The sequence below is a fragment of the Phoenix dactylifera genome, chromosome 11, assembly GCF_009389715.1.
Source record: "Phoenix dactylifera cultivar Barhee BC4 chromosome 11, palm_55x_up_171113_PBpolish2nd_filt_p, whole genome shotgun sequence".
Taxonomy (NCBI): domain Eukaryota; kingdom Viridiplantae; phylum Streptophyta; class Magnoliopsida; order Arecales; family Arecaceae; genus Phoenix; species Phoenix dactylifera.
Genome location: NC_052402.1, coordinates 9,267,157 through 9,387,990, shown reverse-complemented (window position 1 = coordinate 9,387,990; position 120,834 = coordinate 9,267,157). Strand labels below are relative to the sequence as shown.

At 41.5% G+C, this 120,834-nt stretch overlaps 10 protein-coding genes and 2 pseudogenes across 10 annotated transcripts; 4 read left to right on the top strand and 8 right to left on the bottom strand.

Moving 5' to 3' along the window:
• Positions 1 to 10,454: 10,454 nt before the first annotated feature.
• LOC120112519 lies at positions 10,455 to 11,569 on the bottom strand (annotated as a pseudogene).
• A 14,329-nt stretch (positions 11,570 to 25,898) lies between these two features.
• LOC120112518 lies at positions 25,899 to 27,263 on the bottom strand. Its single transcript, XM_039132077.1, has one exon. The coding sequence runs from the start codon at positions 27,261 to 27,263 to the stop codon at positions 25,899 to 25,901; it is 1,365 nt and encodes a 454-aa protein (XP_038988005.1).
• Positions 27,264 to 38,145: 10,882 nt separating this feature from the next.
• On the bottom strand, positions 38,146 to 41,329 carry LOC113462065 (serine/threonine-protein kinase RIPK-like). Its single transcript, XM_039131514.1, has 5 exons — positions 40,788 to 41,329; positions 40,527 to 40,662; positions 39,907 to 40,043; positions 38,945 to 39,068; positions 38,146 to 38,832 (listed from the first exon to the last, which is right to left on the bottom strand). Exons 1-5 carry the CDS (start codon positions 41,121 to 41,123, stop codon positions 38,297 to 38,299), a joined length of 1,269 nt encoding a protein of 422 aa, XP_038987442.1. The 5' UTR covers positions 41,124 to 41,329; the 3' UTR covers positions 38,146 to 38,296.
• Positions 41,330 to 43,641: 2,312 nt separating this feature from the next.
• On the top strand, positions 43,642 to 44,445 carry LOC103703288 (60S ribosomal protein L27a-3-like). The gene has a single exon (XM_008786089.4). The coding sequence runs from the start codon at positions 43,757 to 43,759 to the stop codon at positions 44,204 to 44,206; it is 450 nt and encodes a 149-aa protein (XP_008784311.1). The 5' UTR covers positions 43,642 to 43,756; the 3' UTR covers positions 44,207 to 44,445.
• Positions 44,446 to 49,493: 5,048 nt separating this feature from the next.
• On the top strand, positions 49,494 to 53,608 carry LOC103703287 (probable GTP diphosphokinase RSH2, chloroplastic). The gene is made up of 6 exons (XM_008786088.4): positions 49,494 to 50,526; positions 50,729 to 50,914; positions 51,901 to 52,361; positions 52,499 to 52,657; positions 52,729 to 53,083; positions 53,183 to 53,608. Exons 1-6 carry the CDS (start codon positions 49,804 to 49,806, stop codon positions 53,456 to 53,458), a joined length of 2,160 nt encoding a protein of 719 aa, XP_008784310.2. The 5' UTR covers positions 49,494 to 49,803; the 3' UTR covers positions 53,459 to 53,608.
• A 1,711-nt stretch (positions 53,609 to 55,319) lies between these two features.
• LOC103703403 lies at positions 55,320 to 60,841 on the top strand (annotated as a pseudogene).
• Positions 60,842 to 63,187: 2,346 nt separating this feature from the next.
• Positions 63,188 to 74,932, top strand: LOC103703286 (ribosomal RNA-processing protein 8). Its single transcript, XM_008786087.4, has 9 exons — positions 63,188 to 63,478; positions 64,624 to 64,685; positions 66,756 to 66,807; positions 71,756 to 71,870; positions 72,078 to 72,172; positions 73,992 to 74,098; positions 74,181 to 74,295; positions 74,459 to 74,503; positions 74,643 to 74,932. Exons 1-9 carry the CDS (start codon positions 63,284 to 63,286, stop codon positions 74,709 to 74,711), a joined length of 855 nt encoding a protein of 284 aa, XP_008784309.2. The 5' UTR covers positions 63,188 to 63,283; the 3' UTR covers positions 74,712 to 74,932.
• A 6,551-nt stretch (positions 74,933 to 81,483) lies between these two features.
• Positions 81,484 to 82,242, bottom strand: LOC120112517 (the record flags this gene model as incomplete). Its single annotated transcript, XM_039132076.1, has 1 exon — positions 81,484 to 82,242. A coding segment is annotated over exon 1 (654 nt), but the record flags the coding sequence as incomplete, so codon positions are not given.
• A 3,589-nt stretch (positions 82,243 to 85,831) lies between these two features.
• LOC103703285 (germin-like protein 8-14) lies at positions 85,832 to 86,772 on the bottom strand. The gene has a single exon (XM_008786086.3). It carries the CDS (start codon positions 86,711 to 86,713, stop codon positions 86,078 to 86,080), a length of 636 nt encoding a protein of 211 aa, XP_008784308.2. The 5' UTR covers positions 86,714 to 86,772; the 3' UTR covers positions 85,832 to 86,077.
• Positions 86,773 to 88,894: 2,122 nt separating this feature from the next.
• LOC103703402 (germin-like protein 8-14) lies at positions 88,895 to 89,879 on the bottom strand. Its single transcript, XM_039131513.1, has one exon. It carries the CDS (start codon positions 89,816 to 89,818, stop codon positions 89,189 to 89,191), a length of 630 nt encoding a protein of 209 aa, XP_038987441.1. The 5' UTR covers positions 89,819 to 89,879; the 3' UTR covers positions 88,895 to 89,188.
• A 7,319-nt stretch (positions 89,880 to 97,198) lies between these two features.
• LOC103703284 (probable signal peptidase complex subunit 2) lies at positions 97,199 to 102,951 on the bottom strand. The gene is made up of 5 exons (XM_008786085.3): positions 102,781 to 102,951; positions 102,519 to 102,670; positions 102,319 to 102,400; positions 98,496 to 98,638; positions 97,199 to 97,745 (listed from the first exon to the last, which is right to left on the bottom strand). The coding sequence occupies exons 1-5, from the start codon at positions 102,871 to 102,873 to the stop codon at positions 97,652 to 97,654; spliced, it is 564 nt and encodes a 187-aa protein (XP_008784307.2). The 5' UTR covers positions 102,874 to 102,951; the 3' UTR covers positions 97,199 to 97,651.
• A 2,980-nt stretch (positions 102,952 to 105,931) lies between these two features.
• LOC103703283 (12-oxophytodienoate reductase 7) lies at positions 105,932 to 110,556 on the bottom strand. Its single transcript, XM_039131512.1, is given in 9 exon segments — positions 105,932 to 106,600; positions 106,602 to 106,718; positions 106,720 to 106,749; positions 106,751 to 106,805; positions 107,443 to 107,534; positions 107,536 to 107,633; positions 108,098 to 108,228; positions 109,829 to 109,969; positions 110,363 to 110,556. Coding segments are annotated over 9 exon segments (1,173 nt in total). The 5' UTR covers positions 110,437 to 110,556; the 3' UTR covers positions 105,932 to 106,165.
• Positions 110,557 to 120,834: the final 10,278 nt, after the last annotated feature.

Below are 120,834 nucleotides of genomic sequence, written 5' to 3'. Positions count from 1 at the left end.
TGTCAGAATTGTTATTTTAGGTATAAGCAAGTTTGTTGGAATTAACTACTCTTCCTCATCTTGGTAACTGAGTCATGCTTGGGTGGGCCTTCGTGCATTGCGTAACGGCCCATTATCTAATGGGCCTTATGGCATGCTCAGGGTCGTGCAACTGGGGATTGCCGCATGACACGTGAATGGCTGTGATTGCGGGAATCCTATCCAGTTTAAGCACCAAGAAAATTGAAAGTTAATTTTGAAATAATTAACTTTTAATAGTCTATAATTTAGATGACACGTGTCACTTATCATATCTATCTTCCTTTAAAATAAGCATAAAAAATGATGGCAGCATCATTATACTTATGATGTTGCTACTTTTGAGAACCATTGCTCATTTATACTAGAATTTTCTATTCCTAGTTTTATTCTATTTTGTTGTCTCATTTAGAATAAATATTCTTTATTCTACTTAGTTATTGTTTTTAGAACAGTTAGTGTGGTGTTGGGTTTTGATTGAATTTAGGTAGGAATGAAACATTCCATGCATTTGATACTCTATTTAAAAGGATTTTTGACATCTCCTTTAATATGGCATAAGAAAAAAAAAAGAAACAGAGCGTGAGGTGTCCTCTTTGGTCAAGCGTGAGAGAGTCTTTTTGTGTGGTATTTGTTTTTAATAAAATATTTTTTCTTTCCTAATTTTTTCTTGCAATGCCTCTTTTTTGTTGTTTTTTTTTTTTTTTTATGTTTGCTCTGAATCTTGGACCACCGGCCGTAGTCAATTTACTTCCAGTAGCGTGCTGCTCTACAGCTACATGGGCATTATTTAAGTCTTAGCCATGCATTTTGTATGCCATGGAGAAGACTAAAAAGAAAGACATCGAAAGGGCCCATTTTTCATTACATTTTCAAAGATTAGGTTTTTTGCATATGTATATATATATAATAAGAGCAGCCTTGGTATAGCCTTGGTCGCACACCTTGAGGCTTGAGGACACGGCTTATCCTGACCATATGTAGTCGATATATTTGCCAAGTATGTGGTTAAATGTACCAAACTAATAAAATGAGCGAGCCATAATTAAGGAGGTCATCTTAATTTCTATGGTGGTCATGAAGTCTTTTGCTAAGTAGTATATATGTGGTTTGTCGAGCAAGTCAAGAAGGAAACAATGTTGCAACTGGAGAAGTACATCAGGCAGTTATATGGAAATAATCCACTATATATATATATAGGTATGTATGTATGTATATATTTGAATATAGATGTCCTATATTCTTTTCTCCAAAAGAGAGAGAGAGAGAAAACAAAGGGAAGTTGCATTCTCATTCCTGAAAAAATTAGATAGAAAGTCCAATTATTTACACATCACCATATGTGCAAATGACCTCATCATAGCACTAGCCGGTGATGAATATGGCCGGCTATATACAGCAAGAGGTTCCACTCATCTGTTTCACATCATGCGTCCTTAATTGGTGGCCCTATATGTATGCAAAATGATAGATCAACGATTAGACTCTTCTTGAAGTTTTTGTTTTGTTTTGTTTTTAATGAGAAGGGAGGCTGCAAAGCCACCCAGAATTTTTTTTTTATAGCAAAAAAAGGAATGTACGCTACATGCAGAAACAGAGTGCTGAGAGTTCAGCTGATTACGGTGAATCGAAATAAGAAGAAAAAGACAGAGAGCAAGGCAAGTATGCAAAGAGTAGGATCACCGATGAGCCAGAAGAGTAAGTTTAGGCGTCGACCGATTCATCAAGCGACCTTCTGATTCTTGCCCAAATCCTTGTGAAGCCTGGAAGATCTTTTGGGGAGCATATGAGAGACCAATCTATGAGAAGATGAAGACACTTCAAAGAGATTGCGGCTAGTGAAGATCTCATGTTAAAGGAAGATTCCAGCATTTCTTTCTCACCAACAAACCCAAGCGAATGCAGAAATAAGCAACAGTATGGGAGGATGCATGTCCATTTTGAAGAAGCCAGTCATTCAAGAAGAGAATAACTGGGAGGGGAATTTGAGGGACTCCAAGCCTAGAGCACAATTCCAGACCAGATAAGTCTATGAGAAGGAGCAGGTAGCCAGCAAGCGATCCATGGATTCAAGCGGAGTTTGCACATGAAGGCGAACCAAGGAAGCATTAGACTTTGCTATATATATAGGCACCTCCGTCTTCCGCAATGATGATGCAAAAGGCCATCTGATTCCTCTTGAAATTAGGAAGCGATGGATAGATGCGGTGGAGAGGCGAAGTGTGCGAAACTGGAAGTTTCCAAGAAGAGGATTTGGAGTCGAAATAGGAAGCCACAGAACTTGCTTCGTTCCTGCAACAACGATAGAGGTTGAGAAAAATGGGCTCTTACGTACATAAGGGGTCTCGCCAAGCCATTTGTCCGCCCAAAAGAAGAGCTTTTAAACCATCCCCAATCCTGTGTCGAATATTTGTTCCATAAGGAGGGGGGAGAGAGAGAGGAGATGATGTCCCACCAAAGGCAAGAGCACCCTCTTGATGGTTTCCATCATATTAGGTCCCAGGAAGTTATGAGTTTGATGATCTTTCACATCCAAGACACCTTCCTCCTCCTCCATGCAGCCTCATCGTAAATTTTACGAGACACGCTTGTAGTTTGAGGATCTTTCACAGTACTGACATGATGCAAGACAAATGGCATGTCTGATAGTTAGGAAACAGCTGGATCCACCGTATCATGACCAAGGTTTTGTCGATTCTTTTCTAAATGTTTGCATATCATTTGGCCACTTGTATAATGTTATAAATGTTATTGAATTCAACGAGGAAACGGTGGATATTTCGATAGCGTCGAAGAAGGCATTTCATGGGAGCATGCGCAGATTTTGTTTTTGCTACCTGGCGCGGGGCGCTGCGGTACATTGTTCCGCCGGTGGGAGGTCCGTCGGGTTCTATCCATACCGTGGGCCTCCAGCTGGTCCCAATCCTGGTGGATGTCTACGTGGCGAGAAGGGTGAGTCGGATTTTGATGCCATGGCACAATGAATTTGTGTAATGCCTAGCTTACGTCCAAGTACATAAAGTGTAAACCTGAGATTTATATGACTCTTTTTATATATTTTTTAATTTTTGTTAGCCTCTTTTTAAAACTTTTATTGTTTATCTATTATCATTAGAAATTAATTATTAATTTTTTTTTGAATATAAATCATAGTATCTATCTGAGTGCAAAATGCTCAGGCTTGCTTAGTCATTACACAATATTTTGACTATTCCTACGTGCTACAGCTGCTTTCTTAAATCTTCTTCCTATTATATGAGTAGAGACGTAGTTAGGATGCGAGGATGATGCATTCAACGTCAATGGGGATAAATATCTCATGCAGGCACGCAGTCGCTTTGTGCACCAAACGGTCGGCCCGCATCAAGCAGTTCGCTTTGTCTCGATACGGTAGATTGGCTGTTTATGTGCATCGGAAAGCGAAGAAAGCCACAGAATGGATCGTCTTTTTGCCGTGCATCTTTCCGAAGATTTTTTGGACATGTTATTTAGTTACGCAAAAGCAGCTTGAGCAAACCCTCTGGATTTCGCGCGAGGCAATAAGATACCATCGCCACTGTTTCCATCCTTCCGGGCCTTCCTCTTTTTTATGACAGCCTCGCCTTCCTTTTTTATAAATGCCTGTGGAGACCATACCCTCTGCTCTAACTTCCATTCTCCTTTGAAGCGTGCTCTCTCCGAGTGCCCCATATCCATGGCTCCAAGCTTATTCGAAGAATCTCTCCTTGCCGCGCCTCAGACCGCCAGGACAAGGGGCACCAAGCCAAACCAGGTCGCTAAGTTCGCCCTCTTCGTCGCCGCCGGTGGCCTGCTGCTGAGGTCCGATCGTCGCCGCCGCCTCCACCACCACCTGGACTTGGCCTTCAAGGTAAACCTCTTCGCAAATCTCATCACCCTCGCTCTGGGGCTCTTGCTGATGTACGTTTCAATGGTGGCACCTCCGGATTCTACCACCACCGGCAACGGCAAGCTCATGATGTGGGTGACTCTCTTCATGTCCATCGTCGCCCTCGTCCTAAGCTCTTACCTCCTGATCTTCGCAGACTGGTTTGTAGCGCTGGACTAGGCCAGAATCGGGCGTCATGGACCAAGTCGACTTGCACCACCCATTGGATCCACGATGGCTCCCCTTTCCTCTAGTTTTGCTCATACATATATAGATGATTGGTGTTGTTTTGCCTGTCCTCTGTTCTGTGTTTGTGAACTAGTACGTATTATCGTGTGCTTTTTCATTTCTCTTGTGAGCTGTGCTGTTATGGTGAGTGTGAAAGGGAAATGGCTGTGTGTTTCTACGTGTAAGGGTGAGGTAATCTATTTAATAAGTGGTGGTGTGCTTTCAAAAGCTTCTCTGTTTCAGCATCTTTTTACTCTATCTTGGATATTTGCTAGATTGAGAATAGAGTTTTGGGCTTCTTTGTCTTCCAAGAAGGAAAAAAAATGATTGGTCATAGGGGGACCCCGCGGGCCCTACAGCAGAACCGGTGGGAGAGTTCACCGGGTCAGCTCCATCTCTTCCTCTCCCTCTCCCTCTCGTCACTGTCTCCTCTTTCGGGAACACCTGTGGTTTTTGGCAGCTCCATTTTGTTCCTTTTATAACCTTGGGTATTTTTAACTTGGTTCCTTTTCTGATTAATCTTTGATGAAAAGTCCAAACCTTCTCCCTTCTGTTGATCTTGTGGCTACCATGTAGAATTTGTTTAAATTACGATCAAGGAGTTATTAATATTCTCAGATAGCTTTGTTTATCCAATAGAAAAAGTCTAGGATTTGATTTTCTCAGCAAAGTTTTGCCCTCCTTTTCTCCTTGCATCCATATTTTTTAGGTGGGCTTATAATTTTTCCTCTTCCTACTTATTCGTAGATTTTTCTTGATATGGTTTGTTATGCATGCATGCGTTGAGCATGTTTCTTGGGGGATTTTTTTTTTTTACTAAAACGGGCATATTCAGATACACCCATTAAAATCAGAAAATAACGAAATGCCGTAGGTAACTCCCTCTTTCCAACTCATAGGACGCCTCCAGAGAGGCATGCCACATAAGAAGTCATCCAGTCCGCGGTCCTATTGGTCTCTCTGAATACATGTTTAGTCTGAAATGTCATTCTATCTCTCACCATTGCCCAAATATTTCGAAGTAAGGGGCGTCTCTCTCCACCACCGCACGCCCCCTAGATCTAGCTGATGTGGGAGGAATTTCTCTTTTTCTTTTTCACTTCTTCACCTTTGACCTTTTGGCCCCTCTTTTTATTTTTCTCTTGATGCGAACATTTGGCCACGCTTCCACAACGCCTAATGATGCAGGTATACGCTGCCTGATGGAAATAAACAAAATAAGTGATACGACATGGCTAGATTGGGTAAATAGTTAGAGTTTTGAGCGGAAACGAGTCCAGGCTAATTAAGAGTTTTTACTCGGATACATGTCCAGATTCGATTCACATATCTAGACAGTGTCATGCAAAACTTTTCTGATTTAATAATTAAAGCAATCATTTAAAATTGTAAAACACCCCAAGAACAGTTGGTTAATGTTGCAGCAATTAATATTTTGAGATATTTCTTATTGGCTTTGCTTCCTTAAAAATTTTGAAGATACGAAGAAACCTCCATAGATCATCTAAGCAATGCGTATCTCCTTGTGACCTTCGTTTACCGTGTGATGCCGCTCGGATCACTCTGTTAATAAAATGAAGTAACCTTAATCAAGCTCATTTATTTTTGAAAAACACGTTGCAACAGTGAAAAGGTTTAGGGTGATTGGGTCCTCCTATCCCCAACCACATTTAACATTGAAGAATTCCCCAACTACACGAGTTAGCATATTCGAAAAGAGGGCATCCCAATGCTTTCTAGTGCCCGCCTGATCCATTATTATGGGAAATTCGTTTTTCTTAGCATCTCCAGTATTGAATCCTTTGTCTACACTATCATAAGCCATACTAATATCCATCTTAAGATAGAAACTTGCACTACCTTAATACTTCTTCTTCTCTTGATCTTCCAGATCATCTAGTAGATGAGAAAGACATTAGCATTTCTATTCCTTCATGTTGGAGGAAAAATGGATTGCTCACAGCACGTGGATATATCGCTGGCATTTGATGGCGAGCGCGACGACGGCAACCCTCAAAGCGTTCGACCTCAAGGCGTCCGACCTCAGCGTGTCCGGCCCTAGAGCTTGCAGCCTTAATCTCGGCTAAGTTGAGCCCAAAGAAGACCCAGTTAAACGAAAAAGTAGACCCCTCCACTCCATCGAAAATCAAGTCCCCCTCCTCCTCATCCGGGGTCAAATCCCGCGATCTCCGTCTCAACAACTGCCAATGATTAAATGCGCACGATCTCAATGGATCGCCAGCCAGCCCAAAATCTCGGACCGTCTATGGTAACCCATTAATTCACACGATCACGTCCACTCTTTTTATAAAAAGAGGGATTTCTTCCTTCGGGGGGATCTTTATCTTTACGTAATCTCACTACTTGCTCCACAAAAAAAAAATCCCCTCTAACTTAAGCATCGGATGGCAGGTGCCGGAACCCCCGACCACTGGCTTCGTGCAGGTCCTCTAGAGAAAACCGTCCGCCGCCGCATTCCCTACTGGAGCTCCTCCTCCTTGGTCCACGGTCACCTCCAGGTCGAATTTCCAGCAACACTTCCACTATGAAAGAATCACTATTCTTCATATGTGCAAATGACCTCATCATAGCACTAGCCGGTGATGAATATGGCTTGCTATATACAGCAAGAGGTTCCAGTTATCTGTTCCACATCGTGCGTCCTTAATTGGTGGCCCTATACGTATGCAAAATGATAGATCAATGATTAGACTCTTCTTGAAGTTTTTGTTTTGTTTTGTGTTTTTAATGAGAAGGGAGGCTGGAAAGCCGCCCGGAATTTTATTGCAATGAAGGAATGTATGCTACATGCAGAAGCAGAGTGCTGAAAGTTCAGCTGATTACAGTGAATAGAAATAAGAAGAAAAAGACACAGAGCAAGGCAAGTATGCAAAGAGTAGTATTACCGATCAACCAGAGGAGTAAGTTTAGGCGTCAACCGAGTCATCAAGCAACCTTCTGATTCTTGCCCAAATCCTTGTGAAGCCTGGAAGGTGTCTTGGGGAACATATGAGAGACCAATCTTTGAGGAGAAGAAGAGAATTCAAAGTGATTGCGGCTAGTGAAGATCCCATGTTAAGAAAGATTCCAGCATTTCTTTCTCACCAACAAACCCAAGCAAATGCACAAATAAGCAACAGAATGGTTTTCCAAATGTTTGCATATCATTTGGCCACTTGTATAATGTTATAAATGTTATTGAATTCAACGAGGAAACGGTGGATATTTCGATAGTGTCGAAGAAGGCGTTTCATGGGAGCATTCGCAAGATTTTGTCTTTTTTTTTTTTGAGATTTTGTTTTTGTTGGTCGGCGCGGGGCGCCGTAGCGGGTTGGCTGCGGTGCAGTGTTCCGCCGGTGAGAGGTGCGAGGGCCTCTTTCCATACCGTGGGCCTCCAGCTGGCCCTTCTGTAACCCGTCACCTGCGATGACTGGCGTACATGTACATCAAGGGGGCGGGTCCCAATCCTGGTGGATGTCCACATGGCAAGAAGGGTGAGTCGAATTTGATGCCATGGCACAATGAATTATTAAAGACCCACATAAAATTTTCTGGACGCCTAACCTAATTAACGATCCATATCAAATCTTGAAACCACCTTTACGTGCAAATACATAGCTTACGTCCAAGTACATAAAGTCTAAACCTGAGATTTATATGACTCTTTTTATATATTTTTAATTTTTCATTATTAACCTCTTTTTAAAACTTTTATTATTTATCTATTATCATTAAAAGTTAATTATTGATTTTTTTTTTGAATATAAATCATAGTATCTATCTGAGTGCATAATGCTCAGGCTTGCTTAGGCAGTACACAATATTTTGACTAACCCTACGTGCTACAACTTCTTTCTTAAATCTTCTTCCAATTATATGAGAAGAGACATAGTTAGGAAACGCGGATGATGCAATCAACGTCAATGGAGATAAATATCTCATGTAGGTACGCAGAGAACTTTTTATGCGGAAGAGGTCTCACCATCCGCGTTGCTCCAAAATGGCAGGGCTTGATGCCGCATGGAAACTTTCGTGCCTTCATTCTTTCATATCCGTGGAATTTGGCTGCCGTTGGATCCGGGTTGCCTCGATTCTCTCAACATGTCATATAATGTAGCTACCCCTCTATTTTTATGCCATTTTCTCCCTCGACATGCTCCTCTCCACTTTTATGCCATCTTCCCTGTCGATATGTTGTGCAGCTACGTCTTCACTTTTTTGCCATCTTTTCTCTTGACTCTGTTGGCTGTATTTGCGTGGGTCGACGTGAGTTAAAAAAACTGAACTTTCCCATGAGGCCGTATTGGCTGTATTCGGGGCTAGAGCCGACGTGAGAAAAAAAAAAAAACAGGAAATTACTTTTCCATCCCTCTAAAGATCCCACTGTAACTGGAGATCCAAAAAAATAAAATCTCCGAGCTCACCCTTTCGTCAACGTGCACAAATTTCAAAGCAACGTTTGTGCGATCCATTGGTCGATTTGCGCGAAAGATACAACCACCCCTATCGGGCCGAATATTTTGACTGATTCTATCCTTCCGGACCTTCCTTTTTTTTATAAAAGGCCGATGGAGACCAAACCCTCTGCTCCAACTTCCATTCTCCTTTGAAGCGGGCTCTCTCCGAGTGACCGAGTGCCCCATATCCATGGCTCCAAGCTTATTCGAAGAATCTCTCCTTGCCGCGCCTCAGACCGCCAGGACCAGGGGCCCCAAGCCAAACCAGGTCGCTAAGTTCGCCCTCTTCGTCGCCGCCGGTGGCCTGCTGCTGTGGTCCGATCATCGCCGCCGCCTCCACCACCACCTGGACTTGGCCTTCCAGGTAAACCTCTTCGCAAATCTCATCACCCTCGCTCTGGGGTTTTTGCAGATGAATGTTTCAATTGTGGCACCTCCGGATTCTACCACCACCTGCAAAGGCAAGCTCATGATGTGGGCGACTCTCTTCATGTCCATCGTCGCCCTCGTCATAAGCTCTTACCTCCTGATCTTCGCAGATTGATATGTAGCGCTGGACTAGGCCAGAATCGGGCGTCATGGATCGGGTCGACTTGCACCACCCATTTGATCCATGATGGTTTCCTTTTCCTCTAGTCTTGCTCATACATAGATGCTTGGTGTTGTTTGCCCGTCCTCTGTTCTGTGAGTGTGAACTGGTACGTATTGTCATGCGCTTTTTCATTTCTCAGTGTTCGCGGTTGTGTGAGCTTTGCTGTTATGGTGAGTGTGAAAGGGAAATGGTTGTGTTTCTCTACGTGTAAGGGTGAGGTAATCTATGTAATAAGTGGTGGTGTACTTTCAAAAGCTTCTGTGTTTCAGCATCTTTTTACTCTCTCTTAGATATTTGCTAGATTGGGAATAGAATTTTGGGCTTCTTTGTCTTCCAAGAAGGAAAGAAAATGATTGGTCCATAAGTGTGACCACAGATCGAGGGGACCCAAGGGGCCCTACAGCAGAACCGGGAGGAGTGTCTCACCGGGTCAGCTCTCTTCCTCTCCCTCTCGTCACTGTCTCCTCTTTCGGGAACACCTGTGGTTTTTTGTTTTTTTTTTTTGCTAGAGAACACCTGTGGTTTTCTGCAACTCCATTTTGTTCCTTATTAATCTTTGATGAAGAGTCCAAACCTTCTACCTTCGGTTGATCTTGTGGCTACCATGTGGAATTTGTTTAAATGACGATCAAGGAGTTCTTAATATTCTCAGATAGCTCTGCTTATCCAATAGAAAGTCCAGGATTTTTTTTTCTTGGCAAGTTTTGCCCTCCTCCTTTTCTCCTTGCCCATATTTTTTAGGTAGGCCTATAATTTTTCCTCTTTCTACTTATTTGTAGATTTTTCTTGATATGGATTGTTCTGCATGCATACGTTCAGCACGTTTCTCGAGGGATTTCTCTTTTTCTTTTTTACTTCTTCATCTTTGACCTTTTGGCCTCTCTTTTTATTTTTCTTTTGATGCGAACATGCGGCCACACTTCCACAACGCCTAATGATGCAGGTATATGCTGCCTCATGGAAATTAATAAACAAAATAAGTGATACCATATGGCTAGATTGGAGAACAACTATAGTTAAGATCTATTGTTGCTCCTAGATCTCTTTTTTTCTGAGTGCAGGATGATCAAATTTGTGCCTCCTGACTTTTTTCACTATAAAAATGCCAGCTGCTATTTGCATGGTAAGGACTAGCTCAGATATCATTCAGACAATTCTTTTTCGATTCCATATATTGACAGTCCTCGATTAAGAGCATATGTCAAAGATTAATGAGCTCTTGTGCCTCCACTAAGTTCCCCCAACCTTCGCTCTGTTCCATGCAAATCTTTGTACCATATTCCTTACCCTTCATATCCAAGTTTTTAATTTCGTCCATGGATGGTAAGCCGGAATGGACGAATGAGCCTGTTATGTTTTGTAGGTTGAAATGGTCTATATTGAGACTATCTTTTAAAATTCAGATTATGTGAAGGAATGATAAGGTGGTAGTATGAACTGACGCTCAGCAATTCTAGTATCTGTGTGTACAATGGAGTAATTCATTTCTCAGTAGACTGTGCCGCTCATCCTTGGTGGTGCCTCGGGGAGTTCCTATACAAATTTCTCCCCTCCCTATGAAGCGTAGTTTCAGAGTGGATCGCAGAATTTGGAAACTTTAGTTTGTGTCTGCGATCATGGTTGCGGTGATCTTGCTTCACCTTCGCACCGACCTTCATTTCCATCTTCCCTTCATCTTCTTCCTTTCTTTTCTCCACCATCACCGTGTAGATTAAGGGACCAATGGGTATGTCATTCAAGTTCAGAAGTGGCTCCAAGGTTTCAACAAGGTCTCTCATATGAGGCCTTGATTTCGGACCCCGGCTTAAGCACTGGTAAGCCACTGCTGCTGCTTTTTGAGCACCTTTGGGGGAGTATTGGCCTTCAAGATTGGGGTCCATGATGCGGCCTAGCTTTTCGGCGTTTTTCAAATAAGGCCAAGACCATTCGACAAGGTTCCGTTCTCTGCTCGGTCTGGTTTTGTCTATGGACTATCTCCCTGTCAATAGCTCCAATAGCACGACTCCGAAACTATAGACATCACTCTTTGTTGTGAGATGGCCTGGATAGAATGATCATTTGTTTGTTAATCAGATATTCATCATGGTAAGCTTCATCTGAACCAATACTTAAAGATGAACTAAATTAAGTGTGAATCATCCTTTGATTCTTACCGGTCATGATGTACTCCGGTGCGGCATAGCCTCGTGTGCCCATGACACGCGTTGTGACACGAGTATCTTCTCCTTCGGGACCATCTTTTGCTAGCCCAAAATCTGAAAGCTTTGCCCTGTAATCCTGAGATGTGAAGTAGAGACTATCAGACTCATATAAATTGAAGTCATTGAGAAAGTGAAACTCTGTAGATTTGGTATTCAATGTGAATTCTAGCATGTGGAATGCAGTCATTGCGTGTGAGAAGAGTAGAGTTAAAAAAAATGAAAAAAGACGGAATGGAAGGAATGATAGATTGTAGTGTTGACAGCTCAGAGTGGAATGCAGAATGAGACAGTAAGCATGGCTTTAAACAGGTTTGACAGCATAATTTAGATCGAAACCCGTCTACTATTCTGATAATGTCCATGCCCCGCCGACCACGACGTGCCCACTCTGCTCCTCGCTGCTGGTTTTGGTGCTGTCTTGGCCTCTGCTACGGCTATTTTAGAGCCCTTCCACTCAATTGGCGAGCCCCTCTCCATGTGCCTCCATCCGAGATCCGTACCACTGCCGACTTCCTCCGTTCTTAGAGAAAAGAGGAGGGGAAAAAAACAAGAGAGATAAAAGAGAGGGTAGCTTTAAACGAATATTTTGACCGATTCTACCACCACCTGCAAAGGCAAGGTCATGATGTGGGCGACTCTCTGCATGTCCATCGTCGCCCTCGTCCTAAGCTCTTACCTCCTGATCTTCGCAGGCTTATTTGTAGCGCTGGACTAGGCCAGAATCGGGCGTCATGGATCAGGTCGACTTGCACCACCCATTTGATCCATGATGGTTTCCTTTTCCTCTAGTCTTGCTCATACATCGATGCTTGGTGTTGTTTGCCTGTCCTCTGTTCTGTGAGTGGGAACTGGCACGTATTGTCATGCGCTTTTTCATTTCTCAATGTTCGCGGTCGTGTGAGCTTTGCTGCTATGGTGAGTGTGAAAGGGAAATGGCTGTGTTTCTCTACGTCTAAGGGCGAGGTAATCTATGTAATATGCGGTGGTGTACTTTCAAAGGCTGCTGTGTTTCAGCATCTTTTTACTCTCTCCTAGGTATTTGCTAGATTGAGAACAGAATTTTGTGCTTCTTTGTCTTCCAAGAGGGAAAGAAAATGATTGGTCCATAAGTGGGACCACAGATCGAGGGGACCCCAGGGGCCCTACAGCAGAACCGGTAGCCCTCTCGTCAGAGTCTCCTCTTTCGCGAACACCTGTGGTTTTCGGCAAAGGATAGAATGATCATTTGTTTATTAATTAGATATTCATCACGGAAAGCTTCATCCGAACCAATACCTAAAAATGGATTAAATTAAGTACGAATCATCCTTTGTTTCTTACCACTCATGATGTATCCCGGTGCCGCATAGCCTTGTGTGCCCGTGACACGCGTCGTGACATGAGTATCTTCTCCTTCAGGACCATCTTTTGCTGGTCCAAAATCCGAAAGCTTGGCCGTGTAATCATGACATGTGAAGTAGTGCTGGAAAAAAAAAAGTAATTAATAGGCAAAATAACCAAACAATTCAGTAACAAGATACCACAATTTTAACGTAAAAAATTCTCCTACGTAAAAAAAAAAAAAAAAACTATATAACCTTATCTAGCCAAAAACTTTTACTATTTAGAATAATTAGATTATAATAGATTCTCTCTAATTCAACTAGAGGCTGCACAAACATTAACAAAATTTAATCTTGGCTTCCAGAATAAAAAATATTCATCACCAATAAGACAGATTTCAACAATAAACAACAAATAAAGAATAAATCTCACCAAATGTTAATGCTTGAAATGATCAATAGAGAGTAAAACCGGCCGGGGTGCCCCACACACGGTCATTTCTGCCTGCATCAAACATTCTCCTGGTGGGGTGGGGGCCAGTGGGGGCTGCTACGAAAGGGTGGGCTTGTCCCTTCCTCCCCCTTTCCCTTTTTTTAGCAAAAAAAAAAAAAAAAAAATAGAGAAGGCTTTTCAAAGATCCCACCGTTCAATGTGTAGCTCTTAGTGTTGGAAACAACATATTGAAATTTCAGCCAAATCTGGATACAATCAACCATCCAATCATCCGACAAAGTAAAACATTTTCTTTCTCTTCTTCTTCTCTGTTTTTTCTCTCTCTTCCCTTTCTGTAGAGCCAAATTTTCTGTATTCTTTTTTCATGTGCCTTGGCTTGCCACAATAAAAACATTTGATCTCTTTTTTAAATTTAGACCTTCCCCGAGACTTATCATGATTGTTATAATTTTGCAAGATTCTAGTTTTACTCATCTCCCACCTTTTTCTAATCAATGCCTCTCAACGTGTAGTCACACCATGTTCTCTTTTTCTAGTCTCCTCAATATGTATACTATCTTTTATCATTCCCAATGTTACCACACCATTAGGAGCTGAATTACTAAGCGATACAACTAAAGTTTTCCAACTATCAGGCAAGAAGCTGAGCAACAATAATGTTTGAAACTCATTATTTAACATCATTTTTATAGTATTTAGCTGATCTACCACATCCTGAAATCTATTCAAATGCTCGGCCACTGAACTTCCCTCTTTATACGTCATATTCACAGGTTTTCTAATCATGAATGCCTTGTTTTGTGTAGTCTTGCACTCAGAGAGACTCTATAATTTTCTCCATAAACTATGAGCATCAGTCTCCATAGCAGCATGATGAAAAGCACTATCATATATCCACTGTCTGATTAAACGAACTGTCTTCCTATTCATTTTCTCCCACCCTTGCTCAGTTTTGTCACTTGGTTTGGCGCTATATCCTTCAATAGGACTATATAAATTTTTACAAAATAGTAAATCTTCTATTCGAAGCTTCCGCATTGAATATTTCGAAGATATGAGTTTAACTATACTGCCACCTGAATGCTCTTCTATTTAATCAACACAAGAAAAATTCAGCCACTAGCAACTTGCTCTAATACTATTTTGTTGAGAAAAATGCAATCAAGAAATAATGATGCCGCAAATTTCTTTTCCCTTTTTGTATAATTAAATATGATATCACTCACCAAGTAACAATCATACATGCAATCTACTCAGACAATTAATAGGCAAAATAATCAAGCAATCTAGAAACAAAAGACCACACAATTTTTAATGTGGAAAACTTTTCTATATAAAGAAAAAAACTACGAGACTTAGTGGTGGGGACACAGACCACTGTTTCCAGCATATATATAGGCGTCGCCGGCGTGCATAGCACTTTGGCCACCCTAGTTTTATTTTCTTGTGTATTTTCATTTATTTATTATGTATTTTCGTCTTTTATTAGTTGCTGGCTTGTATGACTGTATTTAGCTAGTGTAGTGACCCATGATGTTGTTGGATCATGGGTAGTTACATGATCATTTGTGGGGATCATGGGTAGTTGCATAGGGGGCTATATATGGCACCCCCATATCTCCTGTTTTAGTTAGAGTATTTTAATGAAAAAAGACTTGTCTTTGGCATCTGGTGGACTCCAAAACTCCCCTCTCCTCCTTTTCCTTCTTATTTTCTTCCTTAAATTATCTGTACCGCATCAGTTTGGTATCAGAGCCAGGTTGGGCTTTGCCTCTGTGCCAACGCCCTGATTCTGTCCGTCTATTTCCCTCCCCGTCCCTTTCTCTGCCATTTTTTGGGCTGCAGTGGAACAGACTACAAAAAAAAAAAAAATCCTTTTGCTGTCTCTTTGTTCCCGAAAACTCCTACAGAAGTTTCACCCTGTGTATGGCAGAGAAGCGCCGGATTCCAGGACTCAGGTGGGCGCACGAGATCTATGCTGTTCCCCGACCACCACGGACGCCGGAGCGTGTTGAAAGACCACGCCCAACTCGTGTGACCAAAAAAGGAAGGAGCCTAGCCTCCCTTTTTTCGTCTATGTTTCTCAGTCCCGCCGTAGCAGCTGCAGATCCCAATCACAGGGAAGAGATCCGGGGAGAGAAACATTGCTCGGAGCGGGTGGCCGGCCGCCTTCCACCACTGCAGGCCATGGGATCTGCTCTGCAGCAGTAGCCACAGAGTCCGGAACCACCTCCCGAAACCGTCGGGAGGTTGAAGGAGCACTGGTTAACGGGTAAGTCCCTCACCCGTTACCCAACTTATTAGCCCGGATGCACTCCCGAAAAAAAAAAGAAAAAAAAAGAGCACGTGAGTTGCACGTGCCCCAACCCGCATGAGGCACACGTGCTTCATCGCACGTGAGTCGCACAAGTTAGTCAAAAAAAAGTGTACCTTTCTTCCCCGAGAACTCCATCGCAGAGCCGCCGCCGGCAGGCCGTAGCGCCGCCTCCTTGCCGACGAACAACGCCGCCGAGCTCCTCTGCACGCTGCGCCGCTTCAATCCTCGCCGCACCGCAGCTTCACACCACTCCGCATCCTCTTCCTTACCGCCGCCTCGGTCACACCACCACCTTCCCCTTCATCTTCCCCGCTGCTTCCACCTTCCACCAACCTTCGAATCCACTTTGTTCGTCTCCCTCCCGGCTCACTGAGACCTTCTCCCTCCCATACCTCATCCCTAAAACCCTAATCCCCTTTCTTCTTCTCCCTCTCATCTCACCGAGATCCCTTCTTTACTTGTGCCGCCACCTCCGATTTCCGTCGTTGACTCCATCCTCTACCTTCGCCGACTCCATCGCTCCCCAAAACGAAGGATCCCGCCCTCCGACATCGCTCTTCTTTCCCCCTCCCCCCGGTGTCTCCCTCAGCTCCTCTCCCGATCACACAGAGGGATCCGAAGCCATCCAGAAGCTTCGGGTCCCATCCAGTCCTTTTGACTTCGGGCGAGCGGGCCGACCCCAGTATTCGGCCCATTGTCACGCGAGCTCCATTGGCCCGTTGTCACGTGGGCCCGGTCTTCAGGTTCCTACACTTGGATCCAGTCCCTGCAGCGTATTGGGCTTCCACTACGATACCCGCAGCCGGCCGTCTTCCAGCAGCATCTTCTACCAATCGTCGGGCTCCAGTTCTACATCCTGCACTCTGACATCCAAACTTTTCCACTGACTTAGATCTGTAAGAAAAGGTCGTATCTTTTCTTTAAATATTTTTTCAGCCTTTTCCCTATAAACTAGTTTATCATTAGATTGTTATTGCTTTAACTTCATGTTGTCGGTTTGAGATAGGACCTTAATTTTATAAGAGCCTGTGCCCCTTGAAAACACATATTGAGCCTTACAAATTATTTTCAAATCCTCAAAAGGCAACTAGGAAATTTTACTTGAATCTGGTGAAGCCCTAATCAATTTGAAGGATCCACTTCCATTAGATTAACCTGCAAAGATTTTGCATGATCCATACTAAGGTTAGCAGTACCTAAGGTCCTGATATTTTGTTATCACTTGTGATAATTTGAAAGTAACCGAGGCTATGTCAAAAGTCGTCTTTTATTCAAGATTGTTGATTTTAATCTGAATGTTAATTATATATCTAGGATTTTTGTATTCTAGAGTATGACAACTCGCAGCGGTACATCTTACTCACATGAGATGTCTACCAACCCAAACCAACATGTATTAGATGCCATAGCAGCATTAGAAACCAGATTAGGGGCAAGAATCACTGACCTTGAAACTAGGTTGAACACTCGCTTGACTATGGCTGAAAATTCAATCACCAACCTCCAAGTTACTCACAACGATGGAGAGTCTGAACTTGGTGAGTTTGAACCATCCCGCCCCAGAGGCCTTGAGCCACAACACCAAAGGGACTATCTAAGAGCGCGTGAGACACCAGATGAGCATGTAATGCGCAGTATTAAGATTGATGCACCAAGTTATGACGGTCGTCTCGACCCAAAAGTCTTCATTGACTGGCTCGCTGATATGGACCATTACTTTGAATGGTATAATCTGTCTGAAGATCGCAGAGTTCGTTTTGCAAAAATGAAGCTCACTGGTCCCGCAAAGTTGCATTAGAACACAATAGAAAATATGCTTGCTAGAGCTAGGCAACCCCCTGTGGTACAATGGGATGAAATGAAGGAGAAATTAAAAGAAAAATATCTCCCAACATCCTATAAGAGTCGCCTGTTAGATCAGTGGCAACGACTGATTCAAGGAAACAAACCCGTGTCTGAATACATCGCTCGTTTTGATGAGTTCTTTATGCGATGCGATGCACGCGAGAGTGTGGAATTGACCCTTTCTAGGTTTAGGTCCGGATTGCGAGATGATTTACAAAAAGAGCTTATTCTACGCGAGGTTAATTCATTAGAACATGCCTATCAACTTGTCCAAGACATTGAGCGTTATACTAATAAGACAACCTTTAGGCGATTTGATCTTAAGGAGGCCAATCATAAGTTTACCCACGGTAGTCAAACTAACACTTGGGGTAAGCCTAATATTAATAATCAAGCGACAGAGTCCCCAAAAATCAATGATCAAAAGAACAAGGAAATTTTAAGTGAACCACCCAAAATTTCTCGAGATCAGTGTTACAGATGTTTTGGTTTTGGGCATAGAGCTAGTCAATGTCCTACTAAGAAAACACTGGTCATCGAAGAAGATAGAAATGATGAAGAGGATGAGTTGGTCTATGAACCAGAGATAGACCCTGAAGAGTCAGATGAAGGTGAGGAACCCGGCTCACTTGAGGGTTCCACTCCTTTAGGAGTAGTTAGGTGTGTCCTTACACAACGTAAGCAAGAAGATGATGACTGAAGGCGTCGATCCATATTTCACACCTATATCAAATGTGGGGAACATAGCTGTAAGGTTATTATCGACAGTGGGAGTAGTGTCAATGTTGTATCCGCGAGAACTGTCAAGAAGCTACGGTTAAAAACAGTGCCTCGCCCTAACCCTTATAATGTGTCTTGGGTGGATAAAACCGCTATACCAGTCACTGAGCGTTGTCTAGTCCAAATCAACTTTTTTGAATATAATGATAAGATCTGGTGTGTTGTTATTCCCATGGACGTTGGACACATCATCTTTGGTAGACCGTGGCTTTATGATTTGGATGTGACCATTTATGGCAAATCCAATTCCTGCTCTTTTGTTCACCAAGGAAAGAAAATTCGACTAAACCCTTTGCCTCCTAGACCTTCTATTGCTGGAAAGAAGGATGTGAAGGGTGAAAAGCACCTTCAAATCATTAGTCCTAAGGAATTTGAGAAAGCAGCAGCCCAAGAATCCATAGTCATTGTGTTAGTGTCCAAAGAAGTTAACCCTGATGTTCAAATAAATTTTCCGAAGGAAGTTCATCATGTTCTGGAAGAATTTAAGGATCTCTTCCTGAGGACCTTCCTGATGAGCTTCCCCCTATGCGTGACATTCAGCACGCCATAGATTTGGTTCCAGGGGCGACTCTCCCGAACTTACCTCATTATAGACTCAATCCGATTGAACACGCTGAATTAAAACGACAAGTTGATGAACTACTCCAAAAAGGGTTCATCCGAGAGAGTCTTAGCCCGTGTGCGGTGCCTGCGCTTCTAACGTCCAAAAAAGACGGCACTTGGAGAATGTGTATGGATAGCAGGGCAATTAATAAAATAGCGGTTAAATATCGGTTTCCAATACCACGATTGGATGACATGCTTGATATAATGGCAGGTGCCACTATCTTCTCCAAAATTGACCTTAAGAGTGGTTACCACCAAATCCGTCTCCGCCCAGGTGATGAATGGAAAACAGCTTTCAAAACCAAGGATGGGTTATACGAGTGGCTAGTCATGCCCTTTGGGTTAACAAATGTACCAGTATATTTATGCGAATTATGACCCAAGTGCTAAGACCTTTCATGGGTAAATTCCTTGTAATCTACTTTGACGATATCTTAATTTATAGCAAAAACAAGGAACAACACCTTGAGCACCTACGTTTGGTTTGCAATTCACTAAGAAAAGAAAGCCTATATGCGAATCTTAAGAAGTGTTCATTTATGACTGATCGTGTAATCTTCTTAGGATTCGTTGTTTCTTCTGAGGGTGTTTCAGCAGACCCACAGAAGGTCCAAGCTATTCTTGAATGGCTCGAACCCACTACATTATTTGAGGTGCGAAGCTTCCACGGCCTAGCCACCTTTTATAGGAGGTTCATCAAGAATTTTAGTACGATCACTGCACCGATTACAGATTGTATCCGGAAAGGTGAATTTCATTGGACCGTTATGGCCTCAAGGGCATTTCAAGAGATCAAGACTAGAATGACTGAAGCCCCGGTAATGCGCCTCTCAGATTTTACTAAAGTTTTTGAAGTCTCTTGTGATGCATCTGGTATAGGTATAGGTGGTGTCTTAAGCCAAGAAAAACATCCTATCGCATACTTCAGTGAGAAGCTGAATGATGCCAAACGAAAATATTCCACCTATGACAAATAATTTTATGCAGTTGTATAAGCGCTGCGTCACTGGCGTCACTATTTGCTACCTCAGGAGTTCGTATTATATTCCGACCATGAAGCTTTGAGGTACTTAAATTCCGAAAAAAGATTGAGTTCACGACACGGAAAGTGGGCTGAATTTCTTCAAGAATATACCTTCGTGTTGTGTCACAAAGCAGGTATTGACAACAAAGCAGCTGATGCCTTAAGCCGACGTGTAGCATTACTTTTTTCAGTAAGCATAAATGTTACTGGAATTGAACGTATGATTGACGATTATGCAACTTGTCCAGACTTCGCTGAGATCTATGCGAGCGTGTTTGAAGGTTGCACTAGGGACAATAGTGATTACCTTGTGGTTGATGCCTTCCTGTTCCGAGGAAACAAGCTGTGTATCCCTCAAACATCCCTTAGAGATTTTCTTGTTTGGGAACTTCATGCGGGAGGAATAGCTGGTCATTTTGGTAGAAATAAGACCATTGATATGGTCGAACAAAGATTTTATTGGTCTAGTTTAAAATGGGATGTTGCAAAAATTGTTAGCCAGTGTCGAACTTGTCATCTATCCAAACAGCGCAAACAAAAACTGGTTTATATACCCCCTTCCTGTCCTAGATCGTCCTTGGCAGGACATTAGTATGGATTTTGTGCTAGGATTGCCAAAAACTAGAAGTAAGCATGATTCCATTCTCGTGGTAGTAGATCGGTTCTCTAAGATGGCACATTTTCTACCCACTTCCAAGACTTCTGATGCCTCCAAAGTTGCGAGGATCATCTTTGATGAGGTCGTTAGGCTCCACGGGCTTCCAAAATCGATAGTGACTGATCGAGATGTCAAATTTGTTAGTTATTTTTGGAAGACCCTCAGGAACTTTATGGGTACTAAGCTTAAATATTTCACAGCCTATCATCCTCAGACAGACGGGCAACCTGAAGTGGTCAACCGTAGCCTAGGAAACCTTCTACGATGTTTAGTGGGTGACCACCCAGGAAATTGGGATCTTCTCCTATCCACAGTTGAATTCGCCTACAATAGCTCTGTGAACAGGACCTCTGGCTTGAGCACTTTTGAAATTGTCGTAGGCTATGTACCACGAAAATCTGTTGATCTTATCCCAGTAGCACCTAACAATAGAATCTCTGAGACCGTTGAATCCTTTGCGCAACACATGCAAAATTTACATAAAGAGATTAAGAAGAAAATTGAAATCAATAATGCGAGATATAAAATGGCCGTTGACTTACGTCGACGTTATCAAGAATTTTGAGTGGGTAATGATGTAATGATCAGGATCAGACCTGAACGGTTTCCACCAGGAGCCGTTAGGAAATTGCACGCCCGAAGTATGGGTCCATACAAAATTCTGAAACGGGTTGGATCTAATGCATATGTGGTGGATATTCCAAGTGATTTTGGGATTAATCCAGTTTTTAATGTAGAAGACTTAGTTGCCTACCGAGGTCCGACAACTATTCGTGCAGACCCACTCAATGAGCCTGACACTGACTTCACATCCAATTTTGAGAACATATCTCCTGCTCCTGCCTTGCCTCATGTACCGTTTCCTCCGCAGATCACAGACACAGTGGAACAGATTTTGGACGATCAGATTGTTAGTACGCAGAACGGTGGTTATCAGCGATACCTGGTCAGATGGCATGGTCGACCTCCGTCAGATGATACCTGGATTAGCAGAGATGAGCTTCAGCGACTTGCTTCAGACCTGTTGGAGCATTACCAGACATCCGTTTCGCCAGAGGCGAACTCTTCTCCGCTGAGGGGAGTTGGTGGGGACACAGACCACCGTTTCCAGCATGTATATAGGCGTCGCCACCCTAGTTTTATTTTCTTGTGTATTTTTATTTATTTATTATGTATTTTCGTCTTTTATTAGTTGCTGGCTTGTATGACTGTATTTAGCTAGTGTAGTGACCCATGATGTTGTTGGATCATGGGTAGTTACATGATCATTTGTGGGGATCATGGGTAGTTGCATGGGAGGCTATATATGGCACCCCCATATCTCCTGTTTTAGTTAGAGTATTTTAATGAAAAAAGACTTGTCTTTGGCATCTGGTGGACTCCAGAACTCCCCTCTCCTCCTTTTCCTTCTTATTTTCTTCCTTAAATTATCTGTACCGCATCACTTAGTCCAGGCAAAAACTTCTACTATTTAGAATAATGGGATTACAATAAATCCTCTCTAGTTCAACTAGAGGCTGCACAAATATCAACAAGATTTAATCTTGCCTTCTACAATAAGAACATTCATCGTAAATAAGACGGATTTCAACAATAAACAGTAAATAAAAAGTAAATTTTACCAAGTATTATTGCTTGAAATAATTAATAGAAAAGACTTTTCAAAAATTTCAATCGTTTAATTTATAGTTCTCAATGTCGGAAATAATATACTAAAATTTTAGTTAAATTTAGATACAATATCCGATCATCCGGTAAAGTAGTACCTTTTTGTCTTTATCGTTTTTTTTTTTCTCTCTCTTCCGTTTCCGCAGAGCGGCAGGACTCTTTTTCCCTTGCAATTGCGATAACCTCACCGCAGCCGCGGTTTTGTTCTTATCCTTTTCTAATTTTAAATTCAAATAGGGTGGGTCCCATATGAGGAGGGACCACACCAACAACATTGGTTAGATTATTTTTTAATTAGCTTCACCAAGGTTAAACAACTCTTCTTGTCAAGCAACTTGAGTAAAATAGGGACTCCAAAATAGTGTCCTATCCCAAGTAAGAATCTCAAGTTCTTCGCCTATTATGTTTCTAGTATATCCTAAAAACCAATTATGATTCAGCATCTATTTCCAAATAAGAATCTCAAGTTCTTTACCTATTCTGTTACTAGTATACCCTAAAAACCAATTATGATTCAGCATCTATTTACTAAGTCTCAGCTTACTGCTTCAACTAAGCATCTAAAATTTCCTCCAAGCTATTCAAGGTTTCGCTGTCACCTTACACAAATATAAAGACATCACAAGTGAATATCAGAATACAAATTGCATAGCTATTCTGATGTTTCAGCACCATGAAGTATCCTTAATCAAGCTCATCTATTTTTGAAAAACACATGGCAACAGTGAAAAGGTTTAGGGTGATTGGGTCCTCCTATCCCCAACCACATTTAACATTGAAGAATTCCCCAACTACAAGAGTTAGCATATTCGAAAAGAGGGGCATCCCAATGCTTTCTAGTGCCCGCATGATCCATTATTATGGGAAATTCGTTTTTCTTAGCATCTCCGGTATTGAATCCTTTGTCTACACTATCATAAGCCATACTAATCCTTTGTCTCACCATGCCATTTGTCCGCCCAAAAGAAGAGCTTTTAAACCATTCCCAATCCTGTGTCGAATATTTGTTCCATAAGGAGGGGGGAGAGAGAGAGAGAGAGAGAGAGAGGAGATGATGTCCCACCAAAGGCAAGAGCCCCCACTTGATAGTTTCCATTATATTAGGTCCCAGGAAAGTTTGAGTTCTCCGGACCCTAAAATTGTTATTTAAGAGCCGCCATATGCACTTTGCAAGCAAAGCAAGGTTAAAGTTTGTGAATCTTTCGCATCCAAGAAAATTTTATTTATTTATTTTTACAACGAATGGCTCATATACGTATAGGGCTCGTTTGGTTCGCAGGAAAAGGAGGGAAAAAAAAGTGGTCAACAGAAAAGTAATGAGATGCCTCTTGTTTGGTTGGAGTTTTCAAAAAAGAGAGACGGAAAAGTTGTATTCCTATGGGAATATGATTCCCACATTTTATGGAAAAGTCTTTCCAATGAGAAATATGAAAAAATTACTTTTCCATGAGACGGAAATCACTCCATTTTTATTTTTTCCCAAAAAAGATCCTTTAGTATTAAAGAAGCATTAACAAGACATTAAAGACCTAATTTTTATTAAGGGCATAATAGGAATTATATATAACTTTCCCAGAAAAGTGGATGGCCAACCAAACATAACCATTGAAAATTTGTCACTTTTCCATGGTCAACCAAACATGTCAAAAGTACTTTCCTAACTATTCTCTTTTTAGAAATTTATTTTTTAGAAATCATATTTATAAAAGAAAAAATGTTTTCGGCAAACCAAATAAGCCCATAGAAGGGAGAGCTTCTCCAAAATGGATCAACTACTTAGGGAGCCATTCAATCCGTGACCCTATTAATCTTCCGGTAAGCGTGTCAGGCTCGAAACGCAACATGATCTCTTACCATGGCCCAAATATTTGAGAGCGGAGGTAGCTTTTTTTTTTTTTTTTTTTTTTTTTTCTCCGTGCAGCCTTGCAGTTAATTTTACAAGACGGACTTTGAAGCTCAATCACTGCCACCTACGTCATCAGTACCTACCAAGATTGGAACGTAGAACGTCAAGATTGGACAAAAATCTGACATAATGCCGGAAAATGATAGTTAGGAAATAGCTGGATCCCATGTCATGATCAAGGTTTTGTCGGTCCTCCTCAGAGATTGCGCACCTAATATATAGATATATTAAATCAGGGGTTCCGCGCTCTCTGTTCGCCAAATGTTTACGTATTATTGTGCCACCGGTAAAGTTATACATATTATTTAGATTTTTTTGCATGAATATCCTTTTAAATATCAGATTTTGCGTGAATACCCTTCCAAAATTGATATTTGCATGTATACCCTCGTAAAATACTTGTTTTACTATGTTATCCTTTTTTATTCTTATTTTTGCATATGTACCCATGCCATCTAACACCGTTAAAAAATTAACGGTTTCTAATTAAAATGACTAAAATACCCTTAATGGGTAGGCGTGCAAATAAAAAAATTTATAAGGGTATACAAGCAAATAGTAACTTTATAAAGATATTCATACAATTTCCTATATTTAGAAGGGTATATACGCAAAAAAAAAGCCTAGTAGATGGAAAGAATTTAGATACATTAATTAATGTGATAGCCTTTATAATTCTGTATTTATTAGGAAATGCACCCGGTCCTAGTAGATGGAAAGAATTTAGATACGTTAATATGGTTGTCATCATTTGAGGAACAACAAAACAATCTCCACATACACACACACGTGTCTTTGTATGTATTTGCTAAAGGTATGCCTGATATCTACGAATTCGGGTAACAAATGGAGGTAGATATCCCAAGATGTTCAAAGTAAACGAATTTGGTGTATATAGTATTATAGTTGAAGAGTACATCCCACAGTCCCCCATCCAAGGACCAAGAATGATAAGAATGCTCAAAATAAGTAATTAATGGAATACTGGGAAACATATGTACTCTAGTTTTGCCGGGCTATATATTTTATTTAAAAACAATATATGATAACTTCTCTTCTTTTACCTAATCCCATCTTATCAGATTAAAATTCATTCCGACATGCTATGGCTTTAGAATCTCTGAAAAAACGAAAAAAAAAAAACACACACACACACACACACACACACACACACACACACACACATATATATATATATATATATATATTTCCCCTCTGCGATCACCTCCTCAATCATTCAGCTTCTCATACGTAATCTATGAGCAGTAATTTGGAAATATGCAGAAGAAAACCACCTTATCCTATAGTTATACATCAACCAAAAGCACCAATAGTTCTTCAAATTTAAAAAAAAAAAACAAAACAAAACAGTCACCATGTTTGTAGTAAAGAAGAGATATTCTTGTACCAAGATTTGCATTAAACACCAACCAAGATGAATAGGTAGGAGTAGAAATAATAGCATTAATTCTACCAACCTACTTGTACTAGAGAAAAAAAAACAAATCTATATCCAACATAATCTTCACTGCTCCAGCAAAACATGCGATCAAATCTGCAATTAGCAAAAAAATGAAAAAGAATAAGTATGAGAATTAACTCTATATCAACAAATAAATTATATTTAGTAATAATGCTAAAAGTGATCCAAATAACTTGAAAGCAAATAAGGTGCAAACGTTAGGATAGGTATATCCAACATGTACCAATCAAGATTGTGGGTAGGCATTATCTTCTCTAACTAAAGTTTCCATTCTCTTAGTTTGCTTGCGGGGTCGTCCTTTATTTTTTTTTCCTCTTGGTGCTACGAACACTGCATGTGTGCCTCCTGAACATGACACTCTTCCTCTTGAACCATTTCCCTTAGGCCTGCAATATTTTAATGATAACCAAGTGATAAAACACAAACATCATTAAGTTAGAGTAGTGCTATATGTTACCTCCCAAGCTTCTTCGGTGCAGAAGAAGAGGACATTGAAGCTTGAGATTCCTCCACTACTGAATTTTTGCAAGTTTTTGCATGATGCCCAAGATCACCGCAACGCTTACATTTGTGCATCTTCTTCGATGTATTCTCATCTGTACCCCTAATTCTCTTCTTTTTAGGCCTTCCTGGAGGTCTTAGACTGAGCTTAGGAGGCAATACCTTATATCCAATATCAACTTTTATCCATTGGACCTTGTCAGGTAATGGTCCAATTTCTAATGCATAGGCAGTCTTATACTTGGCAACAGTGAAGTACTCCGAGACATAATTTTCCAAATTTGCACCTCTCATACTACAAATAAAAGCTGCAGCATGCACACAAGGAATGCCCGACACCTCCCACAGACGACAAGAGCACCTTTGTTCATTTAGAATTACTTCATGTCTTCCATTAGTCTCAATTACTTCTGCTCTATAATCACTGGTTCTATAAACATTATAATCACCTAGCTTAAGGCTAATGTCTCTTACATACTTCATTACCACAGGAACTAAATTTCCTTTCCAACGGGCAGCCATTCTCCTTCTTGCTTCCATTTTCACCATAATTTTTTGTCTTACGACATCTAATAAATCAAGAACTGGCCTATGTCTAGCCTCAGAAATCCAAGTATTGAATGACTCCGAAAGGTTGTTTGTTATATAGGAGCACTTAGCTGTGATGCCAAACTGAGATCTACTCCATAAGCCAATATTTTCAGCATTAAGATACTTGAATGCCTCCAAGCTAGCCTCCTTAATTTGATTGATGATATCGTCATGTTGGACTTTTGTATATGCCCTTGCAGCTCCCCATACCTTAATTTTAAGCCAGTCTCCTGGAAAATTTGTTTGAAAGTTTTTATACAAGTGTCTCATGCATTTTCTATGCTCTGCTTGAGGGTATATATGTTGCACTGCTTCTTCGAGTCCCTTTTGTCGATCTGATACAAGTACTAGACCTTTTGGAGTTTGAATTGATTCTTTAAGTGCCTCCAAAAACCAAGTCCAGCTATCACTATTTTCAGATTCTGCAATACCAAAAGCAACTGGAAACAAACCATTATTTCCATCAAGTGATGTAGCAGCCATCATCACACCCCTGAACTTTCCCTTTAAGTGGCAACCATCTAGGCCTATGAAAGGCCTACAACCAGCTAAAAAGCCCGTACTGCAAGCTTGCAGACAAATAAAGAAGCGGTGGAAGTAATGCTTGTCATCAACCACATCTAACTTTAGCTTTACTACACTACCTAGGTTTCTTCTCAAAAGCTCCTCCTTGAAATCCTCCATTCTCTCAAAAGAATCTGCCCAATTACCATGAATCATAGACATGGCAAGCTCCTTTCCTCTCCAAACTCTGTGGTATGGAAGCTCAAGATGATAGAATTGCAACAATCTCCTTTTTAACTCAATAGGCGACAGGTCACCCTCTTTTCATTCTACCAGGCTCACTTTTGAGAACTCTTACGGCAAATTCATTCAATATAGCATACTGACTCAGTGCCACCTTGAACTGTTCTCGACTTGTATATTTTGTCCCTACGGCCATGTTAGGATCCACAATGTCCATCTCATATGTCTCTCCCTCATACTCTATGATATTTTCATCATCATCATCAGAATCGCTATTATAAATACTGTGATAGCTACTCTCAGAACCATAAATTTCAGTATCTGTTTCCTGCTCCTCTTGAGATAAAGTTTCATCATTTACCCCAACAAAGTCATTATTTTCAATAGCAGTAGCTAAAGTATCAATGCCTATTGTAGCTAGATGCTCATTTTCATTGTACCTTTGGTTTTCTCTTACTTCATCCTCTCGAATCTCTTCTATTGCAGTTGCAGTGCTTCTACATGTTTCAATTTGATCTTGGCTGCCTAGTGTTGATTGAGAAAGTTGTATAATATTGGTCTCTTTTGTGACAAATATGAAGCACTCTTTTAAATCCTTATACTCCTCAAACAAACTCATTAATTTTTGATCTGTGTCTAATATCATGTAAGACTTAGGCATTAAATGTCTAATCACAGACCAAATCTTTATAGTCTCTTCAAGCTTCAAATTGAAGGTATGCACTATATCATCATATAGGTCCTTATAGCAATAACAGTCAACATCAACTAACCAGCTCTTTTGTCTTCCAAAGTAGTACTTAAGTCTTGTAGAATTCTTAACCTTCTTAAAATATCCTCCAAATTTTACCTTCAATTTGAATAGTTGTTGCTCCATTTAAGAACCTGTACATTGAATAAATAAATATGCACGATATAAATTGTAAGAGAGTGTTTATCAACCAAATGTATTCTAACAAAATAAAAGAAAAAAAGAATAATATACAACCATATTATATTTCAACAATCAATCAAAAATGGGTTCGTCTTTCTTACCCCCAAATAAAGTATATGGTATACAGTTAGAAACCAAAAAATAGAGTTTCAATATAGGTTCACAGCGAAAAATAGGAATGAAATAAAATCAGCTACAACAATCATTATTGTTGTTCCAACACTTGTAATGATTATTTTTTTTGGTTCAAATTAATAGAAGAAAAATAGTATAAATCAACGAAAGAGAAGAGAGGAAAAGATGATATTGAAATACCTTTGTTTATGATCAACTTTGTTTATGATCAACAGATGGCAGAGTTTTTGAAGGTTTGAAAGATCGATTGCGTCTTTGGAGAGGAAAGATTTACAACCCAGAAATTTTTTTTCTTTATTCTTTGTTGGGTTCCAGAACAGGGAGGAAGGGGGTCGGAGATCCCGAGCGAGCGCCTCGTGATCTCGGGCAGCTCTCGCTCGCCATGTGCCGCGGGATCGCGATCTCGCCATCGCGAACGCCCGCGGGCGAACCAGCCAAGATCTCACGATCGCGTCTCCCGCGGGCGAACACCAGCGATAGCGTCGCGATCTCGCGAACGCCCGCGATAACGTCGCGATCTCGCGGACGCCCGCGATCGGGATCCCGATTCGTGGGGGGCGGGCGGGCGCCGGGGGGTCGGGGCGGGGGTTGGGGAAGCCGGCCGCCGGGAGGGAAGCCCGCGGGGGGTGGGGAAGCCGCCGGGAGGGGGGGAAGCCCGTGGGGGGTGGGGAAGCTGTTGTCGGCGCCCCGCACCGGAACCCACTCACACCAGCGCTGCCACCGACGTTGGACAAGCAAGAGAGATACAAACGGATAAGCACTCTCTCGCTCCCTCGACTCCGGACTCAAGGATCACCTCTTCGCTCCGCCTACGAAGGGCAAAAGATTACCCCGTGGTATCAGTAGGATAAAACACTTGAGCACCGCAACGGATTATCAAAGATCAAAGGAAGAAGAAGGAAGAAAATAGCAAAGCAAACACAAAAATGTAACGAGGTTCGGCTACAAATAGCCTACGTCCTCCACCGCTCCAAATCTCAATAAGGATGAACTGATTACAGAGATAGCACACACCCGAACGATCATAAGCGATCGATCTACAAGAGATTCACACAGAATTTCCTTTGCACAAGAAGTAGGATCCCAATCCTCTTCTTCTCTAGAACCCTAGCCTCACAAACAAGAGTCTCTCTCAAATATACGGCCAATAACCTTACCCTAGGGCTCTCATGAGTCCTATATATAGTCTCAAGACCTTCAGATGATCATAGCCGTCGAAACGCCACCAAAAACACCAAAAGAAAATCGTCCGTACGATTTTTCGCGAGCCCGAGTCGACTCGGCTGAAGTTCGAGTCGACTCTGGCACGTCTGAACAACTTCCAGTTTAACTGGCACGATCTCGAGTCGACTCCACTGTATCTCGAGTCGACTCGACGATGCTCCGAGTCGACTCGACTGTAGTTCGAGTCGACTCTGACAGTCTAGACAGAAACATGGTTTTTGCGGCTTTCTCCTCTCGGGTCGACTCGACAGACCTCGAGTCGACTCGACTGTTCCCGAGTCGACTCGACTGAAGCTCGAGTCAACTCCGACAGTCCGCCAGACAGAAAACTATGCAGAATTGATTTTCCTTCAATTCTCTTCATCACCAAAGGTCTCCACATACCCCAACAATCTCCCACTTGGAGACCTTGGGTATATCCTCTTGTTACTTGGCTCTCCTCTGTGCTCCCACTGAAACTAAATCATCCTAGTGAAATAGGTACGATGCCTCCTCAACGTCTTCAAGCATGAAGACCAGCAGAAGCTGAACAACTCCTCAGCTTCTCCACCGTGACGACCTTCGTCAACATATCTGCAGGATTCTGACTTGTATGAATCTTCTCCAACTTGACGAGTCCCTGCTCGAGCAATGACCTCACGAAGTGGTACCGTATGTCAATATGCTTCGTCCTTGAATGGAAAGCTGAATTCTTTGCCAGATGAATTGCACTTTGACTATCTGAATATAACATGCAATCCTTCTGTTCCTTCCCAAGCTCCTTCATCAAGACTTGAAGCCATATTAGTTCCTTGCACGCCTCTGTGGCTGCCACATACTCCGCCTCCGTAGTCGACAATGCAACAACTGGTTGCAACCTGGAAATCCAACTGACGGCTCCACTGCCCAAGGTGAACAAGTACCCTGTCGTGCTTCTCCTGCCGTCCAAGTCCCCTGCCATGTCTGAGTCCACATAGCCCTGTAACCGGATCTCAGAACCTCCATAGCACAATGACATGTGCTCAGTGCCTTTCAGATACCTCAGTATCCATTTGACTGCGCGCCAATGCTCCAAGCCTGGGCAGCTCATGAAGCGACTCACAACTCCCACTGCTTGAGCAATGTCTGGTCTCGTACACACCATAGCGTACATCAAGCTCCCCACTGCCGATGCAAACGGGATTTTTGACATATTGAGCTCCTCCACCCGCGTCTTCGGACTTTGCCCTTTTGAGAGCTTAAAATGGGCACCCAGCGGTGTGCCAACAGGTTTGGCACCCTCCATGCAGAATCTCCTGAGTACTCGGCTGATGTACTCCGCCTGAGATAGTCTGAGGATATGTTTAGACCTATCTCTACTGATCCGCATCCCAAGGATCTGTTTTGCTGCTCCTAGATCCTTCATTGCAAATTTTCTTGACAGCTTCAGCTTCAATTTTGCAATCTCATGCATGCTAGCTCCTGCAACTAACATGTCATCAACATACAATAGCAAGATAATGTAAGATGTACCGAAGTTCCGGAAGTAGCAACAGTGATCCTCCTGACATCTCCTGTATCCTATCTCAAGCATGTAACTATCGAACTTGAGATACCATTGTCTGGGTGCCTGTTTCAAACCATAGAGGCTTTTCTTTAGTTTGCAGACTAAGTCACCCGTGCCAGCTGCAATGTATCCCTCCGGCTGCTGCATATATATCTCCTCATCGAGATCTCCGTGGAGAAAGGCCGTCTTCACATCAAGCTGTTCTAAGTGAAGATCCTCTACTGCCACCATGCTCAGCACCGCTCGAATAGTACTCATCTTGACCACAGGAGAAAAGATCTCTGTGAAGTCGATACCTGCTCTCTGCTGAAATCCTTTTACAACCAGCCTGGCCTTGTATCGCTTCTTCCCGCCTTGCTCTTCCTTCAGCCTGTAAACCCATTTGTTTGACAGTGCTTTCTTCCCCTTGGGCAGATCCACCAAATCCCACGTTTGATTCTGCTCCAATGACTTCATCTCATCATCCATGGCCAACTCCCACTCCTTCCTGGTATCAACCTCCAATGCCTCCGTGAAGCATTCAGGTTCGCCATTATCTGTGAGCAGCAAATAACTAAGAGTCCCATCATACCTTTGAGGAGGCTTCCCATGAGTACTACGAGTGGACCTTCTTAGTTGTGGAGGGGGTGCCAATGCTTCAGGTTCTTGCTCTGACTGAGTCTTCTGACCAGAATTTGTAGACTCCTCTTCAGGATCCACAAAACACGGCTCAACAGGTTTTGTTTCTGATTCAGTGCTCTGCTGCATTTTCTCATTGAATACCACATCATTACTACGAATGATCTTCTTGTGTTCGGGATCCCAAAGCCGGTACCCAAACTGTTGACCTCCGTATCCAACGAAAATACACTTCTTTGATTTGGCGTCTAGTTTGCTTCTTTGACTGGAATCAACATGGACATAACTGGTACAACCGAATACTCGTAAGTGCGCCAAATCAATCTTCTTCGCTGTCCATGCTTCCTCAGGAATCCCAAATTCAAGTTTCTTTGATGGCCCTCTGTTGATCAAGTAGGCAGCAGTGTTAACTGCTTCCGCCCAAAACTGCTGTGGCAATCCAGCATGTATCCTCATACTCCTGGCACGCTCATTAATTGTTCTGTTCATCCTTTCAGCAACTCCATTTTGTTGTGGTGTTCCTGGAACTGTCCTTTGCCTGACGATCCCAGCATCTGCACAGTAGTCCTCAAACTCCCTGCTACAATACTCACCACCGTTGTCCGATCTCAGGCATTTCAACCTCTTTCCTATCTCGAGTTCTACCATCACCTGCCATCTCCTGAAGACCCCAAATACCTCTGACTTGTGCTTCAAGAAGAACACCCAAAGCTTCCTGGTAGCATCATCAATAAAAGTAACATAGTACTGAGATCCACCAATGGAAGAAACTGGTGCAGGCCCCCACACGTCCGTGTGCACGAGATCTAGCTTTTCTTGCTTCCGAGGTTTACCTTCTTTGTTGAATGAAACACGCTTCTGCTTTCCGAGAACACAATCCTCACAGAAGTCCATCTCAACACTCCTGAGACCCTGCAGCTTTCCCAACTGGTGCATCACCTCCAGTCCCTGATAACTCATGTGCCCAAGTCTACAATGCCATAACTTGGTGTCCACATCTGCTGCAACAACTCCAATAGAGTTCTCCGTGCCGTTGGTGACATAAAGTGTCCCAACCTTCTTGCCACTAGCCACCGTCAACGAACCTCTGGATATCTTCCACTGATCAGCTGTGAAAATAGCCTTGTACCCCTGGCTCGCCAACTGTCCAACAGAAATCAGATTTCTCTGCAGTTGAGGTACGTGCCGTACGTCCTCAAGCTCAAGTGAAGATCCAGAAACTAACTTCACTTCCGCGCTTCCCCTTCCTTGTATGGTGCAAGGCTCTCCATCCCCTAGGTAGACTTTGCCAAAGTCTCCCTTCTCATATCCTTCAAGAAGCTTCCGTTGGGATGTAGCATGGAAAGACGCGCCCGAGTCTATCACCCAAGACTCGTCACAGGTAGACAAAGATAGAACGAGGGCATCCATATCACCGTCTTCAGCAAAATTTGCCAGATCCTTGCTGACTCCTTCGGTGTGGTCGCCTTGCTTCCCTTTAGGAGATTTGCAATCCCTCCTAAAGTGCCCCGTCTTCCCGCAGTTCCAGCACTTCGCTCCCTTGTTCTGAGGTGCTCGAGACCTGCTGGATCTCGACTTCGAGTCGCTTCGAAATCGACCGTCCTTCTTTTGTCTTCCCCGGTCAGAGGTGTTTAGTGCACTTCCAGACGACTCCATAGCTCCAGAAGATTTCCTTCTTGCTTCTTCACTCAGAAGCACTCCCACAACGTCATCAAAAATCAACTTCCCCGTTGCCGAAGAGTTGCTCACCGCCATCACCAGGCCCTCCCAGCTATCAGGCAATCCGGAGAGGATTAGCAATGCCCGAATCTCATCGTCAAAACTAATCTCCACTGACTCCAACTGGGCCGTGAGTCCATTGAACTCGTTGAGGTATTCTGCTATGCTGCCGCCATTTTTCATACGAAGATTAAACAACCTCTTCATGAGAAATACCTTGTTTGATGCTGAGGGTTTCTCGTACATCCGCGACAATGTTGCCATCAACTCCATCGTCGTCTTCTCGTTTTTGATGTTGAATGCCACTTGGGATGCAAGTGACAATCTGATGGTGCCGAGCGTCTTCCGATCGAGGACCTCCCAGTCTTCATCGGACATCTTCTCTGGTTTCTTTGCTCTACCTCCAAGAGGTAAATAGAGATCCTTCTGGTAAAGGTAATCTTCTATTTGCATCTTCCAAAACCCGAAGTTCGTGCCATTGAACTTCTCAATTCGCAACTTCCCTTCATCCGCCATTACAGAATAACCAATAGCTCTGATACCAATTGTTGTCGGCGCCCCGCACCGGAACCCACTCACACCAGCGCCGCCACCGACGTCGGACAAGCAAGAGAGATACAAACGGATAAGCACTCTCTCGCTCCCTCGACTCCGGACTCAAGGATCACCTCTTCGCTCCGCCTACGAAGGGCAAAAGATTACCCCGTGGTATCAGTAGGATAAAACACTTGAGCACCGCAACGGATTATCAAAGATCAAAGGAAGAAGAAGGAAGAAAATAGCAAAGCAAACACAAAAATGTAACGAGGTTCGGCTACAAATAGCCTACGTCCTCCACCGCTCCAAATCTCAATAAGGATGAACTGATTACAGAGATAACACACACCCGAACGATCACAAGCGATCGATCTACAAGAGATTCACACAGAATTCCCTTTGCACAAGAAGTAGGATCCCAATCCTCTTCTTCTCTAGAACCCTAGCCTCACAAACAAGAGTCTCTCTCAAATATACGGCCAATAATCTTACCCTAGGGCTCTCATGAGTCCTATATATAGTCTCAAGACCTTCAGATGATCATAGCCGTCGAAACGCCACCAAAAACACCAAAAGAAAATCGTCCGTACGATTTTTCACGAGCCCGAGTCGACTCGGCTGAAGTCCGAGTCGACTCTGGCACGTTTGAACAACTTCCAGTTTAACTGGCACGATCTCGAGTCGACTCCACTGTATCTCGAGTCGACTCGACGATGCTCCGAGTCGACTCGACTGTAGTTCGAGTCGACTCTGACAGTCCAGACAGAAACATGGTTTTTGCGGCTTTCTCCTCTCGGGTCGACTCGACAGACCTCGAGTCGACTCGACTGAAGCTCGAGTCGACTCCGACAGTCCGCCAGACAGAAAACTATGCAGAATTGATTTTTCTTCAATTCTCTTCATCACCAAAGGTCTCCACATACCCCAACAGAAGCCGCCGGGGGGGGGGGGAAGCCGCCGGGAGGGGGGGCGCCGGGGGGGAAGCCTGCGGGGGGTGGGGAAGCCGCCGGGGGGGGGGGGGCGCCGGTGGTGGGTAAGCCGGGCGCCGGGGGGGTGGTGAAGCCGGGCCAGGGGGGGTGGCGCGGGGAACCCAGGCGCGGGGGTGTGGAGGTGGAAGAGTTAAGGGTAATAATGTCATTTCGAATTTTATTTTTATTTTTATTTAATATAAATACAATTTTTTTAAACACCGTTAGAACAACCGTTACATTAGGATATTTGTACAATAACAGAGTTTTACGAGGGTATACATGCAAATATCAATTTTGGAAGGGTATTCACACAAAATCTAACATTTAGAAGGGTATCTATGAAAAAAACCCTATTATTTAATACGGCATCAACGGTATTGAATTCAACGAGAAAACGGTTGATATTTCGACGGTGTCGAAGACAGCGTCTGGGGGCCACCAATGAATTAGGATTTAGGAGGCACGCGGGCCCTGTGGTGGCTTGGCTGCGGTACAGTGTTCCGCCGGTGAGAGGTGCGTGGGGCTATATCGATGACTGGCGTACATGTACATCGTACACCAAGCGGGTGGGTCCCAATCCTGGTGAAAGTCTACGTGGCGAGAAGGGTGAGGCGAATTTGATGCCAAAGCACAATGAATTATTAAAGACCCACATAAAATTTTCTGGACGCGTAACCTAATTAACGATCCATATCAAATCTTGAAACCACCTTTACGTGCAAATACATAGCTTATGTTCAAGTACATAAAGTCTAAACCTGAGATTTATATGACCTTTTTTTTATATATTTTTAAATTTCATTAATTTCTTTTTAAAACTGTTATTATTTATCTATTATCATTAGAAATTAATTATTATTTTTTTGAATATAAATCATAGTATCTATCTGAGTGCATAATGCTCAGGCTTGCTTAGGCATTACACAATATTTTTCTTTCTTAAACAAAAATCTCTCGAAGTTCTATGGGAAGTTTCTAAGTTCGTACAGATCTCTCGAAGCACGGAAAACTCTGGACCAAAAATTGGAAAGAAAGAAAAATAGCACTTAAGCCATTGGGTACTCCACAAGTCCAGACAAAGAAAGCCGCCGATAAGGTCAAGATAGAGACACAACTTGCGGCGTCTCTGCGAACAAAACCATAGTCTGCGTTGCCTCATTTTTCTTAATTTACGTTGTCTAAAGTCCGAAATTCCATTCTACGACAAGCACAATTTCAAAGCAACGTTTGCGCGATCCATCGGTCGATTTGCGCGAAAGATACAGCCTCCAGGCCACCCACCATCCGACGTGAGGCCGAATATTTTGACTGATTCCATTCTACCGGGCCTTCCTCTTTAATATGAAGGCCTCGCCTTCCTCTTTTTCATGAAGGAGACCAAACCCTCTCTGCTCCAACTTCCATTCTCCCTGGAAGCGTGCTCTTTCCGAGTGCCCCATCTCCATGGCTCCAAGCTTATTCGAAGAATCTCTCCTTGCCGCGCCACAGACCGCCAGGACCAGGGGCACCAAGCCAAACCAGGTCGCTAAGTTCGCCCTCTTCGTCGCCGCCGGTGGCCTGCTGCTGTGGTCCGATCGTCGCCGCCGCCGCCACCACCACCTGGAATTGGCCTTCGAGGTAAGCCTCTCCGCAAATCTCATCACCCTCGCTCTGGGGCTCTTGCTGATGTACGTTTCAATGGTGGCACCTCCGGATTCTACCACCACCGGCAACGGCAAGCTCATGATGTGGGCGACCCTCTTCATGTCCATCGTCGCCCTCGTCCTAAGCTCTTACCTCCTGATCTTCGCAGACTGATATGTAGCGCTGGACTAGGCCAGAATCGGGCGTCATGGATCGGGTCGACTTGCACCACCCATTTGATCCATGATGGTTTCCTTTTCCTCTAGTCTTGCTCATACATAGATAATTGGTGTTGTTTGCCGGTCCTCTGTTCTGTGAGTGTGAACTGGTACGTATTGTCATGCGCTTTTTCATTTCTCAGTGTTCGCGGTTGTGTGAGCTTTGCTGTTATGGTGAGTGTGAAAGGGAAATGGCTGTGTTTCTCTACGTGTAAGGGTGAGGTAATCTATGTAATAAGTGGTGGTGTACTTTCAAAAGCTTCTGTGTTTCAGCATCTTTTTACTCTCTCTTAGATATTTGCTAGATTGGGAATAGAATTTTGGGCTTCTTTGTCTTCCAAGAAGGAAAGAAAATGATTGGTCCATAAGTGTGACCACAGATCGAGGGGACCCAAGGGGCCCTACAGCAGAACCGGTAGGAGTGTCTCACCGGGTCAGCTCTCTTCCTCTCCCTCTCGTCACTGTCTCCTCTTTCGGGAACACCTGTGGTTTTTTGTTTTTTTTGTTTTTGCTAGAGAACACCTGTGGTTTTCTGCAACTCCATTTTGTTCCTTATTAATCTTTGATGAAGAGTCCAAACCTTCTACCTTCGGTTGATCTTGTGGCTACCATGTGGAATTTGTTTAAATGACGATCAAGGAGTTCTTAATATTCTCAGATAGCTCTGCTTATCCAATAGAAAGTCCAGGATTTTTTTTTCTTGGCAAGTTTTGCCCTCCTCCTTTTCTCCTTGCCCATATTTTTTAGGTGGTCCTATAATTTTTCCTCTTTCTACTTATTTGTAGATTTTTCTTGATAGGGATTGTTCTGCATGCATACGTTCAGCACGTTTCTTAAGGGATTTCTCTTTTTCTTTTTTTCTTCATCTTTGACCTTTTGGCCCCTCTTTTTATTTTTCTCTTGATGTGAACATGTGGCCACACTTCCACAACGCCTAATGATGCTGGTATATGCTGCCTCATGGAAATTAATAAACAAAATAAGTGATACCATATGGCTAGATTGGAGAACAACTATAGTTAAGATCTATTGTTGCTCCTAGATCTCTTTTTTTCTGAGTACAGGATGATCAAATTTGTGCCTCCTGAGCTTTTTCACTATAAAAATGCGAGCTGCTATTTGCATGGTAAGGACTTGCTCAGATATCATTTAGACAATTCTTTTTTGATATCATATATTGACAATCCTCGATTAAGAGCATATGTCAAAGACTAATGAGCTCTTGTGCCTCCACTAAGTTCCCCCAACCTTCGCTCTGTTCCATGCAACTCTTTGTACCATATTTCTTACCCTTCATATCCAATTTTTTAATTCGATCCACGGATGGTAAGCCAGAATGGACGAATGACCCTGTTATGTTTTGTAGGTTGAAATGGTCTATATTGAGACTATCTTTTAAAATTCAGATTATGTGAAGGAATGATAAGGTGGTAGTATGAACTGACGCTCAGCAATTCTAGTATGTGTGTGTACAATGGAGTAATTCATTTCTCAGTAGACTGAGCCCCTCAACCTTGGTGGTGCCTCGGGGAGTTCCTATACAAATTTCTCCCCTCCCTATGAAGCGTAGTTTCAGAGTGGATCGCAGAATTTGGAAACTTTAGTTTGTGTCTGCGATCATGGTTGCGGTGATCATGCTTCACCTTCGCACCGACCTTCATTTCCATCTTCCCTTCATCTTCTTCCCTTCTTTTCTCCACCGTCACTGTGTAGACCAAGGGACCAATGGGTATGTCATTTAAGTTCAGAAGTGGCTCCAAGGTTTCAACAATGTCTCTCATATGAGGCCTTGATTTGGGACTCCGGCTTAAGCACTGGTAAGCCACTGCTGCTGCTTTTTGGGCACCTTCGGGGGAGTATTGGCCTTCGAGATTGGGGTCCATGATGCGGCCTAGCTTATCGGCATTTTTCAAATAAGGCCAAGACCATTCGACAAGGTTCCGTTCTCTAGTCGGTCTGGTTTTGTCTATGGACTGTCTCCCTGTCAATAGCTCCAATAGCACGACTCCGAAACTATAGACATCACTCTTTGTTGTGAGATGGCCTGGATAGAATGATCATTTGTTTGTTAATCAGATATTCATCATGGTAAGCTTCATCTGAACCAATACTTAAAAATGAACTAAATTAAGCGTGAATCATCCCTTGATTTTTACCAGTCATGATGTACTCCGGTGCGGCATAGCCATGTGTGCCCATGACACGCGTTGTGACATGAGTATCTTCTCCTTCAGGACCATCTTTTGCTAGCCCAAAATCCGAAAGCTTTGCCCTGTAATCCTGAGATGTGAAGTAGACACTATCAGACTCATATAAACTGAAGTCATTGAGAAGGGGAAACTCTGTAGATTTGGTATTCAATGTGAATTCTAGCATGTGGAATGCAGTCATTGCGTGTGAGAAGAGTAGGGTAAAAGAAATTTTTAAAAAAAACAGAGGGAATTGAAGGAATGAGAGATTGTAGTGTTGACAGCTCAAAGTGGAATGCAGAATGAGAGAGTAAGCATGGCTTTAAACAGGTTTGACAGCATAATTTAGATGAAACCCTTCTGCTATTCTGATAATGTCCATGCCTCCATTTTTTTGATTGAAAGGGTCCATGCCTGCATAAAATTTTTATATTTATGCCATCTTAATATTAATGGTGAGTTGTGGGGGAGGGGGTGAACTTATGCAACCGTGAAGGGATCCAAAGTTGTTAGATAAAACAAATGGTTAATTAGCATTGCTAATTAATGCTCGGTGATCAATTCGGCATCCATTACTCTTATTGGTCTAAATTTTTTCTGAAAATCTTTGTAAAATTGCTTGGTACTTTCAGGCAATGAATGCTCCTGCTTGTTGATCTGGATAAGGTTCTTTCTTCCACTGCTTCTTCTTACGAGCATCAAAAAAAACTCTTATTGGTCTAAAGAGACTTTCCAAAGAACCTTCCAATAAAAAGTCACAAGGCTAATAAGATCAAGCCAATGTCAATGAGTCCATGCCATACTTGTGATGGAGGGCAGCATTCGGGTATTTTTACACCAAGAATTCCCATAAGTTAACTCAGAATTAATTGGTTACTTTTCTGAAATGTTTGATAGAGGAGAAAGAGAGAAGGTGGAGAGAGACTTACCAAGTCCATTAATATATTTGAAGCTTTGAAGTCACGATAGATCACCGGCTTCTCAGCTCCATGAAGCATTGCAAGGCCCTTGGCAGCCCCTGTGGCAATCTTAAGTCTCATCGACCATGGCAAAGAAGTGAGAAGCTCTGCAGCCATGGGGGAAATCAAGTTTAATCCACATTTGTATTAACCACAACGTATCTACACACGCTAAATTTAAATGAATTAGCTATAAGATAATTATAAAGTTTACGGTTATCATAGTTGATAATGTTGAGAAACTAATCCAATGCCCTAACAAATTAGCAACCTTTGCTTCTAAGATTTGCCACTCTATCCCCTATATGCCTTACTGTAACATAAATAAAACCTCAACTGCCTGAAATTTTTTTCCTGCTCCCTGATAAGGCGTGAGACACCTTAGTTTATAAATAGTGGGTGCTGAACAATTCCATTTGGTACGAGAACAAACCATCAAAAGCTTATCCACGGCCAAACCATCTCACTAAATGTATACGGTTCATCTCTCACAGTTAGTTGTCTTCTTCTGAGTCGATATAGCTTCAAAAAGATCTCTCAAGAATCTAACTCCATGCTGAAAGATCCCAAGAAGATCAAAATAAACTTACTCTTGAAGAGATGGTTCTCCAAGCTCCCTCTTTCCATATATTCATAGACAAGAAGTCTGCGCTCATCTTCGCAGCAATAACCGATCAACCTCACAAGGTGAGGATGCCGCAATTGCCCAAGAAAGATAACCTCAGCCTGCGAATAAATCACATGAAACAAGTATTTAGTCTAGAGAAACATACTACAAGTGATTAAATTCTTAATTACCAGTAGAAGAACTTAATGTGCTAAGAAGCCAAAGGCACTGTAAAAGTCCTCACCAGCCATTCCCGGTGGCCTTGCAACCCTTCCAAGTCCAGGGATTTCACTGCTACCGTTTGAGCCTTCAGCCCCGGCATCAAAATGTCATCAATGAATCCCTTGTAGACAGGCCCAAACCCGCCTGATCCAATGAAATTGCTCATTGAGAAGTTCCTTGTCACAGCTCTCAGCTCCAAGAAAGTGAACACATGGAGATCTGATCCTACGAGGGTAGATGATAGATCTTCCGGCGACAGCGGTGAAGCGGAGTTGGCCTTCTCAGGCTGTTGGTGTGGCCTTTCATCATTCTTTCCATAGCAACCCATTAGAAAGGATTTCCATGAAAACTTAGCCATCTTCGAGAACTGGTGGAGCTATTGATCAATGAAGCCTAGCTTCTTTATCAACAATCCATGCAGATAGAATTACAACTGCAGTGAAGACCTTTGGTCATTCTTGGGGGGGGGAGATAGAGGTGGTTGTGGAGATGCCATGAGGAGGTGATGGAAGACTTTGAAGAGGGAACAGGAGGCCAGTTCACAGCTCAACAACTGATCCCCGATACCTCATGTAAGGCTTAGTTTTGTCATCTGTTTAATAGAAAATACCTATTAAAGTAAAAAAAAGTAAAAAAAAGAAGAAGATGGAAACGTTGGCCTATGCGTTTTGTAATACCAAAGCACATGGTTTTGTAGTACTCATCGTCGTTATCAAGGTAACATCTCACCTTTGTTAAGAAACTTCCTCCTAGGTAGTGTTGATTTGGTGCAACAAATGGCTGGCCATCATGATTTTCTATGTAGCTTTCGTAAGGTGGCTTGTCCCTCCCCAAGCCTATCATTTGGGTTGACATATGGCACATTCAAAGTATGGCTCTTGGAAACGTTGCAAGATAATGATAATTCCAATTATATATATATATATATATATATATATATATATAAATTTAGAATTTAGAAGAGGGTGATTGTGATGATGTTGATCTTTTGAATTTAGAAAGATGTTTATCAATTGATTTAGTTCTCTTGTTATGTATTAGGAGTTATTATATATTATGATTAGATATGAGACCATCATAGTGGCCTTGGGAATAGATACCCCAAGCCAGTGGAGCCTCCACTCCATTTTGTATTCACATTGGGTGGCTAATGACATCCAAGTGAAGGTGGGGAAAAAGGAACAATATTGTCGTATGGTGCATAGAAAATATGTGAGGCGCTCTTTCTTAATTAGGATGGGGCAGGATTAGCTTGCCATGTGAGACTTGTTTGGTTTGCAGGAACAAAAAAAATATAGTCAACAGTAAAATAAAAAAAAATTATTTTTTATTTAGTTGGAGTTCTGAAAAAAGAGAGATGGAAAAGTAGCATTCCCATGGAAGTCAGTTTCTTAAGAGAAAAATTCATGGAGAACATGAAAAAGCTACTTTACCACCGGTTGAAAATTGGAGACCTTTTTTTTCAAAAATATCCTTAAGCTATCAAAACTCATGAAAAAGGTTTTTCATTTTATTAAGGGTATAATAGGCATTTCATACAATTTTCTTAGAAAAGTAGATACTCAATCAAACATAAGCCACTATGAAATATGCTACTTTTTCATGGTCAACCAAACATGCCATGTGATTTATAGAAAGACAAATAAGGTTGCAAATTATATTGCGATATATGTAGCTAATTATACTGGATCTGCTCTATGGAAGACTTTGTTAGATATTTTTATTAAAATTTTTATTTTTTTTTTGCTAATTTATATGGATGTATTCGTTCTAAATTGGTTTAATAAATTTGATTTACCAAAAAAAGATAATTGTGGCAAATATGTACAGTCATTGTCATGTCTTAAGAAAGGCAGCCCATAGTATTTATGGCCCAGCCCAACTATCTGGGCTTTTAAAATGGCTCGGAGCTCCGATGAGAGTCGATCCAGCAACTACAATCTCAATCAGACGGTCCATAACCCATCACCCCCTCACGAAGCACCCCACATGGGTAGTTCTATATACACCCCCCCTATTGCTCAGGACACCCCCCAAAAACCAAAAGAAAATACCCAAACTAACCTTTAGTGTAATTACCATATTGCCCTTGAAATTTTCTCATACCCCCCCCCCCCTTCCTCCTCCTCCGTTTCGTTTTGAAAAGAAAAAAAAAAACACCCCTCAAACCCCCCTTAAACCCCTCCTCCCCCGTTCCCCCTTCTCCCTCTCGTCGCCGGCATTCTCCCGATCTCCGACCACCTCGCCGGCTTCTCCCGGAACCACCTCGCCGGCTTCTCCCGAAATTTTTTTTTTTCACGGTTCGTGCTCCGTTCGGCACTGGATCGCCGAACAAAAGGCTTCTGTTCGGCTGAATAGTGCCGAACAGAAGCCTTCTGTTCGGCAACCGTCAACCGAACAGATCTGTTCGGCTGCACAGTGCCGAACAGAAGGCTTCTGTCCGGCACTGTTCAGCCGAACAGAAGCCTTTTGTTCGGCGATCCAGTGCCGAACGGAGCACGAACCGTGAAAAAAAAAATTTCGGGAGAAGCCGGCGAGGTGGTTCCGGGAGAAGCCGGCGAGGTGGTCGGAGATCGGGAGCATGCCGGCGACGAGAGGGAGAAGGGGGAACGGGGGGGTTTTGGGCGTTGGCGAGGTGTTTTGGAGGGGAAGAGCGGGGTGGGGGGGGGTTTGGGGGGTGTAGAGAGCAATTTAGGTGAGGGGGTGGGGAGGGTGGGGGGTAATTTAGGAATTTTTAATTTTTTAGGGGTGTCCTTAGCAAATGGGGGGGGTGTAGAGAGTATTTAATTTTTTTTTAATTTTTGGGGGGTGTCCTGAGCAATAGGGGGGGTGTATATAGAACCACCCACCCCACATCCATCCCTTCAATAGTCCCTCGGGCTAGGATTTGGAAGGCTCTCGGCGTCATTCCGGCCCCCTTCCAAAACCCTAACCCTAGGAGAGAGAAGGGGAGAGAGGGGGAGAGAAGCGGCGGCGGCGGCGGCGGCGGAGATGACGACCCGCTTCAAGAAGAACCGGAAGAAGCGCGGCCACGTGAGCGCCGGGCACGGACGCATCGGCAAGCACCGGAAGCACCCCGGAGGCCGCGGTAACGCCGGTGGCATGCACCACCACCGCATCCTCTTCGACAAGTACCACCCAGGGTACTTCGGCAAGGTCGGCATGCGCTACTTTCACCGCCTCCGCAACAAGTTCTACTGCCCCACCGTCAACGTCGAGCGCCTCTGGTCCCTCATCCCCGACGATGTCAAGGAGTCAGCCGCCGCCGGCGGCGGTAGCTCTGCCCCCCTCATTGACGTCACCCAGTTCGGCTACTTCAAGGTCCTCGGCAAGGGCATGCTGCCCCCTTCCCTCCCGGTCGTCGTCAAGGCCAAGCTCGTCTCCAAGATCGCTGAAAAGAAGATCAAGGCTGCTGGCGGCGCTGTCCTTCTCACAGCCTGATCCGATCCTATCTACTGTTGTCTGGAGATCTAGGGTTCTTTCGCTTAATCCTTTGGTTAGTTTGCGATTTAAAGTTCAGATTTTGAGATTCTGTTTCATTTGGATATGTGCTGGAGACTTGGTTCAGATTTCTTATTCTGGATCGCTGATGTATGTTTAAGTGATGTGATGAGTTTATTAAAACTAGATTTTGAAAAAGTTCAGACGGTTTTATGGTGCAAAATCTTCTCCTTTTTTGGGAAAATAGTTGATTATATTATGATTAATCCCATCATATTGTTGTTTATTCCTTTAACCTGAAATAATGTGGTTGCTATGGTAATACAGTATTATATGTTTTTAGATGGTGCAGCTCGACTACTTGCAACCAATTGCTTTGGATATGAATGGTAGTATCATTTAATTTTGTTATAGGAGAAGTTGTGAGTCATGGTTGCTTAGGGTTGCTTTAGATTTAGGGTCCAAGTGGAAGGATGTCTAGTTATTTTTCCTGAAAATAACAAGCTAATTCTCCTGTTTGCTAACTTGAATTTTGGTTTTTAGGTTGCAAATTGTTATATCAAAATGTGAATGTATCTTATACTCAGAGAGTTTTAATTGTCTTCATGGAATTCACTTAAAAAATTGTCTTTGTGGAATAAATTGATGCACAATTGATGCATCTATATATCTTTTTTTTTAAGAAAAAAAGGTTTTTGAATTTTTCTTGGCTATGCATGGTTGTTTTGCCGACAATTGATTTTGACTGCCTTCTGAATCATACATGTTTTTATAATTATACACCTATATACTTCTTTGGAGCCTTCGGTCCATTTCAATATCTGTTTTCACTCAAATGCAAATGATTTATATTGATTATGTTAAAAAGGTGATTGCAAAGCAAACGCGATGACATTTAATCCTCATAGACACAAGAGAAAGGACATGGTGACTGAAGCTAGCTTGAAGCTTATTTGAAATCCTTGTGGATGAATTATAGCTTTTTAGTGGTACATTTTTCTTTTTGAGGTTCCTTATGAGTGGATATTTAGTCTTGTTTGTTCTTAATTAAAATCTTATAAACTGAATGAGATTCCATCTGTGGCACCTTTTTTTTTTCAGAGACCAAATTTACACATTTAAATAGAGGATCAAAGTATTGCATATCGGGTATGTCTCATTCATAGCATGCTTCCATTCGACACATAAGCATTGAAAGATGTTCATGTTTGAAAGAAGATTGGCAACTAGTAGACCAAAATGTGCTTCCTTTTTTTTTTTTAGTTTTAAGCATATGTTCTATTCTTTTAGCAACCTATAGTATCTAGAGTTATAAATTATCATGGATATCTGGATTGATTGTAGTTCAGTATTTGCATTACACGATTTTTAGTAACTTATCATGCATTATACAACTATTTTTACTTTCAAGCCTGATAAGCTTGAGCTCATGATAGTTTTACATGAGAATGACCATCTATGTATAGACATTAACAATATATTAGAAGTGTTCTATGCATATTATTAGATTGATAAGATGCTTAAATACTGATAGTACTATTATAAGCTTAAACGTTGTTTATTACCTTAATTTTTAAAGTTTAGTATAGTGAAAACGATTGCTTTTTATTGCTATCATGTCCGGTAGGCTATTGAATACCTAAAAATAAAAAAGATAAGGGTTACTGAACACATGGAGTTGTGCTTTGAATAATCAATTATAGGTTTAAGATGTAAAGTTAGGATCAAGCCTGGATGGCTTTGTAGTTGATTGTATTGCTTGATATCAAAGAGATGCATACTGTAATGAGCTAATATGATTTAATATTAGCTTGATGGAATGCTTAAATGCTGATAGTATTATTAAAAGCTCAAATGCTATTCCTCACCTTATTTTTCAAAGTTTAGTGAAATGAAAATGGTCACTTTTTATTGCTGTCATGTCCAGAAGATGATTAAATGCTTAAAGAAAAGAAATGATAAGTAAGAGTTATCAAACACAGAGTAATTGACCATCTGTTTAAGATGTAAAGTTTAAGGTCAAGCCCATATGGCTCTGTAGCTTGTTGGATTGATTGATATGAAAGAGATGCACACACGTATGAGCTAATGCAAATTGATAAGGACGTTGAATGGATGAAGGCAGGCACGTATATATAGCACAAATGAATTCTTACCACGGTACAATCCATGGTCAAATATGATGATAACTAGTTTATAGAATTGATCAATAATAAATATATCGATAGCAACTAATACCTACCTATTACGACATATTAAGGACCTCAAGTGACTTGAAAGACTATTGACTGCTGAGAGATGGCTGGTATTCTATGGAAACGGAAGCTTGAATGGTTTTAGGTGGACCCGGCAATGCCTCAGTTTTCAGCCCTCTTCTTGAGGTTTCAAGTATGCTTGGCTCACTGATAGTGCCTCGTGGTGTGACAGGGTCTGGGCCAGACAGGGCTCTTACCTTCTCCGGCGGCGCCCCTTTCCAGTGGACTTGAGCTCGGTCTGTCGCTGAGGACGTTTCTCCATACCACAATTTAGGAGTCTTTAGCTTTGGGTAATTTTCCCTCTCTAAAAATAAACAGAACGTCAAGTTAGATGTCATCTAATCAAATTATATGAATTATGTCATTCATCAACAGATGGAAACAATTCTTTACAAGATTCTCAAGCTAGCAATCCTTAACTTTACAATTCAAATGGCACGATATTTCATCCAAAAAAAAAAAAAATGGATGATGATTGATGTAGAACTTTCTTATACTCGATGCAACTATTTGATACTAAAATCAAAAACTATGTCACTATATGATACAAACCTATTTAATACAAACCTGTGCTGTAAGTCGCTTCAACAAATTGAGTTGAGGGGGTCGGGTTTAGCCAAGATTGAGGTGATAGCATCCATAGGAAGCAAACGTGTAGCAATACCATCTGATACTGTCAAACCTATTATGTACCGCACCAATTGCTGATTGCCACATCAACGGCGATCTGATGGATGATCGGACAACCTATTGCCACCCTTGGATCACAACAATCCCTTCATGCTAACATTTGCATCGGACTCGATTCTTTGTTCCAAGTCACTTCATGGTCAACAACAGGGCGGTTCATCTGTTGCTCGCGGTTTAACTGCTGGGCTCCAAATAAACCGGTTCGATGTCGATGTGTCGGGTGAGTAACCGCCGGGATTGGCGGGCGGGCAGGACCGCGAAAGGGACGGACCGTGCCGGTCGGTGCACGAGACCCCGACCGGTCGGCAGGGCGACAGCCAGCCTTCGGCGCGATGGCCACGTGCCGACATATCAGCGCCGAGCCGCCGACGGACTCGACTCCTTCCGCACGGTTGCTACGCGACAGCCGACACGTGTTCCCCGCCGCTGAAGCTTCCGTTCTAGTATCCGGACACGTGCTCCTCTTCCGGCGAGGCGTCATCGGCAGTTTCGTTTATTTAGTGACACCTGTGCCCTTCCCTCATCTGTTTTGGAAGCTAATTTACTATTACCATGAAGAATTTTGCTTCTCGGAGCTGCAATGTCTGCTGCTATGCTAGTTACACATGCTTGTTTCAAAAGGTAAGGGCGATATGGTGCGAACGCCAGCGTCGGATCGCCTGTTACGCAAGGCCATCGCAGACCACTACTTTCATTATAGCTGAATTAATTTTATAATATTTTATTTTATGTTGATTGCATTTGTTTACATACTATCATTTTAGGATTTTTACGAGATTATTTTCTTTATTGGAATTGTTTTGTTATTTTATGGTCATATATATATATATATATATATATATATATATATATATATATATATATGGGTTCATGCATATGATTAGGGTTATTGAATGATTGAATAAAATAGTCTTCTTTTCTTTGAAATCCTGGTATGAAGCTATGGCTAGAGTCAGATGAGAAGTCTGATTCTTTTTCTTCTTCTTCTTTTCTCTTCTTCCTTCTTCTTTCCTCTCCTTCTTGTAGTTGTCCTGCATCAACTTTGGATTGCAAAGAATCCTTAATTGTAAAATGCCTTAATTGTTTGAAAAATAATTATTAATGAGTATCTAAATAAAAATATGGAATTTATTCATTAGAACTGCTTAAAAAATTTTGATGGATGATATCATAACCATTTGTGACATTATGGGTTTCCTCTTGTACATGATGAGATCTGGTAATCCATTTAGTTGCAGTCGGTTTTGAGATGAGTTAAAAGGGCTATAACGGTCCTAATCTAAAAGAGTATAAAACCATGGCACTTGAGATAAATTATTATATAGATTGATAAGATACATTATCTAAAAGATATTATAGAAAAATTATTATGGACAACAGGTACATTCTTATCCAATCCATGAAGCATAATGATGACTGTTTTAGAAAAAATAAAGTTTAGCAATGATTGTGTAGTGCAACTTTTGTCCTATATGAAACACTCTAGAAATAAGTAAAATATTTAAAAATGCTACTTGCTTTTTAATAAAGTCAAATGGTTAGCTACTAGCTTCCGTGCGTGTATATATATTAAATAAATTTAACAAGTTGAGTCACCTGCTCAAATGTGGTCAAAATATTGCCAAATATGGTATATTATTTATATAGTTTTCATAATATAATAATTTTTATTCTCAATCCAGCCAACCATTTCGAAATAATTCATACATCACCATTCAAAATCCTTCATTTCATGTCATAATCGAAGATTGTGAGATGAAAATCTTTTTAATATTGAATAATGCTTTTTTTTTTTTTGCAATTATCCAAACTTACTTTTCAAAGAGTTTACAACAGCCTATTAGTTAACCCCACTCTAAATCTAAAGATCAAACTACTTTGCTTAACTCTTCAATATTTAGCATTATAATTATTATATCAAGATACATCAAAGCCCACCAACTATCTCCATTACTTATCATTCTAAATTATATTTCACCAAATTACAATGGAATAAGTCCGAACCAACTCCTCTATCGCCAAAAAATTTTATCCAATACCAACCAAGACTTGGCCTAGCAACATGGTTCTTTCTTTCGTAGCAGGCCATGATGCCACATTGTTGGCTTGTCCACATTAATTCCTTGCCTTTGAGAATTAGATGCTACAATTAGATTCTTCCCTTCATCCAATTTAACCAACTTAGCATTGAATTAACAATTTTTACCAGCCCCCACCGAAATTTACCAAAAGTAAAAATCTCAATGGCAATTTGGTCATTCTACTGCTTCTCCTGGCCTCCGATCAATCTAGATGAGAAGCGCCAGATTCTTCCCCTCACGCACAACAAAACAAACCAACAGCGTGAGGAAGAGGAGAGAGAGGAAAAAAAAACCGTCACCTTCTCTCTTTTCTGTGACCTCTCTCCGTCGCCATTTCTCCCTTCTTCTCTCCCTCTTTCGGCTAACCTAGGGTTTCTTCCACGTCTCCCATAGATAAAAATCTCCAGGATTTCAGATCCCCACCTCCCGATCACATCAAGCTCCCTCCTTTCCCCCAATTCCTCGATCGTCTCCTCCCAAATTACCCGAATCTCGCTGCTCCGGTGCCGGATTCAGGGCTTTTGATCTCGGATTAGAAGGGAGAAAGCGGAGAAATTGGGGCCCGGTGACCATGTCCGTGCCGGCGATCGCCTTCTACGCGAGCCCCCCGAACGGCGTCTGCCCGACCCCCCACCACTCCTGCCAGATCGCCTCCTCCCACGGCCTCTCCGACTTTGACCTCAACCCTCGCCCGCCGTCCTCCTCCGCGGGCCCCTCCTCCTCCTCCGGCCAGAAGCCGATCGCCGGCGGCCTCTCCTGTCTTTTCTCCTCGCCGGCCGCCCGCCACTCGGCCTCCTCAAGCTTCACCGGCGCCGATGAGCTCGGCTCGCTCTGGCACGACAGGTCGGAGGATCTCGGCAGCTCCTTTTGCTACTCTTCTTACCCCTCGCCGTCCTTCAAGTGCCGGGACCATAGCCCCGTGTCGGTGTTCCAGGGTCCGGTGTCGTGCAGCGGGAGCGGCTCTGCTAGAAGCCTGCCGTTGGTGAGAACGACGCTGGAGTGGAGCAGCGGTGACTGGAGGCTGGGGAAAGATAGGATTTTTAGCGGGTTCGTTAGGAACGCGTCGGGTTCTTGTCTTGATTTCAATTCCCCAAGTGTACCTTTGCCCGGAGGTGGTGGGTTCGATGTGGAAGAGTTGGATTTTAATTTGGAAGAGCGTTTGCATGAGGAGGCGCCTGTTTGCGAGCCATATGCTGTGGAATTGCTCGCCGGCGCTCAATCAAGACATAAGATTTTCTGCGAGGAATTTGTGGTGAAGGCTTTCTATGAAGCCGAGAAGGCTCACAGGGGGCAGGTGAATATAAATATGCAATATTTTCCATTTGAAATGAAATGAGATCTTCTTAGCTTCTTTGCGTTAATTTGTTTATGGTTTATTCTGTGGAATCCTGGTTTACAATTATTCTGAGATTATTGGTGAACTGGATTGTCATTGAAGATGTTGATGGTATTTAGGTTTGTGAATTGAATTGGGTTTCCTTTGGCTTATCTATTAGATGAGGGCGAGTGGAGATCCTTACCTGCAACATTGTGTGGAGACGGCAGTTTTGTTAGCGAAGATTGGTGCTAATGCCACGGTAGTTGCTGCGGGGCTTTTGCATGATACATTCGATGATTCTTTTGTCGACTATGATTATATTTTCCACATGTTCGGAGCTGGCGTAGCTGATCTGGTGGAAGGGGTAATTTTCTTTTTGCCATTGCTCTACATTGGTTCTTCCTACCCGTGTGTATAATTGAGTGATGAGTTTTTTTAATACGATACTTGTGAATGTTAGTTGGTGCAGTTTTGCATGTTCTCCTGCTGCATCATCGAGTATTTACATCATCTCTCTGAAAGATTGCAAAAATCATAATTGTAGCACTTGATGTAGAACAGATGTTCAAGTGGGCAATTATTTCATTATCAAGATATGAAATCCTTACCTTGCTGCTCTGGACTCTGTAGCTTGTTGACCAAGACTTTTTTTTTTTTTTTTTTTTGCCTCTTTGGGTTAAACAGAGTAGGACAACTTTAACTTGGATTTAGTGTAACATCTAATGGACCAACTTCTAATTTTTATAAGCTATACAGGTGTTTGAGGAATTGGATTTATCAAGAATGGATACTGGATCATTGACATGGGTTTTCTGGGTATATATTGACATGTGTTTTAAAACATTATGCAAAAGTGAATGCAGGATTTGAACCCAGATCTTGTGTATAACCGCCAAAAGACTTCACAGCAGGCCAAGCTGGTCCTGTTAATCATTTCCTTCACAGATATACTGTCATTATCTGACTGTTCAGTACAGGCAAATTTTTATGTTATCTGGCATTAGCTCCTTCGATTGGACATTATAGCTTTCTGCCCGCATGGATTTTCTCTGTGAGGTGTTGCTTCGGTGCATAATAAGACTGTAGCGGCATTTACTTTTGGTTTCTGATTGTAAAATAACTGTTGCATATCATATGTTGTTGCGAAGGAAGACTTATCAGCTAAAACAAAAATATCATGAAGTGGTTTACATTTTTTTTTTTTACTTTGTTTTTTTATCATGTCATTTATCTTTTTGTATTCTATACCATCGGTTGGTAATTTTGTACGTACAGGCAACCGTATCATGTATTATTCCATCACAAGCTCTGAAGACCTAAATTTTAATTGCAGTTTGGCATTTTATGCAGGTCTCAAAGTTGAGCCAGTTAAGCCAGCTTGCTCGTGATAACAATACTGCTAGTAAAACTGTTGAGGCTGACCGGTTACACACAATGTTTCTTGCAATGGCAGATGCCAGAGCAGTTCTTATAAAGCTAGCAGACAGACTGCATAACATGATGACATTGGAAGCATTACCTAGGGTTAAACAACACAGATTTGCAAAGGAGACGTTGGAGATCTTTGTTCCTTTGGCCAATAGATTGGGAATCTCAAGTTGGAAGGAGCAGCTTGAGAATTTGTGCTTCAAACATCTCCATCCAGAGCAACACAAAGAGCTATCCTCCAAACTTGTCAAGTCCTTCAATGAGGCAAATATATCATCTGCCATTACAAAACTTGAAAAGGCTCTTGAGGATGAAGGTGTTTCTTATCATGCTTTATCTGGGAGGCACAAGAGCTTGTACAGCATATACTCCAAGATGCTGAAGTATATCCTTTCCCCTTTCTAAGTAATCATATGTCCAACTGAATTCATATGTCCATCTGAACTGAAAATTCATCCTTTCACATATTTTACTCCAAATTTATTATAAGGCTAATGAGGTCGATATATCCAAATTTCAGGAAGAAGCTAACCATGGATGAGATACATGACATTCATGGGTTACGGTTGATAGTTGAGAATGAAGAAGATTGTTACATAGCTCTGAATATTGTTCATCGGTTGTGGCCTGAAGTTCTTGGAAGGTTCAAAGACTACATAGCTCATCCCAAATTTAATGGGTATGCCATCGAAAGACTTAGGTAGTTTGACTAAATATTTTGTCGAAACTAGTGCTGATCGTTATTTGCAGGTACCGATGTTTACACACTGTTGTTCTGAGTGAAGACATGCTCCCACTCGAATTTCAGATCCGAACTAAGGAGATGCATCTACAAGCCGAATATGGAATTGCTGCTCATTGGAGATACAAGGAAGGTGATTGTAAACACTCTTCATTGGTGCTCCAAATGGTGGAATGGGCGAGATGGGTAATTACTTGGCAATGTGAGACATTGAACATTGACCGGTCTCCATCTCTTGGTGACTCCAGTCTCATTAGACCACCATGCCCATTTCCTTTCCATTCTGATGAATGCCCTTATTCATACACAAGCCGATGCGACTATGACGGGCCCATTTTCATCATCATCCTGGAAAATGAGAAGGTGAATTGTAATTTTCATATGTGATTGTTTATAGTCCCAATTATTGTTGTTGTCGTTGTTGTTCAGATATCTAAATTGTGGTGTTTTTGTGGATTTCAGATGTCTGTGCAGGAGTTTCCGGCGAACTCAACCATATCGGATTTGTTGGAGAGAGCAGGGGGAGGGAGCTCAAGATGGCCACCTTACAGTTTTCCTCTCAAGGAAGACTTGAGGCCGAGACTGAATCATGAGCCAGTGAGCAACCCCAGTCAGAAGCTGAAGATGGGGGATGTGGTGGAGCTGACGCCATCTATACCTGACAAGTCGTTGACAGAGTATAGGGAGGAAATCCAGCGGATGTATGAGCTTGGATTATCTCGAGCCAGCATGGTTTGAGAAGTTGGCCAACACCTTTGTGCATCATGCCTTATGTTATAATTAGTCCATTGATTCATTGTATATATGAACTAATTGTACAGAAATCCATTCCCATTTGCGAACATAACAACTTAGCACTTAATGACGTTTCTTAAACTGTGTTTATCAGTTCCTTTCCTGTTCTCCCATGGACCTGCTTCTTCGGATGCTTAGGCACTACCAGGTTCTCATGAAAACTAGCTCGTCACCAACTGGACTTTATTTCATGCAGTGTTTCCTTGGTGTCCTTAGGCAAGCAGTGACATCATCTTGCCTCTCTTAGGTTCATCCAGAAATTGCTTTCTTCGGCTGCTTTGGATGGTCCAGGAGCTTCTTCGGATGTCTATATCCTGATATCTTTCTCAGAATCTTCTGGTTCAGGGCATGCTACATACATCATATCCAGGGCGTCAGCATAAGATCTTTGGCTGCTGATCAATCCAACATGATGCTTGAGGGTTAATGCTCCAAGTGTCGAACAACCCACTGCTCGTTATTGAGGCAGTTGTCACCCCCTACCCAACTCCCATCTGTGGGTAAAATTAGCCGTCTAATTGATGCCGAGAAGCTTCAGATTCAAGAGGACAAAGCCCTTAAAATCAAGGATGCAGAAGAGCCTAATAATTTTTTTTTAACTTACAGCAGTCCTTTTCTTTCTTTCTTTTTCTATTACTTTCCGCCTTATATTTGTGTTCCGACAAGGTAGAAATGGTCTTTTCTACCTTATATTTTGTATTAGTAGAGCACTCGAACAAGAATCTCTGGCTTAAATCAGGTTAATTGGATGGTTGTAGGTGAAGGGAAAAAAAATATAGGGAAAATGTGATAAAGTAATGGGACCTACCTGTGTTAAATAAATTCACAACTTACAGCACAAGGGGAGCAGCTTCTGTGCTATTTTTCCAGACACTCGGTTTGGCTTTACTGGAGGTTTGTATTTTCTATGGTATATTTAGGTATTATTTGGATGTTGCACTAAAAGATCTAAATTCATTCAAATCCATATGGTTTATGAGTTGGGTCCTTTCTGATACCATGTGTAACTAAAAATGCTAGCTCGAAGATATTATTTGAATTATTTAGTACTATATAAGTATCCAAAATCTACGCAATGTATAGCTATTATGAGACTAAATATACATCTGCATAAATTCTTAAAAATATATTTAGAAGCATAGAAAATGAGAGAGAAATGTACCAAACAAATTTTAAGGGAAGCTTATCCTTGCTTTTACACCACCAACATCTTAAAGTGAGAAAGTCTAATAACTCTAACCATTATTGATTATTGGTGGTTTTCACCTACATAAGTGTGCTCTAGTATTTTTTATCTTATGCTTGTCGCCTTTTACATTTCTCCACAAATTTGAATATACTTTGTTAGAGATCTAATCTAAAATTAGACCCCAAGTGGCAGCTAGTGAGTGGGTACCTGATGATCGAGTTGAAGAATGAACCACTTTTAGAATTTGATGGAAACACCTGCTCAACCTTCTTAAACTTTGCACCCTAACTTTAGGCAAATTAATCAAAATCCTTCTCCTGAGAACAAAAACTTCCACAAACCTACATTGCCTCACCAGAATCCCCTAAAAACCCGTTATATATCATGAGGAAATACCACACACATAGAACCAAATAACTCTACCCATATTAAGAAAACTTAGGAAACTAACCGTTGGAGCCCTGTGTTTAAATATCTCATAATACTCTTTCAAATCCCAAACCTCCCTCCCACTTTGTTGTTCGTTCTTCTACTTCCAGTTCCAATCCTCATTTCTTCTCGCTCTTTGGATTTGAGAAAATGAAGTCATCCATGCATGCACTGATGGCTACGTGCATGGCATGGTTGGCACTCTTCAATGGCTTTCGTTCGGTTGCTGGTGGCGACTAAAACTACAAGGAAGCACTCACAAAGTCATTGCTGTTGCTTGAGGCCCAGCGGTCAGGGAAGCTCCCGGCCAATTCCAGGATCCCTTGCAGAGGGGACTCAGCACTTGATGATGGGAAGCTTGCTAATGTAAGTTTTACCCATTTTCACTTGTTCAAATTCTAGCATCTTGTAGCTTCTTGCCCCAAAAAAATTAATAAAAATAAGATTTCTATTTTGTATTAATGTTGTATCTCTTTCAAATTACCAATGTCATCGGTATGGGTTATTATGTTATGATTTGGTTCATATGTTTTGGGATTGGAGTTTGTAATCTAAGTTTTTGCCTGTTTAACATGATATTGGTTTGATAAAATTACATATATAATATGTGGCCTTTGCTTTGCTTGTGTTTTGATGGTGTTTACACATGTCTATTCAAATAAAGTAAGGGTTTACAATATCCACGTACATATGATTTACCCACAGCAGAGAGAGGAGGTTTAAAATCTAAAGGAGTTTTGAAAGAAAATAGATTGTCATAGTTTTTGAAGTGAAAGGTATAAGAAATGTTATAAGAAATTTGAGATGCTATTTTTTTTTTCTGTATGTAACAATTTTGAGCTATGCAAATTTCAAATTTGTCCCTTTGATGAAAGGATAATATTGTATACATAAATGTAATTTTGTTTTTTCATATATTATGCTTCGTTCGAAGTTCTTTCACGCATTAACATTATTGAAAAGTAGCATGAGTAGTTGAGGTTCAATTTAATCAGTTTTCATGATTCAATAATTGAAAAATAAATAGAGTTTAAATATATCATGTTTTATTTCAATCGAGGAGTCATTTCTATTATCGAATGACGCTCATTTTTTGATTTTGCCTATGTTGGTATTCTCTTGCAATATAGGTGGACCTTATTGGAGGGTATTATAATGCAGGCGATAATATAAAATTTGGGCTACCAATGGCCTTTAGTATTACAACGCTTGCTTGGTCTGCTCTTGCTTATCAGTCTGAGCTACAAACCACGGGGGAGCTAAAGAATGTGCATGCTGCCATTCGTTGGGGAATAGATTATTTTCTCAAAGCTACTGTCCAGAGCAATAGCTTGTGGGTTCAGGTGAGATTCATGCCATCCAAATTTGATATTTTAATTATATGTGCCTAATATTTTTAACTTCTAGCAAGCTCCATAAATTAATCATGTAAATACCTAGAAGGGTATGCAAAATACTGATCACAATTCATGCCTAATTTACAAAACTTTTTGGTGGAACTAATAGTGACTAACAATATTATGCCTCATTTATGCTTGATGATCATTTAATTGGAGTTAGGGGATCAGATCAAGAAGCTTCAGTTTTGTAGAAATTGTATTCAAATAAATAAGATGAGTACATGCATTCCAAATCTTAAGTAGATTTGTCCATATCTTTATATAAAATCCTCAAAACCATGGATTTAGTTTGAAGAGTTTTGTTTTGCATGTGAAATGATGAAATTTCTTTTATGGAAAAATGCAAAATATTGATATTGAAAACCCTCCCACCCTCACCCTAGTAAAAAAGAGAAAAGGAAGATTTTTCATGAAAGAAAATCAAGAGAGATTTTTTAACTCTTCAATTTCTTTGAGTAAAAGCTCAAAATTTCTTCCCGTTATTCGTGAAGATATTGGAAAAATAGGAGCATGAATAAGAATATAAATAAGAAGGAAATAGAATAATTTATAGTTTATTATTTTAAATAGAACTAAAGTTGCAAAAACTTATGGAGGATTCCATAATAACCAGATAATCTGCCAAGAGAATGATCTAGGTTAGATAAGAGAAAAAAGTTACATGGTTATCAATAACATGCAATTACATTTTAGTCATGAACCCAAATTGGTAGTTCAAAACATTGTATAAATAATAGCTAATCATATCCTAATAAATTCATCAAGTTTTATACATTTTTACTTTATGTGAACATTTGTAATAAGCTTGACAATTCGTATATATCACATAAAGGTGGGAGATCCGAATGCTGATCATGGGTGTTGGATACGACCTGAGAACATGAAGACACCAAGAACTCTCTACAAGATTGATGAGACTCAGGCAGGGACAGAGATTACATCAGAAACAGTTGCTGCCATGGCTGCTTCTTCTATTGTATTTAAGGACAATGACCTTGAGTATGCTAGTAGACTCCTTGACAAAGCTAAGGAGGTGAGGATGCTACTCTATATATAGTTTGTTTGATTGCCATATGTGAATTTCGTAAGTTAGGCAACAATCTATTCAATTGGATTGTTAGTAACAGCTTCAACTAAGCTAATTCAATTCAATTGCAATGATGGATTAATGCAGCATTCATCAAGCTAATCTATTAACAAACTAGTTTCAATGTTTTTATTATTTGCGGAAAGAACATACATAATCTACATATAGGTTGTTGATTTAATAAAAGCCCAAATTTTATGATGATATAATTGGAAAACTTTAAGCCTGAGAGTCTTGTTGCAGCTGGCTGTCTGTTATTCTGTCTTGTTCGGCCATGTAGGATATTTTGATGATCCATTCCTTATCAACTTAAGCTTTTAGGGCTGGTTGGTTAGTCAACATGCTATTAGAGCTTAAGTTGCTTTATTTAATTAAACTACTTTTCATCTTGACTTGTTTCGGTCAATATGGTCTTTGCACATGCATGGTCTAGTTTTCATGTGAGTAGAGGGGATGTTAAGCCCAACATATTTTTAGCCCATTCCTTATTAGTATGGAGTTTTGGTGTCAATTAATTAGTTAGCATAATAAACATTCAATTATTTTTTTTTTTGTAGTATTGCATTACAAGTTTCGCAAAAAAGGAAAATTAGAGATAAAAAAGATACACAAACAATACACTGCTCTCGAGAAAGGAAATGGTCTATCCCTTTCTTTGCCTCATTAAGAAAGTGATAAGAAAAAGTACACAAAAAAATAATCAAAAAGAGCTATAGTACTTGGTTAAATGAAATAAAGTAGCCCCTTTTTATTGGGTATACTAAGACAGAGTTGGATAAAGATTTGAAGAACTTTTCATTAATTATCTTGCTATTTTGCCAAATGTCGTCATATACACTAATCTAATCCTTTTCTTTTCTTTGTATGCATTTTCAACCAGCTCTTTGAATTTGCGAAGAACCATAAAGGAACTTATGATGGGGAATGCCCATTCTACTGCTCCTATTCTGGTTATAATGTAACTCTCTCTCTCTCTTCATATGTGCCCTTGGGCAACATGGGCATTGGTCAAAAGAGTACCAAAAATGATGGAGATATATGGTTTCATGCATGCAATTCGTTCTTCTTGTATATTTTTGCGCAGGATGAGTTGCTGTGGGCTGCTTCATGGCTATACATGGCTACAAAATGGGATCATTACTTGAAATATATTACTGAAGAAGCCATAACTGCTAGTGTGGCTGAATTTAGCTGGGATATAAAGTATGCTGGTGCACAAGTTCTTCTGTCAGATGTGAGAATCCCAAACCAGAATTCTCTTTAAAAAAAGAAAGAGAAAAGGTGTCAGTGATTCAAAAGATTATTGAAAAGGGCCAGAATGGATCATAAAATAGTAATTAAAAGACTTCTGAAGTGTTAGAAAGAAGTTTCTCCAAAACATAATAGTATATATAATCAATGTATAGGTTTTAACTCGTATACCTAAGCATATTTAATTCCCTTGCAGTTACATCTCACTGGGGAGAATGGTCTTCAAAACTTCAAAACTCAGGCTGACAACTTTGTTTGTTCAGTCCTCCCAGATAGTCCACTACACCAAGTGTACATTTCTCCAGGTTTGTTTAATCTTTTACAAACGTCTCATGAAGTCAACTTCAAGCTCAATAGGACTTGTTATAGGTTAATTTTTGTGAAACAGTCAACAATGAGAGTTTACTTTATGATCAGCATAGTATATGGAAGAACAAAAAAGCTAAAAGCTACATTGTAGAAACAAATAAGAGCAGCAAAACATCAAACTCCAACAGACTTAAACTCATATTGCCCTTGTTTTCTTCCATTTAAACTTATGTGCATTAATGTGTGTATTTCTATATCTTTTAGATGCACAGTTAGCCAGTAGTCTTACTTATTTATGCATCCAAATTCCACTCTAGGGGGCCTGATTCATCTCCGTGATGGAGCAAACACACAGTATGTCACAGGCGTCGCGTTTTTGTTTGGTATTTATAGTGACATTCTCACAAAGAATCGTCAAACAGTTTCATGTGGAAAGCAGGAGTTCCAACCCACTCGCCTGAGTGAGTTTGCTAAGCAACAGGTCATCTCTCTCCCTCTGCATGTTGTTTAGCTTTTGCAGTAGATTTTTTTTTTCATTATTGTCAAATTATCAATAATTAATTTTGGAGACTGATGTTTCAAATACTCATAAAATTATCGAGGTTATTTACTGAGTACATAGTAATAAGTAAAACAAAAAAAAAATTATCTCAAGAAGAATTGTTTTAAGAAAAAACTTGGAGTTAATGATAAAATGCGTTTGCTATGGTATTATATGTTAACTAGAAATTCTATTACTACTATTTAATAAAAAGTTAGACTAGTACTTAAAAGTTCATGCTTAATTTTAAAAATTATTAAAATTCATTAAACAAGCATTTTCTTTTTCTCTAGTATGTAGAATCGATATTTGTTATTTTTTAAAGACTTGCATAACATAGCACTGAAGTATATGATTCTAGTAATGTTTTAAAATTGTTGAAAAAAAAATAAAAGAAGTATAGAGCAAGGAAGAAGTTCCCTATTCGGACCATTGCATTTCTCATTTTATTTCACATTGTAAAAACAAATTATAGAGAACTAATAGTTATCCCAAATAAGGGGCATTTAAGAACATATGATTTAGTTTTTTTTTTAATTTATGACCATATATCGAAATGAATAAACAAACAACAAGTCAAGACACACATATAAGTTGCAAACTTATATTTCTCTTTACCTTAAAACTCAAATTAATAGAACTCATGCTTGAAAAAGAACTAGAAAAATATCTGCAAAAAGATAAAAAAGCAAACATCTTTTACATGTAAAATTTATACAGAAAATATTGCATTATATATATAATCTCTCCTCATGAGATAGTATCATGTCCTAAGCTTCCATACTTTGATTTGTGGCAGATGGACTATATCTTGGGTAGCAACCCTAGGAAAAGGTCCTACATGGTTGGATTTGGAACCAACCCACCAACACAGCCCCACCACCGCGGCGCGTCGGTGCTCCCAAGCAATGCAGAGGTTGATTGTGCCATGAGCTTTGTTAATTGGTACAAGAAGGACCAACCCAACCCTAATGAGCTCATCGGTGCCATAGTCGGTGGTCCCGACCGCTATGACAACTTCGACGATAAGCGCTCAGACTCATCCAAGCTCGAGCCATGCACCTACATCAACTCCCTTGCTGTTGGCCCCCTTGCCAAACTAGCCGTGCATGGAGCTTGAGTTCACATGATATGTAGAGTGTGTAGATGCTTACATTGGATCTAGAGTATGAAGATGGCGGGTGGCCTTTTCTCTCTTGCTATTTGCTCTCCTTTGGAGAGGTGTGTTGGCCTGCTCCTTGGTTCCATAGTGTGGAAAGTTTGGCCCATGACTACTGCTCAATGCTAAACTAGGACTCAATTGGAAGATTATGTGTAATATATGTAACATAGAAAATGAAGTTCTAAAGCATTGATCTGCTGGGCTATATAATCGTCACTTTTGATATGTACATTTGTTGTATGATTTTTTGATGCTTGCCTAGATTCTTTCAATCATCGATTTTTCAATGATTTGCTTGCATTCATACTCATAAATTAATTGCCAATGGGACTTTGGTCTAGTGGTCTGCACCCCTCTAGTTTGTTCAAGTGGGATTTCTAGGATTCAAAACCTATTGATAACATTCCCAACATATGAATTAATTAAGAGAAGAAATGTCTTGAAATATCAATTTTACCAATATCAAAAATTTTGAACAGGTCTGGTTCAACCACAATAGTCTTTTATTTTACTTTGTTTTATGTGGCTAGAAGGGCTAAGGTTGCTCATTACATCTAACAAAAAACAGAGGTCCACACAACCTTCGTTGTTGGAAGTTGTTCCAATAAGTGGATTCGCCAATTGATTTCCTCCATGATAATGTGATGATTCTTCCTATCAATCAAATTGCACACCATTCTTCCGATCTCAGCAATGTATGGATGCACAGAGGCCATAAGAAAACATTATCCTTTTCAAAAAGCCAAGTTCCTTTTTGGTAATCCAAAGGGAAATTTTCAAGGATCAAAATATATAAGGAATGGGGTGATCGCGTAAGAATTCAGATTTGGCCAATGTAAGAGAAACAATATAAGAATCTACTAGAAATAATGAGAAAAATGGTGGATACTTGAATTGTCTCGTTACAATTCTTTTTTTACGAGTATGGTGGTCTTAGCAAGTTATGCCTAAATAAGTTAAAGCCTGGCATGTACACATATATGGCATCATAATTAATATTTAACGCAAGTGCAAATTCAATGGACTAGTGTAGATCCAGTTGCTAACCCCTGCTAAATTCGAATATAATCCAACAAGCAAAATACACAAACCCACATTAACATCTTAATTACCAGATTACTAGTCTCATTAACCAAATCATTCTTTATATAAACCTATTTAGTCCAACCCAATTAACGAAAAACCCAATTTCAATATGACCTAACCACATGGTATATCTTATTAACTAAACTTAAAAGAATACACAATCCTTATTTAACTTGAATTGATAGTTATTCCGATTAACATGACCATATGATAATACCTTTGCCAATATTTTTTAAATTTTTTCTTTTCTACTTTAATTTAGCAAGAATTTGTTTTCTATATATTTATAATTCAAGTTGTCTATTTTATCTCAGCTTTATTTTATATATTTTAGTACTGAAGTTTTAATCTCCCACCCCCATCTCAAGAGTATTTTGCTTGTAAATTTCTATCTAGGAAAATTTCTATTGCTTTGCTATTTTATAGCCATATCTTACCTGCTTGTCTTAGAATTGCTAGGAATTGCTCATACATGCTACTTTTTTAACTTCACCTTAGTGCTCATACATGATACTTGTTTAACTTCACCTTTTTACTTTAACTTGGCAATAATTTCTTTTACATATGCAGAAAATTAAAATCTTTTTTTGTTATCTAAGATTTTTTTTATATGTTAATACTTCTTATTCTCTCCTCCTGAACATGGTCATTTTGCTTGTAGATATTTATTGGAGACAACATATATTGCTTTGCCATTATACAACCGTATCTTACTTGCATTAGAAATGCTTGTATAGGCTAACCCTTACCCCAATCAACATATATTTCAGCACAACCCAACCTTGAGTTGGATTTTAATCTACCGCACCCCAACCACATCTTAAGTTAAATTTAGGTGGTGTTTGGGTTGTGTCGGACAATGTTTATTTAGTTTAGTTCGAGTTGGATAGCAATTTCAAGATAAGAAGAAAAGCATTTAATGTATTTTTGCTAGGCTTATTTGTTAGTTTAAGGTCTTAACTATCTATTAATTTGATGGTATTGTTGCATAGCTATGTAATTATAACTAAAGATACATGAAACATGCAAATAATTCATGTGAAAAATAAGTGTTATCTATTTGCTTATTATTTATTATTTATCTACTGAGTCAGATTTGGTTTGGACCAGGTTGTATTCGGGTTAGATTAAATTTAATACTAATTTAACCCAAATATGAGATTGTCGATTTATGAATCCAAACTCCATCCAAATTTATAAAACCCAAATCCAAACGCTAAGGAATTAATCTGGATCGAACATTCGAACTAAACCCTCAAATATCACAGCGAGTGCGTCCTCCTCGCGAGGGTTTCTTTTGCGCGAGAAGCTGCAATGGACGCTCGTGGTAAGAAGCGGAAATCCAGGAGGGGGAGACGAAGGAGGAAAGCGTTGCAACACCAGCACCCCGAAGCCCCGGAGGAGGAGCAGACAACGGAATCTACCACCCCATCGCAGCCGCCGCATCCGAAGCGGAGAAGGATGGATGCCGCTCCCAACTCCACGAACCGGCCCAGCTTCCTTGACAAGGTATGCCATAAATCCCTCACAAGCACTAAATTCTTCCGTTATTGCTTCTTACGAAGTAATCGATTGCTAATTTGTGCAGCAAAGTATACAAGAATGAGCTGCCGCAATCTTTCTTTCTTTGTTTGGGGTGGGGGGGAGAGGATAAAATATGGAGCAGCTCAAGGCTTGAAAACCTTCGACCCAAGCCTTGCCTGAAATTGGGCTGGCCTGAGTGTTGTTTTTTTTTTTTCCCGATCCCTATGTGGGTATTGCAAGGACGTGTAGACTTAGGAATTGATACAGAGAAGGGAGCTTATCAGTAGCACTTAAAGAAGATTTAGTTGCAGAAAACCAATTAAGATGCTTATTTTATTTGTATTGATGGACAGAATTTGTTGTGGTTAGGAAGATTAACGCATCAAAGTGATGAGACATATTTAAGGGCGTTTGATACGATGATGGGTATAGTCTAGTTGTCAACAAATGGTGAAACCTTACTCTAACGTTAAATTCAAAGTCTTATCCCATTTATCTATGGTTGGTCTTATCTTCCAAGATATGATCCATCTGAATTGGAAGTTCTTCAATGGCTGATTTTTAACTTGAGCTCAACCATCTCTTGATTGATGTTGAGGAAAACTTTGAGTAAGTGAGGGGCATGCCGTGGTAGCCTAAAATTTGCTTAGCCGGAATAGAAACCTTGCTGGTTTGCAGGTTAAGCTTAACCAACTAGGAAACAGCCCTCTAAGATTGCCCTATGGTTTGAAAATGTCTTAGATGAAGAGGGGAAATAGGCAAAAGCCATCACATAAGTTGGTTCCAGCTTTCATTTACGATGACGGTGTTGCCATTATGTCTTTGATATTTAGTTTAGATGCCTTTTTGTGAATCTCTGTTGGAAGTGTTTCTACTGTGATGCATTCTTCTTTCTGCAGTTTAAGCAATTTGCTTTCATCCAGTGTTTTATCATGTGTATAAAGTTAGTTGCCCATCTTGTACAGTCCAACTGCAGTAAAATGTATTTACTTAGAAACCTTTGTTTCAAAGAAGTTTTACTTTCTAGCTCTAAAGTTCCTTCTGTGGGTCTTAATTTTTTCCCTTTTATTTGCTTTGTAGGTAGTGTTATTATGCCTTGCATTTTCATAATGTTTTCTATTGATGTGCAGATGCGAGTTAGGTTATCTGGAGGACATTTCAGAATGATAAACGAGAAACTGTATACTTGCAAGTACACATTTTCTTCCCTCATTTGTTCACTTATTTTTTGTTGCTCTGCTTTGCTGAAATTTATTAGATTTGTCCTAGCAAATGCTCGAGTTGACATTAGGTGTTGGAAGAATGAGGAATTAGCCTAATAAATAGATCGCTTTAACACAATAACAACTGATTATCTTAAACCCGATTTGAATGGTAGAAAAGTAAATTTTTGAGTAGTTTTAAGCACTAATAACACATATTGATTATTATGAGACATGCCATGGAAGCAACAAAATTCTATGCTGGCGGCGCCATTGAATCTTAAATCGTCTAATATTTGATTTCGGATCATAATCGATAAACAAATTTCTTTTCTAGAGATTTTTCAGCATCCCATTTCTCCATATATTTTCAAGGCATATCCTTAGCCTAAGGTTGAAAAATTGGAAGAGAAATGGGAAATTCGAAGGAAAAAGATTATCTTATGTCTTTTAGAGCAAAATAGCATGATATCTCATTTTTATTTATTGACACTACTAGTGCTGTTATGTACTTGATAAGTGGTATCTATTAACTGTAAGAAAGAACAAATGATTCTTCATGTCAACCTCTCTATGCACTGACTTTCTATTGTATCTTTGCTTGTGCATTGATCTTAACTGGGCAATAATAGTTTGCACTTTCTATCCACTAGCAATCCACGTACATCCTTAAATTTATTTTCCTGTAGAGCTTGGGAGCTGCAGCTGATTTCCTTTTTCAGTAGGTTAAAGATGTATGCATCCAGTGTACCATGTAGATCCATATGAAAGTATATTTGATCATGACAGTACTTTGCTAATGCCACCACAATATTTACATTAGAGGACAAGGTAATTACAGCCAAGGGTGGATTCATGAAGCTGTTTAGTGAGGAGCTGGTCAGCATTAAGGTGGACGATCATTGCTGATGGAGGGGAGAAGATTATTCTTGTGCTAAGAGACGTAAAGATGATGGAGAGGTGGGGGATGTTAGGGCAAGCTGGAGGTCCTTGGTGCTGGACTTCGAACCTTGGAGGTGAAGGTGTGGGACTGTAGAACCATTCGAAGAAGACGTCATTGTTGGACAGTGTGGACAGAGGCGTTCAAGAGGATGTTGCCAAAGCTCAAGCCCCATCTTGTGGACTGTTTGTCAAGAATACCATTGCTGCCTACTTGCATCTGGAGGCCATTGACCGGCTACAATAGGATTGGAGAAAATGAAGGTTTAGGGAGTTATGGGAGTTGTTGTGATGGTGATGTTGCTGAGTTTCTAAACCCCTAGATGTCCAATTGGTAGATCTTGTTTGCTTAGCATCAGTGTTTGATGTGTTTTTAGTAACCAATGATAGATTTTAACCATTTACTAGTTGGGCTTTCTCCTTTAGGATGGGATAGGCCTCTTATTGAATTGGCTTCTTTCATCTTTCAGATGAGCCTCAAACAGATAGTTATTTTTCTACAAGTATTCTATTTTTTTATTTTTAATATATAATTAGTCCAACCAGTTGACCTACCCCTTAAGCAGGTCAGCGTCGATTTTGTATCTGATAAATATGCTATTCAAGCATCAACTTTTCGTCTTCTAGAGGAAAAAAATGAAAGAAAGAAAAAGAGATAAAAGATGGTTTAGATACTTCATTATTATGGAGAGATTTAAGTTAGATACGGACTAAACTAATTGTCTTAGAACAGATGCCATTTATACAGCGTAGGTTTTCTTTTTTTTCAGCATATTAACTCTTAGCGCTGTTATAAGTGAATTGGAGATAAAATTTTAAGAATTATAACCATCAATCCTTGTCTGAACTATTTGGAATCAGTTTGTATGTTCAAGACTATGCTACCAATCTAGTCTTACTATCAAAGTTTGGCATTAGACCCTAGTTTTTGCTGCACTTTCTGTCAATTGTAGTTGTTGCTTCATAATCTTAAGTGCGCAGTTGAAACTTGGAAGTACTGCATGTGTCAATTATCTCCTCTTCAATTTATTATTGTTATGAACTTGTGATATTCAAAATATGTTGTATGGTTTCTGGCATTAGCTTTGACATTATAATATTCTCTTTCTTTTATTTCTCAGTGGAAATGAGGCATTCAACTTGTTCAAGAATGATCCACAACTATTTGATGTGGTAAGCATGTTGTTCAAATATTTTTTTCCTTGTTTCCATTCTTATTAGTTTCTTGTTTTCAAAATCTTTCTTTCCAACTTAATGTGCTAGCATTATTTCAGAAATGAAACATACATGTTATGGATGTCATGATCATAGGGGTGATCATTAATATGCACTATGCATCTCGAATCTCTAAGACTACCTACTAGAGTAACTTAATGTGCAAAAGGCAGTCAGCTGCACCTCCTAAATTCTGATGAAAAAGATAAATTATTGTTTATTAACTTTAAAGAAGATAGTTCCAATAATTTTGTTTAAAGAAGCTGTGTTTTTTTACTTAATGCTTTTTCTTTGACTGCCTACTTTACATGCTCCAGAATAGGATGCTTCCAGTGATAGTAAGATTGATTTTTATAAACTCAGCTGAAATCAGCCTTTGCTCTTTAGCTTTGGTGTAAATTTGCTCTAATAGTAAAAAGGGTTTAACATGAGAGCTCAACTATTCAGCTACATCTTCTGTTTGGTTAACCGACAAAAATGATTGTTTGTACCATGAATAGTATCTATTAGTAATCATGACGTATAATTTGATTTAACTAGGGATTATGGTAAGTTATTGAGCCTAAAATGTTGCAAAACTCTGTGATTGCATCACTATAACTATAATTGAGTTTATTTCAAGTAGCTGTTATTGACCTATGAACTCTTCTTCCCCATTCATTTGGCAAAAAAAACAAGCCACCACTTTTGGCATATCAGTTTTCTTTCTCTTTCCCCTTTTTATCCATTTCTACAACTTCTGTCCAAGTTATGCTCGGCCTACCCCTCCTATTTGCATCTCTTGTAACACATTGATGTGTTAAAGTCCTCACTTGGACCTCTCGGGGAAAACCAATGTCTGAAAATAAATTTTAGATATCATTATCTTAGTGTTAAGGAATACAACTTCGACAAGGAGGCAATAGGTCAGCCCCAGGTTGAAGAAGATAGAGAAAGGAGAGTTTAGAAGAACAAAATTCAAATTTTCATCCAGTTTTCTGCATTACTGTTACATCGACTCCTTGTTAAAACCCTTTAAGGGTCTTTACTTAATTTTAGTCCTTAACTAAACATACAGTTACTTTTTACCAAACTTAAGTCTAAAGAAAATAGAAAAATGTTATTTCATGTTCAGTGTCCTGTTTTGGCACTTCTTATTTAGCACTTTATAACCATGATAACGTGGTCAGAGTGGGCCCATTTGGTATGTACTTTTCATTGTGGCACACAGAATCATATAAAGATCAGCTAAAAACAAATACTTATAAATCTCAAGTTATGGGCGTGAAAAGTTTGGGCTGCAAGATTATCAAAAAATAATAAGAAGTGAGACTCATTATATATAGGCCAAGGAAAAAGAAATCAAACAATAAACCTGGAAACAGCAACAACCAACTTCTTATGACTGAATTAAATTGAACTGGCTAAAACTTGGCCTTCCAATGTCTGATTCATTATCCTTTCAGACTTGGTGTAGGAAGGTTAACATATTCTTTATCTTTAAATGCATGTCTCGTTTGTTGAATATTCAGCTTGACCCAGTAAGATCTGCATAACTGTCATTGGCAACATGTCATACCAGCCCACTTGTCTAGTAAATCTTCAACAGTGAACCACTTGAGTCAATGCACATGCACCATCATGCTGCGATCTTGGCTTATCCAAGAAACAGAATATGGTTAGGAAACCTTAATCTACTACATAGACCCAACTTTGTGAAGAAGTCTTGGCAAGCTAGGATAGCCATGCTCTAGCAATCTCACTTACGACCACAGCACATCCTCATTTGTTATCAGTTAAAGTGGCCTAATCCTCTATGAGAAAAGGCAAATCTAGCCTCTTTCAATCTTCCCCATTTGTCATGATGTGTCCAAGCTTCCTGCTCATCTTCCTCACCAACTGCATTTGCTACTTCCCTGGTAGCTGCATGCTATCTGTATGCCAGCTCTCCACACATTTGAAGAATGTTAGCTTTGTTGTGGACTTATTGGCCTCTGAATTGCTTCTGTAGCACTGGTCTGTCAATCTGACATGTAGGTTGTAGCTCTTTGGGTGGCTTTAACAGCATTAAGTGGTATTTTTTTAGTACCGACAATCCTTTTGAACTTCTATGCATTCTGCAAAACCACTTGCTAGGTCCTCAGCAGTGTCAAGTTGGATATCTTTATTCTTATGATGGGATTAGTAGAACTTATCCATCATTTTTCCCTGATTTTCAAATCTCTTGGAAGTGGCTAGTTAAACAAATCAACCTAGTTTCTCTCCATAATATTCCAAAGCTTGAATATTATTTTCATCCATCCATAATGCCTTATCCTTGCACATGGTTTTCACTTCTATACAGATTTTTGCTTTTGGAAACAGGACCCAGCAACTTACTGGTTGTGGTGCTTCTCAACAAATTCGTCTATTAGAGTTTTTGCCTGATAATTTTTGGAAATACAAATTCATCTTTATTTGACCTCCCTATCTTTTATCCTCCAAGTTCTACCATCCTCGTTTCTGTGTGCTTCTAGCTTGTTGGCATCTCTAGATTTCCAGTTCCTGAACCCACTTATGCTGAAATTGTCATCAATTTTTTATTTGTCATTACTGGCTTTTTCACATCTTAGTCTTTTTATATCTTTCATAATCATTCATGATATCTACTCTTTAGCATATCTTAAAGTAAGTCTTCTTCTCCGTGATTGCTTCCAAGTTCTTTATTTTTAGAGAGAGAAAATGGGGAAGACCCACTAGCACTATAATTAACTAAGCCCAAATAATTGGCTGCACTACCCAAGACTCAAATCGAGAACTTTTGGTTGATTAGAGGGGTGTGACCATTGGGATAAACCCCAATTCACATACCACCAGGTTCTTTTAATTAATACCTTTTACCATTAGAGGGAGAGATATATAGTTGACATGGATTCCACTAGTAGGATTTAAAGTTTTGAACTTAGATCTTATTAGTGCAAGATCAAAATGATAGGACCATCTACGAAAAAGGACAACCCAATGCATGAGGCTCCTATCATTGCAGAGCCTGAGGAGCATCGGAAGTATGCAACCTGTTGCGGGGACGGCATTCTGCCGGAGCCTCACACAACAGCCTAGCCCACATTAAGCTAGCAGAGAAAGAGGACTGCGTTCCTTCCGAGGTATTGTCCGCTTTGGGCGCTCCGACCCGCGCGTCCAGCGCAGACGGGGGGAGACCACTGCCCTTTGGACGCTCCGGCCCGCGCGTCCAGCGCAGACGGGGGGAGACCACTGTCCTCACGGTTTTGCCCTTCAAAAGGCGCCTCGAGAGGAAAGGTTTTCGAACCCCCATTTAAAGCACAGAACCTTCCCGCTACTAGCCGATGTGGGACTAAATTCAAGGCCCCTCCCCCTCCCGCAACATAGCCCCCCCAGCGGGAAGGTTATTGAGCCTCCACAGTCCTGAGGGGTAGTCAATGGTCGGAGGAGGCGCCCCTTCCTGGCGCGCCATCTGTTGCGGGGACGCATTCTGCCGGAGCCTCACACAACAGCCTAGCCCACATTAAGCTAGCAGAGAAAGAGTACTGCGTTCTTCCCGAGGTATTGTCCGCTTTGGGCGCTCCGACCCGCGCGTCCAGCGCAGACGGGGGGAGACCATTGCCCTTTGGGCGCTCCGGCCCGCGCGTCCAACACAGACGGGGGGAGACCACTGCCCTCACGGTTTTGCCCTTCAAAAGGCGCCTCGAGAGGAAAGGTTTTCCAACCCCCATTTAAGGCACAGAACCTTCCCGCTACTAGCCGATGTGGGACTAAATTCAAGGCCCCTCCCCCTCCCGCAACACAACCTTACCCCTGCATGTGGAGAGGTTGTTTCCGTGATTCGAACCCATAACCTTTAAGTTAGAATGGAGCAACCTTACTATCATGCCAAAGGCTCACCTTTTAAAATGGCAGCCTAATGCACAAGGCTCCTCTCGCTGCGAGGTCTGGAGAGGTGTTTTTTATATTTCGAACTTGTGACACCTTTTTAAGGCATGTTTTGAACAATCTGGTGTAATATGTAAGTCAATGCACGTTCCCAAATCAAAGAGGTTGCTAGTCAGATATCATGTTCCGTTCAATCAAAAAAGAGTTATCACTTTTTTCCACAAAAAAAAAGAAGAAAAGATAAAGTTGAGAAATGAACAGCTTATTTTGGTCAAGTTTGTTAGACTATGAAATACACATGCTATTATAAGGGGGGAGTGAAAGGAATTAAAGAAAAAATTAATCAAGGCTTTTGTGGAAGTTGTCTTTTAAGTTGGCTAGTTCATATGGTAACACTAATATGCCTGACAGGTTGAACTGGACTTGCACATAGTATTGACCTATAGTACTTGTGAACAACAATGTAAGTTCAAAATGTTTCTTAGTAATATTATGGCCAATTCTTTCTTGTGGATTTCACATATAGAAATGGAGATAATCAATGTGCTGGCTTTGTATGACCAATTTAAGGATGAAATCCATCTACACCTGCTAGTAGCCGTTGTAGATTGAAATAAAAAATTAAGAAATATTGGGAAAAGGAGACATGTTGTATAATTCATTGGTTTGTGCTTGTGATCATTTTCTCATGTAAATTGTCAAATTCCAAGATGACAATTTGCAAGTTGAGGTGTCAATGGAGGCCGATAACCTGCTAACTCAATCCAAAACCGACCCAAAACATAAGTTCTGGGTATGAAAAGTAAACCTAATAAGCTACTGGGTTGGGCTTGGCTTCCAAAATAAGACCTGAAGTTTTATTAGGTTGGGTCTGGGTTTAGGTAGATCCACAACTGAAAACCCGAAACTACGTACAAACATATACATGTCTGTGTATGTATCTATCAATTTTTTTTTCCTCCCTTGTAGCTCAATTTTTAGTAGCAATATGTAGCTTTTAACTGTTCCAGTACAGATTTATGTTTTACTTTCTCTTCAGTATCATGCAGGGTATCAAGAGCAAATGTCTCATTGGCCAGAGCAGCCAGTCAATATCATCATCAGATGGCTAAAGAGCCACAGCACTTCCTTGATTGTCGCTGATTTTGGTTGTGGTGAGAATGCAAAGAACAATGTTTTTCAAAGTTGCTAATTGTATTTTGCATTCTCAATTCACTTGTTGAGATGTCATTTAATTAATTCCAAATGATATGCTTTTCTTAGTTTTTTTTGTTCAATTAGTTGGGGCAAGGCTTAATAGTTACGACTATGCTCTTTTTTATTTCGTGAAAGTCATACTAACTATTTCTATTTTATCCTAGGGAATGCAAGCCTTGCAAAAAATGTAAAGAATAAAGTTTTTTCTATTGATCTTGTTTCAAGTGATCCATCAGTAATTGTTTGTGACATGTCTCATGTAAGTATTACCATTTGAAACAGTTCTTTCATGATTCATAACCTATTGGTTAATTCATAATTTTTTCAGCAATATTAAGCTATCTCATTGTTATGTTTTAGGATCCTTACTAATCTTTTTGAATGTATATGTCCTTTGACCAAGGGTAAGGTTTTCAAATAACTGGAGATCAAAGATAGAGTTGCTAACTTGCTACATGTAACTTATTGTCTTGTTTTCTTGCTAGCTCCTTGTGACTGTTTATATTCTTGTTAACTCCAATGCTAATTGGATAATCTACAATGGTGACAATATTACATGCAGCATTAAATAGAGATGCTATATGTCTGTCCTTGTAAAATTATATGCCTCAACCAGTCACATAATCAGAATTTTGAATTGAGTTAGCTAAAGTTTTGTATTTCTGCTGGTAGAAAGTTGAATAAATGTTGTAGTTTATGACATAAGAGACTTGAGAGAGAAAGATATAAGGAATATGATCGAGGATTCATGTCTCAATGCATCCTGTCATGTCTCCATCAATATCATACCATTCTGAGTAAGGGTACATGGGGCAAGCACTGGTACCCGACATCCTGACTGTCCCAGTTGGTACCGATTGGGATGGAGTAGGATGGTTATGTCCTGACCATGGTATGCTGTACCGGTCGATACCGGGCGTACTGTACCTGTACCGATGGGTACCGGTATCGGTACGCGAATGTCGGTACGTCTGGCGTACCATATACCGTACTGTACCGACATTTGGTACGCGTATACTAGTGCGGCACCGGTACGGGGTTCGGTACCGGTACGGCGAACCTTGGTCCTGACACTTGGGATGCGTATTGGTACCAAGACTTGAATTATCGAATGTGATAGTTATGTGAGTCCAAGGAATAAAATTAGCAGAGTTGAGAAAAAAAAGTTCATAACCCTTGTGCAAAGACATGAAATAAAGATGTTTTATTATGCATTTGGAACATAATCTTTAAATGGAAAATATGGGAATATATTTCAACCATCCAGAGTGGTACTGGGTGGTACTACTTGGTTCGGGCCTGGTTGGGGTAAACCAACCTTGATCTGCTTGAATTGCTTCATCTGGGTCGGATAAAGTGTTTGGGGTGGTTCTTGTGGTATTTGCCTGAGTTGAGACCTACCTGTACTGCTTTAGGGTTGGCCTCGTATGAACTTGGCGGTATGTCCTGAACTGACCAGTTTTCCAACCTTAATCTGAAGTGTGCTAGCTGATCCACATGTATGTTCAAGTACACTTTATATTCATTTGCATGATTGTACTAGTGGTAACAAGTCAAGGCAACAAGTTACCATGGTACCTTGTTTATAGATTCACTAATATGTACATTATCAACATAGAGTCTGGCACTCTGCCTGTTCATTTCCATAATGTTCTTGTTCTTCAAATCAATGGAATGATTCACCAGAACAGTTTGTTGATTTTATTATATTTATCTGTATAATCATCTGAATAAGTGTCATTCTGAATGATATCTTTAAGCCGAAACAGCCTCTGTATAACTATCTTAGGTGCTTAGGATTGTAATGAGAGCATTTGTGGAAGAAGAAAAACTATGAAAATTTCTAGTTTTATATATGGAAGTACCATCCTCTCATCCAATACTTTCTGCCTTTATAAAAGATTAAATGCTACTATTAAAATGTGGTCTGCAGCCTTCGTTAGTGCTCCTAAATAGTTTGACTGTATGATGCTTCCATTTTCTTACGAGGCCAGCAACCAAGATTGTTTCTTAAAAGTCCAAGATGAACTGAGATGTGGTGCTTGACTAACATTTGTGGGCTATGAAAAATCATGCAGACACCGTTGGACAATTCATCTGTAGATGTTGCTGTCTTCTGTCTTTCGTTAATGGGGACCAACTTCCCCAATTATTTGCAGGAAGCAAAAAGAGTTTTGAAGCCACGGTTTGCCACTTAAGCTTTAATATGAAAATCATTGCTGTTGCTATGTTATGCTTTTTCAAGCATTCATAATGTCATTTTGCAGTGGCTGGCTTTTGATAGCTGAAGTACAAAGTAGGTTTGATCCAGGCAATGGAGGAGCTGACCCAGATAAATTTTGCGAAGCTATCAATAAACTTGGGTTTTCTTTAGTTTCCAAGGTTCATTTCACCCAAAACATCCTTTCTTTGCATGTTTTTCTCATAAAATGATGTCTTGAACTTCTCCAGTGAAATTTTCCAAATTCCTAATCTGTTAGAAAATCATAAAATTGTTTTACTTTATGCTTGTGTGACAAACTTTCTTCTTTTTTTTCACCCTTAGGACTCCACAAATAAAATGTTTCTTCTGTTCTACTTCAAGAAGAAGGTAAGGCGTTGCAATTTATTTCCTTTTTCTTTTTCCTGGGTGAAAATCTAAGCAATCTTGTGATATGGTTATCTGTTGCAGGCTGGCCATAAATTGACTTCAAAAATTTTTGTCAATCATATATTTTCTGTTGTTGCAGGAAAAAATTTCAGAAGTGAGAAACATTGAATGGCCAGAGTTGAAACCTTGCATCTATAAACGTCGCTAAGTTCTCATTGCTGATTGTGGGAAGCCTCCTTTCTGGTTGCCTTTTCTTTCTTTGGTGCAAATCAAATTTTGTTTAGAATAGTCCGCAATTTTGTATATTTGCCAACAAAAGAAACAAACTGGAAAGGGCCATACTGGATTCTTCATTGTGTTAAATTTTAACAATCACCAGATTTTTCTTCTGTTTACCGCAAAAGAAGCCATAGATTTTCTGTTGGTCTATTTTCTTCACACTCAAATTTGAGGTTTCTGGTTTCGTAGGTTATAATAAACAGCAAGATCATATGAAACCAATATTTTTGAAATTTGTGGCTAAATGGCATTCAATATAATGTTACAATAGCTTGAACAAGTGGATACGTGCAAAATTTTAACAATCACCAGATTTTTCTTCTGCAAGGAAATGTTTACCGCAAAAGAAGCCATAGGTTTTCTGTTGGTCTATTTTCTTCACATTCAAATTTGAGGTTTCTGGTTTCTTTGGTTATAGTAAACAGCAAGATCGTATGAAACCAAGATTTTTGAAATTTGTGGTCAAATAGCATTCAATATAATGTTATAATAGCTGAATGATTTGGGCAAAGTGGATACCTGCAAACTTAATTGCGTCCCAAAACTGATCATGCCGTGATACTTTTTTTTCTTTTTTTGAAGAAAAATATGAACCACATGCATGCATGTTACTCTTTGATGGTCCCTCAAGGAATATTCCATCTGATATTCCTCTCTTCCAGGAGACGCTCTTATCGATGCATGTACCCCAGTCGCCGAAAGAGCCGTCACGATCACAGGAACAGACGATCAGACGCCAATCATTTCTCCTCAAGTGGTCCCAAAATCCACAGCCGTCCGATTAAAATAAAGAAAATCCCTCCAAACTCCACAGCAAATTAAAATTAAAAAAAATAAAAAATTCCAGCCCGTGACAAGGGACCACTACAAAAGAACGGACCGGATGATTCCAACTCTAGACAGGAAGAGTAAATCTAAAACCCGCATAGATATTTTTAATTATATAAATAAGAAAATTCTAAAATACGTTAGATGATACTTTGTACTGGCTCTCTTCTAATAAATAGCAAAGTAATAACAAATCAGAAATCTTTCTAGAAAAGCCTTAACTGGAGGATAAGGATGAGATCATAAGCCTATAAGGTTCCTTCAATCTCCGTGCGAAATTCATTAATTTAGTAAGTAACAGCCATTAGTTGCATAATTATAATATTAAAAGTGGTACTGTATGATTACCTTGTGACTCTCTTCTGTCTTATTTGTTGCCCGGAGGATTGGAGGACCGTTCGGTGGACGGTTTAATCAAGTTTGAGTTTGTCGGAGAGATTGTTTGGACGAGCTGAGGGATATTGATTGCACTGGAGAGGCGGAATAGGATTGGTGGGTTGGGGTTTGGCGGGGGATTCGGTGCTTCTCGATCTACAAGATGTCGGAGTGGTGGCGGATCGATCCGTCGGAGGAGGAGGAGGTGGCAGAGAAGAGGGCAGAGAAAAGGCAGGAGGAGTCGTGCAGCTCTTCGATTGGGCAGAACAGCGATTACTCAATAGCAGGATTGAGATTAGATAGGGAGATGGAGGTACAGAGCAAGTATAAGGGGCAATTGGAGACTATGGATGCACTAGAGAAGTCGCTTCCGATCAAGGGCCATAGCTTTTCTTGAGATTCTTCGGTTCTTTTTTCCTTTTCCACTTGAAAGTTTGGATTTTTTTTCTTTTTTTCTTTTTTTTCTATCGGAGTTGCAATTTCTTAAAAGATAATGAAGAAATGTGACGAAAAGTGGTTTTAAAAGAACTATTCAGAAAACAAAATGAATTTTTAATATTTGCAACACTTGAAGATTATTATGGTCTTGATTCTGTGTTACTAAGTCTATGTGCTATTCTTTATTTTTTGGGTTTCAATCTTTAATTAATTTTGGTTTGTTTGCTTGAATAGAATACTTGGGGAAAATTGATTATGTTCTGGATTCTTTGTGTTCCATCTTGAATGTTTCTGATGATTTTGGTATGTCTGTTAACAATTGTTTCATGCAGATGCTACCTAAAAACATTCAGTTTCTTAACCCGGTATGTTATGGGTTTCTTACGTGTTACGTGTTGCTATGGTGTCCATTTAGTTACGTGTCAGTTGAGTTAGTATTCTGTTAGATAACATGCAGTCGTGGGTTGGTGTTCTATTTCATGAGATGGTGTTCTTTTAAGTCATGGGTTAGTGTACTGTTTCTGTTGTCTGTGTGTATTGTGAATTTGTAAAATAAATTAAATAATAAATATATGAATAAATAAATCTGACCTCAAATGAAGATTCAACTATGTTAGATCAAGGCTAGTGTTTGACACTATGTCCTTAAGACAGATTTCGCCCTCCACACAGGTGCTCTGGATCTCGTGAGCGTCTGCCTCCCAGGATACAATGATCTTCACAAACAAAAGGAGCACACCAATTTGTTTGTACGGCGAACCAAAAACTGAGTTTTTGTACTCTCTTTGAATGAACTCACTTATGCTCTCTAAGAACTCTAGAATGAGAGAACTAGATGAATTGGAAAAATTCCATTTTTAGAATGGTTGGAGGAAGGCTCTATTTATAGAGTTCATGGTGACTTTTCAGAATAGACACCAAGTGAAGAGACATGTCTTTTCTATTCAAATGAATAGACACATCCCTATGAATAGTTATATCTTTCATGCTAATAGTCATGTCTTTTAAATGAAAAGATGCATTCACACAAAGATGCAATGAAAAGATGCATCCATACAAAGATGCAATGAAAAGATGCAACTCTTTTGAAGAGACATACCTCTTCTAAAAAGCACCCTTTTCAAGTGGGTCATTTTGCAGCCTATTTTTTCATTCACCTATTATAGTCTAACAATCCCCCACATGAATAGAAAATTGGCTGAATGCATGTAAATGTTAATGCAGACACTTAAGAGAGTACATTGCGAAAAGATTCTGCATCGAGATAGGTAGCTTTTGGCCTTGAACCTTCTCTAGTGAAAGGCTATCGGATTTACTGGCTAAATAGTGAACAAGATGTCTTGAACTATTCAGCTGATTAAGTAAATCGAATCAAATAGACTTCACAAAGTCTCTTTTCTAACACAGTTAGTTCTCATGATTGTGTTCATTTTGGCCCTGAACAACTCCTGGTATTCATGAGTGCTCTAGAGAATTCAGCCTTATAAAAATTCTTATAGAAGCGGCCCCTTCACACTCATATAGGTGACTCTTATTAGGAATATCCTGCTATATCCCACTTAGATTTTCAAGATATAAGAGTTCATTAAAAGCGAAGCTTACCCTTAATTATAAACGCTGCAGGCAGCACTAGTTAATCTTAGGAATAGGTTGGAGATTTTGTCTCCCTAGTGCTTATGTTAAGCCACACATAATTTGGTTGTCCCTTTGAACCTAGATCTTGGGATCTCCAGTCAACTAGGTTGGGTTGCCATTATGATGACTCTTTAATTTTAGGCTTTAATCCCATTCCCCTCGATGTGCAATTTACTTGCTCTCTAGTTAAACCTTTAGTAAGCGGATCCGCAAGATTCTCTTTAGACTTTATATAGTCTATCGATATAATTCCATTTGAGAGCAATTGTCTTATGGTATTATGTCTTCGACGGATATGTCGAGATTTACCATTATACATATTACTCTGTGCCCTTCCTATTGCTGATTGGCTATCACAATGTATACATATTGCTGGCACAGGTTTTGGCCATATTGGAATATCCTCTAGAAAATATCGAAGCCACTCTGCTTCTTCTCCTGCTTTATCTAAAGCAATGAATTCAGATTCCATTGTGGATCTTGCAATACATGTTTGCTTAGAAGATTTCCAAGACACGGCACCACCACCAAGTGTAAATACATAACCACTTGTGGATTTTGTATCTTTGGTATCAGATATCCAGTTTGCATCACTGTATCCCTCAAGTACAGCTGGATATCTTGTATAGTGCAAACCAAAGTTTAGAGTGTATCTCAAATATCTAAGCACTCTAATAATTGCCTTCCAATGATCAACTCCAGGATTACTCGTATATCTACTCAATTTGCTAACTGAGTATGCTATATCGGGTCTAGTGCAATTCATGACATACATTAGACTACCAATTATACGAGAGTATTCCACTTGAGAAATGCACTCTCCAGTATTTTTGGCTAAATGAAGATTTATGTCAACAGGTGTTCTAGCTACATTGTTATCTTCTTTGTTGAACTTTTCAAGTATTTTCTCAATGTAGTGAGATTGAGATAATATAAGTCCATCAGATGTTTTAGAAATCTTAATTCCTAATATAACATCTACAATACCTAAATCCTTCATCAAACTTACTGGATAGCATTCTCTTGGTAGTTTTAATGATTTCATTATTACTACCCAGAATGATCATATCATCCACATAGAGGCAAACAATGACATAGGCTTGGCTATCATTTTTGACATAAACACATTTATCACATTCATTGATTTTAAATCCATTTGTGATCATGTGTTTGTCAAATTTCTCATGCCATTGCTTAGGTGCTTGTTTTAATCCATACAGGGATTTAACAAGTTTGCACACTTTCTTTTCTTGTCCTGGAACAATGGTACCTTCAGGTTGTTCCATATAAATCTCCTCATTTAAATCACCATTTAGAAAAGCTGTTTTAACATCCATTTGATGTATTTCAAGGTTAGACAATGCTGCAATAGCAATTAGCATACGAATGGATGTTATTCTCGTAACAGGCGAGTAGGTATCGAAATAATCAATACCTTCCTTTTGCTTGTAACCCTTTGCCACAAGTCTAGCCTTGTATTTATCAATTGATCCATCAGCTTTCATTTTTCTCTTGAAAATCCATTTACTACCCAAAGGTTTACTTTCAGGTGGAAGATCTACCAATTCCCAGGTGTGATTTTGCATAATGGATTCAATTTCACTATTAACAGCTTCTTTCCAAAAAGGTGCTTCAGGAGTGGACATTGCTTCTTTGAAGCTTTGAGGCTCATTTTCTAATAAATATGTTAGAAAATCGGGACCAAATGACTTTGCAGTCTTTGCCCTCTTACTGCGTCTAATTTCATTGCCTCTTTCTTTTTCAATGGACTCATGATCCATATCACTAGTTGCAACATCATAAGTTCTTTTATGAGAACTTGTATCACTTATATTTTTGCATGGAAAAATATTCTCAAAAAATGATGCATTTCTAGATTCAATAATTGTATTGACATGTATTTCAGAAATATTAGATTTATGCACAAGAAATCTATAAGCACTACTATTATTTGCATATCCAATAAATATGCAATCAATGGTTTTAGGTCCTATTTTGCTCTTTTTGGGAGTAGGAACTAATACCTTAGCCAAACACCCCCACACTTTTAAATATTTGTAGGAAGGTCTTCTACCTTTCCATGCTTCATAAGGGATTTTGTTTGTTTTCTTATGGGGTAACTTATTGAGTATGTAATTTGCAGAAAGCAAAGCTTCCCCCCACAAATTCTGAGGTAATCCTGAACTTATCAACATAGCATTCATCATCTCTTTTAGAGTTCTATTCTTTCTTTCAGCAACGCCGTTTTGCTGAGGTGAATAAGGCGCAGTAGTTTGGTGAATAATGCCATGTTCTTGACAGAACTTATTAAGCGGTGCATCATATTCACCACCTCTATCACTTCTAATTGCCTTAATTCTTTTGCTAAGTTGATTTTCAACTTCATCCTTATATTGGACAAATATATCTAATGCCTCATCTTTGCTTCTAAGTAAATACACATAGCAGTACCTTGTGCAATCATCAATAAAAGTAATAAAATACTTTTTTCCTCCTCTAGTTTGAACATTTTTCAAATCACATATGTCAGTATGTATCAATTCTAAAGGTTCAGTACTTCTTTCAATTGAATGAAAAGAGGATCTTGTTAGTTTTGATTCTATACAAGTCTCACATTTATTACTAGTATTAATATCAAATTTAGGCAATAAATCTAAACTTACCAATCTACGCATAGTATCAAAGTTAACATGTCCTAATCTACCATGCCACACATTTGAGGACTCAATAATATAAGCAGAAGATAAATTCTTATTATTAATAGATGGTACAATAGTCATTACATTCATCTTAAAGAGCCCTTCGCTCATGTACCCTTTGCCTAAATAAATTCCACTTTTAGTGAGTACAAATTTGTCAGACTCAAAAACCAACTTAAAGCCATTTTTGCTCAACAATGACCCAGACACGAGGTTCTTTCTAATATCAGGCACGTGCAGCACTTCGTTTAGAGTAAGTTCTTTTCCCGAAGTCATCTTCAATATAACCTTGCCCTTGCCTTCAACTTTTGAAGTGGCAGAATTACCCATGAATAGTTTTTCACCACTAACTGTTTCATAGGAGGTGAACATGTTCTTATCAGAACATATGTGTCGAGTAGCCCCAGTGTCTACCCACCATGTCTTGGTATTGGAAACCAAATTTGCTTCAGATATGACAGCAGAAAAATTTAATTCTGCAACATTCGAAGCTAGCTTATCCACCTCGGTTATATTAGCTTGTGGAGACTTTTTCTTGAAATTCTCGTGTGCCTTTCGGTAGCGACAATCCTTAGCACGATGGCCGGGTTTGTTGCACACATAGCAATTTCCCTTGAATCTCTTTCCGTTGCCACTCTTGGTATCTTGTTGATCATTATTCTTTCTTTTTCTTTTGTTGGTCTTTTGTCCCTCTTCCACCACATGAGCCTTGGACTCCATGAAATGGTTTCCAATCTTTTTCTCAGAATTTCGATTGTCTTCTTCAATTCTCAATCTAACAATCAAGTCTTCAAGTTTCATCTCCTTGCGCTTATGCTTGAGATAATTTTTGAAATCCTTCCAAAGTGGTGGTAATTTTTCAATAATTGCAGCCACTTGAAAAGACTCACTTAGTATCATCCCTTCAGCATGAATGTCATGGATGATCACTTGGAGATCTTGAACTTGACTTATGACATCCTTGGAGTCGACCATTTTGTAGTCTAAGAATTTGCCCACAACGAACTTCTTTGTTCCAGCATCTTCCGTTTTGTACTTCTTGTCCAAGGATTCCCATAGTTCCTTTGCCGACTTGAGAGGACTATACACATTATATAATGTGTTGTCCAATCCATTAAGAATGTAGTTTTTGCATAGAAAGTCAGAATGCTTCCATGCTTCTACAGCGGCCATAGTTTGAGCACTCTCTTCACCCTCGGCAAGAATAGGAGCCTCTTCACGAAGAACCTTCACAAGATTCAACGTTGTGAGATAGAACAACATTTTTTGTTGCCATCTTTTGAAATCGTTCCCATTGAACTTTTCGGGCTTCTCTCCATGGCTCACATGTGAGGCAATGGGAATGGCGGTAGGCACCACATTGCTTGAACTTAAAGCCATCTCTAATTACTAAATAAATGAATAATCTCAAATTAGAATGAGTAATATCAAAATTTAGTTTGTCAAGTGAATGCAAACCAACAATGAACAAATTTTGCAAACAGAATTAAAAAGTGTATATATAAAACTATTTACAAAAAATTAAATAAATACAAAATCACAATATACACAATATAAAAAGTGGAGATCTGTCTTAAGATTGTTGTCTGTGTGTATTGTGAATTTGTAAAATAAATTAAATAATAAATATATGAATAAATAAATCTGACCTCAAATGAAGATTCAACTATGTTAGATCAAGGCTAGTGTTTGACACTATGTCCTTAAGACAGATTTCGCCCTCCACACAGGTGCTCTGGATCTCGTGAGCGTCTGCCTCCCAGGATACAATGATCTTCACAAACAAAAGGAGCACACCAATTTGTTTGTACGGCGAACCAAAAACTGAGTTTTTGTACTCTCTTTGAATGAACTCACTTATGCTCTCTAAGAACTCTAGAATGAGAGAACTAGATGAATTGGAAAAATTCCATTTTTAGAATGGTTGGAGGAAGGCTCTATTTATAGAGTTCATGGTGACTTTTCAGAATAGACACCAAGTGAAGAGACATGTCTTTTCTATTCAAATGAATAGACACATCCCTATGAATAGTTATATCTTTCATGCTAATAGTCATGTCTTTTAAATGAAAAGATGCATTCACACAAAGATGCAATGAAAAGATGCATCCATACAAAGATGCAATGAAAAGATGCAACTCTTTTGAAGAGACATACCTCTTCTAAAAAGCACCCTTTTCAAGTGGGTCATTTTGCAGCCTATTTTTTCATTCACCTATTATAGTCTAACAGTTTCATGGGATGGATAATGTTCTGTTGAGTCGTGGGTTAGTGTTTGTTTCATGGGATGTTTCGGTGTTCTGTCAAGTTTGTTTTAGTTATTTTATTATGTTGTACGTGGGTTCATGGCAGTTATGCCAGTATGGTATTTAAGTTACATTAACAATGAAAAAAGGGAGATTTGATCACCCAAATATTTGGCTTATTGTGGAGGTCGGATTCCCTCGAAGAAACCCAAAGTTGTTTGTTGTTCAACTCTTTCTTTTCCTTCTTCTCTTATCCATATCACGGTATATGTCATTTTAGATCACCTTGCAGTCTTGCTATTTTAGCCTGCCTCTGTTACGTTATATATTTGTTGCTTCCTATGTTATAAGTCTAAATAAGTGATATATGATCTTCCATGTCTCCAATGCATTGAATTGTGGGTCTCGCATAACTTGACTAGGTGAGTTACATTTTTTTTTTCCCTTAATGAATGTTGTGTGATATTCAGTGTAATTTATGGTCCCAGCCACTTGAAAGGTAACCAATCAACAGAAAAAGTCTGGATCTGGGAGTTCTTCTCTGAGTCTGTATAATAGTCATTGTCACCATCTTGCACTAGTCAATTCTTCTAATCATGTTATGGCCACAAGCGCAAAAATCTCCCGACATTCAAAATGGCTAACTGAAATATATTATTTAGGTTTCCTGATACCATTTGTAACATCCTAAGATCTCTCCCAAAATAGCTAGTTGGAAGATATTATTTAGATTCTTTATTTTTATATAAGTACCCAAGATCTATCCAGTGAATAACTAACGTGGGATTAAATACATGCCCATACTGGTCCTCACAACTAATCTTAGATATCCAAAAAGCATTTGATTCGGTCAATCGCTATTTTTCATTCCGTGCATTGGAGGAACTCATGAGATTTCATCACAGGTGAATATCTTGGATCAAGGAATGCCCCTAAGTTTTTGGTATTTTGGTTAGCATCTTATAAATTAGTTTGCCACTTTTTAAGAACATTCTCTCTTTTGTGCATCCACGATGCAAGCTCTAGGGATGCGGCCCATGTCCAAATTAATAGTTTTTGCCGGCCAATCAGCACCTTTCTGTCAAAGAGGATGAGGGGGAAAAAAGGATTCATTTCACAGTTTAAGCTATTTCCCTTGAGAATTGGCAGTATACTCGCCAAGAAAGAGAAAGAAACAAAAAGATCAGAAGAAGAAAGGGAAAGGCCATAGGGCTGGCTAAGTATCAAATGGCCAAAATGGACGCACAACTAGCTATTAAAATGGGTGCTATAATTGCCAGAACTTTACTACAATTGGAGTTTCCTAGTTGTAAAGCTATCATAACCGGCATCAGGATTTCGATAAAGATTTAATGGCATTCCAAGGATTTCAATCATGTTTGGCTAATATTTGAGATCCCCGAGTGTAATTACAGTATATGATGATGACTAGCAAGTTCTCGAGACAAGTTTATATATAATTCTTGAATTTTAAAAAATATTCATGCATTATTTTTAGGTCATTTCAGATTATATATGAGTTGAAAAATAATGGTGCTATTTGTTGCTATTGTTATAAGAACCTTCAAAATAATCTTCATGATGGGGAGTTCTTGAAATACTTGGCGTGTGAAGGTGGGAGCAACCTACACGCACCATGTGTTTGACAAATGGAATCCATATCAAATAACCTTCCACGAGTTCAATCCTGTGAATGCTGATCGCCTACCTTTGCCACTAAATCTCGGTCCATGAGTGCAGGTGCACCAACCACCTTCTTTCTGTGTCTTTCACCAAACCACCATTGCTTACAGTATGGATTTCTATGGAAGATTTCTCTCTCTCTCTCTCTCTGTCTCTGTCTCTCTTATGTATATTACTAGTAATGCCGCACTACAATCTGCAGTGGCTAAGATTAAAGTAACAAGGCCTTAGAAGTTCTTCATTTCATTTGCTGTGTATATTTCCAATCAACAAATTGGAACAATGGATTAGAATATAATTCAAGTTGAGATCCAATATGGAAATTCAAGTTTTAATCCAACAGATTAAAAGATCCGAAAATCTAACATGCTAGGATTGGCCGCACAATAATAAGCACGATATGGATGTTTGTATATATGAGATATAGGGATGAATTGTTTTCATGTGTTTTGGTCAACCGTACGTGCTCCCTCCATTAATTCCATTCTCAAGAATGTTATAGTTTACAAGAACAAGAGCACCAATGATGGCGATTTCTTGGTTTTTAGACAAGCGACAGCATTAGCGATGGTGGAGGAAGAGGTGAAAAGGAAGGAGGGAGGAAAGCAAATGGGAGGTGGAGGTGCACTCATCTGCAGGAAATATGAGAAGAGGGAGAAGAGAGAGGATTGAGAGGGAAGACTATATATTCTCCAATTAAGATCCAACAGGGAAAAACATTCTCCAGTTCAGATAGTTGACCAAGTCAACGCAACTTGTAGCACTGCTCTTCTTCTTTTTTTTTTCTGATTTTTGAGGCTAGAATGGGCTGATCCCATCTTCTATCCATTCCCACCCCACTCTACAAGGTTCCAAGTGAGTGTGGGCGCAACTCGAATTCCTATCCTCTTATCCAAAAGGCAAGAGATAATACCATCCAAGCAAGCACTCATTGGTGTTACACTCCTATTTTCATGATATAATCTTTTTTTAGGGGGAGGGTATAGTAAATGTTTAGCGGACAGTTCTTCAGCACAATTCTTAGCGGAGAATTTTTTTGCCATTTTGAAGACAGAATGGAATTAATGTCGACAATGCTAAAGGGGTTCCCTTTTCCGACAATTTAGCTCAGCTGCTGAACTCGGTCTGCAGGGAGGGGAAAAGGGTTAATCACAAAGAAATTAAGTTCTTTCTGAATTCTCAACAAATCGTACATCCAGGCCAAGTGATATTAGATTAATTTGGTCACCACATAATACCTCACCCAAAGCAATTAAGACTCCATACACCACCCTTTGCCCACAACGAAAGAAACACATCTACCACTAACACTGCTAAGAGCACACACAGACACAAAGCCCTCAAAGAACTCACATTAAATCAACTTTCTGGAGGCAACCAAGTTCGCTCCCTCACCCGGTCCCTCCGAGCAGCTTCTTGAGTTTCTTCACTTCAGCATCGTCCAGGAAGGTGACCTTCTCCACCAATGCCGACGGCAAATTGTTCGCGAAGAGCGCGAATGACGTTATCTGGAGCCCTGGGCTCGGGCTGCTGAAGCTCACAATGGCCACAGCCGTCGTCCCACCACCATTCACCTGGAAGTGCAGCAGCCCTTGGGGGAAGAGCATGGAGTCGCCCGTATTGAGGGACTTATAATAGACGTTATTGGCAGTGGAGATGAAGCCGGCGCAGATGGTTCCCTGGGTGACCACAAGGAACTCGGTGGCGGCAGGGTGGGTGTGGAGGGGGACGACGCCCCCTGGAGCAATGTCGAGGCGAGCAGCAGAGATGCCGAGCCCGTTGACACCCGGGAATTGCGCGACGAAGGCGGGGGTCACTGCAGCCTTGATGAGGTTCGAGGTGTTGCCGGCCTTGCCGAGGCCGGTGAAGACAAAGTCGTTGGTGGTGACGGCAGCCTCCTTCTTGCATTCGTAGCCTGAGGGGGTCAGGCGGCCTGTGAGGTCTGCGACGCAGAAGTCTGCGGCATGAGAAGAGGAGAGGAGGAGGAGGAGGAGGAGGGAAAGGAGGAGGAAGATGACGGGAGGCATGATTGCCTTATCTTGATCTTAGTTATTTTTTTTATCTTTCTTCTCACTCTATAAGCTAGTACTTGGCGTGAGGATTATATAGAGGGGTTGGCGTCTGGGATTGGAAATTTGAGGCCATGCGCGCGCAGCGTTTCACGTGCATGCATGGGGTACGTTAGGGTTTTGGTCGGAAGAAACCGACGGGTTGTTTAGCTGGATAGCATGTGAAAGAAGGACGTTTCTGCTTGTCTCTCTCTCTCTCTTTCTCAGTAACATCTTTAAGATGTCATGACAAAAGTACACTTTTACTGGGACGAGATGTTTCTTAATGTGTGGATTGAGGGATTAGATTTGTGATGGTTTTATCATTAGGGAATAGTTATCTGTTTTTATGGTTTAAGTTTGACGAGGTGAGTAAATGGATTAAGAGAGTTATGATGATTCATTGACTTGGAAATAGTGTGTGCATTGGGCTCTGCATGCTACTTGAGGTATTGTGATGCTCAGTCTTGTGCAAGTGGCTCCACTTTAGACAGAGGAGTCGATGATTCTTGTATTACACCAAAGAGTGACATACTGCATTCAGTCAATAGTAACTAATCTAGACGACACATAGGAAACCTGCGAACTTAATTAACAAGGACCCATCCTTTGTTGCTGTTAACTTTTTAAAGTTCTTTTTAATTAATTTTCATTATATGTTATTATATGAACCTCTTTTCCTCGTTGTTCGCTGATAATCTATGTAAACATATTGCCTTTTCTAGTGTAACTTCTTTACTATACCGTAAAATCGATTTTCGACGAAATGAAAAGGACATATCTGGTAGAATCGTAGCCATAGAATACGATCCTAATCGAAATGCATATATGTACTCGAGCTATTTCAATTTGTTCTCCATCTTCACGCTCCAATTAATCCATCAGTTGGCAAGAGAACTTGTTGGTTTAAGCTGAGTAATTACAAGGCTAACATTTTAAAAATTATTAAAATAGGATCTTTCTCCCAAAAAAAAACAAGATCGACGAGCTGCTTTGATTCATTTCACTGAAATAAGAGAGCAAGCTTCACTCGAGGGGATCAAAGCTAAGAGAGAGAAGGAAACACGAGAACCACCTACCGGACTCCAGGGCCACGCCCTATTCACTAGTGTTTGGAGCGGAAGCGGTCCTCCCACTTGAAGTGGAAATTCCTTAGTTAAGGACGGCCCTCCTATAGGGTTAAGAGACGAGGAAAACGCGCCAAAGACTGGAGGAACTCGACGCGTTGGATGAAACGAGACTCGCAGCCCAGCAAAATGACTCCACGTATGATCAAAAACTGTACTCAATATATGGTGAAAGCACTGAGAAATGTATATGATCACTCGTAGCATTTCAACATCCCACATGAAATCACGACATTTTCCTTTTGGACATGCCTTCCACCTAATAAGGCATTTGAACCATAGAAAGAAAAAGGAATGGCTAGAGTATATGCCAACTTGTGAAAAATATCGATAGGAAAGCATCCATCTTTCACTTAACAGGCTTGTATTAATGTTAAAAAAGATCTATCAACATCTGGTCCATTCCAACATCACATGGAAAGATTGGAAGCATCATAACAAGACATATTGACAGCTAAAGCATGGTCTGCCCTGATGGCTCTCTCTTTCTGCAAGTCTTATTCCTACCTTGGACTTAGTCTTGGCCTTCAAATTCAGTGAGCGGGCCTTAACATGCAATTCCCCTTCTTCTACCGCAGAGGACACCATGAGGGTTCGACCAATAGGGTAGTGACGATATGCATGCTCCAAGTTCCGTATACAGGAACATTTTTCTGGCAGGCTAGAACGCAAAGGATCCAGGATTTTTTTTTTTTTTTTTTTGGGGGGGGGGGGGGGGGGGGGGGGGGGGGGATGCGGAGCATACGCAAGAAGTTCAGAAAGAACTCGATTGATTAAACTGAGAAAGAAAAAAAGAATGTAAAATATAGCAACATACAGCATCATTAATATGTAAATCTTATTAACTAATCAAGAATACTAAGAAAAATATGGTTACCCCGAGCTCCCAGGCGCAAGGCTTTTTGTCATCAAGTAATGGCCATATAAGACCGTGAGATGATCCTTCCAAAGTCCAAACGGGAGGAGGACAGGTGAAGGTGATAAAAAGGTGGCAATGAACGAGTAATAATTGACCAGTCGGCAGCGTTTCAGAATTATCAGAAGAATAGGCCCACACTCGTGGTCCAACCACCCATTCATTGCTTAATTAGCATATTCTCCAGAAGTTACCATGATGCTCTCTCTTTTTAGAACATGCTAAGCCATTAAAGCTTGTTCATGTTAAAATAATTGCAGAAGAAGAAGCAATTAAGACTCCATACACCACCATTTGCCCACAACGAAAGAAACACATCCAACACTAACACTGCTAAGTGCCCACACAGACAGAAAACACTCAAAGAACTCGCATTAAATCAACTCCCAGGAGGCAACCAAGTTCGCTCCCTCACCCGGTCCCTCCGAGCAGCTTCTTGAGTTTCTTCACTTCAGCATCGTCCAGGAAGGTGACCATCTCCACCAATGCCGACGGCAAATTGTTCGCGAAGAGCGCGAATGATGTTATCTGGAGCCCTGGGCTCGGGCTGCTGAAGCTCACAATGGCCACAGCCGTCGTCCGACCACAATTCACCTGGAAGTGCAGCAACGCTTGGGGGAAGAGCATGGAGTCGCCCGTGTTGAGGGACTTAAAATAGACGTCATTGGCAGTGGAGCTGATGAAGCCGGCGCAGATGGTGCCCTGGGTGACCACAAGGAACTCGGTGGCGGCTGGGTGGGTGTGGAGGGGGACGACACCCCCTGGAGCAAGGTCGAGGCGAGCAGCAGAGATGCCGAGCCCGTTGACACCCGGGACTTGGGCGACGAAGGCGGGGGTCACTGCAGCCTTGATGAGGTTCGAGGTGTTGCCCGCCTTGCCGAGGCCGGTGAAGACAAAGTCGTTGACGGTGACGGCAGCCTCCTTCTTGCAGTCGTAGCCTGAGGGGGTCAGGTGGCCCGTGAGGTCTGCGACGCAGAAGTCTGCAGCATGAGAAGAGGGGAGGAGGAGGAGGGAAAGGAGGAGGAAGATGACGGGAGGCATGATTGCCTTATCTTGATCTTAGTTATTTTTTTATCTTTCTTCTCACTCTATAAGCTACTACTTGGCGTGAGGATTATATAGAGGGGTTAGCGTCTGGGATAGGAAATTTGAGGGCATGTAGCGTTTCACGTGCATGGGGTACGTTAGGGTTTGGGTCGGAAGAAACCGTTGGGTGGTTTACCTGTATAGCACGAGAAAGAAGGACGTTTCTGCTGCTCTCTCTCTCCCTCTCTCTCCCTCTCCCAGTAACATCTTTAAGATGTCATGACGAAAGTACACTTTTACTTTGGATGAGATGCTTCTTAATGTGTGGATTGAGGGATTAGACGTGTGATGGTTTTATTATTAGGGAATGGTTATCTGTTTGTATGGTTTAAGTTTGACAAGTAAGTATGAATTAAGCCCCATTTTGAAAGGTTTTTATTCTTCAAATATACTTTTAAATGAAATAAAAGTATTTCGTAAAAATTTTGAAAAGTTATTTTAGCTTTTCTAAAAGGTTAAAAATAGCTTTTTGGAAGAAGCTTCATTTTGAAGTTTTCCGAAAAAATACTTTTAACTCTAGTCGGAAAGCTGTTTTTTGACCAAAATACTCATAATAAAATATAATAATTACACAAAATATCTCTTTAATAATTATTTAACCAATTTTATCACCTAGCTAGAAAATTTGTTACATTATAGAAAATTAATTTACGCTAATAGTTATAATATTTTATATCTTTATTATTATATTACATTATATCATAATACATTGATATGTATAATTTAATATTATATTAAATTATTATGCTATAGTGTACAATATTATATTACTATATTACAATAATATTATATTACATTATAGTAATATTATACAATATCATATATTTATGTATTAATACATATTATATTTTATTATGCTGTGTTGCATAATACTATGCAATGTCCTTTAAGATCATTTTCTAATACTAAAAGTATTTTCTCAGTTTGTTTACCAAACACATGTTAAAGTGGTACAGTACTTTAAAAATGTAATTAGCAAACAACAAACAGTTTTTTATAAAAGCTGTATTTCAGAAAGTTCTACTTTCATAAACTCTACTGCCAATAGCTCTCCAAACGAAGCCTAAGAGAGTTATGATGATTCACTCACTTGGAAATAGTGTATGCATTGGGCTCTGCATGCCACTTGAGGTATTGTGATGCTCGGTCTCATACAAGTGGCTCCACTTTAGGTAGAGGAGTCGATGATTCTTATATTGCACCAAAGAGAGACATACTACATTCAGTCAATAGTAACTAATTTAGACGACCCATAGGAAACCAGCAAACTTAACAAGGACCCATCCTTTGTTGCTGTTAACTTTTTAAAGTTCTTTTTAATTTTCATTTTATGTTATTATATGAACATCTTTCCCTCGTCGTTTGCTGATAATCCATGTAAACATATTACCTTTTCTTATGTAACTTCATTACTTCGAGCTATTTCAATTTGTTCTCCATATTCACGCTCCAATTAATCCATCAGTTGGCAAGCGAACTTGTTGGTTTAAGCTGAGTAATTACAAGCTTAACATTTTAAAAATTTTCAAAATAGGATCTTTCTCCCCCAAAAAAAAGAAAAAAAACAAGATTGATGGGCTGCTTTGATTCATTTCACGGAACTAAAAGAGCAAGATTAAGAGGATATATGATCACTCGTAGCATTTCAACATCCCACATGAAATCACGACATTTTCCTTTGGGACATGCCTTCCACCTAAGAGATCATTTGAACCATAGAAAGAAAAAGGAATGGCTAGTGTATGCCAACTTGTGACAAATATCGATAGGAAATTAAGCATCAATCTTTCACTTAAGAGGCTTGTATTAATGTTAAAAAAGATCGATCAACATCTGGTCCATTCCAACATCACATGCATGGAAAGATTGGAAGCATCATATATAACAAGACATATTGACAGCTAAATCATGGTCTGCCCTGATGGCTCTCTCTTTCTGCAAGTCTTGTTCCTACCTTGGACTTAGTATTGGCCTTCAAATTCAGTGAGTGGGCCTCAACATGCGATTCCCCTTCTTCTACGGCAGAGGACACCATGAGGGTTTGGCCAGTAGGGTAGTGACGATATGCATGCTCCAAGTTCCGTATACAGGAACATTTTTCTGGCAGACTGGAAAGGCAAAGGATCCAGGATTTGGGGGAAAAAAATGCGGAGCATACACTAGAAGTTCAGAAAGAACTCGATTGATTAAACTGAGAATTAAAAGAAGAAGAAAAGAATGTAAAATATAGCAACATATAGCATCATTAATATGCAAATCTTATTAATTATTCAAGAATACTAAGAAAAATATGGTTACCCGGCCCGTGCTCCCATGCGCAAGGCTTTTTGTCATCAAGTAATGGCCATATAAGACCGTGAGATGATCCTTCCAAAGTCCAAATGGGAGGAGGACAGGTGAAGGTGATAAAAAGGTGGCAATGAACGACTAATAATTGACCACTGGGCAGCGTTTCGGAGTTATCAGAAGAATAGGCCCACACTCGTGGTCCAACCACCCATTCATTGCTTAATTAGCATCTTCTCCAAAAGTTACCATGATGCTCTCTCTCTCTCTCTCTCTCTCTCTCTCTCGCACGCACACGCACGCACGCATGCACGCGCACGTAGATATGCATATATGTATGTATGTATGATATCAAATGTGAGCTTGACAGAGATAGGCTGTTGGTTGGATTGGAATGTGATCTCCACCTTGGCATCGATGGATGAAAAGTATTCGATTCATCGGTCGCTATATTTTCTTTTCTTTTTTTTATTCTCATCCAATCTCTTGCATAAAAGAGCCCAAGGCATTCTTTTTAGAACATGCTAAGCCATACCTACTTGTTAATGTTAAAATATTAGTAGAAGAAGAGAAAAAGAAAAGAAAAAAAAGAAAGAAAAGTGATGATTTTATTTTTCTATTCCATCGCATTCAATACATCTCATGGGTTATATATACTTGTGTATAAACTCTATATAAGAAAAATAATATTGATCGATACAGGATCACGTTAACAAAGAAAAATATTATGGGTTAATACAGGTTATTATGTGATCCCTAAAATTATGCTAACATCCCCCATCAAACTCAATGGTACTATAGGTGCCAACTTAAGTTTAGCAACTAAATTACAAATGTATCCGAAAACTGACATACTAGATCATAAGCTGAAGTAGCAACTCAGAAGCTGACATGATAGATTAGAAGCTGACATGGCAGCTCAGAGGCGGATGTTGTGGTAGATCAGAAGCTGACATGGCAGCAGAAAGCCTAATGTGCCAGAACACGAGTTGTTATAGCCGCTCAGAAGCTGATACAGCGGATTAGGACTTAACACAACAACTTAAAAGTCGATATAATAGACTGATGTGTCAAGCTAATATGACAATACAGAATTTGATATGACATAACAAAAGTTGACATAGCAGCTTAGAAACTGATGTGGTAGATCAGAAAACTAACGCAACAAACTGATGTATTTGACAATGCTAACTTAGCTAACTGGCGTGGCAGACTAATGTGTCCATTGACATGGCTGACTAATATAGGAGACTAGTGTGTCTATCGATGTGTTTGACTGACGTGTCTGCCAATGTGGCTGATTGACTTGTCTGATGATGTAGTAACAAAAAGATACCTAGAAAATTATAGTTGCAGTGAGGACAGAGCTCAGAGAGAAGGCAACCGAAAGTCGACGATCTTCGTAGATGGAGACACAATGGAAAAGGAGCAAGAGATCTCAAATTGCATGGTAAAGGAGCCGAAGGAAGCAAATAAAATCGAAGATAGAGAGAAATGGGCGAAGCAACGGTGAGGAGAGACGATTGAAAATCTAAAACTGAGAAAAAAAGTGGTACAGAGGAGCTGCAGATCTATAGAAAAAAAAATATTCAGGTAATAATCCATCAGAAATAAAGGATATGCAGGTATACTAAGGAATATGAGATTTTTGAATGTTGATCCACTAGAAAATAGAAGATCTGTGAAAAATTGAGGATTTGCAAATTCACTAAAAATAGAAGATTTTTGGGTGTTGATTCACCTAAAAATAGAGATCGATAGATTGGCAATGGGGGGTGTTGCGGGATTTTCACCCCGGCAACAGCCTTAGTCCCAACCGAGCCGAGCAGAAAGAGACCGCGTCCCCCACGAAGTATTGTCCGCTTTGGGCGCTCCGGTCCGCGCGTCCAGCGCTGACGGAGGGAGACGTTTCCGGCCCGCGCGTCCAGCGCTGACGGGGGGATTGCCCTCACGGTTTTGTCCCACAAAAGGGCCCTCGTGAGGAAAAGGCTTCGCCCTCCTCATTATAAGGCACGGAACCTTTCCGCTCTAGCCGATGTGGGACTAAATTCAAGGCCCCCTCCCCCCCCACAACATAGCCCTCCCAGCGGGAAGGTTCCGGCCAGGTTTTACCCCAACGGGCCCCCACAGTCCTGGAGGGTAGTCAATGGAGAGAGGAGGCTGGCCCTCCTTCTAGCGCCATCTGTTGCGGGATTTTCACCCCGGCAACAGCCTTAGTCCCAACCGAGCCGAGCAGAAAGAGACCGCGTCCCCCACGAGGTATTGTCCGCTTTGGGCGCTCCGGTCCGCGCGTCCAGCGCTGACGGAGGGAGACGTTTCCGGCCCGCGCGTCCAGCGCTGACGGGGGGATTGCCCTCACGGTTTTGTCCCACAAAAGGGCCCTCGTGAGGAAAAGGCTTCGCCCTCCTCATTATAAGGCACGGAACCTTTCCGCTCTAGCCGATGTGGGACTAAATTCAAGGCCCCCTCCCCCCCCACAACAGGGGGTCTTTAAAGCTTGTAGATATGGCAACGATGGCCACAGCAATGACGGAAGAGATAGTGGCGGCAGATTAGGTGATCGGTGGCTTTGATATCATATTAAAATATTGATAGAGAAAGAGAAAAAGAGAGAGAGAAAAGTGATTCTATTTTCTTGTTCCATCATATTTGGTACATCTCATGGGTTATATATACTCATGTATAGACTCCATATAAGAAAAATAATATAAATTGATATAAGATCATGCTAACAAAAAAAAATATTACTAGCTAATACAAGTTGTTATATTATCCTTTTTTTTTTGATAAATCGGCATCTCACTATGAATTGCAAGTATGCCCTGAAGCATTAAGATACATGTGATCCCTAAAATCACTCTAACAAAATTATGCGAATAAAGAAAAATAATACTAGCCAATACAGGATTACAGTAATATTATGGGCTGATGCAGATTATTACGTAATTTTTAAAATTATGCTAATATCTTCAGCTAGAAAGAAAATAGCCTATAAATTAATCATGTGTAGATGCATAGGGCTGCAAACTATCATGCAGGCTAGGCTTAGTAATAGTCTCAGCTTGGTCATGGCATTTGAGTTCGGTCCAGCCAGGAAACATGCCAAAGCGAACTAGGGTCATAAAATTAACCGTGTTTGAACACCTTAGGTTCGTAAAAACTAGTAGGAGCTCGGCAAAAATTGATAGAGAACTTGTTCAATCCCGGTTCGAATGACTTGAGCCCACAATGAATGCAGCCTGCCAAGCCCGGCTTGAGTTCAATTAAAGAGACAGGCCGAGGCAGCCTATTACTCAGCTCAGCTCATTTGCACCCTGATGGATGCCCTCACATTAACTGCTGACTCTACTCAAGTTATTGAACTCTGACTTGAGGATGGCTCTGAGCAAGTGAGGAAGGCAGGTTTTGTGCCTATGAAATTCGTAAATTTAGAGGGGGGGAAAAAAACAAAGCCTCTCAAGGTTTTCTCAACTCGTAAACACCTTCACTTTTATGGTGTCTATAAATTTCTTTGCTCATATTCTTTCAGTTCTGTTGTTCTCATCAGGCCCAGTAAGTTCCGTTCAGTTTGATCTATTCTATCATATCCTGAACTAGTTTGGTCAATGTTTTTTTTCTTTATCTACTGGGGACTGGAGAAGGAATAATGCCTAGTTATTTTTTAAATTTGAGTCTATTCAAATTTCACTGAACACTTTGCGTCAATTCATAGTCTGAACTCTAGAATAGTTTGCTAGCGAATCAACAGCACCCTTTAACTCTCTATATACATGTGATTCAAATATTATCCCATTAGTCCAGTAATAGCCCTCAAATAAAAGAGCGCCTCTGGCGAATGCAACCATCCTTTTACATAACCCACCATCTTTTAAATCAGATTCTCCTTAGAATCTTCATTTAAGACCCATGCAAGGTCCTTTCTCAAATGCACCACATTTCCTATGCCTGGATATCAAAATTCCAAGACGTTTGTGGCTACCATCCCAGCTGATAGAACTCGTTACATTCTTTCACAACATCCGAATTGATTCTTATAGCATCATTTGGTGTTACATTCCCACCTAACTCTGTACTCTTTTTAGTGCTCTTATTCCAACCAGGCTTGAGACACCTTTTGGCATTTCAATCCTTTCTTAATCCTCTAAACACAGCCTCGTTCCGATCCCTCCACAGATTTAAACCTGTAAAAGACGCTATAGTGGCCTTTGACTACAACAACATGCCAGCATTCAATGGCATCGACTTCTTTTGGCCATGGAATTATGATCCATCCCAACTCATAGACCCCTCTCTTCCCAACTCATATGGCTCCTTCCAAACTTGGTTCTACTGCCCCAAACTATAAAAATCCTCATGCACCCTCCATACCAGATGCCTGTGCTATCTAATGTCAAATGCTTTTTCCTTGAGCTTAGTGCAGTGGGGAGCTTGTTTTGAATCTTTTTCACAATAAAATAAAAATGATCCTAGGCCATATAGGAGATCTCAAAATACATTCCAAGCATCCTTATGCCATTCTTGAAATTTCAATCCTCTCTAATTCATTATTATTATTAAAATTAAATTTTTTTTACAGGACATTATTAATATTATTTCAATGTAACTGAGTTATAGTTGCTAAGCACAGAGAGCAAGCCACAGTTTGCAGATCACAAACTCCAAATTTGACCAAATCTTTGAGAAAGATGAGAGACAATTTACCTAATAACACAAGTTACAATCATGTCCTCAACAATTGCTGTCATCACACAAAGTTTACATATTAGTGGCATGTCCCTAGCAAACAATCCTTGAGAAAAGATTAATTTCCCTTACATACCAATCATGGATCTCATGAAGCTTGATTTTGTCAATAAGATAATTTTGATTTAACCACCAAAAATTCCCAGGAGAAACTGTCATTTGCCGTTACATATGACAATCACTAGCCAGCAAATCTTGTTTTTCGAAATTAGCTTGATTATTTTTCCATTTAAGATCATTCCACAATCCAATTAATAAACAATATATGCATAAAAACAAAAAATCAATCCTCCACAGCCACATCAATTACTAATGTTTGCTTATGATGGCATTGACTAATAGCTGTTTTCATCTCAGGACAAGCATACTTGATCACAAAAAAGACAGTAGGAACTTGGTATACCACACATGCTTCCCAGCTGTTGATTCTTTTACTCACTGCTACGAGTGAATGAAAAATCAAAATAACAATGGCAAGTAGTTGAAACAATCTGATAGTGTTTGAACCATTTTACTCCTAGCAAATCTTCATATTGGCATGCCGATAACATATGATGCTGCTCCATACGATTTAATGTCAAAAAGGATCATCAGAGAAATCAATATGTTTGATGTGCCAGTAAAATGATGATTAGGTTACATCATGCTCTTTTGAAATGTAACAACGTTTTCCAATTATGAGATTGACAGCAGCCAGTAAGCACCTTTCCAAGATAAGCCTCCAGCACCTTTCCATCAAGGCAGGAAATCATCAGATAGTCATTTGTTCTTCCGTTCTCCATTATAGTCATCAATCAGTCTCTCAACATCCTTCCAGAACGAACCTTCCACAAGGACCCCATCTTTGGTGAACCTGACAAGAAACTAGTTAGTCAAAGCATGATTGACAACAGTGACGGAGACAACTTGCATTAGAAAGGCAATGATGTGGACCCTTCTGAGGAAGAGAGTTGCAATCAGTTTTGTAACCACAGCTCTTGAAAAATTGGCAATAGCTATGGAAGCTAATACTAACAACAAATCAACAAACGATATAGAAAGATTAACCAATCCAAACATATAATTGGATTAAGAATTGTCGGTCATAGTTAAGATTACTGCTGATGCAGCATATCAATGGGATTTCATGTAATCATTCCAAGGCTAATTCAGAGAAAGAGAACCTTGAGAATAATGGGGGCTGAACAACTTAGGCAAAAGAGGCTCGCAATCTGTATGATTTTCTTAAACACATAAAAGGTGCACTACACTAATGGTGCAGGCGATCCAATAGGAACCACCTTGTCAATATTAGCCCTATCACATGCTGGAAATCCAATCATTCAGTTAACATTTATGACGAATATATAAAAGACATTAAAAACCTCCTGAAGGAACTAATGGCTATGTCAAGCCATTCATTAGTAGTTGGCACCACCAAACATGAACTCTAACATGGTTCCTCTGCCTCATTTTCTGGTGGTTCAGATAAATAAATCTACCAATCCTTTTCTCGGCCGTAGGAGAAAAGAAAAACATCAGGATTCAATGTATTGATTCAATGCACTAAAAGAGAATCAGCAGGAAACTTTTGCTGAAAAGCAAAATGATTGCAAGAGCTAACCATTTTGTGACACTCTTAGTAAGATGGACTGGCTTATTAGCAGAAATGGACTTTGGGTCTGCGCTGGCTATTGTAAGAGTGTACATGTCAGAGAACCTTGGCAGCTTCGAAGACACAATCAGTCCAGTGCTATTGAAGGATCCCTGTGTGCCACAAAAACATGACCAGATTTCAGAAATTACCTAAAAAACATCCTGCAAATTAAAGGATAAGCTCAGAAGTCAACACAGTGACAGAACTTCTTAACAGGCACCAAGATACTTGCAAATGGATTTTGGTCTGATGCAATAAACATGAATGAATACAAAAACCATAAACATAATCATTAAAAATAATCCTAGCTCATATTTCCAGGATAACCTGATGATAAATCTTTATTAGAAATTGAAAATGCTTGGTAACCTCGCAAGTGTGCAAGTGCCACAAAAAAATTTATGTGATCATTGCCCACTTAAGACTGATAATGATCAGTACATGTGATTGTGGAAGTCAAGACAAGTTATCTAAAGAACATGGTCCATCGACATGTAAAGATTCTCAATGATACAAGTGCCGGAGCCTATAGTAGGAGATCACATTTCCATATAATTGTGAGGATATATCAAGATTCTTAACCTTTTGAAAAAGCCAAAAAGGAAAAATTAATGACATATAACCCCTAGTTTTTATCTTCCATGAGTGAAAGATCCAATTCGAGATACGCAGCCACCTAACAATATCAATCCCCATGAAAGACCAAATACACATGGATGGATCCTGAAGTATCCTACTCCACCTTCGTTTTGTATCTCCTCTTCATTTTCTAGCCAATTTATCAAAAATAAAAAAACAAATGGTAAGAGGATCCATATCAAAATGAGAATCCAACAATTAAGTGAAGTTGGCAAGGACCCCATCGGAGACCCCGTTTCGAACTAGAGGTCATAGCCAAGATCTGCCGAACCGGTATCGAGACCCCTGCTGGTCGGCTACCGGATTCAGTTTGATACTAGTTCGATACAAGGTGAACCGGACGGTTCACCCCGGTTCAATAAACCATGATTCAAGCCTTTTAAAGAAGTGGGGGGCCCGAACCATCTGGTTCGGAGCGGTTCGGAACAGTTTAGAAAGAATTTCGAAATCTAAGGCCGAACCGACAGAGTGAACCGAACGGGTCAGCCCGATTGGACATACCTTGGGCGGAGCCCCTCCTCGGGCCTCTACCACCCTCCATTTATCTCCCTCCCTCCCCCTTCTCTCTCTCTCTCTCTCTCTCTCTCTCTTCCTCTCTCTCGTTCTTCCTCTCCCCCGCCCTCTCTGCAATGTTGGGCCCCACTCCGCTGGCATCCCCCGACCTTCTCCTCCCTTCCTTCCTCTCTCTTTTTTCCCCTCTCCCATTCTTCCTCTTCCCTACCCTCTCTGTTGTGTCGGTATGGGCCCGGCATGGAACTGCATGGGGGCATACCAAACCGTGCTACTGGATATAAGCCCTGGTACCGACACAGCGATCCTTGCTAGACACTAAGTCATCCACTATCTTTTGGATCATTCTTAATTTGGATTTAGTATACCTTCCAATGAACATGCGTACGTAATCATCTAGAAAATTTTGGGAAGCATGTTTTTATAAGATGGAGCACTTCCATTTCTTTTTATTCCATTACTAGAGTTCGACATGCATAAAAGGCTGCAGTTAAAGAGAGCAGAGAGTCGATTGAGATGGGATGACAGATGTAACTAAAGAAAGGAGAAAATAGTGTAATGTATATGAGAGAGCATGAACAGTTGTGATTCAAGAGAGGAGACAGAATCAGGTCAAGCTGGATTAGCAATAAGAGAGAAGAGATAGAGTTGGTTCGAATTCCATTCTCTTAGACTAATTTCCAGCACAGTCTTTTCTTTTCCTAAGAGAGTGGTTATTACTTCTCACCAAATACATGTTTTTTCTCCCCTTGTTGGCTTCACGTTTTGGAGGCCAACTGTGTGAGGCTGCCCTCCAAGCCTTTCCCATTATATATAGCAGGAGATATTTCCTTCTCTAGGGGTTTGAATAATTGACTTGTAAAAAAATATCCTCCACCAGAAAATAGCATTACAACTATACATCTGCAAGTGTTGCATTCAGTGCAAAAGCTCTTATGACGCAATACATATTGGCTCGTACTAAGTAAGCTACAAATTGACAAAACATATTCATCATTTTCTAAGAGTTCAGATTTTTAACAAACAGGTGAATGGGAAGTTTTACCAAAAGAAACATGAGCATTAACAAGTCTAGCACGTCTCTTTTACACAAGGATACAACAAGTTCCAAGGAAACAATTTGACTGTGGAAGACCCATAGAACAGAATGGATTCCATCATGATCCTAGCAGCTTTTCCCCTTGTATCTTAGCACAGCTTCTATGTAAATTGCATTCAAATGTGTTGGATTTTTTGAGACAATGTAATAAAGAAGAAAAGATGAAGAGCCATACGAAATAAGATGTTAGGGGAGTAACACTATCCCAAAAGAATGGAATTAAGGCAAATGCTCGGAAAAGAACGGAAACATGGTTGCAAATGAGAACCTTTATTCATCATTATGAATTTATGATATAGTAAGAATCAAAATATATTGCTAACTTAGGCCCCATCTTGATGGTGGAAGACTGTACCCGTAGACTTCTTTTGATCAATGGGAGAACCTCTCTAGTGAAAGAAAGGAAGGAGGTTGAGGGAGTCCATTGACCCCCAATCACAAATTCCATTTGGACAGAGAAAATCACATCGGAAGTGGATTTCATTATCTTGAAAAATCAGGAATGAGGAGGATGAACAACCTGGCTCAATCCCTCTTTCTTCCCTTGGCCTCCAGAGAGGGAGCTCCCACCCATCACAAGTTATCCAAGGACAGCAACTGTATATATCCAATTAGGGTTTTTATTTTCTTAAACTGTCTGAAGTCACTAGATGTCCATTATTTATAGCAGAATTCACTTTTGGCAGCATGTATCTAGGAGGAATAGAGCAGAGTTACTATGGAATGCGATTTTAGGAGATTTTGTTTAGAAATGTTCATGAGGTTTGTATAGATTAAAGATGAGCAGGCTTATAAAACAGAAAGTTCCAAACTTTTTTTTAAGATTAACCACACAGTATCATTCAAAGAAAAATAATCCATGAAAAACATTCCATATCCACAAGATGTTGCCAATATTGTCCTGATGTACGGTCAGAGGAGAAAGGCTTTGATATTCCAAGTTCAGTTCAACAATATCTACTCAATTCGATTCCTTTTGAGTTTGTCATGTCAATATCAACGCCTAATTGCCTTACTATACATCATAACAGTCATCCCAACAATCTCCTAGTGTGATGGGGAAATAAGTCTAGCTTATGTAAACTGTATCAAAATAATTATCAAGCACAAGTTACAGCCATCAGCACGAAAGGGTGCTTTTATGGTGACTGAATCTCGTAGTATCTGAATCCAATTGAGTGATCGAGCACTCTAAGATATATGATCCTATAACTACGTTGCTTTCATTACAAGATGCAAAAGTCACAAACAGTGGAAATGAAAATAAAAGCACAATCAATAACAAAATGTAATGTAATTTGAAGGAAGAATGCAGGTTCTGCTGAGCAGCAAAGCCTTCGTCCAATTTACTCTTCATCAAACAACATATTAAAAAGAAACAATTTAATAAATAAACCACTTCTCAATTTTCTTTAGCAGGAAAAAATAATCTGCATGCCAAAATTGTGCAGTAAAGTCCCTCACATACAGTGTAAGGGATCACACATCCCAGGTAACAAAAAAATTAAAATCATTATACAGATCAAGATAGAAGGAACTCACAGGAGGGGGATATGTGAAGAGGATCGCATTCTTCTCCTTTGTGTAGCTGATGAACTGCAATAGTCCATTGAAAACTATATATTTGCCCGAGTCAAGACCAAACAATCTCCACGCCGAAATCCCTACACCTTCCACACCCCCAAACAAAGAGAACAAAAGGACTGAACTTTTGAAGTTAAAAACCACCCAAAAAAGGATATAATCCGATGCAGGCGACGAGGAAATCCCTGTTCTCTGGGAATTTCTTCGGGTAGAACTGAGCAGCGAGGGCGATGGCGATGATGATGGACCCGATCAGCAATCTCAAGTTGCTAAGCCTCACGTCTTCCACGTACCCACGGCTCGTGACGACCTGCAACGAGGACCAGCACCGCCTCTTCAGAAATCCTAGGGAGCGCCGGCGGCGAAGAGATCTAAAAGAACCCTGGCGATCGAGAGGGGGGAGGGAGGGAGAGATCTCACCTCAGTGACGGATTCGTCGAGGATGTGTTTAATAGAATGGGGATCCAAGAGGTTCGCCTTCTTGTGGTTCTTCGCGGGGCCGCCGGTCGCCATTTCTTCTTCTTCTCTTGCCAAGGGTTTTCCTCTTCTATGGTTTCAGTTTCCCGTGGCGGAACTCGAAAGCGAGCCGGTTTTGACCAAAAAAAAAAAAAAAAAGCGAGCCGGTGAAGAGCGTTTAATAGGTCTGCCGTACCGCTCGATACGAGTATCTGTGTCGGAAAAATTAGTACAAAATATATTTTTAAATCCTTACAAGTTCCGTACGGAAACCATCCTATATTTTTAAAACATATCGACATAATAAAAACCAAAAAAAATAAATAGCTTTTTTTTTGATAAAAATGGAATTTATATACCTCCAACGTAAGTACATCCTGCCACGTCAAAAGAAAGTAAAAAATACAATGGAGGCGAGAGCTCTATTATGGGCGTCCATAAAAACTCTCCGAAATGTCATGCAACATAGGAGGCGACACAGTCTGCTGCCCTATTTGCCTTCTGAAAAACATGTGCTGTCTGGTGCTCACCCAGCCTACAACTAGCCTGCGTGTCTCACGATAAGTAGATGACTATCTCTATACCTTTTCACATCCCATATCCACTCGATCATCATAAATGAGTCTCCCTCGATGTACACCCATTCGGCACTGAGCACCGCCTCACATATAATATCTCCTTTCAGGCTACTCGAAGCTCTGCCTCAACTATGGTAAAGCCTGGCGTGCGACGGCCCCCTACTGCAACCAGACTACCACGGGATTAGCTATTTTATGATAAAAATAGATATTTTAATGTAAAAATATATGTATTGAATCTATAAGATACCGATATGGTATTCAGCATCGAAATTATGGATTTTAGTTTTCACTGTCATTTTTATATTTTTGTTAAACTTTTTGAGTCTTTTATAAAAATATATTTCTTCAATATTTTTAATAAAAAATAGTACACAAAATCATATTTAATATAATAGCAATGTTTCTAAAAACTGAAATGCCATCCAATTCAATGAGTGATAGGCCAAGATCTAGACTTATCTCAACTTAGATGGAATATGGAAAAAAAAATGGAACAACAATCTTTGGTGATTTCAAATGATATTTGAAAATTAAGATATCTCATTCTCGCTATAGTATTTTTTTAGATTTTTGGCTACTTTTTTATTATTAATTTTAAATTTTATTAATTAATAAAATCTAGCAAAAAAATAAAAAATATTTGGATAATATTGGTACTATAATATATCTTGAATCAATGAATGTTCAATGCGAGGACAAATAAAGATCTTGACCAAGATAGAGCATCCTTCTCAACTTACCAAATATGTAGATATGTTTTGGTAAATTTGGATAAGAGTGTGTTTGAAAGAGAGATATTAATATATGACCAGTAACTTAATTTATCTTTTTTGGGCACGCAGGTTCTTCACAGAGATGTGATTAGTCTAGATTTCCAAAGAGTTTAAATTATAACTGCTTGACGAAGTCATTGATGATATCCAAATGAAGGTTTGCAAATGGACTGAGCAATTCACGAACATCCCAGCCACTTGTTCCTTTTATTTATCATCTATTCTTTGTTGAAATTTTGATGTAATTTATTTGTGAGAAAATCCATTTGAGGCATGCAACCTCCCGCAGTGCAAACATGCCATAAGGGAGAGAGATAAGAGTTCACATTTTTTTATATCTAAGTTTTGCTCAAACCCAAAACCTTGTAAGGATGCTTTGGAATATGATCAAATAAAGCTCAAACAGTTGAAATGGTTTAGGGCTGGCTCTTGGCTTGTTTTTTTTTTTTTTGGAAGGTAGGGGGAGGGGGAGGCAGAGAGAGAGAGGAGGGATCGGATGGACCATACAAGTCTACTATAAATATATCCAATAAAATCAAAAACAAAATAATTCGAAATTGAGACAAAAGGGCACCATGATTCTTCCATCTGATATCTCTGGCATGCTCAGCCACGTAGGAAGTAATTTAGTCAACCATGCTATTATCTCATAGTAGATATAGACCATCTAAAAATCATCAAGTCTTTTAATCATACTCCAAATGTCCCTGAAAAGTGGATGGACCCCAGGCCCTCCCATACTCCTCTCAACTCTACACCTAGAACCGTGGCATCATAAAGATGGTTCTCGGCTTTTTTCAACTCTAACAAAACTTATGTATTTTATTTTATTGATTGTAATAAGAAATGGTTGGATTCTATCCATACAGTCCGCCTCTAGATCTTGAACTCATTCCCTTATAAGCCTAAGATCAACGTCGGATTGGATTGAGAATCTCCTGACAAATTGCAAAATCTCTGGTAAATGATGCAAAATGCATTATTTTACAAACAACCTAGTATATCATAAGGGGAAAAAAAAAGGAGAATTATGCAGAGATGCCAAAATGCATTATTTTACAACCAACATATTATATCCTAAGGGGTGGAAAAAAGGAGAAATATGCAGAGGGGAAGACCAACAAAACTTTGAGGTCAAGGCTAATATATATAGCCTTAGACATGGTACAACCCTGCTACATGTGGACTGTAATCAGATTAGTCATTGAGCAAGATATCCTTGCTTGATCTTTAGCTGAAATTATTTATGCATATTCCTCATATAAGAATTTTTGGCATATTAGTTTTCCAATCCAATTTCCAAATAATTCCCTTTTTAATAAATATATATATATATATATATATATATATATATATATATATATATATATATATATATATATATATATATATATATATATATATATATATATATATATATATATATATAGGTACTCATTTTTACTGTACAAACCAAAACAGTCCCTGCCATCTACCTGAAGATTAGTTTCACTAACCTTTAACATGAAGTGATTATTATATCCGTACCTAATTTTAGGCTAAATGAAACTCTTGATTTTCGTATGTATAAAGTATAAACCATAGTATACCATATTATACTGAACCAAATATACCGTACCAATTTGATACCAATGGCATACCGACCATACCGATACTATGCTAAGTATGGCATCAATATAAAATTCGGTACCAAAATTAGCACCAAGACGGCGAATTTTGGCTTAAACTATATTCTTCCTATCACAAGCCAAAAAGAAGAAGTGCCAAATGTCTTTTCTTTGAAAAAGGAAAAAGATTTCACTGGAACACAAAATCTAATACATCAAAATAATTTAGAATAAGATAGATGAATGGAAGTCTTATCTTACTTTTATAAAGATTCATACCACCTCCACTTTTCAGCACAAACAGCCCTCGATATCCAGTCTATAGTAATACAGCCATATCAATCCAAACTATCTTTATTCATGGAATCAGGCCCGTCCGTGGAATCGTCTACAGCCTCGCCCGATGCTCACCGAGGAACGGGTAGTCAGTGTACCCCACCACGGGATCATGGGTGTAGAACGTGGCCCTCTTGTACCGGTTCAGATCACCGTTCACCTTGAGTCTACGGACCAGATCGGGGTTTGATATGAAGAGCCTCCCGTAGGACACCAGATCGGCGTCCCCCAGTGCCACCGCTTCCACACCGAGATCCCGCGTGAACCCGCCGCTACATATAAAGGTCCCCTCGTATCCGGCCCTCCACGCCCGCATCAGACGGCTTTCCTCGTCCATGCTCCCCTGTTGCCCGGATTCGGTCTGGCCGTACGCGGTGTACCGCGGCTGGGTGACGTGGAGATACGCGAGACGCTCGCCCGCGGCGCGCTGGATGGCGTTGAGCCGTTCGATAACGGCGAGGCCGAGCCCGAGCGGGTTCGAGTCGTAGGGCGTCGAGGTGGTCGATGGCGGGCGAGATGCGGACACCGACCCGGTCCGGCCCGATGGCGGAGGCGACGGCACGGGTGATCTCTGAGATGAACCGGCACCGGTTCGGGAGCGAGCCCGCCGTAAGCGTCGGACCGGTCGTTGATGCCGGTCTTTGAGAAACTGGTCGATCAGATACCCGTGGGCCCCGTGGATCTCGATGCCCGTCGAAGCCTGTTGATTGATTGGTGGACCCCAGATTAGTGAATAAAAATAGTGAACACATTGGTCCCCAGCACTGGGAATAACAACAGCTTAGATTCCAAATGGGTGACATCACATGGGGTTTTACAGGTCAGCAAGTTAATTGCCATAGCAGTATTCTTATCCACCAGCTAGAGATATTTGATAAAAGTTTTGAATATTCAAGGCTGAATAAAGAAAAAAAGTGTGTATGCTTATGCATGCTAATTGTGGAAAAAAGAGTTTATAACAATGAAAAGCTAATATACATCATTATCCATCCCTTATCAGCTTCATCTTGTGGAATCAAATGATTCATTAACAAGATATCCAGGCTCAATTTTGCTCGAGATCATGAATTTCGAATCCTTATTTGGACTTGGTTATCCCTCCAAGTACATGATCTCAAGCATCCATTAAGCATGGTTGCTTGGCTTGGATGTTAGAAAAAGCTGAGGCCTTTTGATCCTGCTCTGCCATCAGTTCTCATCCAAGGGGAAGTCCCACCAAAGGCCCATCCACAGCATGAGCCTAAGAGAGTATAGTAGAAACCACATTATTTTAATGAGCTCAATCATCAAATTAACAAACAGAATGATTGGGTGTAACCATTGGTAAATCTCGTACCTGCTTCGATGGCATTTAAGGCTGCTTGGCGATATTGCTGGACTATTCCTGCGATCTCCGATGTGGCAAGCCTTCGAGGCGTAGGGGTACTTGCCATAGCTCCCATCTGGCAATCAATATCCTCCATCTACTTGATATGGCTTATCTGTTGAGGATATAGGAGCTGCGCCACCGGGTTGATAGACTGTAAGAGAAGAAGTTTAGTCAGCATCTAAAGAGAATCACCAAGGTAAGTTTCTATGCTTACAAGCTCGTAATTTCATACACAGAAGTCAATCTTTAACAATATTAATTTGAGTGAACAAGTCTGGCTGTATGAAACTGTTAGCTTCAATTAAATTCAGAGATGATGCTGTCATCCCATGATTGTATTTTGCTCGAAGGTTAATATGTCAGATAATTGCAGACCTCCAAGATATAATCCTTTGCATTGTTATTTCTACTCAAAACAGATTAATTGTAACACCATGTTAGAATATTCATTATTGAAGTGGTTCGGAGAAATGTTCATAAAACTAGACAGTAAAATAGGTGATTCAGACATATCAACTTCCATCATCATTTTCTTTTTTGTTTATAAACAACATTCTCGTGCTTAATTAAACTTATATCCTTCTATTATAGGACTTCAGATGAAATGAAATCTACCTTGATTAGAAGCTCGACCAACATGCCATAATTGGCAGAAAATGATGCTTCCCTTGGCATGAACAGCATCCACCACTTTCTTCCATGCATCTATCTGCTCTTGTGTGTATATCCCCGGGCAATGTGGAAACCTTCATCAAACAGTAGGCTGCAAATAAGAATTGTAAGCATAATTTGTCCAATGACATAAATATAATCAATGGATTGTCCCCACCCCCCTTCCCTTTTCATGCAGGCATCTTCTTTAAATAAAAAGATAACATTTGTGTAATTTGAAAGTGTGACAACCTACATAGTTTTGAGATGGGCGGTGCGATAAGCCATCTGTAGAAGTCAATTATGAGGGGTTATAATTTTGGTGCAGCCAATTCATCCACCCATAGAATGACTGCAGTCATAAATCTATTAAATGCATCCTTGTCCAAAAACCACCCCTAGATTACAAGCAAACAGAATGGTGTCCATCACCCATGTACTCCATACATTGGCCAAATTGGCAGTTCATAAGGTGGCATGCAGACTTATTAAGAAGAAGACCTTCAAGTCCGCAAGTCAAACATCACATCTCATCATGGTGTTTTCAGATACACAAGTCATACAATGTTTTGCTGCTAACTACCTGGTAAATATCTCTTAAATGGAATTGATAATGGAGCACACCTCAAAGTTCTTATTTAGCTGTATATTACTGCGCTGTCACAAGCTAGGAACAGAAATAATGATTCACCAGTGCTTGGTTCTTTGTAAGTGCAAATTCAAACATAATCCAGCCTCATAAGGCTGCTAAATGATGGATCCAGAGCAACCATCAAAATGAAGGCAGGCTGCCATTTCAGTAGCTGAGTAGCTAGCGACTGATGCAAAAAATATAACCTTTTAGGGACCAAAATATAACCGCCGTCACTAACAAAGTAACTTTTTGCAACAGTCACTTGTGGAAGCCACAAAAAGCATCCTTCAGTGATCACACAGGCTGCTGCTAAATCTTGACTTTTTAATGACTAAAATCCAGCAGCTGCCAAAGAGCTCTTTTTAGTGGCAGCTGCAATTTGGGTTACTAATTAATTGTTTTACTGACGCGACTTTTAGTGACCAGTGTGGCCACCATTACTTGCTGCCACTAAATTATGTCTGAAATTTTTAGTGGCGGTCTCGGTTGCTAGTAAAATTTAGTTTTTTTTGTAGTGCCGCAATATATTTTTCTTCTTGTAAAGAAACTTAGCATACAGTGTGTGCATAATGAGACATCAAATCCTTCATGTTATCATCCATTCGAAAAGCTATACCAACATCGGCTAACACTAATAGATGGCTGATAATATGGACTGGGTCACTGGCGCTGATCTTGATGTGCCATACAATCCAATATCTCAGCCACCTTTATGGATGACCAATAGCAAGATGATCCAAAATATTAATCTAGTTCTTTACAAGTCACGCAAATTATCATCGATCAATATAGTAAAAACAAGTTTCACAAAGGATCTAAAAAGTGATTACAATATTTAGTGATGAAAACATTATATTAACATGGTGAATAACATATCAAAATATATCTGCAATACTCTTAGACATAAGCTGGTAGCTGAGCATATATCCTTTTTTTTTTATTACTGATCGAGATAATCCAAGCTGATATCAAAGTACTCGATCTAACTCCTAATCCATCTTAGATTTAAAAGCTAAACGCATAAATGAAGTTAATAAGATGGCTGAGGATGACGAAAATACCCTGCGCCGGTGGGAGAAATTACGGTGCCCTCGGTGATGAGGAAACCGCCCTCGGTGGCCCTCTGGACGTAGTATTCAACGTTGGCGGGCTGCGGGACTCCGTTCAACGCTCGGCACCTCGTCATCGGCGCCAGCACCACCCTACACGTAAATATGCATAACATATAAGGATAAAACGGTAAACGTAAAATATCTCGCAACACCAGCAACTACTTCAGCTTTACCATCATCCTCATCCCCCCCCCCCCCCCCCCCCCCCCCCCCCCCCCCCCCCCCCCCCCCCCCCCCCCCCCCCCCCCCCCCCCCCCCCCCCCCCCCCCCCCCCCCCCCCCCCCCCCCCCCCCCCCCACCCAAAAATTCCCCCAAAACTCCAGTAAACTTTACAAGCTTAGCCCCAGTATATCTCAAAAGCCCACTCAAAAGTTAGCTTTAGTAAAAGTAAATTCGTCGAGATATATGGGCAATTCCGTCAATCCAATAAATTTGTTATTTTCCCTCGCTGTTACTCTAAAAAGAGAGGAGAGATGAGCTGACCTATGGGAGAGGCGGAAGCGGCCCATCTGGTATGGGGAGAAGAGGGACGGCCGTTGATCCGGTGATCCCTCCATCAGATCTCCACTGTCGAACACCAGAGAAGAGAAATCTGGGGGGCGAGGGGTAGAGTAGGAAAGGAAGGAAGGAAGGAAGGAAGGAGAGTTCGAGCTTTAGAAATAATAAAGATGGCGATCGGAGGGTGGAATCCGGGAAATAAAAGGACTTGACTTCGGGCTGTACGGGAGAAAGATCCGGTCACCGCCTCCTCCACCGTCCAGGGGAAACACGAGCCAATGAAGCGAGGGATCAGGTTCGACTATCTCACCAATGGTGTTGGGACCGCGGGTTCCGTCATTGGTGCGCGTCGGTCGTCGGTCGTCGGTCCCCTGGTGGCCGTCTTTTTTCACCGCCATCCAAGTTTGGCCCGATGCAGGGAGGAAATTTTTCGTCCGCTGGGGGCCAGTGATTCGACAACACCTATAAATGCGAATCTCAAAGGATCTCGTGTATTGCATCGGTTGCATGCAAGGTGGGGATAAAGATTCCGGTGTACAGCGGTCCGACGACGCATTTGTCATGCTGGCCCCTCAGGGGTCGGGGCTGCGCGCACATGTTTCGCATTGGTCGGCGTGTTCAATAATAAAATTAATAATAATAGCATAATTATAAAAAATATCTTTAATAAAAAATTATAATTTCATCAATTAAAATGACCTGATCGTTTTAAATAATAACTTATCTAAAAAAATGTAATAAACGTATGTTTGCTTCCTTACTAGATCTCGGATACTATGACTTCATCATGACAACTTATTTATTCTTAGGATTTAGATCTATAATAATCAACAAACAAGAAAATATATAAATAATTCAGAACTTCTTTGTAATTATTAGCTTGTAACCATTTAAAATTAAATCATAAGTATTGGCATATCTTTAAGATTAGCATAATTTAAAAAATAAATAATAAAAAAGTAAGGATTTGATTTTTAAATAGTATTCAAGCGTACATCCACCATATGGCATAGTTAATCTTATGCAAAGATAAACCTTAAATACATCCCTATAAACATAAATGCTTATAAGCTATTAAGTAGAATAAATTAATTTTCACAAAATAAGATCATGCAATAATCCGTAATGTTCCAATCACCATGCAATGCAAATGATGGTATCAATATAGAAGTTTAAATATAAATATAAGAAATAAAATAAAAACAAAATTTGAAATTATATCAATGCCAGATCCATTTGCCCTGTCATGATATATGGATTTGATAGAGGCATGTTTAACTCTCCAGTAGAGATATAATAGCTATCTGGCCTAACAAGAGAATTAAGATCAAGAGTAGTAGATGCAAGAAAAACCTAAAATAAAATAAAAGACTAACTAGTAAGATCTTTTAAATAAGATAATTTAATAATATTTTAATATAAAAATAATAAAGTTATTTTTTCTCGGATTGTAGCCAATTTTGAAGGCAAATGGAGGATACAGTAATCTCACAATCTAATATATTTTGAAATGCAATTATTACTCAGCCATCTGTACTAATTATAGATTTCAATTATATTGTGTACACTGAAATAAATAAAAGGTCTCTTACAACTCAAGCTAGAATAAAATTCTTTTCATCATTAGACTTCTTCTAAGCTAAGATATCAAAAACATCACTTTAATTTATGTAAATATAGGTTCCTCTATATATGTATACAAATTTATTTTAGCCTATTGTTATTTTGCATCTCTTTCATAAATTGAGCAAATCTTCTTCTTTTTTTTTCCTTCTATCTCTGCAAATTCTTTGGAGATATAACTATTGTCTTTTGATAAACCATTATTATGAATAAACAAAAGAGAAGGAAAATTTTCTTTCATAGTTGTTATAAAGCTTTCTAATGCCATGTGAGCTTTATCAACTTCCTTTTCTCCATTGATAGATCTACAAATAATAAAATTCCACTATTTTTATTTTGTAGCGAGAATATAAGAATAAACATATCACTAACACAAGATTAAATTTCCACCAATATTTTTAAAATTTTTCTTCATAGCTAATGCTATGAAGAGAAAAGTTGATCTTTGGGTTCGTACCGTATTCAACAATTTGTAATTGAATTTTACTAAAATCTTGAAAAAAGAGATTTATAGTTGGATATGTTATGCCTGAAAGAAAATTAGTGATATTATAAAAAATCTAAGGCTTCAAAAAATATTTTTATTTCTTTTCGTTGATCATTTGCTGAACATATATCAAATTTATAAAGGTTAATAAATTGTAATATATTGGAAGTCTCTTTATAATAACAAACATCCCTAAACATCATATATATATATATATATATATATATATATATATATATATAGAGAGAGAGAGAGAGAGAGAGAGAGAGAGAGAGAGAGAGTTTTTACGTGTAAGGATATCAAGTGCAAGTTTACATATCTCCAAATTACATTCTTTAACTCTCTTCTTAAACTCTTCTAATGGTAGTTGAGATCTTTGAATGACATTCATCATTTTCAAAAAAAAATCAATTACTTTATTATTTTTTAATACATATTGTACAATCAAATTAATAATATATGTAGCACATCTCATACAAACAAATTAACCATCACATGTACAAGCTTATTGAATTCTCTGCATAACTTCTCTAACACATCATTATCTAATATTAATACAAATAACTCGTGATCAATATTCCTGTTGCTGGTGGTCCAAACCGAGAACGATTGACACTGCGGTGTGAACGGAGTTCCGTCTGAGTTGTCTTGGTTGGTGTTGGTTGCGCTCCACCTTCCGCCAAGAAACCTGCAAACAAGCCTTGCACCACCACCAGGGTGGTGATGGCCCTCCGACGGTCAAGTCAGAGGAGATTGGAGGAGGAGGAGAGGTGATAATCGCAAGTAAGAGAGTGCTCTGGGAGATATTGCTCACCCCCCCCTTTCTCCCCCCAGCCGCATATATACCTGGCTGGGGGGTCTCTCAGGGGGGTTCGTTATCGTGGGGCACGATGGTGTGGCCACTGACATGGCCGTTACAGGGCGTCGTGGAGCAGCACCGGGTACGGCCACGTCAGGGCATAGTGGGGCTCCGCTTTGTACGGCTGATGCAGGAGATCGTGGAGCAGCATCGGATACAACCGTTGCAGGGAGTAGTGGAGCAGGAGGCCGCGGCGTGCCTCTGGGGAATAGCCTGTCGTTATCAAGAGATCTCCGACTCGGGGTCGGAGCGCTGGATCAAGGGGCAGCCGACTCGGGGTCGGGCTGCGGAGCCGAGGATATCCGACTCGGGGTCGGAGCGCTGGATCAAAGGGCAGCCGACTCGGGGTCGGGCTGCGGAGCCGAGGATGTCCGACTCGGGGTCGGAGCGCTGGATCAAAGGGCAGCCGACTCGGGGTCGGGCTGCGGAGCCGAGGATGTCCGACTCGGGGTCGGATTGCTGGATCAAAGGGCAGCCGTAGTCTTCCTGGGCGCGCGTGCCGGTCACGTGGGGCATGGCGGCTTATTTCCTCCGTAACAGTAGCCCCCCACTTCCGAGCCTGGAACCAGAAGGGGAACAGGTGAAGGGAGTGATGTTTCGGGATTGCCGCCGTTCCTCGGAGAGGCGCGCGCGCTTCGAGCTCCCCGCCCTTTTTGCAGAGATCGACGACGTCATGCGGTCGGTGAAGACAAAGGCTGTTGGTAGGGCGTCCCTGCTGGAAGCAGCCCAGAGGAGGAAACGAGCTCTTCCGAGCGGGGCCCCACCGGCGAAGAAGTCCCGTAAGGAGGTGCCTCCGACGCCGACCGACGAGTCCGGGCCCACCGATCAGGGAGACGTCGTGGGCACGGACCGGCAGCTGACGCTGTATCAGCCCTCCGGTGGTAAGATTGCCGCTACTCCGGAGGTATCATCCGAGCCTGCCCGAGACGGACGGGTCGGACGTGATCGGTCCCCGACCCGGCCTTCGACTCGGTCGGCTCCTGATGACTCGAGGAGGGACGCGCCGAGGCCCCGACCGAGCGGGACCCTTATCAATTCCTGGGGTGACCCCCGCCCCGAGCGCGATCGGCCGGACTCTTCCCCAGGCGATGGATAGGGGTAAGGCTGCAGAACCACCGTCCGGCTCTGGGGAGAAATCGGGGTCTGCCTTCACTACCGATGGCGCCCGAAATCTCATCGAAACAGTGCTGCTGGAGAAGGACCGTCGGCGGGTCCGGGAGTTGGAGGTCTCTGACGTTGGGGCTGCCAGCTGTGTCTGTCTCATGTCGGTGAGTGTTCTTCTGGCCGCTTTTCACCATTTATTGGCTCTGTTGTTCTCCGCCTGACTCCCTTATTTTTCCTATTTCTTAGCTCGCCCAGTACATGATCCGTCTGGAGGAGTGCTACAAGGAACAGGCGGGGCTTCTGGCGAAGGCCGAGGACCGGCTGAAAGCAGTGGAAAAGGGAGGCCAGGCTGTGGCAGGCAGGACGACCGGGGACTTCGAGGCGAGGCTCCGGGAGGCCGAAGAGCGGGCACTCGGCTTTGCTGCCCTCGAGAAGCAACTGTTGGAGGCTCAGGAGCAGCTCAAGGTTGCCTCGGGTCTCGAGGGCGAGGTCAAGAAGGCGGATGAGCGGGCCGAGAAGCAGTCCCGGAAGGCTGCCGACTACCGGGAGAGGTGGGAGAAGGCCCAGCGGTCAGCCGACAACGCCCGCAACCGAACCCGGTCTCTTGAAGCTAAGCTGGGCGAATTGGAGTCGGCCTTGGAGAAGTCCCGTGCGAGCGATCAGGAGCTTCATTCGCGCCTGACGGAGGCTGAGGCTGCTCGCATTGCTGCCGAAGCGAAGCACAAGGAGGCTCGGGCTGAGCTGCTGAGGGTCTCCACCGAGGCGGAAGGCCGGATTGTGGCGAAGGTCTTGGAGGCGAAAGCCCAGATTATGGAGCAGGCAGAGGCGGCGCTGGCCGAGAGGAGTGCGGAAATCGGGCGTCATGCGGTAGAGGCTTATCGCCAGTCCGCCGAGTTCGCTCATGATATGTCGGAGGCAGTACAGACCTATCGTCAGTCCGACGAGTTTGTCCGTGACGCGTCGGACGCGGGGGCCGAAGCCTTTGTCTTAGGCTTCGAGGAGGGCCTGGCAAGGGTGTCGGCTAAGTACCCCGAAGTTGACCTGAGCGAGATCTCCCTTCTCGACTCCTCTCCGGCGCCATTGCCTGTTGGTTCTCCTGCTGCTTCCCTACCTCCTGCGGACGAGCCCGACGTTCCCGACCCGGGAGTTCCTCCAAGCTGACCTCTTGTACCTTTCGTTGTCTTCTTTTTTTTGTATACCGGCGTTTTGCCAAATTGTATGGGCCTCGGCCCTGAAACAATGAAAATTAATGCAAGTTGAATGTTTCTTCATCTCGCCTTCGTCCTTCTTTTTCTTTTAACTCTCGGTAGCGTCTTGCTGACTCCTGGCTCCCGAAATTCTTCCGGCGCTAGGCCAGGCATCCGAGGGTTAGGCCTCAGGAAACTCTTCCGGCGCTAAGCCAGGCATCCGAGGGTTAGGCCTCAGGAAATTCTTCCGGCGCTAAGCCAGGCATCCGAGGGTTAGGCCTCAGGAAACTCTTCCGGCGCTAAGCCAGGCATCCGAGGGTTAGGCCTCAGGAAATTCTTCCGGCGCTAAGCCAGGCATCCGAGGGTTAGGCCTCAGGAAATTCTTCCGGCGCTAAGCCAGGCATCTGAGGGTTAGGCCTCAGAAAACTCTTCCGGCGCTAAGCCAGGCATCCGAGGGTTAGGCCTCAGGAAAACTCTTCCGGCGCTAAGCCAGGCATCCGAGGGTTAGGCCTCAGGAAATTCTTCCGGCGCTAAGCCAGGCATCCGAGGGTTAGGCCTCAGGAAATTCTTCCGGCGCTAAGCCGGGCATCCGAGGGTTAGGCCTCAGGAAACTCTTCCGGCGCTAAGCCAGGCATCTGAGGGTTGGGCCTCAGAAAATTCTTCCGGCGCTAAGCCAGGCATCCGAGGGTTAGGCCTCAGGAAATTCTTTCGGCGCTAAGCCGGGCATCCGAGGGTTAGGCCTCAGGAAATTCCACTCGTTGGTCGACCAAGGCTGGCGCATGCCGAGGCAACTGGTCGGGGCTTCAGGCTAGTCTGCTCCCGGGATGGTCATCGGGTTAGCCTGGCATCCGAGGGCCGAGCCTCGGGACCTTCCACTCGTTGGTCGGCCAAGGCTGGCGCGAGCCGAGGCGACCGGTCGGGGCTTCAGGCTAGTCTGCTCCCGGGATGATCGTCGGGTTAGCCTGGCATCCGAGGGCCGTCAAGCCTCAGGAAATTCCGCTCGTTGGTCGGCCAAGGCTGGCGCAAGCCGAGGCGACCGGTCGGGGCTTCAGGCTAGTCTGCTCCCGGGATGATCGTCGGGTTAGCCTGGCATCCGAGGGTTGTCAAGCCTCAGGAAATTCCGCTCGTTGGTCGGCCAAGGCTGGCGCAAGCCGAGGCGACCGGTCGGGGGCTTCAGGCTAGTCTGCTCCCGGGATGATCGTCGGGTTAGCCTGGCATCCGAGGGTTGTCAAGCCTCAGGAAATTCCACTCGTTGGTCGGCCAAGGCTGGCGCGAGCCGAGGCGACCGGTCGGGGCTTCAGGCTAGTCTGCTCCCGGGATGATCGTCGGGTTAGCCTGGCATCCGAGGGGCCGAGCCTCGGGACATTCCGCTCGTTGGTCGGCCAAGGCTGGCCCAAGCCGAGGCGACCGGTCGGGGCTTCAGGCTAGTCTGCTCCCGGGATGATCGTCGGGTTAGCCTGGCATCCGAGGGCCGAGCCTCGGGACATTCCGCTCGTTGGTCGGCCAAGGCTGGCACAAGCCGAGGCGACCGGTCGGGGCTTCAGGCTAGTCTGCTCCCGGGATGATCGTCGGGTTAGCCTGGCATCCGAGGGCCGAGCCTCGGGACATTCCGCTCGTTGGTCGGCCAAGGTTGGCGCAAGCCGAGGCGACTGGTCGGGGCTTCAGGCTAGTCTGCTCCCGGGATGGTCATCGGGTTAGCCTGGCATCCGAGGGCCGAGCCTCGGGACCTTCCACTCGTTGGTCGGCCAAGGCTGGCGCAAGCCGAGGCGACCGGTCGGGGCTTCCGGCTAGTCTGCTCCCGGGATGATCATCGGGCTAGCCAGGCATCCGAGGGCCGTCAAGCCTCAGGAAATTCCGCTCGTTGGTCGGCCAAGGCTGGCGCGAGCCGAGGCGACCGGTCGGGGCTTCCGGCTAGTCTGCTCCCGGGATGATCATCGGGCTAGCCAGGCATCCGAGGGCCGAGCCTCGGGAAATTCCGCTCGTTGGTCGGCCAAGGCTGGCGCAAGCCGAGGCGACCGGTCGGGGCTTCAGGCTAGTCTGCTCCCGGGATGATCATCGGGCTAGCCAGGCATCCGAGGGCCGTCAAGCCTCAGGAAATTCCGCTCGTTGGTCGGCCAAGGCTGGCGCAAGCCGAGGCGACCGGTCGGGGCTTCAGGCTAGTCTGCTCCCGGGATGATCATCGGGCTAGCCAGGCATCCGAGGGCCGAGCCTCGGGACATTCCGCTCGTTGGTCGGCCAAGGCTGGCGCAAGCCGAGGCGACTGGTCGGGGCTTCAGGCTAGTCTGCTCCCGGGATGGTCATCGGGTTAGCCTGGCATCCGAGGGCCGAGCCTCGGGACCTTCCACTCGTTGGTCGGCCAAGGCTGGCGCAAGCCGAGGCGACCGGTTGGGGCTTCCGGCTAGTCTGCTCCCGGGATGATCATCGGGCTTGCCAGGCATCCGAGGGCCGAGCCTCGGGAAATTCCGCTCGCTGGTCGTGCGCTTGTCGCTCGCTGCCCGACGGGGTTTCTCCGTGGCCAGCCGCGATCATGTTTCTCCTTTTCTCTAAGCGTTGCCTGGGGGAATACGAGAAGGGCATTAAACGCTAATTAATGCGTTACCTGGAAAATCGGATCGCCAGCTGCTGTTTGCGAGGAGTGTTAGTTGAGCGGCCGCGATACGCGGGTTCTTCGAGGAGGATACGGCCTGGGCGCGAGCGGAGATATGTGGACCTAGGGGTACATGACACCCGAATTGTCATCATAGTTCGCCATAGTGAGAGAGATCACCATGGCGTCATCGTGGGGAGTCTGAACCCCCTTTACATCTTCATCACAAAAAGCGATTACATTTCCGACCCGCTGCCTCTTCGCGACGGCCACTCCTGATGCTTCCGCCGAGCCCCCTGCGTTCCTCACGGGCCGAGAGCAGCCCCCAGTGATGGTGTGGATCACTCCCGCAACGAGTCGATTCTGCTCCCGAGGCTCCTGAGGGGCCGGGTCGGCCGGACGCGGGTCTGCCGGGGGACGTCGGTCGTTTACATATCGACCGAGACGCCCTCGGCGAATGAGAGCCTCGATCTCGTCCCGAAGCTGGAAGCAGTCTTCGGTATCGTGGCCGTGGTCTCGGTGGTACTCACAGTACGCCCGAGAAGGCCTCCTCCCAGGGATCTTCTTCATCTGCCTCGGGACCGGGAGGTCCTCCCGCCCCTTGACCTCCATGAGGATCTGGGCCCGGGGGGCCAGGAGTGGGGTGTACCTGTTGAAGCGTCGGTGCGGAGAACGAGGGCGTGTGGCGCCGTGGTTCCTTGCTGGTGACGGGCTTCTGCGCCGGCGTTGAGGCGTCGGGCTCCTCCTCTGGGGTGCCTCTTTTCGCCTTTTCTTCCCGAACTTTAGAGGGGCCTCGGCGGCCTCCTTGTTCCGGTGGGAGGCTGCCTCCTCGGCGTCTGCATACTGGTTTGCCCGAGATAACAGCTCCGGGAAGCTCCGCGGCAGGCGTTTGTCCAGGGAGAAGGTGAGTCTGCCCTTCCGGAAGCCACGCTTCAGGGCTGAGAGAGCCACTTCCTGGCTCAGGTTCCGGACCTCCAGTGTAGCCTTATTGAAGCGGGTGAGATAATCCCGCAGGCTTTCTCCCTCGTTTTGCCGGACATCAAAGAGGGAGTCGGAGACCAGTCGCCGCCTGCTACTGACGGCGAAATGGCTGATGAAGAAGCGGGTGAACTGGTCGAAGGACTGGATGGAGTTAGCCTCCAGGCCGGCGAACCATGCCCTTGCCGGGCCACGGAGGGTCGCCGGGAAGGCCTTGCAGAGGAGCGGATCCGATGCTCCATGGAGGAGCATAAGAGTCCTGAAACTGTCCACGTGGTCCCGCGGGTCCGCCGCCCCGTCGTAGGGTTCGATCGCCGGCATTTTGAACCCCGGCGGGTTCGGGGTCCGCAGGATCCTCGAGGCAAGCGCCGGCTGGGAGGAGATCTCCAAGTCAGCGAAGGGATCTTTGGAGTGGCCCTTCAGGACCTGGAGTTGTCTGTGGAGATCGTCCACCCGCCGGTCCAGGGAGCGCGACCGGTGGGTGGGGGAGAAGGAGCGGCGCGAGGGGGACCGACTGGAGTGCGGGCCCCTCGAGGACTGGGGTGTCTGAGAACGCGCCCGGGTCCGCCTCTCGTACCCCGCACAGCTCCGATGAGAAGGTCCTGGCAGAATGGACCGCACTCGAGAATCCTCCTCGCGCCGGCGCTCCTCTCCATGGGAGAGGAAGGAGCGCGGGTTGTGAGGAAGAGGCGAGTGCTCGGGGGGCAGCGGCTCCTGAGCCCGTTGCGGCACCCGAGAGATCACACCCTGCAGATTCTGCACTGCCTCCGCGAGGGTGCGAACCTGCTGGGCTAGCTGGTCGAACTGAGCAGCTTCGACCGTCTGAATGGGAGAAGGGGCGGTGGAATGCTGCTGAGAGTGCGTTGGGGACGCAGCAGCCTCTCGGCCGGAGGCGCGAGAGGCTCCGCGACCGGAAGCATTGGAAGCTCCACGACCACCTCGCCGTGCCATTACGATCGTTCTAAGATTCGGCCCTTCCTCTAGCGCCAACTGTTGCTGGTGGTCCAAACCGAGAACGATTGGCACTGCGGTGTGAACGGGGTTCCGTCTGAGTTGTCTTGGTTGGTGTTGGTTGCGCTCCACCTTCCGCCAAGAAACCTGCAAACAAGCCTTGCACCACCACCAGGGTGGTGATGGCCCTCCGACGGTCAAGTCAGAGGAGATTGGAGGAGGAGGAGAGGTGATAATCGCAAGTAAGAGAGTGCTCTGGGAGATATTGCTCACCCCCCCCCTTTCTCCCCCCAGCCGCATATATACCTGGCTGGGGGGTCTCTCAGGGGGGTTCGTTATCGTGGGGCACGATGGTGTGGCCACTGACATGGCCGTTACAGGGCGTCGTGGAGCAGCACCGGGTACGGCCACGTCAGGGCATAGTGGGGCTCCGCTTTGTACGGCTGATGCAGGAGATCGTGGAGCAGCATCGGATACAACCGTTGCAGGGAGTAGTGGAGCAGGAGGCCGCGGCGTGCCTCTGGGGAATAGCCTGTCGTTATCAAGAGATCTCCGACTCGGGGTCGGAGCGCTGGATCAAGGGGCAGCCGACTCGGGGTCGGGCTGCGGAGCCGAGGATATCCGACTCGGGGTCGGAGCGCTGGATCAAAGGGCAGCCGACTCGGGGTCGGGCTGCGGAGC

Coding starts and splice junctions, on each gene's coding strand:
- LOC120112518 (XM_039132077.1), bottom strand. CDS start 27,263: ATGTCTATGATTCATGGTAATTGGGCAGATTCTTTTGAGAGAATGGAG.
- LOC113462065 (XM_039131514.1), bottom strand. CDS start 41,123: ATGGCTAAGTTTTCATGGAAATCCTTTCTAATGGGTTGCTATGGAAAG. Junction 40,663..40,787: donor AAGGCCACCGGGAATGGCTG/GTGAGGACTTTT, acceptor ATTTATTCGCAG/GCTGAGGTTATCTTTCTTGG. Junction 38,833..38,944: donor ACCGGAGTACATCATGACTG/GTAAAAATCAAG, acceptor CATTCTATCCAG/GCCATCTCACAACAAAGAGT.
- LOC103703288 (XM_008786089.4), top strand. CDS start 43,757: ATGACGACCCGCTTCAAGAAGAACCGGAAGAAGCGCGGCCACGTGAGC.
- LOC103703287 (XM_008786088.4), top strand. CDS start 49,804: ATGTCCGTGCCGGCGATCGCCTTCTACGCGAGCCCCCCGAACGGCGTC. Junction 50,915..51,900: donor TAGCTGATCTGGTGGAAGGG/GTAATTTTCTTT, acceptor CATTTTATGCAG/GTCTCAAAGTTGAGCCAGTT. Junction 52,362..52,498: donor ATATACTCCAAGATGCTGAA/GTATATCCTTTC, acceptor TCCAAATTTCAG/GAAGAAGCTAACCATGGATG.
- LOC103703286 (XM_008786087.4), top strand. CDS start 63,284: ATGGACGCTCGTGGTAAGAAGCGGAAATCCAGGAGGGGGAGACGAAGG. Junction 63,479..64,623: donor GGCCCAGCTTCCTTGACAAG/GTATGCCATAAA, acceptor ATTGATGTGCAG/ATGCGAGTTAGGTTATCTGG. Junction 74,099..74,180: donor AAAAGAGTTTTGAAGCCACG/GTTTGCCACTTA, acceptor GTCATTTTGCAG/TGGCTGGCTTTTGATAGCTG.
- LOC103703285 (XM_008786086.3), bottom strand. CDS start 86,713: ATGCCTCCCGTCATCTTCCTCCTCCTTTCCCTCCTCCTCCTCCTCCTC.
- LOC103703402 (XM_039131513.1), bottom strand. CDS start 89,818: ATGCCTCCCGTCATCTTCCTCCTCCTTTCCCTCCTCCTCCTCCCCTCT.
- LOC103703284 (XM_008786085.3), bottom strand. CDS start 102,873: ATGGCGACCGGCGGCCCCGCGAAGAACCACAAGAAGGCGAACCTCTTG. Junction 98,639..102,318: donor TCTTCACATATCCCCCTCCT/GTGAGTTCCTTC, acceptor TGTGGCACACAG/GGATCCTTCAATAGCACTGG. Junction 97,746..98,495: donor ACTAAGAGTGTCACAAAATG/GTTAGCTCTTGC, acceptor GTTTCTTGTCAG/GTTCACCAAAGATGGGGTCC.